This window comes from Acinonyx jubatus, chromosome X, assembly GCF_027475565.1.
Source record: "Acinonyx jubatus isolate Ajub_Pintada_27869175 chromosome X, VMU_Ajub_asm_v1.0, whole genome shotgun sequence".
NCBI classification, from domain to species: domain Eukaryota; kingdom Metazoa; phylum Chordata; class Mammalia; order Carnivora; family Felidae; genus Acinonyx; species Acinonyx jubatus.
In genome coordinates, this window is record NC_069389.1 from 54,921,736 (window position 1) to 55,065,914 (window position 144,179).

Sequence of the window (144,179 nt, forward strand, 5' to 3'; positions counted from 1 at the left end):
CATCTTTCGGAATTCTCTTTTGATTGCTCCTTGCATTATTTCCTGGGTTTATCTTATCATTGAGTCTATATCATCTTGTTCAGGAGAAATGAGTCTATGCCATCTCAGACCTCCCATTTATTTTCTTTTAATTATTTCTATTTTTAGGTTTTTTTTACTATTTTTTGTTGAGATTCTCTATTGTTCAATTATTACAGCCATATTTTTCCTTTCCCATTTATCAAAAACTTTAAAGTCCTTGTTTACCAATTCCAACATATGACTTATCTCAAGTTGGTTTATACTGACTTCTGTTTTTCTTGACATTGGCTCACATTTTCTTGTTTTTTCACAAGTCTATTAATTTTTATTTTATCTTTGACCTTATGTATTATACAGTGTAGACACTGTAGATTTTGTTTTTTCCTCTAAGGAGTGATTTTTGTTCTAGTGGACAAATAAATCACTGGTTGATAATTTTGAACATGTGGGGGCATGGTTTCACATTTTTTAAGGGTGTATCTGTTTCAATTTTGCCCTTAGTCTTAAGGGAAGTCCCTTCATTTTTGGAAATAGTCTCCACTCCAATGTCAAGTGTCTTCTGGCATTTCAGTGGAAACTTTGGGATATTTACCTCTCACTTGGCAGTACTCAAACTGCAAACTCTGTCTTCCCTGAAGTGGACAGCAGATAAAATCTCTGTTCAGGATTTTTAGCCTTCTAGCTGTTGTTTATTGCTAGGTCCTTGGAATGCCCCCAAGCATATGAAGTTCAGGATTAGTCAAGGATTTTAGTTGTTCCCTCCACAGTCCCTTTTTACCAGACTTCTCTTTGCAATTCTCAGCTGTTCTCACAAATCCAAACTCTGTTTTCTGACACTTCAACCAAAAATGGTATGACTTTCTGCTTTAAGCCATTCTGTGACACAAGAATTGAGGATTGTTCTCAGGGGATAGTACATATAATTTTGGATCTCAACCTGTGAGATTCTCTTCTTTTTAAGGGTCGGATCTCTTTCAGTTTCTGCCTGATTTTGTTCAATTTCCAATCATTCAAGTAGTTGGTCATTTTTCAAATAGTAGTTTTAAAGAGATTTGTCTAGAGTTTATTATTGTTATCTGCAGGAAGGCTAATATGATACAACCTACTCCGCTATTACTGGAGCCCAAACTCTCTTGTACCCTCTCTTTTAACTCAGAGCCTCATATTTCAGATCTAAGCTATTGTAATAGACTCCATACTGGCTCCATGCCTCCGGTGGCTCTTGTAATCCATGCTGTGCATTATTGTCAAAATGATTTTTCAACATAAAAATCTGATCCTGGTATCTTGTGATTACAATTCTTAAGTGCCTTTCCCTCTTCAATATATACAAAATAAAGTCAAAATTCCTTAGTGTGACCAGGTTCATGCCTATCTCTTCAGCTTTATATTTGGATAGCTGCTCATCCCCCTTGACAGCTATGCTGAATTACTTGCAGTTTCTCTATTATGCCCTGCTATCTTGTCCTGGGGGCTTTTGAACACTGCCTTCTCCTTGATATTAAAACAAAAAATTTAAAAATATTATACTTTGATAACAATAACAGACAACATTTATTGAGTACATTCTATGTGCCAGGTGCTGCACTAGCAGCTTTTGCAGTATTTTTTTATTTAGTTTTTGCAACAACCTTATGAAGTACGTACCACTGTAATCCTCATTTTGCAAATGGTAAAACTGGCTCAGAGGTGGTAAATGGTAGAGCAGGATTATTCTAGAATCAGACTATTCTGTACTGTCTCCCACTCAAGCAACATATACTTACAGGACTTAGAAATGAAAGAATTAAGATCGCCCTTGAGAGTTAAACTGTTCAATTAACATAAGATGAATATTAACAGAGATATGTAGTGACATCTTAATAAGACAGAATGGCTCCCTTGTCTGCAAGGCTTGATTGCAACCTGATGGAAATCATTCACATATATAAAGAAATAATGTGTCAAACAGAAGGGCAGGTGGTCAACTATGAATGCCTACACATAAAAAGCCACAGAGACAACAAGAGCAGCTCCCTCCAGACATTTCCAAAGAATATAGTATCTTAGCTTAAAGACCTAACCCTGATAACCACCATACTTTTTGTGGACAGGGAGATATCCAGGTTTCTCAGCCAATTATTTTAATGCATTTAAAACATATAACTAGTTTTCTTCACCTTTATTTCATGCTCATTAGACAAGCTTCTTGTTATAATTTTGACTTCTACTAGTCCTTGCCTACAGGTAAGAAAATGCTCAAGTAAGGTGTACATATATGTTTTGCAACCATGAGAGGAACCAGACTAACAGAACATGCTGAGGATGGTATGCCTAAGATGGCAGAGAAAAAGAGATATGTCCTGAATCCTACATGATATTACAAAGTCACTGAATTAAGCAGCCTGTAACCTTCCCTGTCACTAGAGCTCTTATTGTGAGTGAGAAAGAACACGTTCTTTGTTGTTTACATCAGTTGATTTGGCATTTTCTGTTATATGCTGCCAAAAGCAACCCAACTTATGGAGTGAGGCAAATGCCAAAGTCCTTAATGAATGTGGACACAGGGGGAATTACTGGGATATTGGCAGATGATAGCAGTAAGTTGGAGGAAGGGTAATATTATTGATGTCATGAACAGGGATTTTTACACAAGAATTGGAAATAATGGCTTGTAAGGGAAAACAGAGAGCAAGGATACATAATTCATATTCCTGATGTATGTCATATAAAAGAAAAATCACCTATAGGAAAAGTGGTGTGCTAAGGGACCATCTAGACTGTAGCTATGGCAAGAGACTGATGGAATGTTTCAAGAAGAAACTGAGAGGATTTGGCTGATCAAAAGTGTGAGTTCCAGGGGGTACAGTACAAGGGTTTAGGCTAGATGAAAAGAGGGGATGAGTTCAAGGTTTGATTAGTTAAGAGGAAGTATGGAGTAATAGAGGGCAAACATGCTGGTGATAATGATGTGCTGGGCATTACCTATTTCCTATCAGTTTCATTCCATGTTCTTCTTATGTAAATGATATTATCCAATTGTCTTTGCCAACTGGCTTTGGTTAATGGAAAACACTGATTGGAAATTCGAGTACAGAAGGAAATATAAACTAGGGTATTTTTCCTCTCTCCTTCAAGGGGCATTTTTTGGCACTGACTGCAGCTTCCTCATACTTTCAGCTCCCCAATGGATATCTCCATCACAATCCCAGATTCCACCAGCTGGCCTTGGCTTTACTTAATCGTTTGTGTTTCTCCATCAGAAGAGATGGTAGAGGCTTCCTGCTATGACCAATATTTATTGCCTTGTTATCTTCCATTTGGCTTCTCAGCTCTTTCATAATCTGTGTTACCAATTACCTATATTAAATATTCTGTTTTATTATTTTTCACAGTAGTCCCAAGAACTTCAATGTGAGTTGCTCTTCTTAGAAATCCTTTGGTTGCCCCACCAGTTCTTACACCTCCTCCCCCAGCCCTCCTCAGCCCTCTCCACTTTCCTCTCTTTTCTTTTTCCCATCCCCAAATCCTGTTCATTTCTTTTTTTTATTTAAGGTATAAGTGTTTTTATTTTTTAAGTTTTTATTTTAATTCAAGTTAGTTAATATACCATGTTATATTAGTTTCAGGTGTACAATATAGTGATTCAACAATTCCATACATTACCCAGTGTTCATCACAAGTGCACTCCTTAATCCCCATCACCTATTTAACCCATCCCCCAACCCCCTCTCCTCTGGTAACCATCAGTTTTTTCTCTGTAGTTAAGAATCTGCTTCTTAGTTTGCCTCTCTCTCTCTCTCTCTTTTTCCCCTTGTTCATTTGTTTTGTTTCTTAAATTCCACATATGAGTGAATTCATATGGTATTTGTCTTTCTCTGACTGACTTATTTGGCTTAGCATAATACTCTCTAGCTCCATTCATGTTGCTGCAAATGGCAAGATTTCATCCTTTTTATGGCTAAATAATATTCCATTGTATAAATACATACCATTTCTTCTTTATTCATCAATTGATGGATACTTGGGCTTCTTCCATATCTTAACTATGGTAAATAATGCTGCTATAAAAATAGGGGTGCATGTATCCCTTTGAATTACTGGTTTTTTTTTTATTCCTTGGGTAACTAATGCGTTGGGCAATACCCATTGCTGGATTAAAGGATAGTTCTATTGTAACTTCTTGAGGAAACTCCATGCTGTTTTCCAGAGTGGCTGCACCAGGTTGCATTCCCACCAACAGTGTTCCATTATTTCCACATCCTCATTAACACCTGCTGTTGCTTGTATTTTTTATTTTAGGCATTCTGACCTGTGTGAGGTGATATTGCATTGTAGTATTGATTTCCATTTCCTTAATAATAAGTGATGATGAACACCTTTTCATGTGCCTGTTGGCTATCTGTATGTCTTCTTTGGAGAAATGTCTGTTCATGTCTTTGGCCCACTTTTTAAAATTTAAATTATAATTAGTTAACATATAGTGTAATCTTTGTTTCAGGAGTAGAATTCAGTGACACATCACTTACATATAACACCCAGTGTTCATCACAATGCCCTCCTTAGTACCCATCACCCATCTAGCCCATCCCCCACCCACCTCCCTCCATCAACCCATAGTTTGTTCTCTTTGGCCCACCTTTTAACTGGGTTACTCATTTTTAGGGTGTTAAGTTTTATATGTTCTTTATATATTTTGGATACTAACACTTTATCATATATGTAATCTGCAAATATCTTCTCCCATTCTGTAGGTTGCCTTTTAATATGTTGATTGTTTCCCTCACTGTGAAGAAACCTTTTATTTTGATGTAGTCCCAATAGTTTATTTTTGCTTTTGTCTCCCTTGTTTCAGGGGACATATCTAGAAAAAAAGTTGCTACATCCCATGTCAAGGAGGTTACTGCCTGTGTTCTTCTCTAGGATTTTTATGGTTTCAAGTCTCACATATAGGTTTTTAATCCATTTTGAATTTTTTTTGTATGGTGTAAGAAAGTGGTCCAGTTTTCCCAACACCATTTGTTAAAGAGTATCTTTTTCCCATTGGATGCACTTTCCTGCTTTGTTTAAAATTAATTGACCATATAATTGTGGGTTTTCTATTCTGTTACATTGATCTATATGTCTATTTTTGTGCCAGTACTATACTGTTTTTGATTACTATAGCTTTGTAATATAACTTGATGTCCAGAATTATGATGCCTCCAACCTTGTCTTTCTTTTTCAAGGTTGCTTTGGCTATTCAGGATTTGTGTGGTTCCATACAAATTTTAGGATTGTTTTTTTTCTATCTAGTTCTGTGGGAAAATGTCGGTGATATTTTGATAAGGATTGTATTAAATGTGTCGATTGCTTTGGGTAGTATAGACATTTTAATAATATTTGTTCTTCCAATCCATGAGCATGGAATATCTTTCCATTTCTTTGTGTCATCTTCAATTTCTTTCATCAGTGTTTTAGAGTTTTCAGAGTACAGATCTTTCACCTCTTTGATTAGGCTTATTCCTAGGTATCTTATTGTTTTTGGTGCAGTAATAAATGGGATTGATTTCTTAATTTCTCTTTCTGCTTCCTCATTATTGGCATATAGAAATGCAACAGATTTCTGTACATTGATTCTGTATCCTGTAACTTTGGTGAATTCATTTAGTTCTAGCAATTTTGTGGTGGAGTCTTTTGAGTTTTCTATATATGGTATCATGTCATCTGCAAATAAACATTTCCTTCTTCCTTACCAATTTGGATGCCTTTTATTTCTTTTTTGTTGTTTGATTGCTGTGGCTGACTTCCAGTTCAAGAAAAGTAGTGAGAGTCGACATCTTCTCTTGTTCCAGACTTTACGGGAAAATCTCTGTTTTTCCCCATTGAAGATGATGTGAGCTGTGGGTTTTTCATATATGGCCTTTATTATGTAGAGGTATGTTCCCTCAAAACAAACTTTGTTGAGGGTTTTTATCATGAATGGATGTTTTACATTATCAAATGCCATTTCTGCATCTACTGAAATGACCATATGGTCATTCATTTCTCTTTTCATCATCTTTTCTCCTACTGATGTGATGCATCACATTGATTGATTTGGGAATATTGAACCACACTTGCAACCCAGAAATAAATCCCACTTGATCACAATGAATGAATTTTTTAATGTATTGTTAAATTCGGTTTGCTAGTATTTTGTTGAGGATTTTTGTATGTATGTTCATCAGAAATATTGGCCTGTAGTTCTCTTTTTTTGTGGTGTCTTTATCCAGTTTTGGTATCAGGGTAATGCTGGCCTCGTAGAATGAATTTATAAGTTTTCCTTGTTCTTCTATTTTTTGGAATAGTTTGAAAAGAAGAGGTGCTAACTCTTCTTTAAATGTTTAGTAGAATTCACCTGTGAAGCCATCTTGTCCTGGACTTACGTTTGTTGGGAATTTTTTGATTACTTATTCAATTTCTCTGCTGGTTATCAGTCTGTTAAGGCTTTCTATTTCTTCATGTTTCAGTTTTGGTAATTTATATATTTGTAGGAATTTATCCATTTCTTCTAGGTTGTTTGAATTATTGGTATTATAGTTTTTCACAATATTGTCATAACTATTTCTGTGGTGTTGGTTGTTATTTCTCCACTCTCATTTGTGATTTTATTTATTTGAGTTCCTTCTCTTTTTTCTCAATGAGTCTGGCTAGAGGTTTATCAATTTTATTGATCTTTTTCAAAAAACCAGCTCCTGGTTTCATTAATCTGTTCTATTGTTTTTATTGTTTTATTTTTAGTTTCTGTATCATTTATTTATGCTTTAATGTTTATGATTCCTTCCTTCTGCTGGTTTTGCATTTTGTTTTTTGTTCCTTTCTACCTCCTTTAGGTATAAGGTTAGGTTGTTTATTTGATATTTTTTCTTGTTTTTGAGGTAGGCCTATATTGCTGTAAGCTTCCCTCTTAGAACCACTTTTGCTGTGTTCCAAGTGTTTTGGGCTGTTGTGTTTTCATTTACAATTGTTTCCATGTACTTTTTATCTCTTTTTTTTAGTTCCTTGTTGACCCATCCACTGTTTAGTAGCATGCTATTTAACCTGGATATATTTGTGCTCTTTCCAGATTTTTTCTGGGGGTTGACTTCTAGTTTTATAGCATTGTGGTCAGAGAAGACACATGTTATGACTTCAATCCTCTTGAATTTGTTGAGGCTTGTTTTTATGGGCTAATGGGTGACCTATTCTGGAAAATGTTCCATCTGCACTTGAAAAGAATATGTATTCTCCTGTGTTAGGATGGAATGTTCTGAATATATCTGTTACATTCACCTGGCCCAGTGTATAATTCAAAACCATTGTTTCCTTGGTGATTTTCTGCTTAATTATCTGTCCATTGATTTAAGTGGGGTGTTAAAGTCTCCTACTATTATTGTATTATTATTTAGTTCCTTTATGTTGTTTATTAACCATTTATTATTATATGTTGTCCATCTTTGTCTCTTGTTACAGTCTTTGTTTTAAAATCTCTTTTTTAATGCTGATTCAAAGGGGCACATGTACCCCAGTGTTTATAGCAGTGCTATCAACAATAGCCAAACTATGGAAAGAGCCCAAATGTCCATTGACTGATGAATGAATAAAGAAGATGTGGTGTGCGTGTGTGTGTGTGTGTGTGTGTGTGTGTGCACGCACACAATGGAACATTACCCAGCAATCAAAAAGAATGAAATCTTGCCATTTGCAACAACATGGATGGAACTAGAGTGTATCGTGTTAAATGAAATAAGTCAGTCAGAGAAAGACAAATATATGATTTCACTCATGTGTGGAATTTAAGAAACAAAAGAGATGAACATAGGGGAGGGGAAGGAAAAATAAGAGAAACAGAGAGGGAGGAAACCAAAACATACTCTGAAATATAGAGAACAAACCGAAGGGTTGCTGGAGGGGAGGTGGGGGGGCATGGGCTAAATGGGTGATGGGCATTAAGGAGGGCACTTGGGATGAGCACTGGGTGTTATATGTAAGTGATATATCTCTTACACTGTATGTTAACTAACTTGAATTTAAATAAATAAAATTTTTAAAAAAGAATAATTCCTGGCACAGAATAAACACTAAAAAATAGTCGTTCTAAATATGTTTATTGAGTATTTAGGTATGCTTCTCTGTAAAATGACTATATTCTTTGCTCTCATTTTTATTGGGTGGTTTTGCTTTTTTTTTCTATCAAATATTTTTAGAAGATTTTGTTTTACCTCCTTCAATAAAGATTTTAAAGTTAAAAAAATAAAGTCTTTTGTGCAATACAAGTATTGCCATTCTGGCTTTCTTTTACCATCCATTTGCATAATAGATGTTTCTCTATTCCCTCACTTTCAATCTGCAGGTATCTTCAGGTCTAAAACGAATCTCTTATAGGCAGCATATAGATGGGTCTTATTTTTTAATCCATTCTGTCACCCTATGTCTTTTTATTGGAGCATGTAGGTCATTTACATTCAAAGTAGTTATTGATAAATATGTATTTATTACCACTTTATTATTTGTTCTGTGGTTGTTTCTGAAGATTTTCTCTGATCCTTTCTTGTCTTTCTCTTTTTCATAGTTTGCTGATTTTCTTTAGTGATATATTTGGATTTTTTTCTCTTTATTCTTTGCGTATTTATTGATGGCTTTTGATATATGGTTCCCATTAGGTTTGTATATAACCTTTTCTGCATATAGCAGTCTATATCAAGTGGATGGTAGTTTAAGTTTGAACCCATTCCTTTCTCTTCTTCTTTCCATGTTTTAGATATATGTTATGTTTATCCTTTCTTTATATCATTTCTTTGATGAGTTCCTTGACTTACTTTCTACAGAAATATTCATTTTTATTACTTTTGTGTTTCCTACCTATATACTGTCACTTTTGGTCTCTCCTTTACACTCAAAGAATCCCCTTTAATATTTCTTGCAGGGATGATGTAGTGGTCATGAACTCCTTTAGTTTTTGTTTATCCGGAAAACCTTTACTTCTTTTATTCTTAATGATAGCCTTGCTGTAGATTTTTCCCAATCAGCACTTTGAATATATTATGCCACTCCATTATGGCTTGGAAAGTTTCTGTTCAAAAAATCTCCTGATAGCCTTATGGGTTTCCCTTTGTAAGTTACTGACTTCTTTGGTCTTACTGCTTTAAAATTTTTTGCTTTATCATTGTTTTTTCCAATTTAATTACAATATGTCTTGGTGTTGACCTGCTTTTGTTGATTTTGATGGGAGTTCTCTGTGCCTCCTGGATCTGAATATCTGTTTCCTTTCTCAGATTAAGGAAGTTTTCATCTATTATTTCTTCAAATAAATTTTCTGCCCCCCCTTTCTCTCTCTTCTGAGACTCCTATAATACGAATGTTAGGTTATGTTATTAGGTTTGATGGTGTCACTGAGTTCCTTAAGTCTATTCTCATTTTGTTTAATTCTTCTTTCTCTCTTTTGTTCACCTTGAGTACTTTACATTATTTTGTCTTCTAGGTTACTAATTCATTCCTCTGCTCCTTCCATCCTGCTGTTTATTCCATCAAGCGTTTTTGTCATTTTGTTTTTGAACCTTTTATCTCTGCTATGTTATTCCTTATATCTGCATTAAGGGTCTTACTCATGTCTTCCACTATTTTTGTTAAGTCTAGTGAGTATCCTTATGATCATTGCTTTCAATTCTCTATCAGGCTTGTTACTTATATCTGTTTTGCTTAGATCTCTGGCTGTGGCTTTGTCCTGTTATTTCATTTGGGATACATTCCTGTGTCTCCTCATTTTATCTGTGTCTCTTGTCTGTTTCTCTGTGTTAAGAAAGTCAGCTATGTCTTCTGCTCTTGAAAGTAGTGGCCTTATAAAAAAGAGGTCCTGGAATGCCCTGCAGTGCAGTGTCCCCTGTTCACCAGAACCTGGCATTCCATGAGAGTATCCTATGTATGTTGCTTATGCCTTGCTGTTGTATCTGAGTCACTTTTCCTTTCAGTGCATTGATTTGTACTTTCTTTGCCTGTTGTGGTCTGTGATTGCTCTCTGTGGTGTCGGTGGGACACAGGCAGGCCAGCTCTGAAGGGTTGTGCCCACCAGGGAACTTGGGAGTGAGTCATGGGTGTTAGCAAAATTTCCTCTGGGCCACTAGTCCTATGCTGGATCCCCTGGAGCACTGCAATAACTGAGGAATATATGCCAGGATGGCCAGGAGTGCAAGACTGGGTACAGCACGAGGTGATGGTTGGGCATGGCAGCAATTGTGCACCTTGGAAGCTGGTTAAGGCATGTGTGTGGCTTTGACAAAATTTGTCCTGATTCCAGGGCCAAGGCTAGCAGGCTTGGAGTGGGTGATTCCTCAGAAGAACTTATCAGCATGGTACACTGCTAACAAGTTAGGTAGCAAGTGTCTATGCAGCCCCACCTCTCACAGATGGCTCTGTGTTTATGATGGGTGGTGGGAGAGGAAAATGGAACCTGTCAGCTCCCTCATTTACAGAGAAGTCTCCCAAGATGCTCTGAAATCAGTATGAGCAGATCTATCCCCAGTTTGCTCCCAGTGTTGTAAAAATTGCCATTGTTATGTTGTATCTCTGCACAGGCTGTTGTCTCTTTAAGGGTAGTGATCCAGCTTTCACTCACCCTCCTGTCTCATCCAGTGTCATGGGATTTAGAATCATAGAGACCTATTTTCTATTTCTATCTTTTCCACTTCCTAGTTGGGTGGCACTAAAAAAAATGATTTCACTTCTCTTAGCCTCAGTTTCTCCAACTACAAAATGAAGAATGTATCCTACAAGGTTGTGAGGAGTAAACAAAATGTCAACACCTATGGTAAAGGTGATTGCAATGACTTTCTAACAAGTATCCTTGTTATTCTTGCTCTCTACTGTTCATTACCCACACAGTAACAAGAAAGTTAAATTTTAACTTTATTGAATTAGAATTTGCATGCAATAAATAATTCAGTTCAATAGTACAATTTGAAGGTATGACTTGGTAAGTTTTGAGAGACATATGCACCCATGAAACCACCACCACAATCAAGGCAACAAAATATCTTCATCATCCTCAAAAGATTCCTCATGCCCTTTATTGGTCCATCTGTCACTTCACTCCCAGCCCTACAACAAGTGTGAATTTTTAAACATGTAACTCAGATCATGCTACTTCTCTATTTCATACCCTACAATAGCTTCATATCCCTCAGGAAATTAAATCTAAATTCCTTACCATCCCCTTTCAAGACCCCTTGTCTTATTACTTTTGCTATCTTTCCTATCCCCCATCACTATGTTCCAGCCGCACTGATCTCCTCTGTGTTCATGGAAACTGTCAAGCCCTTTCTCATTGATAAGCCTTTGCTATTGTTTCCTGTATTTGACATCCTCTTCCCTCAAATACAATTACCTCACTGGCTTGTTATCTTTCAGATTTCAGCTTAAATGTCACTCTTTCAGAGAAATCTCCATGACCACCTATGAAAAATGAAAACCTCTAATTACTCTTTTTTTCTCAATACTTTATTTCTTTCACAGCACTCATTTATTTGCTTACATGGTGTCTCATTCAGTTTACTGTAGTCTCTATAACACAGAAATCATAAATATTTTGCTCCCCATTGTATCCGCAGTGCCTAGGACATATTAGGCACCCAACAAATATTTCTTTAATGATTTAATGATGCATTAACATGCCTAGAAGTATGCCTGGCACATAACATGTATGCAGTAAAATATTTGTTTTCCCTGCCATCCCCATTGTCATCTTCCCCAATGTGATAAAGGCCATATATTAAAAACTCAAAGCTAACATCATATTCAATTCTGAAAAACTGAAAGTTTTACTCCTAAGATCAGATACAAGACTAAAATCCCTGCTTTCCCAGTTCTATTCAAAGTAGTATTGAAAATTGTAACCAGAGCAATGAAACACGAAAAAATAAATTTAAAAATATTACTTTCCCATTAAAAACTGAAAAAAAAATTGTAAAATTATCTTTGTTTGCAGATGACATAATCTTTTATGTAGAAAGCCCCAAAATTGCCCCCAAACACCACACACACACCCACACACACACATACACACACACAAACTGCTTTTAGGGCTGATAAATGAATTCAACAAAGATGTGGGATACAAAATCAACAAAGAAAAATCAGTCACATTTTATATACTAGCAATAATCCAAAAAAGAAATTAAGAAACAATTTAATTTACAATATCATTAAAAATAATAAAATATTGGGGATAAATGTAACTAAGGAGACAAAAGACTTATACATTGAAAACTACAAAACACTGCTGAAAGAAATTAAAGATGATGTAAACAAATAGAAAGATACCCTGCGTTGATGGATTGAAAGACTTATAAGTGTTACAATGACAATAGTATCCAAAGTGATCTACACATTCAGTATAATCCCTGTCAAAATCTCAAGAGAGATTTTGAAAAAACAGAACACATCCTAAAATTTATATGAAATTTCAAGGAACCTTGAATAACCAAAACACTCTTGAAAAAGAATAAAAACTTACCACAAAGCTACAGTAATCAAAATAGTGTGGTACTGGCATAAGGACAGATCTATGAACAAATGGGATAGAATAGAAAGCCCAGAAATAAACCCTTGCATATATGGTCAATATTTCATTTTTGACTTAGGAAACAAGACCATTCAATGGATAAAGGATACTGATTTCAACAAATAGCATTGAAAAATGTAGGTATCCAGAGGCAAAGGAATGAAATTGGACCCTTACCTTATACCATATACAAAAATTAACTCAAAATGGATAACAGACCTAAATATGAGTCCTAAAACTATAAAATTCTTAGAAGAAGACATCAGGTAAAATTTTTGACGTTGGACTTCATAATGGCTTCTTAGATATGACACTAAAAGCACAGACAACAAAAGAAAAAATAAATCAGACTTCATCAAACTTAAAAACCTTTGTGTGTCAAAGGACACTATTAAGAAAGTGAAAAGACAACACACAGAATGAGAGAACATATTTACAAAGCGTATATCTGATAAGGGATTAATATCCACAATATATGAAGAATTTCTAAAACTCAACAACAAAAGAAACTAACAACCCAGTGTGAAAATGGACAAAGGACTTGAGTAGACATGTCTCGAAGAATATATATAAATCTGTGACAAGCACACAAAAAGATATTCCATTCCACTAATCATTAGAAAAATACAAATCAAATCAAAACCACAATGAAATACCATTTCATACCCATTAGGATGACTATTATAAAAATATTATATAACAAGTTTTGGCAGGCACATGGAGAAATTGGAAGCCTTATGTGTCACTGATGGGAAAGTAAAATGGTGAGGCAGCTGTGGAATGTAGTTCAGTGGTTCTTAAACATAGAATTACCATATGATCCAGCAATATCATTCCTGGATATACCCAAAGCAAGGACTCAAACAGATACCTGTACACCAATGTTTATAGCAGCATTATTCACAATAGCCAAAATGTGCCAATAACCCAACTGTCCAATAAAAGATTAATGGATTAACAAAATGTGGTAAATACATACAATGGAATATTATTCAGCCTTAAAAACTAACAAAGTTCTGATATATGCTACAATATGAATGAACCTTGAAAACATTATACTAAGTGAACTAAGCCAGACACAAACAGACAAATATTGTATGATTCCATTTATATGAAGTACTTGGAATGGGCAGATTTATAGAGATGGAAAGTAGAATAGAGGTTATTAAAGGCTAAGAGGAGGGAGGAATAGGGAATTATTGTTTAACAGCTACAAAGTTTCTGTTTGGGAGGACAAAAATGTTCTGGAAATAGTGGTAATGATTGCACAATATTGAAAATATACTTAATGCCACTGAATTGTACACTTAAAATGGTTAAAATAATGAATTTTATATTACGTATAAGAATGAGAAAATGAAAAAAGATAAAGCCAAGCTTGCTAACTTGAAAAAAATTAAACAGATAGAGATATAGCATGCTAGCACTAATCAAAGAAAGATGGAGTAACTATATTAATTTCAGACAAATAAGACTTCAAGTAAAATTATCAGGGATAAAGAAGGGCATTACATAATGATAAAAAAGTCAATTCTCCAAGAAGATGTAATAATCCTTAATGTGTATATGTCTAACAACAGTACCAAATGCATGAGGCAAAAACTGATAGAACTGCATGGAGAAATAGACAAATCCACTATTATAGATGCAGACTTCAACAGACTTCTTTCAGTAATTGATAGATCAAGCAGGCAGAAAATCAGTGAGGATATAGTTGAACTGAACAGTACCATCAATCAAGTGAATCTAACTGACATTTATAGAATATTTCCTCCAACAACAGCAGAATAGACATTCTTATCAAGTTCACATGGAACAGTCACCAATTCATACTAGATTATGGGCCATAAAACACATTTGATCAAATTTTTAAAATAGAAATCATACAAAGTATATTCTCAGTCCCTACTGGAAATAAACTGGAAATCAGTAACAGAAAGACAGCTGGAAAATCCCAAAATATTTGGAGATCAAACAACACATTTCTAAATAACACATGGATCAAATAAATCTCAAGAGAAATTTTTCAACATTTTGAACTAAATGAACATAATAATACATCTTATCAGAATTTGTTGGATGCAGGAAAATTTAGAGGGAACTTTATAGCATTAAATGCATGTATTAGAGGAGTGCTTGGGAGGCTCAGTTGGCTAAGCATCCAACTCTTGATCTCAGCTCAGGTCATGATCTCATGGTTCATGGGATTGAGCCCCACATCAGGCTCTGCACTGATAGCATGGAGCCTGCTTGGCATTCTCTCTCTCTCTCTCTCTCTCTCTCTGCCCCTTCCCAACTCATGCTCTCTCTTCCTCTCAAAATAAATAAACTTTTAAAAATGCATATATTAGAAAAATCTAAAACCAATAATCTAAGATTCTACCTACAAAACTAAAGAAAGTAGAGCAATTTAAGCCTAAAGCAAGCAGAAAAAATGAAATACTAGAATTAAAGCATAAATAAATAAAATTGAGAACAGGAAAATAATACAGAAGATCAACAAAACCAAAGCTTTTTTTTGAAAAGATAAATAAGATCAATAAAGCTGTAGCCAAAACAACCAAGAAAAAAAGAGAAGATACAAATTCTCAATATGAGACACAAGAGATGGGTCATCACTACTGATCTCATGGATGTTAAAAGGATAATAAAAGAATAATATAAACAGTTCTATGCTCACAACTTGATAACTTAGATGAATTCCTTGAAAGACACAAATTACAAAAATCACATGAGAAGTAAATTATCTGAATAAGCCAATATCTATTAGAAAAATTGAATCAATAATTAATAACATTACAAAAAAGTAAATACCAGGCACAGACTGTTGGACTGGTGAATTCTACCAAATATTTAAGGAAGAAATGATATCAATTATCTGTAAACTCTTTCAGAAAATAAAACAAAGGTAGCACTTCCTAATTCATACAATGAGGCCAGCATTACATTACAAGAAAAAAAACTATAGACCAATATCTTTCATGAATACAGATGCAAAATCACCTATAAAATGTTAGCAAATCAAATCCAAAAATATATAAAATGAATTATACACTACAACCAAGTGGGGTTTATTCCAGGTATGCAAGGCTAGCTCAACATTTGAAAAATTAATTAATGTAATCAGTCACATCAACAAGCTAAAGAAGAAACATCATATGATTATAAAAATAAATGTAGAAAAAGCATTTCACAAAATTCAAAACCTATTCATAATAAAAACTCTCAGTAAACTAGACATAGAGAATTTCTCCAACTTGATTTTAAAAATAGACAAAAATTCTACAGCTAGTATCATACTTAATGGTGAAAAACTGAATGCTTTCTCCTTAAGATCAGGAATAAGGTAAGGATGTACCCTCTTATCACTCATATTCAACATTGTACAGGGAGCCCAGCCAGTGCAATAAGAGAAAAAAAGGAAATAAAGTATGCAAATCGGGAAGGAATAAATAAAACTTTCTTTGTTCACAGATGACATTTTTGTCCACAAAGAAATTCCCAAAGAATAGAAAAAAACCCTCCTGGAACTAAAATATACAAAATTTGATTGCTTTCCTATAAGCTAGAAAAGGACAATTAGAATTTGAAGTTAAAAACACAATAACCATTTGCAATGACACCAAAAAAAAAGAGAACTACTTAGGTGTAAATCTAACAAGATATGTACAAGATCTACATACAGAAAATTATGAAATTTGGATGAAAGAAATCAAAGATCTAAATAAATGGTGAAATAGTCTGTGTTCTCAGATTGGAAGACTTGATATTGTTAAGATATCATTTCTTCCCAATTCGATCTATAGATTCAGTGTAATCTCAGTTACAATCACAGCAAACTACTTTGTGAATACTGACGTGACTCTAAATATTATATGATAAGCAAAAACAAACAAACAGAATACCCAGCACAATACCAGAGAATGAGGACAAAGTTGAAGAACTGACACTACTCAACTTCAAGGAAGACTATAAAGGTACAGTAACCAAGACAGTGTAGTTCTGGTCATAGGATAGACAATCAGAAAAATGGAACAGAATAGAAGGCCAAGAAAATAGATTCACACAAATTCAGTTAACTGATCTTTGACAAAGGAACAAATGTAATTGATTGGAGAAATTTTGTTTTTACAAATTTTGCTAGAACAATTGGACATCCAGATGAAAAAAAAAAAAGAAAGAATCTAGACACAGTCCTTAAACCTTTTACAAAAATTAACTAAAAGTGGATCATAGACCTAACTATAAACTGCAATGCTGTAAGACCTCTAGAAGGAAACATAGGAAAAAATCTACATGACGTTGGATTTGTCAAATCAGTTTTTATTTGTTTATTTAAAGTTTATTTATTTTGAGAGAGAGGGAAGGACAGAGAGAGAGTGGGATAGAAAGAATTACTAGTAGGCTCTGCACTGTCAACACAGAGCCTAATGGGGGGCTCAAACTCATGAACCGTGAGATCATGACCTGAGCTGAATCCAAGAGCTGGACACTTAACTGAGACACCAGGTGCCCCAAGTTTTTAGGTATAATATTCAATGTGTGATCCATGAAAGAAAAATACAAATGTATTAAAACTAAAAACTTCTTTGCAAAAGACACTGTTTAGAGACTTAAAAGATAAGCCACAGACTATGAGAAAATATTTCCAAACTATATGTGAAATAAAGAACTTGCATCTGAAATATAAACAGAATACTTGAAACTCAACAATAAGAAAACAAATAACACAATTAAGAAATGGGCAAAAAAATCTGAGTAAACATCACGCCAAATAAGATATATAGATGGCAACTAAGCTTATGAAAAGATGTTCTACATCATACATAATTAGGTAATTATAAATTAAAACAGCACTTAAAAGGAGAGCAATGAAATACCACTGATGAGAATGGTTAAAATTTCATGTTATTTTATTTCATTTTTTATTTATATTCCAGTTAGTTAACATACAGTATAATATTAATGTCAGGTATACAATATAGTGATTCAACACTTCCATACCACACTTGGTGCCCATCACTGCAAGTGCCCTCAATTCTCATCACCTATTTAACTCATCCCCCCCCCACCTCTCATCTGGTAACCATCAATTTGTTCTCTACAGTTAAGAGCTTTTCTTGGTTTCCCATTCTCTTTCTTTTCCCTTTTGCTCATTTGTTTTGTTTCTTAAATTCCACATATGAGTGAAGTCACATGATATTTGTCTTTCTCTGACTTATTTTGCTTAGCATAATACTCTCTAGCTCCATACACATCATTGCAAATAGCAAGATTTCATTCTTTTTCATGGCTCAGTAATTTTCCATTGTATATATCTACCACTTCTTTATCCATTAATGGGCACTTGGGCTGTTTCTATAATTTGGCAATAGTAAATGATGCTGCTATAAACATCAGATGCATGTGTCCTTTTGAATTAGCATTTTTATATTCTTTGGGTAAACACCTAGTAGTGCAATTGGTGGTTAGTACTATTTTTAACTTTTAGAGGAATCTCCATACTGTTTTTCCAGAGTGGCTGCACGAGTTGGCATTCCTACCAAAAGTGCAAGAGGGTTCCCCCTTTCTCCACATCCTCACCAACACCAGATGTTTCTCGTGTTGTTGATTTTAGCCATTCTGACAGGTGTGAGGTGATATCTCATTGTAGTTTTGATTTGTATTTCTCTGATGATGAGTGATGCTGAGCATTGTTTCATGTCTGTTGGCTATCTGGAGATCTTCTTTGGAAAAATGTCTATTCATGTCTTCTGCCCATTTTTTAATTGATTATTCATTGAGGGTGTTCATTTTTTCATTATTCTTTATATATTTTAGATACTCTTTATCAGATATGTCATTTGCAAATACCTTCTCCCATTCTGTAGGTTGCCTTTTAGTTTTGTTGATTGTTTCTGTCACTGTGCAGAAGGTTTTTATTTTGAAAAAGTCCCAATAGTTTATTTTTGCTTTTGTTTCCCTTGCCTCAGGAGACATATCTACAAATAAGTTGCTACAGCCAACATCAAGGAGATTACTGCCTGTATTTTCCCCTAGGATTTTTATGGTTTCCAGTCTCACATTTAGGTCCTTAGTCCATTTTGAATTTATTTTTGTGTATGGTGTAAAAAAGTAATCCAGCTTCATTCTTTTGCATGTTACAGTATGGTTTTCCCAGCACCATTTGTTGAAGATACTGTCTTTCTGCCATTGGATATTCTTTCCTACTTTGTCAAAGATTAATTGGCCATACAGTTGTAGGCTCATTTCTGGGTTTTCTATTATGTTCCATGGATTTATGTGTCTATTTTTGTGAAAGTACCATACTGTTTTGATCACTAAAGCTTTGTAATATAACTTGACATCTGGAATTGTGATGCATCCAGCCTTGCTATTCTTTTTCAAGGTTTCTTTGACTATTCAGGGACTTTTGTAGTCCCATACAAATTTTAGGATTGTTTGTTCTAGTTCTGTGAAAAATTCTGGTGGAGTTTTGATAGGGATTGAATTAAATGTGTAGACTGCTTTGGGTAGTATAGACATTTTAACAATATTTATTTTTCCAATCAATGAGTATGGAATGTCTTTCAGTTTCTTTGTGGCTTCTTTCATCAATATTTTATAGTTTTCAGAGTACAGATCTTTCAACTCTTTGGTTAGGTTTATTCCTAGGTATCTTATGGTTTCTGTTGCAATTGTAAATGGGATTGACTCTTTAATTTCTCTTTCTACTGCTTCATTATTGGTGTATAGAAATGCAACAGAATTCTGTATGTTGATGTGTATCCTCTGACTCTACTGAATTCATTTGTCAGTTCTAACAGGCTTTTGGTGAACTCTTTCTGATTTTCTGTAAAGAATATCATGTCATCTGCAAGTAGTGAAAGTTTGATTTCTTCCTTACTGATTTGGATGTATTTTATTTATTTTTGTTGTCTGATTGCTGTAGCTAGGACTTCCAGTACTATGTTAAATAACATTAGTGTGAGTGGACATCCTTGTCTTCTTCCTGACCATAAAGTAAAATACCTCAGTTCTTCCCCATTGAGGATGATATTAGCTGTGGATTTTTCAAAGATGGCCTTTATTGTGTTGAGACATGTTCCCTCTAAACCTACTTTTTGTTTTTTTGGGTTTTTTTTTTATCATGAATGGATGTTGTATTTTGTCAAATGCTTTTTTGGCATCTATTGAAATGATCAAATCATTCTCATTCTTTCTTTTATTAATGTGGTGTATCAAATTGATTGACTTGTGAATATTGAATGACCCTTTGAATCGAGGAATAAATCCCACTAGACATGGTGAATGGCTTTTTTAAATGTATTCTTGGATTCAGACCATATTTCTTTGAGAATTTTATTGGATATTTTATTGAGAATTTTTGCATCCATGTTCATCAGGGATATTGGCCTGTAGTTCTCTTTTTTAGTTGACATTTTATATGGTTTTGGTATCAAGGTAATGCTAGCCTCATAGGAAGAATTTGGAAGATTTCCTTCATTTTCTATTTTTTTTAATAGTTTGAGAAGAATAGGTATTAACTGTTCTTTAAATATGTGGTAGAAGTTGCCTGTTAAGCCATTTGGCCCTGACTCTTGTTCTTTGGGAAATTTTTGATTACTGATTCAACCTCCTGGTTGGTTATAAATCTGTCCAAGCTTTCTGTTTCTTCTTGTTTCAGATTTGGTAGTTTATATGTTTCTAGGAATTTATCCATTTCTTCTAGGTTGTCCAATTTGTTGGAATATAGTGTTTCATAATATCCTCATATAATTGTTTGCATTTCTGCGGTGGTGTTTATTACTTCTCCTCTCTCATTTGTGATTTTATTTATTTGGGCCCTATCTCTTCTTTTTGATAAGTCCTGCCTGCTAGGATTTAACAATTTTATGATTTTTTTTTTCAAAGAACAAGTTCCTGGCCTCATTGATCTGTTGGGTTTTATTTTTTCAGTTTCTATGTCATACATTTCTTTTCTAACCTTTGTTTTTGTTTGTTTGTTTGTTTATTTATTTATTTATTTATTTATTTTGAGAGAGGAAAAAAAAACACAAATGGGGAAGGGGTAGAGAAAGACGGAGAGAATCCCAGGCAGACTCCATGCTGTCAGCAGAGAACCCAACATGGGACTCAATCCCACAAACCACGAGATCATGACCTGAGCCAAAATCAAGAGTCAGGCACTCAACCGACTGAGCTGTCCAGGTGCCCCTCTACTCTAATCTTTATTATTTCCTTCCTTCTGTAGGATCTAGGCTTCTCTTCTTGTTCTCTTTCTCAGTCCATTAGGTGTAATGTTAGGTTGTTTGAGAGTTTTCCTTGCTTACTGAGGTAGGCCTATATTGCTATATAATTCCCTCTGAGTACTACTCTTGCTGCATCGGAAAGGTTTTGGACCATTCTGATTTCATGTTCGTTTGTTTCCATGCATTTTTTTATTTCTTCTTTGACTTCCTGGTTCATACATTCATTGTTTAATAGCATGTTGTTTATCTTCCATATATTTGTGGTCTTTTCAAATTTTTTCCTATGGTTGATGTCTAGTTTCATAGCGTTGTGGTCAGAGAAGGTGTATGGTATAATTTCAGTATTTTTGTATTTGTTCAGGCCTGATTTATGACCTAATATGTAATCTATTCTGGAGAATGTTCTGTGTGCACTTGAGAAGAATGTGTATGCTGCTGTTTTAGGATGGAATGTCCTGGATATTAAATCCATCTTGTCCAGTGTGTCATTCAAAGCCATCGTTTCCTTGTTCACTTTCTGTTTAAATGATCTGTCTATTGAAGTGGGGTGTTAAAGTCCCCTACTATTATTCTATTATTATCAATTAGTTCCTTTTGCTTGTTATTAATTGCTTTATATTTTTGGATGCTTTCATATTGAGTGCATAAATATTTACAATTGTCATATCTTCTTGTTGGATTGTCCCCTTTATTATGATATAGTGTCTTTCTTCATCTTTTGTTACAGTCTCTGTTAAAAGTCTAGTTTGTCTGTTATAAGTATTGCTACTCAAGCTTTCTTACGACATCCCTTTGCATGATGTTTCTCCATCCCCTCACTTTCAATCTTCAGGTGTCTTTAGGTCTAAAATGAGTCTCTTGTAGGCAGCATATAGATGGGTCTTGTTTTTTAATCTATTCTGACACCCTATGTCTTTTGATTGGAGCATTTAATCCATTTACATTCAAAGTAATTATTGATAGATATGTATTTAGTGCCATTTTATTACTTCTTTTGTCATTATTTCTGGAGATTTCTCTGATTCTTTCTTGTCTTTATCACTTTTCATCTCTTCTTTGCACTCAGAAAGTCCCCTTTCATATTTCTGGCAGAGATGGTTTAGTGTTTATGAAATCCTTTAGTTTTCATTTGTCTGGGAAACTCTTTATTTCTCCTTCTATTCTGAATGACAGCCTTGCTGAATAGAGTATTTTTGGCTATAGATCTTTCCCATTCAGCACTTTGAATATATCATGCCACACTCCCTTCTGGCTTGGAAAGTTTCTGTTGAAAAATTTCCTGGTAGCTTTATGGGTTCTCCTTAAAAGTTAAGGATTTCTTTTGATTGGCCGCTTTTAATGTTTGTTCTTTACCACTATATTTTGCAAATTTAATTACAGTATGTGTTGGTGTTGGCCTGCATTTTTTTTTTGATGGCAGTTCTCTGCACCTCCTTGATCTGGATGTCTGTTTCCTTCCCTAGATTAGGGAAGTTTTCTATTATTTCTTGAAATAGATTTTCTGCCCCCTATTCTTTCCCTTATTCTTTTGGTATTACTAAATATGAATATTATTATATTTGATGAAATCACTGAGTTCCCTAAGTCTATTCTCATGTTTCATAATTCTTCTTTCTCCCTTTTGTTCAGCTTCATTGTCTTCTAGGTCACTAATTCATTACTTCTTCCATCCTGCTGCTCATTGCATCAAGGCTGTTTCCAATCTCATTTACTGCATTCTTCATCTCTAATTGAGTCTTTTTTAACTCTTTTATCTTTGTGGCAAGGGTCTTATTGATGTCTTCTACTACTTTCTCAACTCCAGTGTATCCATATAATTCTTGCTTTAAATTCTCTGTCAGACATGTTAGTTGTATCTGTTTTTGCTTAGATCTCTGGCCATGGCCTTATCTTGTTCTTTCATTTGGGATAAATTCCTCTGCCTTGGTATTTTGTTTCAGTCTCTGCTTTCTTCTGTGTGTTAGTAAAGGCAGGTATGTCTCCTATTCCTGAAAGTAATCACTTATGAAGACGAAGTCATGTCATACCCAGGGCCTGGTGCTTTAGGGAGTGTCTCCAGTGTGGGCTTCATGTGCTCTGCTGTTGCATTTTGGCTGCTCTGTCCTTCAGGCCATTTGCCTGAAAAGGCTCTCCTTGTTTGCTATGGGCAATGTTTGATCCTTGACCTGGACATGGCAAACTTTAACTAGGTGTGCTCTGGTCTGCTTGTGAAATGAGACCTGATACCAACTCCACCAGTAATGAGGCCCTGCAAACTCTCTGGTCTAGAAACGTGGTAAGGGCAGGGGTTTGTGTTGGTCCTCTGGGGAGGGGCCCACCATACCTGGGCTGAGGCAAACTTGACTGAGAAGGGCTGTTCTGCCAAGCCAGGGGTTGGAGCATGGTGTAAGCGAGTTAGGCAGTCAGTGTTGGTGCTGTGCTGCTTCCTACAGGTGGCTCTATGTTTATGCTGAGTGGTAGGGGAGGAAAATAGCATGAGCCAGCTCCTTTGTTCCCACAGAGGCATCTCCATGACCACTGCCTCTCAAGGATGTACTCCCAGAAGAGTGAATAATCTTCCCACTGCATGGCTCAGGCATTCTTCAGATAGCTGTTTCAACACCGTCTGTCCCTGGGTTGTTTGCCCGCCTTCTCTCTAGGAGCAAGGCAGTGCCCTCCAGGCTCTATCCTAGCCAAGCCTGCTGACCTTTAAAACCCTAGGCTTTAAGGGGCACCTAGGTGACTCAGTCGGTTAAGCATATGACTTCAGCTCAGGTCATGATGTTATAGTTGGTAAGTTTGAGCACCACATTGGGCTCTGTGCTGACAGCTCAGAGCCTGGAGCCTGCTTCAGACTCTGTGTCTCCTTCTCTCTCTGCCCTTCCCCCACTCGTGCTCGCTCTCTCTCTCAAAAATATCAGTCAATCAATCAATCAATCAATCAATCAATCAATCAATAAAACTCTAGGCTTTAAGCCCCACTGGTTGCAAGAAATCACAAAATTCAGCCCCTCTCATTTTCTGAAGCCAATGGCTTTGAGAAAATATTTACTTTGTGCATTCTCCTGTGTGCTCCTCTCTCTTTCCTTTCTCAACAACCATATCTCCCTGCTCTCTGCAGCACCCATGATCTGTTTGTCCCCTAAATCATGTCTCTGCACTTCCTACTGTCTTAGGTGTGGCCTCTTCTCTCCATTTAGGTGTGGAGTTTGTTCTTTCCATCTTAATATTGAGTTTCTGGGGTATTTAGGATGATTTGATAGTTATCTAGTTGTGTTCATGGGAGCAGAAGGGACTAGAGTCTTCCTACTCCACCGCCATCTTCCTCTCTCTTGAGAATGATTAAGAGAATGGTTAAAATTTTTAATTTTTTAACATTTATTTATTTTTGAGACAGAGAGAGACAGAGCATGAACAGGGGAGGGTCAGAGAGAGAGGGAGACACAGAATCTGAAACAGGCTCCAGGCTCTGAGCTGTCAGCACAGAGCCCGATGTGGGGCTCGAACTCATGGACTGTAAGATCATGACCTGAGCCAATGTCGGATGCTTAACCAACTAAGCCACCCACGTGCCCCAGAATGGTTAAAATTTTTAAAATTGAAAATACCCAATGCCAGAAAGAATGCATTCATTGGGAATGCAATGGTGGGAATGCAAATGGTGCAACCACTTTAGAAGTCAGTTTGGCACTTTGTCACAAAGCTAAATATAGTCTTATCATATGATCTAGCAGTTGTGCTGTTAGAACTTACCCAATTGATTTAAATATATGCCCACTTGGAAAATGTCATGGTTCTGGTGGCATCCAGTGAGGTGGCCCTTGAAAATCCATGAGAGAAGATGTAAATTTCACACCAGACCATATGCATATCCAAAGCAGTTCTCCAAGGTGAACAGTCTCTGGCATGTTGGGGGAAAAAATGAAAGTATAGAAAAAATAAAAACCTATTCCCACACAAAAACCTGAATAAATGTTTATAGCAACATTATTAATAATCGCCAAAAACTGGAAGCAACCAAGATGTCCTTCAATAGGTGAATGGATACAGGGCGCCTGGGTGCCTCAGTCAGTTAAGGGTCTGACTTCAGCTCAGGTCATGATCTCACAGTTTGTAAGTTCAAGCCCCCACATCAGGCTCTGTGCTGACACCTTAGAGCCTGCTTAGGATTCTCTCTCTCCCTCTCTCTCTCTGCCCCTTTCCTGTTTGTGCTCTCTCTCTCTCTCAAAAATAACTAAATATTTTTTTTAAATAGGAGAATGGATAAACAAATTGTGATATATTAATACAATGGAATATCATTCAGTGCTAAAAAAATTTTTGGCTCAAGCCACAAAACAATCTGGGGAACTCTAAATACATATTGCTTGGTGAAAGAAGCCAGTCTGAAATAAATTCATACTATATGATTCTAGTTGTATGACATTCCAGAATAGCCAAAACCATAAATATAATAATCAGTGGTTGTCAGAGGCTCAGGGAGGGTAGAATAATGAAACAAAGGTGATTTTCAGGGCAGAAAATAACTATATAATATCATAATGTATATATGGCATTATATATTTGTCAAAGCACACTGAACCTTATAGCACAAAGAGTGAATCTTAATGTATATAGTTTAAAGAATAATTTATCAAGGATACCAGGGAGGAACACAGACTGTGACAAGAGAATCTGTATTACAAATCTATGAGACAACCTCACTGAAGGGAGTAGATGGAATTGGTCCTGATGAAAGTAAGTTTGGAAATGAGTGGAGTCTGTAAAGCTAAGGCACAAGGAACTACACATAAGCATTATAATCTAGCTGACACAGTTTGTTTCCATGGGGGCATGGGTTAACAATTCTGATGGAGCTATACATGTATAATGAGATCAAAAATTAAATGGATAGATGACAGATGGTAGCAACCAGGTCTCTCACTGTTAGCATGGGAATTTATAGATAAGGAAGGGGAGAAAGCTAAAATAACCCATGTGGTAAGGTATTAGGATTGGAGACATCAGTATGAAATCATGTTTAAGTTATTATAGATACAGATGGTTACATATATAAATGTTTAGAGATATGTGTATATACACAGATTAATATACACACACATATATTTCTTTGCTATGTCATCTAATAGGGCCTAGAAGCAATGAGACCACAGAAGCAAAGTACACATCTAGCATCCAGATCTTGATTTCTAATACTATTCTGTAATAAAAGGGATGAGGGCTACTTAGAGAAATTGCTGACTCTAGGACTAAAGCAGGAAATATACAAGATAAGCTTGGCATATTTTATGCCATAAAGTAAGGAAATACTTTAAAAAATCACACACTGGTGGGGATATATTAAGGGAGCACAGGACCCAACTAAAAGTTCCTAATAGCTAAAATTAGAACAATTTAAGCAACAGAATAAGTAAAAGTAGTATTGGATTATAAGCCAAAATATAAAATAAATATACATAAGTCCATACTGATATAAAAACCAGTCATTTATTAAAATTAATTGGATTAGGGAGAAGAAACAAACTTGCTATGCAGAAAAAAATCCAAATAATTTAAGCAGTTAATCTGCCCTCAAGAAGGGGAGAGTATAATGCTCCACTCCCTAGGTATGGGCTACACATAGTAACATCTTTCCAAAGAGTAAAGTATGAAGAGAGGAGCAAAAAGTAAATTTACAGTGTTAAAACCTGATAAATTCCGCCTCAACAAGGTAACATCAACACATATAAATAATGTAGATAGTATGTATCCTGGATATAATGTGATAAAAATGGCACTTAAACTGTGCTCTTCCTCTCAATAATCCATAACTCCAATCTTGTCTTATTTTGTGCCTAAGACATCAGACAAATTCCAATAGTGGGGCATTCTACCTAAGTACTCCAAAATTGTCAAGAAAAGTCTAAAAAACTACCATAGCCCAGAGAAACCTAGGAAGACATGACAACTACTTGTAATGTGGTATCCTGAATAGGATTCTGGAACAGAAAAAGGGCATTAGGTAAAAACTTAAGAAAATCTGAAGAAATTATGGACTTCAGTTAATAACGATATAACAGGATTGGTTAATTGTAAAAAATGCATAATACTAATATGTTAATAATAAGGGAAACTAGATGAAGGGCATATGGGAAATCTCTGTAACACCTTCTTAACTTTTCTGCAAATTCAAAACTGCTCTAGGAGCACCTGGGTGGCTCAGTTGGTTAAATGTCTGACTCTTGGCTTCAGCTCAGGTCATGATCTCACATTCATGGGATCGAGCCCGGCATCAGGCTCCACGCTGACAGCATCTAAAAAATAAATAAGTAAACTTTTAAAAAGCTACTCTGCAGAATAAAGTCCAGTTAAAAACATTTGATAAACCAAAAGGTGACAAAGTCTATCTTGTCATGGTTCTAATTTGCATTTCTTTGATTAAAGGTAAAGTTGAACAGCTTTTCATAGGTTTATTGTCCATGTATATTTTTCTTTCATGATTGTCCTGTTCATGTCCTTTGCCCATTGTTCTACTTGAATATTTATCGTTTGTTAATAGGTTATTAAAGGAAATTAACCTTTGTCATATGTGCTCTTTCCCAATTTGTCATTTGTCTTTCAATTTTATGACATTTTCTGCTGTACATAAATATTTTTATGTAGTCAAATCTGTCAATCTGTCAATGGTTTGTGCATTTCACATCTTTGCTTGAAAAGGCTTCTGCTACCCTGAGATTATAAAAATGTTCACTCATATTTCCTTCTGTTGGTTTTATGGTTTCATTCTTTTACATTTTATATTGTTATAACAAAAATTTCTATGGTATAAACAATAGAGCATTAATCCAGCTTTATTTATTTTCTAAATAATTAGTTGGTTGTCCCAATAAACTTAAAGAATATTTCTTTTCCCTAGTAAATTACAATAACTCTTTCATAATAAATTCGACATTTGGGTTCGCTTCTGGGCTTTATATTTTGATTGTACTCATCTATTTCTATTCCCAAAATAATGCTACAATATTTTAATTATTGTAGCTTTGTAATTAATAAATTTTCATATTTGATAAGGCAAATCCTCTCTTATTAGTTTTACTCTAAAATTTCCTTGCTATTCCTTAATATGTATCCTTTGACATAAAATGAAGAATACTATTGCAAAGTTCCAAAAAATAAAAACCACCCCCTAAAGTCTTGGAATTTTCTTTGGACATGTTATTAATTTATATGTTAATTAATAGCTTTCATAAAATTGAGTCTATCTAAGTATAAGACATGTTCCTATTCTTTATTCTTCAGTAGAATTTTACACTTTCTTACTGTAAGTCTTGCACTTTTTTGTTAAATTTATATTCCTAGGTATTGATACTACACATGAGTCTTGAACTTTTGTAAAATTTATATTCCTAGGTATTCTATGCTTGCTATTGTGATTGGCAATTGAATATTTTTTCACCATTACAGTTTCTAATCTTTATTGTTGACATATATGAAGTTATTGAGGCAAGGATAAATAAATGAGTTTGCATAAGTATATATATATTCAACTATATAGTTCAACTATATATATATACATATATATATACATGTATATATGCATTCACACACACACACACACACACACACACACACACACACACTTCATTGTAAGAGAGATCTCCAAGAGTTGGGGGCTGCTTTGTCCCCAGAGGATCCAAGATCCTGTTACTTTCTCCCCTGACAATATTTCTCTAGTTGAGGACAATTAAGCTAAGTACGAAAGAAAATTACTAGCAATCAAGAGTACCAGAATAGCGGTTAAAAGAAAGGTCTCTGGGGTCACACTGTGATCAAATTTAAGCTCCATCACTTCCTAACTGTGTGACATTGGACAAGTAACTTGATATCTCTATGCTACAGTTCTCCCACATGTAAAATGACAATGATAATAATAGCACATTCTTCACAGGATTGTTTAACATTATATAAATTAATATCAACAAAGTATTTAAAACAGTGACTTGGAATAGTAAATACTACTACCTATTACTGAAATTACCTTGAGCATCCTCTTACTCAATCCTCTACCATTCATACTACGTAACATCATTGTTTTTTTCTTTTTTCTTTAGTTTGTCATATGTAAGATTTTATATACAATTAGTGTGCACTGTAACAGTTTACACTGAGTCAGTCAATTTATCTAAAATGTTACCTGGTTGTGTAACATTATTGATCATATGAAAATGGAAAACAATGGATTTACAATAACTTTGGGCCATTTTGTATTCTAAAAGTGCTAATAAACCCACCCTTTTAAACCAAATGCATCTGAAAAAAGTTTCCAGAGCATGTAGTTTATATTTTACATATAATCTCACCATTTTATTACTACAAACACAATAGTGAGTAAAACATGGGGGGGGGAGGGGAGATATAAAATGTATTTAATAAAATATTCAATATAAAAAGAGGAGTAATGGAATTAAGTGATCCATTTCCTCACTTTTACATTCTAAGCAATTATCCCATTAATACAAATTATTTAAAAATGTTAATCATATAACATAGTTTTTACAAAATGGCAACCTAAAACACCCAAGGCAAAAACAGAAATTCTGTGCATACCAGAAGTATGATATCATCCTAGGCAGACAAACAACCAGAACCACTAGCAGGGAGTTGGGGTGATAGGGTTGAGGGAGAGAGAGAAATGCTCTCTCTTTCAGAAACCAGAGTTGTGGAGGGAATGTTACAGGTCCACCCTGGTAAATTCTATGACCAGAAAGCTTTGAGGTCTTGTTATTCTGGTTGCAGCTAATGGCAACAATCAATTGTAGACACTAGGCTGAAGTGTAATCTTGCTTGGCAGAGTCAAGGGGTTAACTCAGAGGGCTTCAAATTCTCGTTTCACTAGGATAAGTTATCTTTTGCCCCTAGCAGATACATTTCCTTGCTTCCTTCCTTCCTTCCTTCCTTCCTTCCTTCCTTCCTTCCGCAACATACATTTATTGAACACTTACTATATGTCAGCAGTTTTATCAAGCACTAGGGATAAAGCAGTGATCCAGAAAGAAATGGCTTCTGTCTTCATAGAGATTGCATTTGAGTAAAAGATAGTAAGCAAATATACAAGATAACTTCATATAGTGATAAGTGCTAAGAAGAGTATGAAGCAAAAGAACATGATAGAGAGTGGCTAAGGGTTTACTTTACATAGGACACAGAAGATCTATCTTAAAGGGGTGATATTTGAGTTGAAATATTGCAAAGATATGGAAGATTATTTCAGCAAGCACAAAGGCTTTGAGGTAGGAATGAGAAGAGTATGTTGAAGAAAGAGAAATGCCTGTATGGCTGAGATTCCTAACACAGTGCTATTCCAGAAGTTAATTTTTGTGTTCAGTAAAAATTCTAAATGTAATGCATAGGGATATTTGGTGGCTTCATATCTAACATGACACTCCCACATGATAGGGTATCCCACATGATACCCTAGTACCTTGATTCAAAGGCTGGATCAAATGTCTTGAGTGGCTGCTATGCTTCACCCAGAACCCACTGCCCTCAATAGCAAGAGATATCACTGCTGTCACTTCCTTGCACTACCCATCACAACTTGGTCAATGCCTTGGGAAGCTCCAAGGCTTCAACAATACCTTGAAGAAATCGCCTCTGCTGACAACCACTGCTCATCAAGATGGGGTTGCTGAATATTTAGGGAACCTGGTCTGGCTCTCCTCCTGCCCCACTGGCCCAGCCAACCCTAATGTAAACTAGAGAAGCCATTACTGGGTCCATTCCATGTCTCTGAAATTATCAACCACTCCTCCCCACAGCTTCAACATTATCTATAGAAGTATGTTCCACAGGGCTCTTCAGGTTTCTGCTGGGCTCTCTGCTCTCTGCTGCCACAGTAACACCCACTTTACCACTACAAACTACTTTATTGTGTATTTTCTGTCTTCCCCCACTAGCATGTAAACTCCATGAGTGAAGGGCTCGTCTCTTATTCACTACTGTATTTCTAATGCCAACCACACAGTTCATGCTTTAGAAATATTTGTTGAATGAATGAATAAGTTCTAATTATAGCATCCTTCTTGGGGTTGGTCTCTTGAGTCTATTTCTGGATTCTCTATTCTGTTCCATTGGCCTATTTGTCTACTGTCATGCCAATATCACTCTCTCTTAATCATTATAGCTATATAGTAATTCCTGATGTGAGGCAGAGTGAACTCCCCAACTCATTCTTCAAAATTATCTATTGTGGAGTTTAAGAGTATGGAATCTGTATATGTACAAGCAAATAGGGAAAAAAAGAGTGAAGAATCTGGAACCAAATTTCCTGGGTTTGAGTTCTAGTTCTGCTGCTTAATGGCTGTGACACCCTGGCCAAATTAATTATAACCTTTCTGTGCCCCAGTTTTTTCATATATGAAATAGGTACAAAACAGTACCTACCTTATAGGACTATTGTGATGATTAAATTAGTTCATACGTGTAAAGCATATAACACATGATTAGAACACTGCCTGGATTATAGTAAGTGTTCAATAAATATCAGCTGCTAATTTTGGCCCTTTGCTCTTTGATGCCCCTCTTATAATTAGCTTTTTAAGTTCCACCAAAAAAATATAGTTTGAATTCTGGCTGAAACTGTATTGAATTTTTAGATTAATTTGGGGGATCACTGACATATTTACAATATTAATCTTTCTATCTATGTACATGATGTACCTCTTTCCCTATTTAGATCTCTTTAATGTCTGTCAGGAAAAATGTAACATTGTCTACATAGAAATACTAATATTTTGTATTTTTCTATGTTTATATGAAACATAAGCCTGTTTTTTTAATGTTCTTGTAAATTTTATTATCAAGGTTATAAACCCTCATAAAATGAATTGAGGGGAATTGTTATTTTTTTTATTCCTCACCTGAGTTTTGTGAGATTGTATTTATTTATTTCTTGAATGTTGATAGAACTCATTTGTGAAATCATCTGGATTATAGTATTCAGAATGAGGTGTGTGGTAGTTTTACTCATTGATTCATTGCTTTAAAGTTTATAAGTCTACTAAGGCTTTCAATTTCTTCCAGAGTCATTTTTGCTGTTATATTTGCCCAGAATATTGTCCATTTTATTTAGGATTTAAGATTTATCAGCATAAAATAGTTAACAGTAATAACTTATTTTTAATCTCTTCTGTATTTCTAGTTACAAACTTCCTTTATTTCTTCTACTTTATTCCTTTATTAGTTGATTAGTGTGGACAAAGGTTTATCCATTTTCCAGAAAAAAGCAATCTTTTTAAGTATCAATATGGCAGTTAAATTCTTTCTATCATAGCTTCAGTTTCTTTTCATTAATCTTGCTCTTAACTTTGTTATTTTCTTCCTTCTACTTTTTTGGGTTCATATAATTGTTTCTGTCTTCTTAGGTTGGACACTTAATGTATAAATACTCATTCTTTCTTATTTCCTAATAAAGATATTTAAAGGCTATAACTTTGTCTCTAAGCACAATCTTCCTTTGCTTCACCCTACAGGTTTTGATGTGAGATACTGTATTAAATTCAGTTATAAATATTTTCTAATTTACATTAAGGCTTCTTCCTTGTCCCATGAGTTAATCAAATATGTATTTTTAATTTTATATATATTTTTTAAGGTTGTGCTTTGTTCTTGCTATTGATGCCTAACTTAATTGCACTGTGATGAAATAATATGGTCTTTATGTTTTAAGTGTGTCATTTGTAAAAAGATATAACTGGATTTTGAAAAAAATCAATTATCAATTTAAAATTTCAGCATTTTAAGCGGTGTATTTCACACAACATTTATTTTTATCACTAACATATTTTTTATTTATTCATACCATCTAATTTAATGTTTTCTACTCTGATTTTTTTAATGCTTCTATTTTTGCCTTTTCTGCCTTCTTTACAAGTAACTGAACTTTTGTTACTCAATTTTTTCCTCTACTGGTTTGTATGTTATATACTCTATTTCTATTCGTTTCATAGTTACTCTTAAATTTTAATAGTCATACTTAAATGAACCAAGTCTAAAATTAATTAGTATCTATACCTTCCCCCCAATGATACTAGGACCTTCTAAAATTTTAATGTTGATCACCTCCTCAGCTTATTTATTACTGTTTTCCAGTATTTCAAGTCCACCTTTTTAAACTCCCCAACTTGGGGCGCCTGGGTGGCTCAGTCAGTTAAGCATCCGACTTCAGCTCAGGTCATGATCTCATAGTCTGTGAGTTCGAGCCCTGCATCGGGCTCTGGGCTGACAGCTCAGAGCCTGGAGCCTGCTTTGGATTCTGTGTCTCCCTCTCTCTCTGACCCTCCCCCATTCATGCTCTCTCTCTGTCTCAAAAATAAACATTAAAATTTTTTTTTAAATAAAATAAAATAAACTCCCCAACTTGGTCACTATATTGTTTAATATAGGTAATGGTTGTTTATGCTCATTATTCCTTCTTTGATCTCATTCTTCTTCCATTCTTCTGGAAATTCATTATAGAAAATCTATTAGTGAAGATGTGATTTTACATGTCTGAAATTGTCTTTATTTAGCTCTTATTTTTCAACATTAGCTTTTCAGATATTTTCCTTTGGCACTTTGAAAGTGCCGTTGACCCTTAACACACATTTGAACTATGCAGGCCCATTTATACATGGAGTTTTTTTATAAATACAGTACAGTACTGTAAATGTATTTTCTCTTCCTTATGACTTTCTTAATAACATTTTCTTTTCTCTAGCTTACTTTATTATAAGAATACAGTATATAATACACATAACATGCAAAATATGTGTAAATTGATCTATGCTATCAGTAATGCTTCCAGTCAACAGTAGGCTATTAGTAGTTAAGTTTGGCTGTGAGGAGCCAAAATTTACTCACAGATTTTCAACTGCACAGAGGTCAGCATTCCTAACCTTCAATTTGTTCAAGAGTCAACTGTTTTATTCCTTTATCTTCTGACTTTGTTGCTTTTAAGAAGTCTGCTCTCAGTTTAATAATCAGTCTTTTAGAAATAACCTGTCATTCCTGTCTGGCTTTTTTTCAGACGTTCTCTATCTTTTTACCACAATGTGTCTATGTACAGCTTTCTTTGTATTTGTCCTGCTTGAGATGTTGCAATTCTTGAATTTAAGGATTTATGTTTTTCATCAATAAAGGAAAACTATCAGCCACTACTCTGAATTTTGCATCTCTCTCATTTTCTGCATTTTCCCCATCTAGAAATGTAATTATATTTATGTTAGATTTCTCATTCTATCTTTCATATTTTCAAATTTATCATTTACAATTCCTACCCCTTTTCTCTCTCTCTCTCTGCTGAATTACGAATAATTTCTTCAGATCTACTTTCCAGATCAGCAACAGTCTCTTTATTTCTAATTTGCTATTTAACCTGCCCATTGAATTTTTAAAATTGACAGTTACATTTTTTATTCTAGAAAGCCTATTTTGTTCTCTGAAAGATTTACCTAGATTTCCAACTGAAAGCCTCAGCCACAGCAATCAGACAAGAAAAAGATATAAGAGACATCCATAATGGGAAAAAGAAAAACTGTCACTATTTGCAGCTGACATGATACATGGAAAATTCTAAAGACTCCATCAAACAACTGCTAAAAGTAATAAATGAATTCAGTAAAATTATTGGATATATAATTAATACTCAGAAATCAATAGCCTTTCTACACACTAATAACAAAGTAGCAAAATTAGTAAGTAAGAAAACAACAGCATTTACAATTGTACAATAAAGAATAAAATACTTAGAAATAAACTTCATCAAAGATGTGAAAGACTTATGCTCCAAAAACTATAAAACACTGATGAAATAAATTGAAGATGACACAGACAAATGGAAAGATATTCCATGCTCATGGATTGGAAGAATTAATATTGTTAAAATATCCATATTACCCAAAGCAATCTACAAATTCAATACAATCCCTATCAAAATATCAATAACTTTTCCACAAAACTAGAACAAATACTTAAATTTCTATAGAACCACAGAAGACCACAAATAGCCAAAGCAAACTTGAGAAAGAAGAACAGAGCTGGTGGTATCACAATTCCAGATTTCAAGATATACTACAAAGCTATAGTAATCAGAACAGTATGCTAACACAAAAACAGACACATAGATCAGTGGAATGAATAAACAACACAGAAGTAAACCATGATTACATGGTCAATTAATCTATGACAAAGGAAGCAAGAATATACAATGGGAAAAAGTCTCTTTTGGTTCTGGGAAAACTGGACAGCTACATGTAAAAGAATGAAACTGGAACACCTTTTAACACAATACCAAAAAATAAACTAAAAATGGATTAAAGACCTAAATGTGAGACCCGAAACCAAAAAAAAAAAAAAAATCCTAGAACACAGGTAATAATGTCTCTGGCACCAGTCATAGCAATATTTCTCTAGATATGTCTCCTAAGGCAAGGGAGACAAAAGCAAAAATAAACTATTGGAATTACATAAAGATAAAAAGCTTTTGCCCAGCAAAGGAAACCATCAACAAAACAAAAAGACATCCTACTGAATGGGGGAAGATATTTGCAAATGATATATTCAATAAAGGGTTAATATCCAAAAATATACAAAGAATTCATACAATCCAATCCCCAAAAAACCCCCAAAGAATCTGATTAAAAGTGGTCAGAGAACCTGAAAAAACATTTTTCCAAAGAAGACATAAGATGACAAAGAGACACATTAAAATATGTTCAACATCACTCATTATCAGGGAAATACAAATCAAAACCACAATGACATATCACCTTATAACTGTTAGAATGATTAAAATCAAAAAGAAAGAACAAGTGTTGGAAAGGATGTGGAGAAAAAGGAACTCTTTACACTGTTGATGGGAATGTAAATTGGTACAGCCACTGTGGAAAACTGTATGGAGATTCCTCAATAAGTTAAAAATAGATATACTATATGATCCAATAATTCCACTGTTGGATATTTACCCAAAGAAAGTGAAAACACTAATTTGAAAAGATATAAGCACCTCTATGTTGATTGCAGCATTACTTACAATAGACAAGATATGGAAGCAACCTGCAAACTGTGTCCATCGGTAGATGAATGGATAAGGAAAAAGGAAAATGTGGTATGTATACACACAGACACAGACACACAGACACACACACACACACACTGGAATTTTACACAGCCATAAAAAAAGGACGAGATCATACCATTTGAGACAACATGGATAGACCTAGAAGGTATGATAAATGAAATAAGTCATACTGAGAAACACAAATACCATATGATTTCACTCATAAGTGGACTCTAAAAAACAAATGAATAAACAAAAAGCAGAATCAGACCTATAAATACAGGAACAAACTGATGGTTTCTAGAGGGGAAAGAGGTAGAAGGTTGGGCAAAATGAGCAAAGAAAAGTGGGAGATACAGGCTTCCAGTTATTGAGTGAATATTGAGTTAACTATTAACTATTAACTATTGAGTTAATAGTGATATATTGGGATAGATGGTAGCTACAATTGTGGTAATAATGTATAAACTTGATTCACTATGTTGTACACCTGAAACTAATGTAACATTTTGTGTGAACTATACTAAAGAGAAAGAGAGAGAGAGAAAATACATGGGGCTTATTTGGATCTTGATTTGAATACACTAATGGTAAAATAAATTTTACCAGACAATCAAGGAAATTTGAACACTGGAAATTAATTTTTAGGTGCCATATGGTATATTTCTTTTGCTTTTTTAAAGCCATATCTTTTAGGGCTAATATTAAAATACATATGAACGAAATTATATGATGCCCGGGATTTGCTTCAAAGTAATCCAGTGTTGGTAATGTTGGAGGCAATGGGTAGAGAATATAGATGAAATGGGATTGGTCCAAAGTTAATCATTGTTGAACCCCCAAGAATATATCACCAAGCTTCATTAAAATATTCCAATTTTGTTTTAAATTCTCTATAATAAAAAGTAAAAAAAAAAAGGTACCTAGTCTTTCATACCAGACATGACAGTATTGACTCATTTATCCCTGCTCTCTTTGCTGTAATTATAAATCCTAGAAACAGCACAAAATGAAAACAAAAGTGAATTCTGAAAAGTGGAAATAAGAGAGCAATCTGGTTAAAGACCCAAGGACTTGAGGAAAGGTACATCACCAACACATTCCCCACCCAACACTTAACTCAGGCCTATCAATAACTGACCCCCAACCTAGCAACACAAGGTGGTCCAGGTAGGTTCATTTCTCTCCCAGATGGAACAAGAATCCCAATGACAACCCCAGGTGAGCTTGCTGCCAAGCATTGGCAGCAATGGCAAGGGGGATCAATGAAGATCATTTCTGAAAATAAGTGACCAGAGCAAGCTTTCTCTTTTCATACCAGGTCCAAGACTCTCTGCCCACCCCTAACACAGAGAGATACTAGGTGGCCAGAAAGAAACAGTAAGGGGTATTCCACCATAACAAGTGACCTAGACCTGGAAACTCTTTTGCCTCCTTTGTGCTGAGACTCCTCTGTCTCAACCAGAGACACGGGGCATGGCAGTTCAGGGACAACAAGGAGGAAAATCCCATTGCAACAAGCTGTCTGGGCCTAAAAGCACTCTTACTCTCCCACAGGCAGGGATATCTTGCCACAGGTAGCATCTTGTCAGAAAGCAATCTTCTTCCCCAACAGAACCAGAGACTTCCCTCTACAATAAGCAGTAGGAAGCACCAGTGGCAAGGGGGATCCCACCACAACAAGTGGTTAGACCAGGAAGCTTTCTTCATCCCTGTGGGTAGAGAATTCCTTTGCCCATCTAGATGAACCAGGAAGTCTGACATGGGAAAATACTTCTACCTGCTCAGAGTCCATGAGAACCCAAGAAACACCAGGTAAACCAAGCAGATGAAAAGAGAATAACAAGGCAATGAAAATTAAATTACTGTTGGAACCAGAGCCTACAAAAGTAGGCCAGAACCTGTGTGTTATACCTAAACAGGATGACTGCCTGCTAAAATAGAAGATGTAAAGAGGACCCAGAGTCTCTTAACATAATAGCCAAAATGTCCACGATGTAATAAAAAAATGATTTGGCCTTTATGAAAGAGTATACACAAGTGGCAAATAAGCACATCAAAAGATGTTCAACTTTATCAGTCATTAAAGAAATACTAATTAAAAGCAAAATGCAATATCACTACACACCCATCAGAATGGCAAAAAATAGTGACCAAATCAAATGCAAGAATGCAGAGAAACTGGATCACTCATATATTGCTGGTGGGAATGTAAAATAATAAAAAAAACACTCTGGAAAGTACATCAGCAATTTCTTAAAAAAAAAAATCATACAATGGCCATATGACCCAGCAATTGTCCTCTTGGGCATTTATCCAAGACAAATAAATTACATTTATACAAAAACCTACACACATATGTTCACAGCATGTTTACTCACAGTAGCCAAAAACTAGAAACAATTCAGATATACTTCATCAAGTAATGGTTAAACAAACTGTGATACATCTATACCATGAATTACTATTCAACAATAAGAAGGAACAAACTATTGATAAACACAACTACTTCGATGACTCCAGGAAATTAGGTTGGGTGACAACAGCTAACCCTGCAAGTTTAAACACCGTATGATTTCATTTATACAGCATTTTTGAAATGACACAATTATAGAGATAGAAAACAGATTAGCAGTTGCCAGGAATTAGGAAGAGGTATGGAGGCAGGAGGGAGGTGGGTATGGTTATAAAAGGGCAAATAAGGGGTACCTGGGTGGTTCAGTTGGTTTAAGTGTCAGACTCTTGGTTTTGGCTCAGGTCATGATCTCACAGTTTGTGGGTTTGAGCCCCATATTGGGCTCTGTGCTGAAAGTATGGACCCTGCGTGGGATTCTCTGTCTGCTTTTCTCTCTACCTCTCCTTGTGCACAGATGCCCTTTCTCTCTATCTCAAAAATAAATAAATAGACATTTTTTTAAAGGGAAAATGAGGGATCTTGTGTTGATGGAATTGTTGTGTCTTACCTATGGTGCTGGATACATGAACTTACATATGCACTAAAACTACCTAGAATTAAATACATACACACACATACAGATAGTCAAACAGGTAGACACAGATGAGTGCAAGTAAAACTGGGGATCTGAATAAATTAGTGGATTATAGCAATGCTAATATCTGGGTTATGATGTTGTATTGTAGTTTATCAAGCTGACACCCTTGGGGGAAACTGGGTAGAAGGTACATGAAATCTTTCTGTATTTCTTACAATCGTATGTTAACCTACAATTATCTCAAAATAAGCTTAATTTTAAAAGAACCATAATTAATGTGGTATATTCATACAATGGAATATTACTCAGCAATAAAAATGAACGAGGAGATCAATTTCCAGAATGACAGTGTGAGGAATGTTATGAGCCCTCTTCTCAGGGAAACCATTTCACTGCTGAAAAGTATTTTAAAAACAATCATTTAAGTCACTGGAAATTGTTCTAAGGGTATACACCAAATGGAGAAATATCTATTTTTTAAAAGTTGTAACAGTGAAAGTCTGTGGCATTTCAGCCACATTGAGTACTCCCTTATCAACATCCCAGCTCCTGTACGAGTCATGTGCAGCCAAGACAAGCCTTCCTCTCCATATGGTTCCCAGTCTGGCACTGTAGTTTCACCTTTGGAGGAACAGACCACAAACATCTCTCATCCCTCCAAGATTCATGTTGCAGAAGCTCTATTTGGGGCAAACACTGCCAAGAGAATGAGTCTCCCTTCCCCAACCCAACCTCTACTGATAAGGCAGAGTCTTTACTCCAGATATGCTATGCTGAGAAATCTGGAATTCAAATATCCCTGTTTTAGCTTGTTTATAGGGTAAATGGTCAAGTTAGAATGAGCTACTGTCCCATCTGTAAGCCCTACTCATAGAGCAATAGTGCCACTCTGGAAAAATCAGACCACTGCCCCCACCCCCAATTCCTGTATAATGGTACAGAGGTTTTGCCCAGGGGAGAGACATACCACAAGAACATAGAAGTCCATAGCTCTCTCCAAGGAAACTGACATTTGGAACAGAGTGTGGGGAAGTTCATGTCTGACAGTGTTGTTGAAAACAATGGGAATCTTGATGGTGAGCAACTAAAAGAAGGCTAGTAGCTGCGGAATACTAAAAGCAACAAGCCAAATGATATACCATCTAGAAGTTTAACAGAGATACACAAGGAAAGAAACAGCTAAGAAGAGTATACCCGGCAATTGGTAGCCACAAAGATTGATAACACCTTGCTCCTGCAAAGGGAGTCTACATTTATTAGACCAGACCATGGATCAATTTATGCCCTAGGGCATCATCAAAATAGCAGAGCAATCAGATAGCAATTTGTTGAGGCGAACAACTCTTTGGGATACCAATAGAGGCAGACCAGCCCAGGCACTTGAGGAGACTGTGAACTTGCCCAAGGCTATGCCTCTGAAGAGTAACATAACAGGTGGCATACTGTCACGGAAATAGATGCTACTGAAACAGTCCAGTCAAGTCACTAAACCATAACCAATAAAACAAGCAAAAATAATAATAAAATAGTGAGCCCCAGGAGAAGAGGGCAATCAGTATCCAGGACTGCTACCATATATTATCTAAAATATCCATTTTTCAAAAATATTATAAGATGTGCAAACAACAAGAAAGTATGACCCATAAATGAGAAATAAAGCAGGCTATACAAATTGCCTTTAGGGAGGCCCAGATGTCAGATTTAGTAGACATTTCAAAACAGCTATTATAGGTATGTTCAAAGAACTAAAGGAAACTATGATTTAAAAAGTAAGGTAAGCTACGATGACAATGTCCCATCAAATAGAAAATATCAACAGAGATAGGAATTTTTTTTAAAGAACCAATGGGCATTCTGGGGTTTAAAAATATAATGAATGGAATACAAAAATTCACTATAGGGGTTCAAGAGTAATCGGAGCTGGTAGTAAAACGAATTTATGAACTGGAGATAAATCATTAGAGATTATACAATCTGTAAAACAGAGAGAAAAAAGAAAGAATAAAAGTTAACAGAACCCAAGGGTAATGTGAGATACCATTAAGTGCACCAACATACATATAATGGGAGTACAAGAAGGAGAACAAAGAAAGAAGCAGAAATATACCCAGACAGAGACAATGACTGAGAACTTTCCAAATTTGACTAAAAACATTGACCTACACATTCAATAATCTCTACAAAGTTCAAGTAGGATAAAGACAAAGAGATCTACACCACACACATCAGACTCAAAATGTTGAATGACAACGTCTAGGAGAAAATCTTAAAAGCAGCAAGAGAAAAACAAATCATCACATGCAAGGGGCCCCTTGTAGCTGACTTCTAATAAATAACAATGGAGACTAGAAGGCAGTGACATGACATATTCAAAGTACTGAAAGCAAAGGTAAATATCAATCAAGAAATTTATATCCAGCAAAACTATTTTTTAATGAAGAAAAAAATAAGACATCCTCAGTTTGTCAGTTACTCTAAATGTAAACTTGAAGTTATTGTATGAGAGCAATTCCACTGTTAGGTATATATCCAAGAGAAATTTTTTTCAAATGTGTCTACACAAAGATTTATACATGAATATTCATAGAAACATTATTCATATTATCTAAAAGGTGGAAACAACCCCAACCTCCATCAACAGATGAAAGGTTAAACAAATGTTCTAGGGGCGCCTGGGTGGCTCAGTCAGTTAAGCGTCCAACTTTGGCTCAGGTCATGATCTCGCAGCCCGTGAGTTCGAGCCCCACATTGGGCTCTGTGCTGACAGTTCAGAGCATGGAGCCTGCCTCAGATTCTGTGTCTCCCTCTCTCTCTGCCCCTCCCCTGTTCATGCTCTGTCTCTCTCTGTCTCAAAAATAAATAAACATTAAAAAAAAGTTCTATAACCATACAACGGAATACTATTTAGCCATAAAAAGGAATGAAGTACTGATACATCCTACAACATGGATGAACCTTGAAAACATTATACTAAGTGGAAAAAGTCAGTCACAATAAAAACACACATTTTATATTTCCATTTATATGAAAGATCCCCAATAGGCAAATCTATAAACATATAAACTAGATTAATGGTTTAGTGCTGGGGGGAAGGGGCAGTGGGGACCTGAAGTGTGGCAGCTATGGGGTGCAGTGTTTCTTTTTGGGCTAATGAAAATGCCCTAACATCAGTTGTGGTGATGGTTGTACAACTCTGTGAGAAGACTAAAAGCCAGTGAATTATACACTTATATGAGTAAATTGTATGATAAGTGAATTATATCTCCATTAAGCTCTTACTAAAAAAGGGAATAAAATATCTGATACACATAGCAACATACAGAATATAGAGTACATTATATAAACAAAAGAAGTAGAACCTCAAAGAGTATATACTGTGTTACTCCATTTATATAAGATTCTAGAACAAGAAAATTAATCTATAGTAACAGAAAACATATTCATGGTTGCCTGTAGGGGCCAAAGATTAATTGAAAGTGGAAATGAAAAATCATTCAAAGTGATGGAAATGTTTTCTATCTCAATGGTGGTGGTGGTCAAAATATGGTATATACATTCACAAAAATTCATTGAGTTGGATATTTAGAACAGGTGCATTTCACTGTATCTAAATTTTATTTCAATAAAGAGAGACAGTATAGGAAACAGGAGAAAGAAATAGAGGAGGTACAGAAAGAGAGAGTGGAGAGAGCAGATATAGGAGCTATTTATAAATTAGTATCTATAGATTTGACATATGGTAGAATATAAAGATCAGGAAGAGGAAGAGATCCAAAACAACAAAAGGTGATATTCTGCAAGAGTATCACTGACTTTAAAGCCAGATATATGTGTAAAAGATTCCTCCAAGATCTACCTGTGGGAGCCTGTAGCAATCATCTCACCTCTCAGAGACTTGGTTTATTCATCTATAAAAAACAATAATAATGATCCCTCTTTCACAAGGTTTTTATGAGGATTAATGAAATAATACATGTAAAATACCTAGAGGGCTTGATTATTATAACTCTAGATTTCTAACTTTGCCCCTGGATAGGTCAAGCTCTGCCTCTAAAATAAGATAAAGGTCTCAGATACAGGAAGGAGTTGTACAAGGGATACCCAAAGAAAGAAGCCAAAAAGTGAGGATGAGCAGCATCTTTCCAGAATAATGAAGGATGAACTTGGAGCCTAGGATAAACGTTGCTAGATTTACTTCTAGGAACCCTCTCCTCACCCAATTCTGAAGCTGGGAGGTGGGATGCTGGTTGTATCTTTACACTGCCAGCTCATACTCAGAGAGGCATAAACGCTCCAAACCGGTCTTCTTATCTCTGCCTAGATGGTCAGGCTAGGCCTTGCACTGGTTTTATGGCTCTGTAGGTAAAGTGGTACTCTCTCAGACAGCAATGTGACATTTCCCTGAGGTCTGCGGGGGAGCTATATCTTTTACATCAGATCAAGGGCCTGCTTCCTTTTCCATCCATGCCCTAATGCCCAAAGGTGTGTAGAGCCCAGAGTGTGGGAGATGAGCTAATACACATTTCTCTCAACTCATGCCTGAGAAGCCCTAGGCCACCTCTGGGCCAGAGCTACCTAGCAAAAAACAATAGAGGTTGAGTCATGGCTTCTGGGTTAACTTTAAAGCACACTTGGGAAGGATCATATTCAGAGACTTTGAGATGTGTGCTTGGGGACCTTAGGGGCCTTCAGGCTGGTGATTACAAGGCTGAGCATGCTCTGAGAGAAATCATTCCATTCCCAGTGTCTTAAACACGTTTCTTTCCTGTTAAGTTTCCACCTCCCTAGAAGAGCTCTGAGGTGGGGAGTCTGGATACAAGCTAAAGTGGGTGGCAGCCCCTTCCATTCATGGCCTAAACCACTCCAGTACCAGGATTTGGCCAAGTTGTGTCCTGCCCCTGTCCAAAGAGACATCCATGTTCCCAGAAGCACTGCAGAGAAGGCTAGGGGTGGCTCTAAAATACTATGGGAAGTGGCCAGTAATTTGGAGGTCTGATAGCCTTTTTTTCACAAGTCACCTCAGGTGAGGAAAAATAACCTCAGTTATCTTGGTGGGGGCAGCAGAGGCCAATTTACAAAACATTTATCCTACACTCAGAATTCCTGGGTTAGAATCTGTTTGTGTTTGTGCATGGAGTCATATCCAGGGTCAGCTTGATCCCAGGCAGCATCACATCCCTGCAGGCCAGTATAAATCTGACTCAATGTAGGGAGTAAAGGAAGTCCAAAAAGCAAAAGTCAAAGATGATGAAAGGCTCCAGGGCAGTGGGACAGCCTTGGAAACCCAAAATGCCAAAATAAGTAAGTCCAAAGCATGGTAAGGGAGGAGGGCAGATATTTGTACATAATTTAGTTCAGTTTTTACTATGTGCACAGATATCTCTCTTTCCCTAACTGACTTTTACATGGAAACAGTCTTCCCGCACTTTTCATATGCTACTCTCAGCTCTCATAACCTAGAACTCCTGCTCAGAAATACTGCCTCAAATTATCTCCCAGATCATTCTGGCAATGGCTTTTCCCCATGTCCACCATACTGGCCTCTCTGGCCTGGAAGAACTACCTTCTTACTTTTATAGTCCATAAATTGAGGGTACCAAATTCAGGGATTCTAGGGAGAGTTTCACCCTTCTCCTGGGTATACCAAAAAGGATAAGTCATTGGTCATTTCTTGGGGAAGAGGGCAAGTATGGTAACCAGTGCTAGCTTGGTTAGTTACTAAACTCAGAAGACGTTGGCCATCTATATTCCACAAATGAACTGAAAGTCAGAGCACTCCTAAAAGGTCATTACTGGGGGATTCCAGAAGCAAGCTCAGACTTCAGAACAGAAAGGAATAATGTTAATTGACATATCAAAGCCCAAGATAGCAACCACTCAGGAGAACACCGAGATAATAAAATAAACAGACCCACTTATGAAAATAGACCAACCTGTGAAGGTGCTGAACTTCCCTAAGGTATACCCTAGGCAAGCCTCGTGCTTTTCCTCCTAAACAGCCAGACCATGAGTCAGACTCAGACCAACCTCAAGAGACCTACTGGCTTCTTTACTAAAGGCCTAGGTATTCAGCCTCCTTTCCTTTCCTCTCTAAAGCTGTCCTTGGCATTCATCCCTTTGGGTGGGGCACAGCTGTTCTTTGGGCTGGCTAAAGACTGAGATAAAGTCATCATGGCACTCCTCCAAAAATAAATCTAATGACAATCCTCTATTGATGACCACCAAAGCAAAACAAAACAGAAGTAACAATAGCAACACATTGCTCTTACTAGATTTGGCAAATTGTTACAGTGAAATGAACATAAAATATCAGACTCTATCTCCTAAAGTCTCCAGGTAGAGGAGACTGAGATTGAAGAGAAGACTGAGATTGGAGAGGTTGTGCTCTATCTCCTGACTCCCTTCTGAGATGACCACTAGAAGCTCTGTGAGGCTTTTTCCCTCTATATTCCTTTTTTAATGTTTATTTATTAGGGGGGGAGGGGCAGAGAGAGACATAGAGAGAATCCCAAGCAGGCTCCACACTGTCAGCACAGAGCCCAAACTCACAAACCATGAGATCATGACCTGAGCCAAAATCAGGAGTTAGATGGTCAACTGACTGAGCCACCCAGGCACCCCTCCCTCTGTCTTCCTTATCTAGAGGGTGGAGATCACTTCCTCCCAACACTCTACCCACTCACAAATACATTTCTCCCAACTCATGCCTAAGACGCCCGCTTTCTCTGCAGGGGTGATCTGTATCTCAGGATGTTTGCCCCTGGACCACAAGTCTCTGCTATACACAGAAATTGTCCCCTCTGGGAATTTCTTACGAGCAGAGAACCAGACTTAATAATCTGCTAACAAATGTGTTTCAAACAACTGAACAGAATAGAAAGACACCATGAAAGAAGAAAAGGAGAATGCTTACCTTGTCCTACAAAGCATAGTTCAGGGTGGGCTAAAATGTACTGAGGACCAGGTATGAGGCACTTTAGAGCCATCATGACATTTTATCTACACAACAGACAATGAAGTAGCTACTTTTCCCATTTCACTGACAGGAAAACTGAGAGGTTCTAACCACTTGTGCTCACTAGGCTAGGATGCAAACCCAGGCCTGCCTGACTCCAAAGTCTGTGCTGTTATCACTACCAATGTCCTGCTTCCTGAAGAGGATGGGAGCCATAGACTAGAGTCCATAAAGTCAGCTAAAAGAGGCAACTTCTAGATCATTGCACCATGTCCCAAACCTCAGGAAATGAACCATAATCTCTCCAGGGTATAGGACAGCTACAGAGCCAAAGTGCAGCATATGCCAGGGTGTGGGCCCCCACCAAGAAGCAGTACAGAAAGAAGTTGAGGGAGGGACTGAGGAAGAAGCCCAAGTCTAGGCAACCCAGGCTTTCCTTGGGTCAAAGTCTCAGGTCATGCATGGACCAGCATTCAAAGTGACTGAGACTCTACTGCTCAGTTGGTTCTGCTGCTTTAAGACCTCCACTTAGTTCTCTTCTATATCCAGCTCTGCAGTGGCAGAGAATGAGGCAGACAGTGACTTGATATTAAGCTGTGGAGGGTGGAGGCCCTCCCTTCCTTGTCCCCTGGTCCTACCTTTTACCTTTCACTAGGCAACTCCCTGTGGCAGATGAGGCAGGAAGCTGCAGAGAGGGGCTTTCTGGCCTTCACAAGCAATCTGCACCAGATCCCAGACCAGTAGCCTTTTGGCCAAGGCGTTTCCCAGCCTAGGGGGTGGCTCCAAAGAGGATCTGAAGAGCAGTCCTGAAGGGGCCCATCTGCCCACTGGCAAATGGAAAATCTACCTTTGTCTCTATAGGTAGGTCTCTTGTTGACCCATAAGAAAAGTACCTAGTGAATAAAGAAACCACTTCCCTTGTTAGGAGAAACCAATTGCACTAAAAAGAGAGTCTTCATGGGAGAAGCTGTGATCAACTCCCAACTCTGGCCCATTGAATCTTCCTTTCCCCTTAAGATCCTAGGTCTCACTCTAACCTTACCACTGTCACTCCCTTGGTAAAACAGAACACAGAGTCTGCCAGATTGGAGCAAAGAAGACCTTGGGAAGGAGGGCATCTCACTCCTAGGACCTCCACAGAGGGCCACAGAGTAGGGCTCTGCCTCTTTCTCATCACCCGTTGTCACAGTATTTGCACAAAGAACTTCCTGAAACACTCTGGGGGAAGCACAAGTCAACACCAGAAACCCAAATAGCCCAGATTCCACAACACACATCTCTGAGCCAATAATGGCTAACTCTTCACTGGGACTCACTCATGTCTGTACTATATCTGGGCTCCAAAATGGCATAGGCCTGGCTCCTTCCCTCTCTGGTTCTGGTCTGTGTTCACAGAGAGGGCACTTCGTATCTCCAACCTCAGTGAGCAAGTGTTTGAGGGCTGGGTTCCCTCCCCAGACAATACTGCAGAAACCTGAATCCCAGACTTGCTAGAGGCCTCCTTTTCAGCCATGGTTTCCTCTCTGATTAATATATTTCTTGTGGGGAGCCTGGGTGGCTCAGGCAGGTAGGCTCACCTCTTGGCTTTCCCTCAGGTCATGATCTCATGGTTTGTGGATTCAAGCCCTGCATCAGGCCCCCCACTGACAGTGTGAAGCCCGCTTGGAATTCTCTCTTTCTCTATGTCTCTCTCTGTCTCTCTCTGTCTCTCTGTCTCTCTCTCTCCCTCTCTCCCTCTCTCCCCCTCTCCCTCTTCCTCTCTCCTCCCCCCACTCATGCTCTCTCACACTCTCTTAAAATAAAATAAACTTAAGAAAAATAAATTTCTTTCGCAGGTGATTCTCAGAACTCCATTGTGATTGATATCATTTACTATCACACAGTTCAGGTGAAAGCAAACCCCATACATTGAGAGGCATGGCTTTGACCTGTACAGACTCCACAGTCTGACGCTTCAGTTTTAGCAGACTCTTAATATCCAAATACCAAGAGTAGCCCACATACAGTATAACAGATGGCACCTCAATTCTCTATATTGTGAAATGTGGGGACTAGCACTTAGCCCAAAATAATAACCTTTAGAACTCTTTGGATAGAGCTAAGGCAGCATATTTTTATCCTTGCTATGAGAAGCATGAGGAAATCGGTTTTGGTTTCATTTTGGCTTGTTTTTGGGTTTTTTTTTGTTTCTTTTTTTAACTCTAAAGACAATTTATTTTAATTAAACCAACAGCCTTAAATTAGCTTTAGTACCAAATATTATCCCAGATTCACATGAACTTGAAAAAAACATTTAGGTTAGCTTCTGAGTTTTGGAATGCCCAATTCTTACAAGTTTGAAGTCTTGCCTTCAAACTAACAAAATAGAGTTCTTACACAAATGAATTTTAATGGAGGAGGAGCCAAGATGGCATAACAGCAGGAAGCTTTTTGTGTGTCTTATGTCCATGAAATACAGCCAGACCAACACTAAACCATCCTGCATGCCTAGAAAACTGATTTGAGGATTAACACAACAATCTGTACAACTTGAACCACAGAATTCAGCAGGTACGTGGCAAAGAAAGGTGAACTTGGGAGAGAGAAGCAGCAGCAGGCAGGGAGCCGCTTTTGTGGGTGGTCAGAGAACAGAGACCGGGGGGAGAATATGGAAAAAAAAACCCTCCCCAAAAGCAGCTGGAGAGAAAGTGGAAAATTAGAAACAGCCACAGGGACTAAACTAAAAAGGAAGAAAGGAGAAAGGAGAGGGTTTAAGTTCCATTAAGACTGTAAACAAGGAGAGCACAGAGTCTGCAACTCCGCAGCTCGATACCTGGTGGCACTCTGGTAGGAAGGGCAAATCCCCAGAAGCAGAGTGGGGTCCGGGAGGTTCTTGGGCCACATGGGGAAAAGCGCTTCCACTGCTGGAAGGACATTTAGTAGAAACTGTTGAGGCCACCTGGTCCCAGCAGACCCCAGAGAACGGCCACATTTGCTGGTACTGGAACAAGGTCTGACTGGTGTCAGATGTGTGTTGTGATTTTCCATAATCCTGAAACGCTGCTGCTACACTATCTCATGAACTTTTTCTGGGTGGGCTGGCACCTGGCCGCAGTCTCGGGGCACTGGCAGCAGCAGGATCCAGCAAGTATTCCTGGGTGCAGCCAACATTTGGTCATTGCTTGGTGAGACTCTCCTGCAGAGGGGTTGGAACAGGCCAAAGCCACAGTCCTTCAGAAGTAAGGGGCTTGGGAAAACAGCCACATCTGAGACAAAACTCAGGAGAGAGGTACTGCCTGGGGCTTGGTCACAGACAGGAAAACGCGGGGAGTGGACAAAAGCTGAAGACAGAGGACGGGTGTGCGATTGCTGACCAGGAAGAACAGAGTTCCTATACTAGAGACTGGGTAGCTGGATGACGCCATTTTCACCACTCCCACGCATGCGAAGACGCACCTACCAGCGCCTAAGCAGCGCCATCTACTGGAGAATGAAGCCATTACACTAAGCCCCACCCAACTGAACCAACCTCTCTCTTCAAGAAGACAAGTCTTACCACCTGCTTAGTTCATGGACTATAAAGCGCTCCACAGTCTGACTTCTAGGGGAAAACGGAGTAATTTCAGTCCTATTTCAATCTGTTACCAGGTCCATCTATTCAATTTTCTTTCTTTTTTTTCTCTTTTTCACTTCTTTTCTTTTTCTTGAATACAAAAGGAAAATATTCATTTTATTTTCAATTTTTCTTAAAAATAATTTTCTTTACTTTTTTATTATATTTTTTACTTTTGTGTAAATTTTTTCAAATTCTATTTTACTTCCATCGTTTTGTTTTAGTCTACTTCAGTGTATACACTTTTTCAAATTTTCAAACAATTTCCTTTTTTCTTTTTCTTTTTTCTCTTTTTCGTTTCTTTTCTTTTTCTAGAATAGAGAAAGATAAAAACTTCATTTTTATTTTCAATTTCTATTAAAATTATTTTTCGTTATTTTTCTTACTACATTTTTTACTTTTATGTATTTTTTTTTCAAATTCTATTTTACTTCCATCATTTTATTTTAGTCCACTATGGTGTATTGACTTTTTCAAATTTTCAAACGATTTCCTTTTTTTTCTTTTGTCTCCTTTTTCCTTCTTTTCTTTTTCTTGAATACAGAAAGAGAAAAAATTCATTTTTATTTTTAATTTTTATTAACAATATTTTTCTTTAATGTTTTCTACTATACTCTTTACTTTTGTGTAAATTTTTTCAAATTCTATTTTACTCCCATCATTTCATTTTAGTCTACTTCAATGTATTTATTTTTCCAAATTCTCAAACGATTTCCTCTTTTTTTCCCTTTTTTCTCTAATCTATCAAACCACTTTCAACACCCAGACAAAAACACACCTAGAATCTACCATCATCTATTCTATTTGTGTGTGTATGTGTTTTTAATTTTTAATATTTTTTATCTTAATTTTTTTAATTTCAATTTTTCTACCTTGTTAATTCCTTTTCTCCCTTGAAAATGACTAAATGAAGGCATTCACCCCAAAAGAAAGAGCATGAAGAAACGACAGCCAGGGATTTAACCAACACAGATAAAAGCAAGATGTCTGAACCAGAATTTAGAGTCATGATAATAAGAATACTAACTGGAGTCGAAAATAGATTAGAATCCCTCTCTGTGGAGATAAAAGAAGTAAAAACTAGTCAGGATGAAATAAAAATGCTATAACTGAGCTGCAATCATGGATGGATGCTGCGGTGGCAAGGATGGATGAGGCAGAACAGAGAACCAGTGATATAGGGACAAACTTGTGGAGAATAATGAAGCAGAAAAAAGAGGGGGATTAAGGCAAAAGAGCACAATTTAAGAATTAGAGAAATCAGTGACTCATTAAAAAGGAACAATATCAGAATCACAAGGGTCCCAGAAGAGGAAGAGAAAGAAATAGGGGTAGAAGGGTTATGTGAGAAAATCATAGTGGATAGACACAGACATCAAAATCCAGGAAGCACAGAGGACCCCCATTAGATTCAACAAAAACCGACCATCAACAAGGCATATCATAGTCAAATTCACAAAATACTCAGGCAAGGAGAGAATCATGAAAGCAGCAAGGGAAAAAAAGTCCCTAACACACAAGGGAAGACAGATCAGGTTTTCAGCAGACCTATCCACAGAAACTTGGCAGGCCTGAAAGGAGTGGTGGGATATATTCAATGTGCTGAATCAGAAAAATATGCAGCTAAGAATTATTTATCCAGCATGGCTATCATTCAAAATAGAAGGAGAAATAAAAAGGTTTCCCAGAAAAACAAAAATTAAAGGAGTTTGTGACCACTAAACCAGCCCTGCAAGAAATTTTAAGGGGGATTCTCTGAGGAGAGAAAAGATAAAAATATAAATACATACATACATACATACATACCAAAAGCAATAAAGATTAGAAGGGACCAGAGAACACCACCAGACACTCCAACTCTACAAGCATCATAATGGCAAAAAATTCATATCTTTCAGTACTCACTCTAAACGGCAATGGACTCAATGCTCCAATCAAAAGACATAGGCTAACAGAATGGATAAGAAAACCAGATCCATCTATATGCTGTTTACAAGAGACCCACTTTAGACCTAAAGACACCTTCAGATTGAAAATTAAGGGGATGGAGAACCATCTATCATGCTAGTGGTCAACAAAAGGAAGCCAGAGTAGCCATACTTATATCAGACAATCTAGACTTTAAAATAAAGACTGTATCAAGAGATGCAGAAGGGCACTATATCATAATCAAGGGGTCTATCCACCAAGAAGACCTAACAATGGTAAACATTTATGTGCCAAATGTGAGAGCACCCAAATATATAAATCAATTAATCATAAACATAAAGAAGTTCATGAATACCATAATAGTAGGAGACTTCAACACCCCACTCACAGCAATGGACAGATCATCTCATCAAAAAATCGACAAGGAAACAATGGCTTTGAGTGAGACACTGGACCAGATGGACTTAGATATATTTAGAACATTTCATCCTAAAGCAGCAGAATATACATTCTTCTCCAGTGCACATGGAACATTCTCCAGAATAGACCACATACTGGGACACAAATCATCCCTAAGTAAATACAAAAAGATCGAGATCATAACGTGTATATTTTCAGACCACAATGCTATGAAACTCAAAATCAACCACAAGAAAAAATTTGGAAAGGTAACAAATACCTGGAGACTGAAGAACATCCTACTAAAGAATGAATGGGCTAACCAAGCAGTTAAAGAGGAAATTAAAAAGTATATGGAAGTCAATGAAAATGACAACACCACAACCCAAAACCTCTGAGATGCAGCAAAGGCAGTCATAAGAGGAAAGTATATAGCAATCCAGGCATTTCAAAGAGGGAAGAAAGATCTCAGATAGACAACCTACCTTTACACCTTAAGGTGCTGGAAAAAGAACAGCAAATAAAACCGCAAATCAGCAGAAGACAGGAAATAATAAAAATTAGAGCAGAAATCAATGCTATCAAAACCAAAAAAAACAAAAACAAAAACAAAAACAAAACAAAACAAAACAAAACAAAACAAAAAAACCCCAGTAGAACAGATCAATGAAACCAGAAGCTGGTTCTTTGAAGAATTAACAAAATTGATAAACCACTAGCCAGTTTGATCAAAAAGAAAGAGGAAAGGACCCAAATAAATAAAATCAAGAATGAAAGAGGAGAGATCACAACCAACACAGCAGAAATAAAAACAATAACAAGAGAATATTATGAGCAATTATATGCCAATAAAATGGGCAATCTGGAAGAAATGGACAAATTCCTAGAAACAAATACACAACCAAAACCGAAACAGGAAGAGATAGAAAATTTGAACAGACCCATAACCAGTAAAGAAATCAAACTAGTAATCAAAAATCTCCCAAAAAACAAGATTCCAGAGCCAGGCGGCTTTTCAGAGGAATTCTACCAAATATTTAAGGAAGAGTTCACACCTATTCTCTTGAAACTGTTCCAAAACATAGAAATGGAAAGAAAACTTCCAAACTCTTTCTATGAAGCCAGCATTACCTTGATTCCAAAACCAGACAGAGACCCCACTAAAAAGGAAACCCCACTAAAAAGGAGAACTATAGACCAATTTCCCTGATGAACATGGATGCAAAAATCCTTAACAAGATATTAGCCAACCAGATACAACAATACATTAAAAAAATTATTCACCACAACCAAGTAGGATTTATATCTGGGATGCGGGGCTGGTTCAATATCCTCAAAACAATTAACATGATTCATCACATCAATAAAAGAAAGGACAAGGACCATATGATCCTCTCAATAGATGCAGAGAAAGCATTTGACAAAATACAACATCATTTCTTGATAAAAAAAAAAGTCTTTAAGAAATTAGGGATAGAAGGATCATACCTTGAGATCATAAAAGCCATGTAGGAAAGACCCAACGCTAATACCATCCTCAATGGGGAAAATCTGAGAGCTTTGCCCCTAAGGTCAGGAACACGACAGAGATGTCCACTCTTGCCACTGTTATTCAACATAGTATTGGAAGTCTTAGCCTCAGCAATCAGACAACACAAAGAAATAACAAGCATCCAAATCAGCCAGGAGCAGATCAAACTTTCACTCTTCGCAGATGACATGATACTCTGTATGGAAAACCCAAAAGATTCCACCAAAAAACTTCTAGAACTGATCCATGAATTCAGCAAAGTTGCAGGATATAAAATCAACGCACAGAAATCGGTTTCATTCCTATACACCAATAATGAAGCAACAGAAAGAGAAATCAAGGAATCAATCCCATTTACAGTTGCACCAAAAACCATAAAATACCTAGGAATAAATCTAGCCAAAGAGGTGAAAAATGTATGCACTGAAAACTATAAAAAGCTTATGAAAGAAATTGAAGAAGACACAAAAAAAAATGGAAAAAAAAAGTCCATGCTCCTGTATAGGAAGAACAAATATTGCTAAAATGTCAATAGTATGCAAAGCAATCTACATATTCAATGCAATCCCTATCAAAGTAACACCAGCATTCTTCACAGAGCTAGAACAAATAATCCTAAAATTTGTATGGAAACAGAAAAGACCCCGAATAGCCAAAGCAATCTTGAAAAAGAAAACCAAAGCAGGAGGCATCACAATCCCGGACTTCAAGCTATACTACAAAGCTGTAATCATCAAGACCGTATGGTACTGGCACAAGAATAGACACTGATCAATGGAACAGAATAGAGAACCCAGAAATGGACCCACCAACGTATGGCCAACTAATCTTTGACAAAGCAGGAAAGGATATCCGATGGAATAAAGACAGTCTCTTCAGCAAGTGGTGCTGGGAAAACTGGACAGCAACATGCAGAAGAATGAACCTGGACCACTTTCTTACACCATACACAAAAATAAACTCAAAATGGATGAAAGACCTAAATGTGAGACAAGCAGCCATCAAAATCCTCGAGGAGAAAGCAGGCAAAAACCCCTTTGATTCTTGGCTGCAGCAACTTCTCACTCAACACATCTCCAGAGGCAAGGGCTACAAAAGCAAAAATGAACTACTGGGACCTCATCAAAATAAAAAGCTTCTGCACAGCAAAGGAAACAATCAGCAACACTAAAAGGCAACAGACAGAATGGGAGAAGATATTTGAAAACGACATATCAGATAAAGGGTTAGTATCCAAAATCTATAAAGAACTTAGCAAATTCAACACCCAAAAAACAAATAATCCAGTGAAGAAATGGGCAAAAGACATGAATAGACACTTCTCCAAAGAAGACATCCAGATGGCCAACCGACACATGAAAAAAATGCTCAACTTCACTCATCATCAGGGAAATACAAATCAAAACCACAATGAGATACCACCTCACACCTGTTAGAATGGCTAGCATTAACAACTCAGGCAACAACAGATGTTGGCAAGGATGCAGAGAAAGAGGATCTCTTTTGCATTGTTGGTGGGAATGCAAGCTGGTGCAGCCACTCTGGAAAACAGTATGGAGGTTCGTCAAGAAACTAAAAATAGAACTACCCTACAACCCAGCAATTGCACCACTAGGCATTTATGCAAGGGATACAGGTGTGCTGTTTCAAAAGGACACATGCACCCCATGTTTATAGCAGCACTATCAACAATAGCCAAAGTATGGAAAGAGCCCAAATGTCCATCGGTGGATGAATGGATAAAGAAGATGGGGTATGCATATATAATGGAGTATTACTCGGCAATCAGAAAGAATGAAGTCTTGCTATTCACAACTACGTGGATGGAATTAGAGGGTATTATGCTAAGCAAAATTAGTCAGAGAAGGACAAATATCATATAACATCACTCATATGAGGACTTTAAGAAACAAAACAGATGAGCATAAGGGAAGGGAAGCAAAAATAATAAAAAACAGGGAGGGGGACAAAAACATAAGAGACTTAAATATGGGAAACAAACAGAGGGTTACTAGAGGGGTTGTGGGAGGGGGAATTGGCTAAATATGTAAGGAGCATTAAGGAATCTACTCCTGAAATCATTGTTGCACTATATGCTAACTAACTTCGATGTAAATTAAAAAATAAATAAAATAGGGCCCTCTATCTCTCTGCCCTATTTGCCAACTCATCCACCACTGACAAATAATCAAGCAAGCTGCAAATGCTATCTGATGGTCAAATCTAAGTAATTACCCATAATCACTAATGCTGTTCTAAGGTGAGCATGAACTCTTGTATTCAAATTCTGCTTTAGCCACTTGCTAGCTGTGTGGCTTTAGATAAGTGCCTTAATCTGTCTGTCCCTCACTTTCTTCATCTGGAAGATGGAGAAAATAACATTTCGTACCTCACAGAATTGTTGCATAGACAATTAATGGACTTAATATATGTCAATGCTTAGAACAGTACCTGGTACATACTAAGCACTATGTAAGCATTTTTATTGTTATTGATTCTCTCTCCCATCCCCCAACTTAATCACTTGACACCACCCTGTTTGCTATAATCTTCTTGGCTCTAAACCCTAACTTCAATGACTACTTCTGATCCTTCCACTCTGGGGGCTCTTTCCTGGGTCTCTTTACCTCTAGACCAATTAAGCCTAGGTCCTTCAGCTGTTCCTCATATGATATGGCTTCAGGTGCACCAGCCTAGTGACCCACCTTTGGACACTTTGTACTTAGCCAATGTATCCCTGTTTAAATGGGTTGTCCAGAATGGAGCACAGAGCTCTAGGTAGGATGTGACAAGTATAGAGAAGGAAATAACCATCTTTTCTCTTGTTCTAGTTCTATACTTCTCTTAATGCAGCCTAAAATCTAATTACCTCTTTTGGCAGCATCATCACTCTGTTGGCTTGTATTGACTTTGCAATCAAATCAAGGTCTTTTTCACATGTGCTGTTGTTAAACCAGGCAGGTCTCTTCTATCCTGTGCTAGAGGAACAAACCAGCTGTAGTTGCTGAGAGGAAGTCAAGTGTAGCAGTCAAAGCCCGGTATATTAGTGGTTTAGTATAAAGGAAAAGTAGTCCAGGCAAGCAGTTGGTGGTTGGGGTTCATGGTAGATGCTACCAGTGGTTTGCCCTATAAGGATTTCCTTCTTCCTTACTCAAAGAATCCAAGTTTGCTCAGAGCATTAGTGTGCCCAGCTAAAAGTAGTGGACTTTCTGGCTTCCTTTGCAGCTGGGAGTGTCTATATGACACATTTCTAGTCAAAGAGATGTAGGTAGATGTCACTGGGGAGAGTGTTCATTCTGAACAAAAAGCCAAAGCCTCTCTAGAATGTTTTTTGTCCTTAGTCTTCTTTCCCTGTGGCTCTTTCCCCTTCTTCCTGTCTATGATACAGACATGAGACCCAGAGCTATAGCAGGTGTCTTGTGACCATGAGACAAAAAGCAAGCCTATCCTAAGGACAGTGGAGATGAAAAGCCAGGGCCTTGATGGCATTGTTGAACTGCCATACCAGCCCTGGACCATGTATTCAGGGAATTTTTGTTGCATAAGATAAATAAACCTCTATCTTAAATAGCCATTAATGTACAGTTGTCTATTATCTGCAGCGAAAAGCACACCTAACTGACATAGTGTTACAATATTGGAAAACTTGGGATCCAAATGGAGGGCTAACATGAATACAAGAACTTAGACATTTAGAAATAAAAGTGTGCAGTTGGGGTCAGAGGAGTCCATCAGTAGGCCATCAGGTCTTAGCCACTGAATGGGGGCTTGGGGTCAGGACCTTCTCCCTCGATGGTGGACTAAAAGAACATACTGGGCCTAGGACTTGATAGGGAACTGGTGGTCAGGCAGGGTCTCTGACTGGGGTACTCAGACACAGGACATGAGACAGAAGGCCAGGGATCAGAACTGCACAATGAGACAGAGGCTCCGTGGAAACTTGAGATAAGACTCAGATTGGTGGCAAAGGGGCTACTTGATACAAGGTGAGGTTACTTCAATCCTTCCTGTCTTAAGACAGGTGTAGCCTGCAGGTCGGAGGAAAAGTACTCCAAGTATAAAGGGAGAAGGGGGAAAGAGGATGGGATCCAGGCAGAGCCTGACAAGTTTTAGTTCAAGCTGTGCTTTAGCCATCCTGGCACTCTTCTTATAGGTTATTAGATTTAGCTTTAATTACGAGTCCTTGTTTCCATCTTTTTCCCATGAACTTTTAAGATCTGAGCTTAACAGAAAATTCTCTGTGTAACCATATTCGTCTCTTTAAGTGGCTGTCACTTTTTCTTCTTCCTAATTGTCAGAATTTCACTGTGGAAAACCTTCCCTTCCTTCTTCTACTCCAAGTCGTCTTCCCCCTACCAGGTTTGGGGACACTGTATCACTCTTCCTGGGCAGTCTGGGTCCCATCAGAAGTGACCCACCCTTATCCTCTGGCTCTGCTAACCTGGAGCAGGTGGAGAAAAAGGACTGGGAGGAGGAAGGCTGGCCAGGGCTCACCAGTTCTGGGGAGCAGCAGTCCCCCTCCACACCTGGCTTTTCTACTCCAGGGGCCTGATTAGAAGCCACAATCCCAGTTTCTTGTGTCATCTAGAGGGAGAAAATGAGAGCTTCCTCTGACCACTGGTATGCTACTACTTCTCCTTTGTGTGCAGCAGGTACTGTGTAGGTAAGTTATTGTTACATTGTGCTCCTGTGATAATGGACCTTTGTGAGACACTTTTGGCCCTGTGTGCGCTGGGAGAGGGCGGGAGTCTTGCCTGAGTGACTTCTCACAGAAAGCTCCAGAGGTGCTCAGAGCTGATAGCCTAAACCTGGCAAGCTGCTCTTTCATTGGCATTCAAGGGTGTCCATCACTGTGGCCCTGCCAATCAGCTCAGAACCAGGCATCTGTAAGCGATTAGCCTTCTTTGTTAAACAGAACACTGAACCCTCCAAGGACTAAACAAAGAATGGCTCTGGAAAGACAGTTCTTAGGGAGGCAGGGGCAGTCATGCCCATGGCACTAACTCAAACCCTTTGGTTTCATCTTCCTTCAGGCCCTACTTTCGTCCTTATATCTAGGCCAGTCCTAGGTCCTTTAATTTCTGTCATTTCCCTCCTATGTGTATTTCTTCTTTACTCCTACTGCTGGTGTCTTTGTTTAGCCCTTAATACCTCTCATCTGAACCATTAACCAGTCTGCTAACCAGTTTACCTGTCTCAAGTCTCCCCCTGCCCCAACCCAATGTCTATCCTACAGCCAAATGAATCTTCTAAAAATACAAATCTTACTGTGTCACCTCCTGCTGAAAACCTTTCAGCCTCTTCTGTGGCTCTTAGTACCCTTGGGATAAAGTCCAAACTACTTAGCATGGCACCCAGGGCTCTTCATGATTTGTCTCCTGCCAAATCCTCAGCCTCGTTTTTGGCAGTGCTCCCATTTCACACCTATTCACAATGAACTACTTTGCAGATTTCTGAACATGCCATTCTTGGCTTTGCTCCTGGGCCTTTACACATGACATTCCCTCTGCCTGGGACATCCTTCACACACCACTTTCTCTCCTATCTGTCCAGCCAATTCCTCCTCATCTCTTAAGACTTCAACTAAACTCCTTCAGCCCAAGACACATATTTTACTCATGCCCATATCTCTGATGCCTAGTACAGCATCTGTAACATAACAGATCCTCAAAAGATGTTTGCCAAATGAATGCATGAATGAATGGCCTCAACTCATATGCCCGTGTGCAAAGTTGTCTCTGAGGGAAGTTGACAGAGTGAATCAGTCCTTTCCCTTATGGGATGGAAACTTCTCCTTCCTCCCACTCATATTTATCTTTATTGCACTCAGTTGCAATTTCTTCTTTAAAATGTCTGTATCCCAGGACACCTGGGTGCTCAGTCAGTTAAGCGTCTGACTCTTGATTTCAGCTCAAGTCATGATCTCATGGTTGGTGTGTTTGAGCCCCACATTGGGCTCCAAGCTGGCAGTACAGAGCCTGCTTGGGATATTCTCTCTCTCTTTCAAAATAAATAAACTTTAAAAAAAAAACTAAATAATTAAAATGTCTGCATCTCTAATTCACTGTGAGAGCATCTCAAGGATGGGGACATGTCTGATCCACTTCATTCTCCTGCCTAGTCCCCAACAGAGTACTTGGAACATTATGAATGAATAGGCTTCCCAAATGCCTGACAGTTTTGTCCTTTGTCTCTCATATGCCTCTATTCCCTTCCTCACAAGCTCTCACCACCAATACAGCCAAACTGTCACACTATGGCTTCACAACCATACAGGGTCCCTTCTCATCCTTGAAACAGTCCTCTTAAATGGAATGCCCTTCCCACCCACCCAAATCCTGCTACTTCTTTAGAACAAGCTCAAATTTTCACTCTTCTGGAAACCTTTCATGCATCCACCCCAGCCCACCCTGAGTAGTGCTAATGATTCCCACCTATCTCATTTAGCCCTTGGCATCTCCTCATGTTACTCAGGAGAAAACCAAGACTCAGAGAAAGAAAAGATTCTCTCAAGGACACACCTCATGTTCAGTGGTAGAACTATTACTTGAACCCAAGTCTCCAGTCCATGAATCCTTCCACTAACCAACATACATTGTTTCCTCATGTAGACTGTAATTTCCTTTAAGGTAGGACTGTGTCTTCCACTCCTTCATATTTCCAGGGCTTTACTTGAGTGTTAAGAGAGCTCTAGAGCCAGACTGCCTGGGTTTCTGTCTTGGCTTCATCAGTTACTAACTATGTGGCCTTAGGCAACTGACCCTCTCTAAACTTCAGCTTCCCCCATAGGTAAATGAAGATAACAGTAGTGCCTATCTTATTAAGATTGTTGTGAAGATTAAATGAAATAATTCATCTAAGGTACCTTGAGCAGTGACCTAGCACCTAGTATACGCTCAATAAAGGCAATTTTCTTTATTGTTGTTATTCTTTATATTAACACAAATTTACTGGCAATGGCTGATTAAAATTTTGAATGGGGGAGTTATTGGGAGTGGAAGGTTGTGAGAAAAGGAAGTAGACAATAGGACCAGTCTGTGATTTGGTGGAATCCAAACAAGGTTAGTGGCGCGGCAGGACGTTTGTACGTCTGAGTTCCTAGTGCCATGTGACTCTGTGAGGGCCCCAAGCACATGGTTCCATCCGGGAGGCGCAGCTTCCCTAACTGTCTCTCAAGCTTTTCTCAGCAGCCTGTAGGGGGAGCCAGGAAGCTAGGAAGGGGGAGAGGCTGCTGTAAATCTTAGTAAGGGCAGAAACGACACCCTATCTCTACTACCCATCTTAGCCCACCGTCTTGCCCCCTCCAGGGCGCTCTCCCAGACCTGTCCTCTGTGGCGGCAGAGCTGGGAGCTGTCCTTCAGCACCAGGGGCCGCCTCGGGCAGGGAGTTAGGGACACGGGACTGGTTCGATCCGCAGCCGGCTCCAGCATCGCCTAGTCACAGGGACGGGAGACGCGACCCAGGAAGGCAGCGAGACGCTAAGGAGAAGCCTCTAGCCTCCTGCCACCAAGAATCACCCTCAGAAGTCCCCTAGCCCTCGGGGGTTGGGGGGGGGGGTGGCGGAGAGTGAGCAGCCGCCCTGGGGAGGGAGGCTGGCGCCCAGGTGGGCGGGGGAGGGAGAGCGCCGGGGCCTGGGACTCAGCGTGTGGCGTGTGCATGCGGGGAGCGGGCGGATGAACGGAGGCGCTGAAGTGAATGGAGTTGGGGGTGGACTGGAAACATCCCCAAACAGCACAGGCTGCGGCCGGCGGGGGCCGGGGGTGGGGGGGGGGGGCGGTGAGTCCTGAGGCGCAGGCGCAGTCGGGGCCCCAGTCCCGCTCCCTCCTCCTCTCAGTGCCTCTTTCTCCGCCCCGCTCCCCCCCCCCCCCCCAACACACTCGCACTCGGGCTCTCAAGGTGTTCTCCGCACAGCGGAAGATGGCGACAGACTGAGGGGGCATGGCCAGCGGGAGCCACGGGGCCGTGCCGCTTGGCGGCCGCCACAGCGGTGCTAACGGGAGACGGAAGCGAGAGGCGCACTAAGTGAAGCCCTGTGTCGGCGTCCGGCGCCTGTGGCGCCGCCAGGAGCCAGGTGGCCCGCCCGAGCCGGAACTCTGGGAGCAGCAGGCGCGGAGCCGGAGCGGAGCCGGCCCGGGACCGGCCCGGGCGAACGGCCAGAGCGCGAGCGAAGCCCGAAGGGCCGGACAGTGGGCCGGCCGGCGGGCCTAGGAGGGCGCAAGCGAGGCAGGGAGCGGCGCGGAGCAGGCAGCAGGCGGGCGGGCGGACGAGCGGGCGGGAGCGGCGCGGCGCGGCGCGGCGCGGGGCGAGCGAGCGGAGCGCGGTGGCTGGGCCCGCACGGCGGCGCTGAGGGGCGCAGAGCTGCGCTGAGCCGAGACGGCCAGAACAGAGTGCGAGTCGGGCGGCCGCCGGCGCGGAGTGGAGTGGCGCGGAGCGGAGTGGCGCGGAGCCGAGTGGCGCGGAGCCGAGGGCAGCTGAGGGGCCCGACACTATGAGGAGTGCGGCGCCGCCGCCGCAGCCGCCACCGCCCCAGTGCCCCGCACCGCCCCCCGCCGGGACACCGGGCAGTGCCTAGCGGGCCGGGCGGCGGCGCCCAGACTGCGAGCGAGGGAGCGCGGGAGGAGCGCGGGGACGGCACGAGAGCACCCGGCGACTCTGGCCTTGAGCGGGGCCCCGGGCCGGTGGCCTGCCTCACCATGCAACCCCCGAGGTAGAGCCTGGACGGCGCCAAGGAGCGCGAAGCGGCGCGCAGCCCGCTCGCCCGCCAGTGACGGCCGTCCGGCCTCGCGCCTACCTGATCCCTCCAGCCCGGACCCCCCTGAAATATGTTCAGGGGCGCTTGGATGTGGCCCGGGAAAGACGCCGCCGCGCTGACTATCTGCTGCTGCTGCTGCTGCTGGGCTCCCAGGCCAAGCGACAAACCTTGCGCTGACTCTGAGCGGGCGCAGCGATGGCGACTGTCCCTGGCGTCCCTGCTCTTCTTCACCGTGCTGCTCGCTGACCATCTGTGGCTGTGCGCGGGGGCCCGGCCCCGGGCCAGGGAGCTGAGCAGCGCCATGCGGCCGCCCTGGGGGACCGGCCGGGAGCGGCAGCCGATGCCTCCTCGCGCGGTGCTGCCCCTGCGGCCGCCGCCGCCCGGCGAGCCCAGCGCATCCCCGGGCACTTGCGGCCCCCAATACAGCAACCTGACCAAAGCTGCCCCCGCTGCCGGTCCCAGGCCGGACTGCGGTGGCGTCCCAGAGCCCACGGGGCTGGACGCAGCTTGCACCAAATTGCAATCTTTGCAGAGACTTTTTGAACCGACTACTCCAGCCCCTCCACTGCGGCCCCCTGACTCCCCTTCCCGTGCCCCGGCCGAGTTCCCCTCCGCCAAAAAAAACTTGCTCAAAGGCCACTTTCGGAACTTCACTCTCTCCTTTTGCGACACCTACACGGTCTGGGACTTGCTGCTGGGCATGGACCGCCCCGACAGCCTGGACTGCAGCCTGGACACCCTGCTGGGGGACCTTCTGGCCGTGGTGGCCAGCCCGGGCTCCGGGGCCTGGGAGGTGTGTAGCAACTGTATCGAGGCGTACCAGCGGCTCGACCGACATGCTCAGGAAAAATATGACGAGTTCGACCTCGTGCTGCATAAATACTTACAGGCAGAAGAGTACTCAATCCGGTCCTGCACGAAAGGCTGTAAGGTAGGGACTGGCGTCCGCGGGCACACCACCTACCTCGGCGGCGGGAGCGGTGGCGGTGGGACCCGGAGAAAAAAGGAGGTCTCCGCCTTCACCTCTTCCCATCACCCCCACCGTTCACAGTAGAGCACTAAGAATGCTACCTTGGGACCCTCCCCAGAGAAGGGGCCTCAGGGATTCAGGTCAGTTAACCACCTGGCCAACTTCTATTAATTCCGGGTTTGGGCACCTTCGGACTGGGGCTTCCTGGTGCCCCGCCCCCGCATGAGGAGGGAGGGGTCACGGACAAAGGGGTGGAAAGAGGGATCTGGCTCCCCAGTCTTCATTCTCAGCCAGTGGTGTCCCCTTCCTTACCTCGGCCGGAATTGAATGTCCTGGGACTGACTGGTGCAGGGGTAAGGCCAAAAGTGGAAGGAGAAATATTTGCCAACCTAAACCTCACCCTCTGGCCCCTGCCAATGGGTGAGAGGAGAGGCATTCCTGCTGGTGGGGCGCCAGGCTCTATTGACCTTATATGACCTGAGGTGGAGCCCAGGGTTGCCTGTCTTGTCCCAAGGAGGGAACCTGCCAGGTCCTTGTCCCTGATAAAAGGAGTTGGGAACAGGGCACAGCAGCTTGTGGGAAGGCCACTGGAGGCTGGTGCATTACAAAACTCCTAGTGCCTTCCCAGTACACTGGGGTAGCAGTGGAGGGGAAGCTGGCTGTCTGGCTGCTAGGAACATGCATCCAGAGGAGAGGGGAGGCCGCAGCAGAATGGGCCTGCCTAGGGCAGAGCTGGGTATGGAGAAACTTCTTGACCCTCAGCAGGGTCATTCTGGACAAGAGGTGCATGGCAGCTGTAAGCATTTTGGGATGTGGTGCTACTGCCCTGTTTGCTCAGCCTGGCCAGGTGGCCTGCCTTGGGGAGAGAAGAGAGCAGCAAGGTCAAAGGGTCAAGTGAGGAGGAGACCAGGTGGGGTGGTGGCCTCACTCATCCTGGAGCTAGGGGCCGAGAGCTGGAGAGGGAGACAGTGACTCCTATCCTCACTTGTCTCCCTCTGAGGCCTTGGGGAGGGGCAGAAAGTGCCCCCTTTCCATGAAATGTGACCCCCATGGACTTCTTCAGGGTTCCATGCTCTTCGTGAGCTTCTTAAGGATTGGGCAGGGGATTGGGGAGAAAAGGGGCAGCTCCTTGCTCCTGACTTCACTTTCTCCTCCTTTTTCCTGTTCTCGTAACCTAGCAGTCTCCCTCCCGCCTCCCTCTGCCTCAGCTGACTCACTGCCTCACTCACACTACCAAATGAGATATTCCACTTCTTAAAGGTGTACAGACAGATAGACAAACACACACTTCCATACACCACCACCACCACCACCCCAGGCAAAGTCATACAGAGATATAGAGAGATTGTCGCACCCACAAACAGTGCCATAGAAGCAGACAGCGTGTCCCCCACAGGCGTGTCTCCCCACGATGTCAGAGACACACAGGCAGAAGAACTGTCACATGAAGAAGGACACGTTTTGTCATGTAGACAGACACACACCCTCGATGTCAGTAACAGATGTACACTCGGTGAGAGCAGAGGGATGTGGTCCACTAGCAGACAGAATAATAAAGGATGTCTATCTTTGTGGCCCTCCCTCCAATCCCATGGCCCCAATCATTTTTCTTCTCTTCTGTCACCAGGATGCCTGAGAGACCACACCACAACTTTCCCATGGGTTTATTTTTCCCATATTATAGTTGCCTTCAAGCTCTGTCTGATGCCACACTAAATAATGATCCCTCATATTACTTATTTTTACCAAGCAGTTTGATGTAGGAGAAAGGATGTCCTGGATTCAGGAGGCCTTATCACCTCCGCCACTTGTTAGCAGTGTGACCTTGGGCATGTCACTTCACTTCTCTGAGCTTCCATTTCCTCATGTGTAAAACGGGGACCCTAATCCTCACTCTGCCTACATCCTCAGTCTTTTGTGAGATTTAAGTGGGAAGAGATAGCTGATAGTGTTTTGTAATAATAATGGAACATCTGACATTGATGTTGTGCTTAGGGTTTTACCCTCTCTCGCATATATTATGAGATCACAACTGCCCAGGAGGATGGCAATACCAGCACCATTATCCCCATTTCACAGATGAGGAAACTGAGGTGCAGGGGGAATCCAGCAGTTTATGTGAGGTCACTTAGCTGATGCGTAGGAGTGCCAAGCCTCCAACCTGCATGTTCTGCAGAGGAGCACAGGCATGCTTTTGCCGTAGCCTCCCATCAGGTTCCCCTTGGCTGAAGCCCTCCCTGCTCTCCTTTGTCTCCTTGTCACTGTCACTCTCTTGCTCTCCCTCTCAAGTGAACTCTGCCTGCTCTCCTGCTGCCAGCTGTGCTGGGAGAAGGGCAGTGCCAGCTTTATCCTAGTCTTTCCCCCTCGTCTTCAGCGCTGTCTCCCTCAGCTGAGGCCTACGCCCCCAGGACTCTGGATTGCAGCTGCATTATGGGCACTGAGGGAGAAGGCAGCCCTGCTCTGCTCCTACCTGCAGCCCCTCTCTCTTCACCCCACCATTCCACCTCTATCCTAGTCCTTTTTGCCGATTCCCAAGCCTGCCCCTAGACTCCAAGCCCTCCTGTCCAGCCCCTGCCCCAAAGGGGATCCTTTGGAGATGATGCCCCATCCTCAAAGCTTCTCCTGGGTAGAGAGCCTGTATCCCAGGCCAGGGTGAAGAGGCTTCCTCTACTTCTGGAAACCAAGCTTGGAACCCCTGGTCCAGGGCCAGGTAACCGCCCCATTCCTGGGGCCCTGTCCTGAGTGTGTCAGATCTTTCCGGGGCAGCCCCAGAAACCCTGTTCTCTTTTTCGGCAACATTCTGCCCCTGTTTTGGGCCATGCAGGCCCCCACAAATCATACCTGTCCTCACTGCTGCCTGTGACACCTCCCAATTTAGTACCAGCTGCAACATTTCCTTAATGTGAGACTGACTTCCTCTCGCACAGTAGGGGATGTTAACTTAGGCAGGCCGCTGCCCACCCCCACCCTGACCTCTCCCAACCCCAGGCCGGTGCTCCACCCCTCCCTCATCTCCTTGTGCACACACCCTCCCCCTAAGCTCTTAGCTCCCCCTCCCCTTGGCCCTCACTCCCAGCCCTTCCCGTGGTTACTGGACAGCCACCTCACTCCCCCATAGGTCTCCCCCGTCCCAACCCTGCCAGGCCGCTGCCTGCTGCTGATTGCCTTTTCCCCCACCTCTGCCCTTTTCCTACTCAAAATTCAGGACATTGCGACTACGGGGAGTGGTGGAAATGAAAACAAAACCCTGGCTTCTTCTTTCATAATTCTCATCCAAGAAGGGAAAGAATCCCAAGAGGACAATTAGCTCTCTTACAAGCCATAGGGCCACATAAGTAAAGGTTGGTGCCAAGGAAGGATGTGATAGTTCTACTCTATTCTGGATAGGCTTGAACCCACCTGGCAGACTGTGTGTGTTTCATTCTGGATCTCACACTGAGCTGGTCGGGAGGGGGCTGGAACCTGAGTTCTCCTGGACAGAGTTGAAGCAGCTGTTTCAACAGGCGAAAAGGAGACTCGGGAGGATATGGGCTCTGACTTCCAACCTCAGAAGAGCCATCACGGTGCAAAGGAGGCATGTCCTGCTTAGCACCGCCCCCCCCCCCCAAAAGGGACTTTGTAGTGAGAAAGTCCTGGGTTCCAACTCAGCTCTTTTATTTATTACCTGTATGACCTTGAGCTAGGGACTTCAACTCTCTGAGCCTCACTCATCTCATCTATAAAATGGAGTGAATTCATCATAACAGCCCTGTGAGGTCATCATTAATGAGAAGTCTGCACAGTACCTAGGCCTGGCACATCAGAGTTGCCCAGTTAACAGCTTTTTTCCTTCCAAAGAGGGAACAGACTGCCTTCGAAGGAAATGAGCTCCTGCTCCCAGTAAATGTCTGGCCTGATTCAGGCAGACTCCTGGAGGAAATGCCATGGAGATGACTCTAACTCCAGATTATGGGGGGAGTTGGACAGGTGACCTATGAGGTCTGTTTCAGTCCAGAGTTTAGGCCCGTGAGCAGAGCCTGCTCCCTGAACAGGAGCCTCAGATGGGAAGGGCCAGAGAGAGGGGCCTGACACACAGAGGAGGGGACTGCCAGAGCCAGCACCTTGCCTTCTGCCCATACCCGTTGGGGCCTTGCTCTTCCTCCACTCTGGCTGGCAGCTGTTTCTGCCTCACTGCCTTCCTTTCTCCTCCCACCTGCCACAGCTTTCCTGCCAAGCAGGACTCCTGGGCTGACACTGATACTGAGAGCAGAGAGCTCAGGTCACTGGGCAAAGGGCAGATGCCCCAAGTTGGCCAGTGGTCCCTGTTGTCACTCGAGGTTACATGTTAGGAGTGCCCCACAGTCGGCCTCCCTGACCCAGGGTTCTTGAAGGCAGAGAGGAATCCCTGGTCCGTGCTGGGGGTGGGGGGAGGGAGAGACAGTTAAGAAGGGGCCTCCTGGGAACCATGGGAAAGCCTCCGCTGGGGAGGAGTCTCTAAATCCACAGAAGCTCATTGCCCAGGAATGTGAGCATTGGGCTTCTGGGAAGAGAAGGGCCAGAGAAGAGGCAATGTGCATAGCTCAGACAGGGATATAGTGGATTCGACGTAGGAGTAGGAAAGTGACCTCATGCTGCCCACACCTCTCCAGACCCCTTCACCCCCATCCTGACCTACCCCCACCCCCACATTCTTCTCAAATTTTAGCCCACACCCAACCCACATACCAATGGCCACACAACCTTTCCAATCTCTTAGAAGATCATGCCAGAGCATTCACAAGCTGCACCCACACCTCACTTTCTTATCCCTACGCCTACACCTACACTCATCCAACCCCCACTTCTCCCAGCAGTTACATCCATCCCCTCACCCCATCTCCCCTCCCACCCCACTCCCCTCATCACCCACCTCTACCACACACCCCTCCCAACTTTTACCCCATGTTCTTCCCCTCTCTGGCTCCTTGCCCTAACCACTCCCTCCTGCCACCCTGCACTGTACCTCTTTCCCTTGATAACCTCCATGCCCCCTCACCCCTTGCATCTCTCACACTCCATTCACACTTCACCTCCCTTATCCCCATCCGCTCTCCTGCACCCCCTTCCATCTTCTGGCCCCCTCTTCTGTCCTCTCCCTCCCTCCTCCTCTCCCTTTCTGCTTTCATGTCCTCCCTGCCTTCCTGCTCCCTGCTCAGGGTAGACATGTGTATGTGTGACATGCACACACACTTAGACACACACTCACATGGACACACAATCTTCTTCATGGATACTTCCCATCCTTCCTACAGGCTGGTGCCTGACTACTATAGTCACCATAGCAACGGGAACCTCCAGGAAGGATTCGCTGGTATCTCCTGAAGGTGGGGGTGGGGGGAGCTAGGTGGAGGAAGGGAGCCCAGCAGCCTCCCACCTAGTCTCATGGTCTGCTGGAAAAGTCTGCTGAACACAGTGGAGGTGGGGTGAGGAAAGGGAAGACGGTGGGCGGGACTGAGGATAAAGGAGGGTCAAGGACCTCAGAACACATCACTAGCCTGAGAGGGTGCTTCTAAGTCATACAGGTGCCTGTTGTCTCCTCCCTAGGCATTGGTACCTCAGGGAAAGGACACACCCACCCCTCCGTGTGTAGGTGGGTATGTAGGAGGACATCTCAGGCTCAAGGGTGGGAGTTTGCCCTAGAAAATCTTCTCCCTCAGGGCAGTTCTTTTGTGTTCCCACCCTCTGAGGCTGTTTACCTGCTGTCTGCCCAGGCAGACTGGGCATCAAACGTGCCTTCCACCCCCACCTCAGCTCTTGTCTCAGTTTCATGCACATCCCAGCTGCAGGTGTTTGCTAGAAAGCCAGGGGCACCTTCTGATGGGGTCTAGACAAATATGGGCTTCCAGAAGCACCATTCTCCAATGCTGACCCGGGAGGTCTCGGGAGAATGGGTATGTTGTGTTCCTGTGATTAGAGGCACGTACACCAAAGCTTATGCCGGTGGCTAGGGATGTGGGATCAGACTTTTCTCCCTAGGCATAAGAGGGGGTTCAGAACAGCCTGAATTTTTGACACCTTGAGCCAGGTAGGTGCTTAGAGGGGAGAGCAGGGGCACAGGCAAGCTGCAGCTGGCCCTGGGGAGGGAAGGAGTTACTACAGACTAATAGGGGCTGCCAGGACCAAAGCTCCTGCTCAAATGGATTCTGGAGAAGGGAGCTGGAACCTGAGCCATAAGTCTCTGGGCTAGAAGGCTAGGCAGACTGGTGCCAAAGCAGAAAGGGATAAGAAAGGGAAAGGGGGCTTTTGAGTGCCTGGGAGATTACAGGGGCTTTATAGGTGTCCATAAACACATTTAAATCCTGACAGTCATCCTAGCAGGTGGGTACTATCATTATCCCTACTTTACAAATGAGACAACTGAGGCTCAGTGAAGGGAAGTGACCCACCCATGCCACACAGCCCAAAGGTGGGGGGACTGGGATACATAATCAGGTCTGTCTGTTCTTTCCCCAGAGCACACAAGTATAAAGAAAATGTTAATGGTGTCCTTCAGCTGTCAGAAACAATGCCCAGCTGGCTACTGAGAGTCTGGGCTGCAAAGCCACACTGACCTCAGAGGAAGTCCAACAAGGCCTCTTGGCAGCTTGGGGTCCCCTGGAGTCACTCAAATGCAAAGTGGGGATCCACCAAAATCCTCTTGGCTTGGTACCCCAGTCTCTTGTCCTTGGGACCCAGCAACAATCACCAGTACCCTCTTGGGATAGTGACAGAGGATGGGTGCCAGGAAGGGAGGTGTTTGCTGCCTTCTTTTTCCGTGGGCTCTACAAAAGAGGTGGGAAGCACTGGGCTCCCCTTGCCTGGAGGGAAGGTATTCCCTACATTCTCAGCTTCACCCACTAGAAAGACCAACCAGTGCAGGAGGGGAGAAGGTCCTCCTCAACAGGCCTGGTGCAGGCCTGAGCCCCACCCAGCACCTGCTGGGAGAGCTGGTAGGGGAAACAATGAGACCTTGTCACCCCAGAGCCTGATGACGCCTGTCCTGAGCTTTGGACACCTAGTTCCCTTGCCAGTGTTTTGGTGAGCCCTGGCCTGGGATGGCTAGGCTTCTCCGGGGGAGTAGAAGGAAGTGCCAACTCACCAAGTGCTGCTGCAGAGAGACATGTAGTGGTGGTGGGGGTTACCATTGTTTCCTGTCTTCTTATTTGGTTTTCAGCAGATAGCATGGCCACCTGGCAGATCTGTAAAAGGTGAATGTATCTGCTTACAGTTAAACTCAACTAGAACTTCTAACACCAAGTGAAACTTCCAGAATTATAGACTCAGAGTCTTGCAAAAATACCCCTTTTTCCAATTACCAAAGACATGCTCTTTGAGAAATTTTGAAAATAGAAGTACAATAGGTAAAAGGACCCAGAGACACTCTTAATGTTATAGTGTATCTCCTCCTAATAGGTCTTTTTCTGGCATATATGTTTTTTTAGTTTTTCCATTATAGTAAAATATACATAAGATAAAATTTACCATATTAACCACTTTTAAGTGTACAATCCAGTGACATTAATTACATTTGCAATGTTGTACAATAATCACCACTACCCATTTCTAAAACATTTTTATTCTCCTAAGCAGAAACCCTATAGCCATTAAACAATAACTTTCCATACCTCCCTTCCCCAGCCCCCAGTAACCTCTATCCTATGTTCTGGCTCTGTGAATTTGACTATTCTCAGTACCTCATCTACGTGGAATCATACACTTTTTGTCCTTTTGTGTCTGGCTTATTTCATTTAACATAATGTTTTCAAGGTTCATCCATGTTGTAGCATGTGTCATTCCTTTTTATAGTCAAATAATATTTTATTCTCTGGATATACCATATTTTGTTTATCCATTCATGTCTATGAGTACTTGGGTTGTTTCCACCTTTGGGTAATTATGAATAAAGCTGCCATGGACATTCATGGACAAGTGTTTGTGTGGACATATGTTTTCATTTCCTTTCATCTTTTGGCTACTGTGACTAATGTTGTTAAGAACATTGGTGTACAAGTATCTGTTTGAATCCTTGCTTGCAATTCTTTGGGGTATATACCTAGATGTGGACCTGTTGGATCACATAATTCTATATTTACCTTTTTGAGGAATCACCACACTGTTTTCCACAGCAGCTGCACCATTTTACATTCTTCTCAGCCGTGCACAAAGGTTCTAATTTCTCCACATCCTTCCCAGCACCTATTATTTTCCATTTTTTGAGAATAGCCATCCTAATAGATAGAAGTATCTATTTTTACATAGTTGAAATCATAGTTGTTCACCCTGCTCTTTTAAAGTTACTGTTAAAGTTATGCCAAGTATCTTTCCATGTAATTAAATATTAGAAAACATCATTTTTGATGAGTGTACAATATTCTATCACAGGAATATAGTGCAACTTATTTAACTAGGCTCCTATTGTGAGATATTTACTTTACTTCCAACTTTTACTATTACAATTAATGCTGTGATGAATATCTTTGTTCACAAATCTCTGTCAGATCTATGATTCCTTTTTTTAATAAATGCTATGTCAATCATTTCTTTATTTCTCTACTTTGCTGAGTTTCTTAAATCACAAAATAATGCATACTCATGGACCAAATCTAACAATACAGAGGTTTATGCCCTGAGGCCATTGATGTTAACAATTCCGTGTGTATCCTTCTGCCCCCTCTCTGAGCTTACATAAACATTTGCACACCAAATGACTTTTTCTTTCCTTTGTTTTGCATACAAATGGGAGCATAAACATTAATTCTGCAGGATGAACATTTGGGACTAGTCTAACACAATCAAAGAGTCCTACTCTTTTCAAGGCTCTTGACATACAAAATTTGTCTTACCAATTTCTTTCCAGAAGGGTTATATCCATATCTAGTTTATATCCTTGCCACAAGTGTGGGACTAATTTACCACCCTTTTCCAGTATTGAGTATCATATTTTTAAAGCTTTACTAAGTTGGGGTTGAAAAAATGGCAGAGCACTGGCTTTTAATTTGCGTTCCTTAGGTCAAAAATTTGTTTTTCTTCTTTGTAGGCCATTTGTATTGCCCATTTTGTGAATTGTCTGTTTATATCTTGTGTGTTTCTTTTATTGATTTATATGTACTCTTTTATATGTATGAATGGTTTTAACCTTTTTCTGATCACATTTGTGTCAGTTGTTTTTTTCATTTGTTATTTCAATCTTAGAGCTGAAAGGAGGGAATGGAAAGAAAAGAACTATCCCAGGCCCTTAATTCTTACATCTACCTTGGGAAGTGCAAAAATATGTATCCCTGTTTTACATAGGAGAAGACAGGTTCAGAGAGGTTAAGTAAACTAGCTCAAGGTCATTCAGCTAGTAAGAGTTGGAGCTGGGATTTGAATCCAGGTCAAATCCAGGGATTTGATTGCCAGAAGGCAATGGTACTGCCCAATCTGTGCCAGTACAATTAAACTATAGGTAAAGCTTTGTGCTAGTTGCCTTGCCAACATAATTTATAGAAAGGTAAGGATAGGTGCTTTTATTATCTCCATTTTGCAGGTGAGGAAAATGTAGATCAGGGAATTTAAGTCACTTGCTTGAGGTTTCATAACTGGTAAGAGCAGACCTGGGATTTGACTGCAGGACTGAGTTTAAAGATGTTTGACCCTGTCTTCTCCTCATACATGCTGCCTCCCTAGGGATCATCATCTTGGATCCAAACTAAGGCCCAGAGAGGGAAAGTACTTTGCTCATAGCCACATAGCAAATTAGTGGCTGAGTCCCTGCCTCCTTGCAGGTGACTTGTCCAAGTTCACAAAGCTAGTACTGGCAGAGCCAGAGTCTGAACCTAGCTTTAGCTAACTCTCCATCTGACTTAAGCAAAGGCTTTGCAGTGAAGAACATTTATGGGGCAACCTGGGTAGGAGAGATTAGGTAGAGTGCCCTGAGGCCTTTCTGAAGGAATGGACTCTTGCATTGGAATCTTCCAAGGCAAAACTGTTCCAGAAGCCCCTAAATGATAGGACCCGTGACAGGACAGCTAGTGTCCATAGCCAAGAAAACCTTTCTACAAGGAGACAGCCTTCCCTTCACCTGCTGCCAAAGATTAAAGCAGAAATAGTGAGCCTTCAGCTGTGGGTAGGAAGCTGGTGGGTTTGGATGAAACAAAGCAGTAGTTGCTTCTTCTCAACATCTCCATCTCCTAAGTTGTGTGTTTGTGTGTGTGTTTAGAGGAAAGTGGGAAGGGAGTGCTTTGATGGGAGAGTGGAAATGGTCATTTGTAGCCCCTAGTACCCAAACATTCTTCCCTTCACATCCCCTTACAAAGAAAACCTTATTCATACAAGAAATGGGCTGCATACACTGACTTTAATTTTTTTCAAATTTTTAAAATGTTTTTAATGTTTATTTATTTTTTTGAGAGAGAGAGACAGACAGTGCAAGCAGGGAAAGGACAGACAGAGAGGGAGACACAGAATCCAAAGCTGGCTCCAGGCTGTGAGCTGTCAGCACAGAGCCCGATGTGGGGCTCGAACTCATGAACTGCAAGATCATGACCTGAGCTGAAGTCAGTGGCTTAACTGACTTAGCCACCCAGGTGCCCCTAAATACACTGACTTTGGAAAATCACTCTCACATCCAGTCCTAGAGATCTTTCCCCAACTTGACCTGAAATTCTATCAAAAAGATTTAAGTAACCAGCTAATTATTTTAATTGTAATAGTGAAATGGAGAGGTACCAGCCAAGGGGCAATACGGGATATAAGAGCTTGGGCACTAAAGTCCAGGTAAATCTGGCTTTGAAATCTGTCTTCTCCATAAAATAATTGCTGAGATCTTGAACATTTTCTTTCACTCTCTTAGAACCTCACTTTCTTCACACTTGAAATTAGGAAACAGGGTCATTGTGATGCTTAACTGACCTACAACATGCTAACCTCTTAAGACTACAGTGCCTATGAGATGGAAAATGCTCATGAAATGGTAGCCACCATTATTATTATTCACTGTGTGACCTTTGGCAAGTTATGTACACTCTCTGGTCCTTCCTATTTCACCTGTAAATATGTCTCCACCTCAGGGGGTAGTTGTGAGGATTCAAGGAGTTAATAAATGTCAGTTGCTTAGAACAGAGCCTGACATATAGCAAGCACTTAATAAATGGCAGCTAGTTATTATTCTTACCTTAATTAGATGTGTTTAATCCAAATGACTGTTTAATACCCAATTGAGATTGACAACACCAAGATGGACTGCTTAAGAGATGGGAAAGGTAATTTGGGAGCAGGTGAAGTGTCTGGCATGGGAGTGGGAGGTTAGGAGCCAGAAGGCAACTGGAGAGATTCTAGAAGTGAGGGCACAAAGACATGCTTAGGTTGAGGAAGAAAGAGGCAGAGATGGAAGGACTCCAAAGCCTTGATTCACCTCATCCTTAGAGACCAAACACAGCTGACAGATCCTTTTATCAGGTCTCTGTTCTCCTCAGCCTCTCATCTGTCTATCAAGGTACTGCATTTGGGGAATGAAGAAGGCAGGGTCAGGAAGCTGGTTTCACAATGATCCCTGCAGAAGGCTAGAGATTGCTTTCTGGGCCTGGGCCCAGGACTAGCAGTGTGTGGCAAACACCTGTGCCTGGGAGGGGGCAGTGGGATTTTATGCTGCATATGTCTGTGTGCAGCTCAAAGGAAGCAACAGCTGTCACTGTCACACTGGCAACATTCCTGTGGTGGCCTGCATAGCCATTGGGCACAGAAGCCCCCAAAGCTCCTTTCCTCTCACATTAGTTCCTCTCTTTGGCTATAGGACCACTCATTAGTTCTGTTGGCCTGTTAAGCTTACATGGCCCAACCTCATGGCCCAGGCAGTGGTAATGGAGTAGATGACCCAGGACTGGGTAGTACAGGACCTGGGGCTTTGGGCCTGAGTCTGGTGAGGTTGGTCAGATTAAGTCTTGGAGATTTTTGTTTTATTGTTAAGAAACCTGTATAAGCTACATATGTATACTCATTCTTCAGAATGAGTGTTACAGAAATTCTCTTACCTTTTTCTTCTAATATTTATCTCTACATTTCTAGTGATATGCTAGTTCTGCTATTTCTTGACTTTTCTGTTTTAAATATCAGTGTGTGTATATGTGTATGAAAGATATGTATAATTTGTCTTTTAAATGCTAAATATAGATCTCAATGCTTAAAATTAAAACAGAAGCCTTCTGCTCAACCCTAGAGCCTCACTCTTTAGACTTAAATATTTTCAAATCTCTTAGCTGTTTTTTCTGATATTTACCCCCACAGTTCAAAATGGCATGCCAATGCTATTTCTTGATTTTTTTCTGTTTTAAATATCTATTGACTTTATTAGAGGCAGATTTGCTCTCTTACTATCAGCAGCACTGTATGTGTACACATACTTCCCCTCCCTTCATACATCCAATATTGGCATATCACAACTTCTGACTTTAAGAGTATTCCTTTTTTACATCATTAGGACTATAAATATTGTTCACAGCTGAGTCATGTAGAATACTGGATTACATTTTCTTCCTTGGTCAACTTGTTTTGTTGGAGTTAATATTTGCCTCTTTTTTCTATTTGCTTAGTTTTCTAGGACTTTTTGCTAATGCATCTCCAATTTCCCCATCGGAGCTTTAAACACTAAGGGCAATGCACAGATAATTAAGATAAAATCCCTGTCCTCAGGTAGCCTACAGTTTCAAGGATTTAATTTATACAGATGTCTTACCAGAAGGCTTGGGCTCCTTTCAGGGACTTTGATCTAGGCTATGTCTTTGATCCCACACTCCAGGCAGGCCTATCTCTTTCCATCTCTCTCAGCTGAATTTGGATTCACACAGTGAATTTGGATTCACAGTCCTCCGGAGAGCAAATGTGGTTTTAGTCTGCATTAATAGAAACAGAGCTTCCAGGTCAGGAGGGCTGATACTTCTATTTGATTGTGTTGATAAACTCTATTTGGGTATTGGGTTCAGTTGCAAGGGACACAGAAAAATAGGAACTCATCTGAATATGAAGAACCAGGATAGAAGAGAGAACTAGAAACCACATCCTATGAAATAATTGAAAAAACTGGGAGTATTTGCTTCTTAGAAGAGTAGTCTACACATAGCTATCTCCATTTTTCTTCCTTCACATTCCCTTTTAAATTGGCTTCAGTCTGGTTTCTGCCCCCAGTGATCCCCTGAAACTGCTCTCACCATGATGGGACTGCCAGCATGTTTCTGTCTGAATCCTTATCTGCTGACCACTCCTTCATCTTGGAAACTCTCTCCTCCCCTAATTTTCAGAAAAAAAAGAGCCACTCTCTTCTGTTTCTCCTCTAATCTTTTAAGCTACTCCCCTATCTTCATCAGATTCTCTTCCTCCACCTTCCCCTTAAATGTTAGTGATTTCCAGGGATCCACTGTTGGTTCTTTTCTCTCTGTGCTCACTCTCCCTAAGCAATAGCATCCACTTCTTTGGCTTTCACTATTGCTTTATCAGTCAGGGTGAGCTACATTATGCTGTGATAACACACAACTCCTAAACATCTGAGGCTTAGCACAACAGTTATTTCTTGCTTACCATACATGTCTGAAACAGGTCATCAGGGATCATCTGCTCATGATAGTCACCAAGAGACCCAGGCTAGTGGAGGACAGGAGCTTCTCAATACTGTTTCCATAGTCAACAGCAGAGGGAAGAGAATGGCAAATCATATACCAACTCTTAGAGCTTCTCCCCAAAAATGATCCATGTGACTTCAACTCACATTTCATTGGTCAAAGTAAGTCATATGGTCATGCTTATCTTCAAAGGGTGGGGTAAAGTACAGTCCTACCATGTTTCTAATGATTAACCCTATCCCTTGGTGATTTGTCTCTAGCCCAGATCTTCCTTCTGAGCTCAGACCATTATATCCAACTGGCTCCTGGACATTTATACCTACCTGACCCACATATACTTCAAAGTCAATATGGCCAAAAGCTTTTTTTTTATATTTATTTTTTTAAATGATTGTTTTATTTATTTTTGAGAGAGAGAGAGGGAGACAGAGAATATGAAGCAGGCTCTGTGCTGACAGCAGAGATGACAGCCCTCTAATGCAGGGCTTGAACTCATGAACCATGAGATCATGACCCAAGCCACAGTTGGTTGCTTAACCAACTAAGCCACCCAGGTGCCCCATTATGGCCAAAAACTTAATTCATCTTTTGCACCCCCAAATCTATCTCTCCTCCTGATTTCCCTTCTTTAATGAAAGAAACTACTATTCATCCTGACACTCAAGCCAGAAACCTGGTAGTCATCCTGGACCCCTCCCTCTCCCTCATTCCCTACCCCCATAAGTTATCTTGTTGGTTCTACCTCCTTGACATCTCTTCTCATCCACCCCTTCTCTCCACTTCTTAATTGTGCTGCTACTGCCTTAGTTGAGGTCCCCATCATCTCTCACTAAGATTATTGCAATAGTTTCCTAACTGGTCTCCCTACCTTCAGTCTTGATGCCTACACTCCATCATCCATACTTTCAGACACAGTCTGTAAAGTTAGCCACAGAAGTGATGATAAGTGATCTTTTAAAAAGCAATTATTTAAAACTCATTAAAAGCTCTCAGTTCCCTATAAGATGAAGTCCACATCCTCCTCAGCATCCGGAACATATCATAATATGGGCATGGCCTTCCTCCGCAGCCTCACCTCCTATTACATCTCCCTTTGCAGCCTCTAATTATGCTAAACTACCTACAGTGTCTGAACCCAGCACTATTTCACACCTCCAGACCTTTATACCTACTGATTCCTTTGCTTGAAATACACTTATCCCTGCCCTATTCCACCTAGTGAACTTCTACTAATTTTTTCCAAGCCCCAATTCAAGCCTCTCCCACATGGAGATGTTTTCATGTCCCCAGCATTCAAAACAGTTGATCACTCCTCCCTCTATGCTAACACTGTACCAAGCACATACTACTTACTTATCACAGTGACTTATAATGATTGATTCACATTGTTGTCTCTCCTTCTTCTTAAAGATAACAATCTTATCTTCATCATCTGTAGCCCCTCCCCCCATCACAGCGCCAGATAGTCAGAAGACGTTCAGAAAGTGATCATTGCACGAACAAATGAATGGGAAGACCTGATTCAGAGAAGTTTACAAATAACTTCAGGACTATCAAAGGGGATAGGAAGCTGATTATAGAGCTAGTAGGAGCCATGAGTAAAGCCACAGAGAGGGCATTAGCTCAAAAGAAGGAAGAACTTCTTTTACTGTTAGAGTTGTCTGAAGATATGGGCTGCTCTGGGAGAGAGTAAGAGCCCTGTGACAATAGTGCTTGGCAGTGATGTTGGAATGGAAATTCCAATAGCAGACAGGGAAGTGTCGTGATGACTCTCACAGTCACTTCCATTCTGGAGTGGTCATAAACCTGCCTCTTCTGCTCATGTAATTGATATGGATCACCTAGGCTCCTTAAGAGCTGCCCCTGCATTAGGAACACCACTTTTCACTAACCAGGCTGCCCCTGGCCAAGCCAGGCCCACCCAGCCATTGGCCTTTGAGCAGATGGCCTAGGAAGCTTGGATGTGTGAGGTCCTTCTGGAACTGCAGTGGCTTTAAGTTCTTACCCACCTCTCATCCATCTCACCTGCCTTTCTTCCAGGCTAGGTCAGGCCACTTTGACCCATGACTGCTCATTCTCTGAAGCAGGAAAGCTGTTGCTTATTTTTATAGCCACTTAAGTAAAGCCATATTATCCACCTGGATTTGCCCTGTCATGCCTCTAATCCCAGTCTGACTCTGCCAATCCCAGTGACTACAGCTGTCTCCAGAGTTATGTCCATGATCTCCTTCCCCCAAACTGGAGACTGACTTTGACCTTATCCTTTTCTGATCCAATTCTTTGAAAGCCCAGAATCAGGAATAGGAGCACATGGCTCTTTTCAGACTCTGCCCAAGGAGGTACCTCACACAATTCTAAGTGTGCTGATGGATGTGGTGCAAAGAGGCAAGGGGTTAGTTGTCAGAGTACCCGTTTTAATCTTGGCTTTGTAGTTGATTGCCTGCATGCCTCTGACTTCCTAAGCCAATCCCTTTTACTGGGTCTCAGTTTCCCCTTAGGTAAAATCTGGGGGTAGGGTGGTTACTTGTTTGCAGTGGACAGTGGATTTCATCCCCAAGTCCAGCCCTGATTGCTGCTCTGTCTCCATGGGCTCTGCAGCGGCAGCTCCTGGCCAAGGGTCCCAGAAGTACATTAAGAAAACAAGCAACCATAAAAAGAAGGTCTGTAGGGAGGATTTGGATGGGGAAACAGGCCCTAGGGACATTAGCAAGTTGGAATCCAGGAAGGAAATTGCCGACTTTCTGGTTGGCAAGAACAGAAGCTCTCCTCTCTGGATGGTTTTCCAGCTCTTAAACCAAGGAGTCCAGGATGCCTCCTCTTTTTAAACCCTCTGGCCTTGAGTCTTGACTTTGGTCTGTGTGCCTACCTACTCACTTTTGTGCGTTCACACAGCACCCTGGGGGCCAGGAGAAGTCAGATACGTCTTTCCAAAGGAGCATAGTGATGAGAAGGCCCTGGCCAGGGCTGCAAGCCAGGAAGCAGGAAGGTAAGGCTTTCCAGGTTCTCCTGGTCCTCCCTAAACTGGCCGCTCCAGAGCCCAGAAGGGGTTGGGATCCCCCTCATCTTTCCCGCTCCCATTTCAAGAGTTCTTTAGCAGCCCAGCTGGGAGGAGGGGCGGGATAGCCTTCCCAGCTTCCTTTTTGGATTAATTGGTGTTCCCTCTAGTTACCCCCTGCTTCCTTCCCCTCCCAGTTCCCATAGCAACTTGGCTGCAACAGCCAGAACTTGAGTGAGCCCAGCGGTGGCCTGACTGAGGTGGGAAAGGGGGATTCTGTAGGAAAAGGAGGGCACTTTCAGGTCAGGTCTTCCAACCCCACTCATCCTCTGCTGCTACCTAGAGGGTCCAGGATGGTTAAGCTCAGAGGACAGGACATGATGAAAAAGGCTTTTCTGCCAGAGCTGGAGTCTGAAGAGCCTGAAAGCCCAGAGCCAGGCTGGTTCTCTCTTCCCCTGCCCATGCCCTTGTGTGCCCTGCCCCTGCATATGGAATTTGCAGTTATTGGTAGGATTGTCCAGTCATTGGTAGGCTATTGGTAGGATAATCCTGGAGTTGGAGTCAAGAAACCAGATTCAAATTTTCTCCCTCTGCCAGTATTTTATGTGACTATAAACAAGTCATTCCCCTTTTCCTGGGCCTCAGTTTCCTCATCTATAAATGCAAGTAGAGGGGCTAAACTGATAGTTCCCTGCATATTAAAATTACATAGGGTATTTTGAAAAACTACATGTGTGTGGGTCCCACCCACAAGAAATCTGACTTAGTTGGTCTGGAGTGAATTTTTTAAAGACTCTCCGAGTGATTCTAACATGCAGCCAGCGTTGAGAGACTAGAGCAAAAGACCTCCAAGGGTCTCCCAACTGACTGTTGTCTGGTTCTGAGACATTTCTTCCTTTTCCTTACATGCCCCACCTCCAGCAAGCCCCACAGCTTCCCTAACCCTGGATGTCTTGGCTCTTCCCCATCCTTATGGATGAGTATTGAGGCTGCCCCCGTGACTGCCCAAACAACCCGGTGGCCTCTGGCTCAGTCCTCACACTGATGAGTCAGGGCAAGCTACTTAGGCCCGGTGAGGGGAAAGGGCTGAAGAAACTGAGGCAGGCTTGCTGCCCAGGTGGTAGCCCTGAGAGCCAGACTCTTCGCTGGAGAAGGACCCCAGACCACCTCTGAAGCAGGTGAGTCAGCAGTGGCCTCAGCTGGCCCTCTGTGAGGCCAAGAAATTGGATTACCTCTCAGCTCCTGTTTGCTCTTCCTCCATTCCCCTCATTAGTTCCTTGCCTGTTCCTGCCTAACCACCCACAGACCTGGTGTCCTCCTCAGGCAATCTGCTCACCCACTTGTTGCCATGGTGATCCAGGCTTGGGGTATGGGGCTTGAGGGAGGGTCTTCTAATTAATTAGAAAGACCACACTCCCACTGTCAGGCCACGCCTCTCCCAACCCCTGCCTCCCCCTCTCCCTCCCAGAGCATACAGGTGAGTGCCCAGCCACTATAGCCTGTTATTAGGCTAATCACAGTTGCCTGGGAGGAGGGCTGCAACTCCAATTGGGCCTCCTCACCTAGGAACAGAAATATTTTTTTTAAATATAATTTATTGTCAAATTGGTTTCCATACAACACCCAGTGCTCATCCCAACAAGTGCCCTCCTCCCTGCCCATCACCCACTTTCCCCTCTCCCCCACCCCACCCCCATCTACCCTCAGTTTGTTCTCAGTCCTTAAGAGTCTCTTATGGTTTGCCTCCCTCCCTCTCTGTAACTTGTTTCCCCTTCCCCTCCTCCATGGTCTTCTCTTAAGTTTCTCAAGATCCACATATGAGTGATCATATGGCATCTGTCTTTCTCTGCCTGGCTTATTTCACTTAGCATAATACCCTCCAGTTAGGAGCAGAAATATTGAGCTGAAAGAGCCCAGGGAGAATCCTACAGAGACAGAGACCTCTGTACTCAGTCGGTGGAAGAAGGGACAATTGCACATACTTTGGGGTGAGGATTGAGGAGGATCCTGGGTCCAAGCTGCTGAGATTGGGGCAATGGCTATGGGCAGAGCCTCACCTTTGCATTTGGTCCCAAAGATGGAGGGTGTTCTCTGAGGCACTAGGGCCCTTAGCTGTGGGGATTTCCTTTTCTTTCTTGCCTTGCATTTGTTTATTTTACCCTCCTTCTGCTTTCTTGTATCCCCATCTTCCTTACCCAACTTTATTCCCCTTCTCTCTCTTACCCTCATCTTTGTTACTTCATCTTTCTTACCCCTCCTCTTCACAGCCCCCTCTCTTATGTCCCCACCCTCTTATCCCCATGCTCTTTCTTATGTTTCATTTTCTCTCACCCTTATTGCATCCCTTTACCTCTCTTACCCTCCATCTCTTATTCCTCTGCTGTTTCTCCCCAGGCATACCCCCATCACCACCATTTCTTACTCTCCAACTACCCACTCTTTCTCATCCTCTCTTTCTTACACACTCCTGCCTTGTACACCCTTACCTCACTGCCACTCTCTTCTATCCCTTAACCCGCACTCTTACCCCTCCACCTCTCTCTTACCCTGCCTCTTACCTGCACTTGATCTTTTACATCCTTATTTCACTCCCTTCTCATTCCTTTGCACGTAACTTTCACCCCCAAAATTTCACTTTTAGGGGTTTATATAAATAAAATTTAGCACAGGTGTGCAAGAGACATGTGTACAAAGCATTGTTTATAACAATAAAAACCTGGAAATAAATGTCCATCCACAGGAGGTTGGCACCCTTCCCACTCATGCATTTATTTACCTCCATATTTCCACTTAAGCTGTTGCCTCAGCCTGGAATGCCCTTTTGTCTCACCTCTACCGATCCCATCTAAAATCCTACTTTGAGGGGCACCTGGGTGGCTCAGTCAGTTAAGTGTCTGACTTTGGCTCAGGTCATGATCTCACAGTTTGTGAGTTCAAGCCCCGCATCAGGCTCTGTGCTGACAGCTCAGCTGCTTCAGATTCTGTGTCTCCCTCTCTCTCTGCCCCTGCCCTGCTTGTGCTTTGTATATCTCTCAAAAATAAATAAACATTAAATTTTTTTTTAAATCCTACTTTCAGTTCTAGGTCAGCTGTTATCTTCTCACTGATTGCTTTCCCAACTTTTCTATTTGATTCCCTCCAATGACCAGTGGTTTACCTCTCCTACAGTATAGATCATATGCCATAGATTCAAATTAGATGCATCCATCGATGAAACTGGAATTTCTTTGAGAGTAGGGACATGTCCTCATTGACTTGTCCCGTTCATTCAATAAACAGACCTTTTTATGTATATTGTGCTACAGACACAGTGGTCAATAAGTACACAATGGTCAATAAGACAAACCCATGTCTGCTCTCATGCATCTCACATTTTAGTGAAGTTGGCTGAGAAAAACAAAACAAGGATGCAGACAAAATCATACTTGTGGTGAAGAAACAGTTAAGAAAAAGAGGGAATAATGAGAAGGCATCTTCTAGCTAGAGGGGTTAGGGAGACACTCTTTGAGGAGGTGACATTTGAACTGAGGCCTGAAAGATGAGAAGGACCTAGTCATGCCAAAAGTGGGAGGAAGAACATTCCAGGCCAAGAGAACAGTATGAGCCAAGGCCCCAAGGTGGAAAGAAGTAGGACATGTTCAAGGAAAAGAAAGAAAACCTATGCCTGTGGAGCATGATGAGCTTGAAGGGAGAGATAGGAAATGAGGTTGGAAAGCCAGATGGGAGCCAAGTTTTGCAGGGGCTTGAAGTCTGTGGTCAAAAGTTTGGATTTTATTCTAAATGCATTGAAGGGTTTGAAGCAAGGGAGTAATATGATCTGGTGACATTTTGAGATCACTCTTACTCCTGTGTGAACAGTGGATTGGAAAAATAAAGAGTAGAGGTGGGGAGGCCACACAGGAGACTGTTGTACAGGTGACAGACAACAGTGACCTGCACAAAGTTTTGGACGTGGAGTAAGAATGGGCATGTCTGCATCCCCAAAGGCAAGGGAATTCAAAGCAAAAATGAATTACTGGGACCTTATGAAGATAAAAAGCTTCTGCACAGCAAAGGAAACAACCAACAAAACTAAAAGGCAATCAACAGAATGGGAAAAGATATTTGCAAATGACATATCAGACAAAGGGCTAGTGTCCAAAATCTATAAAGACCTCACCAAACTCCACACCCGAAAAACAAATAACCCAGTGAAGAAATGGGCAGAAAACATGAATAGACACTTCTCTAAAGAAGACATCCGGATGGCCAACAGGCACATGAAAAGATGCTCAACGTCGCTCCTCATCAGGGAAATACAAATCAAAACCACACTCATATCACCTCACGCCAGTCAGAGTGGCCAAAATGAACAAATCAGGAGACTATAGATGCTGGCGAGGATGTGGAGAAATGGGAACCCTCTTGCACTGTTGGTGGGAATGCAAATTGGTGCAGCCACTCTGGAAAGCAGTGTGGAGGTTCCTCAGAAAATTAAAAATAGACCTACCCTATGACCCAGCAATAGCACTGCTAGGAATTTACCCAAGGGATACAGGAGGACTGATGCATAGGGGCACTTGTACCCCAATGTTTATAGCAGCACTCTCAACAATAGCCAAATTATGGAAAGAGCCTAAATGTCCATCAACTGATGAATGGGTAAAGAAATTGTGGTTTATATTCACAATGGAATACTATGTGGCAATGAGAAAGAACGAAATATGGACCTTTGTAGCAACGTGGATGGAACTGGAGAGTGTGATGCTAAGTGAAATAAGCCATACAGAGAAAGACAGATACCATATGTTTTCACTTTTATGTGGATCCTGAGAAACTTAACAGAAACCCATGGGGGAGGGGAAGGAAAAAAAAATGAGGTTAGAGTGGGAGAGAGCCAAAGCATAAGAGACTCTTAAAAACTGAGAACAAACTGAGGGTTGATGGGGGGTGGGAGGGAGGGGAGGGTGGGTGATGGGTATTGAGGAGGGCACCTTTTGGGATGAGCACTGGGTGTTGTATGGAAACCAATTTGACAATAAATTTCATATATTGAAAAAAAAATAAAGTTCAAAAGCCAAAATAAAAAAAATAAAAATAAAAAAAGAATGGGCATGTCTGCATGTGGGGATGCAGGGAAAGAGAGGAATAAAGGCTGACACCTAGGTTTCTGGCTTGAATACCTGGGTAGATGGCCATGGTACTTCATTGAAATGGTCAAAACTTGGGAGTGAGGGGTAAAAAAAATGCAAGAACTTCATGTTAAGACTTAGAGCATGTTAAATGTGAGATGCCAGCAAGTTATCAAAGTATCAAACAACACTTTGGGGTGCCTGAGTGGCTCAATCAGTTAAGCGCCCAACTTTGGCTCAGGTCATGATCTTGCAGTCCGTGAGTTGGAGCCCCACGTCTGGCTCTGTGCTGACAGCCCAGAGCCGGGAGCCTGCTTCAGATTCTATGTCTCCTTCTCTCTCTGCCCCTCCCCCACCCATGCTTTGTCTCTCAAAAATGAATAAATGTTAAAAAACATTTTTTTAAGTATCAAACAACACTTTGTTTCTCAGGGGGTCGATTTGCTACTATAACCCACTACTACCTACCACCACCACCCATCACCACCCTCTGCTTTAGAAAAGGCTGTTGTGGGGACACATTGTGAAAGTCCATGTCCATGGTAAAGTTATTTGTATTTCCCTGTAAATGTTTAAACCTCGTGTAAGAAGCACTGACCATGTTGCGCATAGTGTGATTGAAAGGCTTCCGCCAGCAGAATGACCAGGACCCTTGTTCAAAATGCAGAGTCCTAAGCCCACCTCAGTCTTCTTGAAGCTGAATTGGAGGAAGTCATCTGCATATTGAACAAGTGCCCCAGGAGTTTCTGAGGTCCATTGAAATCAAAGAACCATTGCTATGAGAAGCAATCATGAGAAGGTGCCCCTGAAGATATGAGGAGGATGTGGGCAGGGTAACCCCATCCATGAGAGCTGCCTGGGCATCCTGTTAAAATGCAAGTGCTGAAGTGGTGGGTTTGGGGTGGGGTCCGGGATTCTGCACTTCTCACAAGATCCTAGGTGATGGTGATGCTGCTGGTCCAGGTCCACACTTCCAGTAGCAAAAAGCTATATCAGTGGTTCTCAATGGGAGATGATTTTGCATGATCCCCAGGGGACATTTGACAATGGCCAGATATATTTTTTGGTTGTCACAAAAATGGGGGGGATTAACTGACAACTACTGGGTAGCGTCAAGGAATGCTGCTCAATATCCTATTATGCACAGGATAGCCCCCCTCAAAAAAGTATCCAGTCCATGGGTGTTTACCCAAAGAAAATGAAAACACTAATTTGAAAAAGTATATGCATCTGTATATTTATTGCAGCACTGTTTACAATAGCCAAGGTATAGAAGCAGCTTAAGTGTCTATCGATAGATAAATGGATAAAGAAGACAGGTGTGTGTGTGTGTGTGTGTGTGTGTAATATAAAAGAATGAAAATAAAAGTCATAAGGGGCACCTGGGTGGCTCAGTTGGTTAAGCATCTGACTTCAGCTCAAGTCATGATCTCACAGTTCATGGGTTCAAGCCCCTCATTGGGCTCTGTGCTGACAGCTCAGAGCCTGGAGCCTGCTTTGGATTCTGTGTCTCCCTCTCTCTGCCCTTCCCCTGCTCATGCTCTGTCTCTCTCTCTCTCTCTCTTTCTCTCAAAAATGAATAAATATTAAAAGAATGAGATTGTGCCATTTGAGACAACATGGATGGACCTAGAATGTACTATGCTAAGTGAAATCAGAGTGAGACAAATACCACATTCATTTTCACTTATATGTAGAATATAAAAAAACAAAACAAATGAATAAACAAATGAACAGCAATATCAGACCTAGAAATACAGAGAACAAACTGATGGTTGCCACAGCAGAGGGAATGAAGAGACAGGTAAAATGAGTGAATGGGAGTGGGAGATACAGGCTTCCAGTTGTGGAACGAATAAGTCACAGGAATGAAAGGCACAGCACAGGGAGTAAAGTCAATGGTATTATACTAGTGTTGTATGGTGATGGATGGGAACTACAGTTGTGGTGATAGAGCATAGAGTTGTTGAGGTACTAAGTTGTACACCTGAAACTAATGTAACATGGTATGCCAACTATACTTCAATTGAATTAATCAATTAATTAATTATAAAAAATTTTAGAATTGTCCAGTCCAAAGTGTCAGTAGTGTCACTGTTGAAAAACTCTGGGCTTATTGATAGCCAAACAGTATACAGCAGGGAACCTTTCCTAGCTAGGACCCAGTGCCTGGTAGGAATGGGATAGATGAGGAACAGGAAGTATACTGTGGAATGAAACTGCAAAGCAAGGTTTCCAAAAGAAAGGTAGCATCTGCTCCACACCAGGGCTGAAGCCAACAGGACAGAGTATGGATTAACTAGGGCTTGAAAGCACATGTGGTGCCTGGTAAGGCAGATTCCTGTTTATTTAAAATAACCCCTCACATTTGTATCGCACTTTAGAGTTTACAAAACATTTTCATATGTGTCATATTATTTGATGCACATAACACCCTAATGAGGTAGAGAAAGGATTATTCTGTCCATCTCTTTCTTGAATTTAGAAACTTAACACCATCAGCCAAAGGAATGTTTGCTGAATTGGACAGAAAGAAAATTTACCTCACTGTCAGTGACTTCAGACAAGCCAGGATAGCTCCTTGGCTTGACTACAAGAGCAGGGTTGGATGGGATGATTGGTAACGCCCTTTCCAGCTCTGACACAGGAGTAGTTTTGTGATTTTATCAATGAGAAAATTGTAAGTCTTGGAGGCCTGCAGATTAGGGGACTTGGGAGTTTGGACTATGAGATGAGAGATTTTAATGTAGCATGTAGTGGTCTTGACCCAAACCCTTCTTCTTCTCCACACCTTGGATCCTGGGGATACGTGGGTGGGCAATTACACTCCTCCTTCATCCCTTTCCTTTGAGGTAGGAAGGGGCTGGTGCCTGGGCTGACACTCTTTCCTCTCCCCACAGGCTGTCTACAAGGCCTGGCTGTGCTCAGAATACTTCAGCGTGACCCAGCAGGAATGCCAGCGCTGGGTGCCCTGCAAGCAATACTGCCTGGAGGTGCAGACCCGGTGCCCCTTTATACTCCCTGACAATGAGGAAATGGTGTACGGAGGGCTTCCTGGCTTTATCTGTACAGGTAAAGGCAGAAAACTGGGAAGGAGGGAGAAGGCCAGGGGCCTAGGGCAGGTACCAGGTTGGGGGTGTGGGAGCAGGGAGGACAACAGGGAAGTCAGAAGAAGCCTTGAAGACTTGACAGTGAGGTCCCCACGTTGGGATAGGGTCAAGAGGAATAGACAGAGCACAGGGGCCATCTCTATCAACAACGTGCCCTGGCCAAGGAGTCATCCCAGAGAAACCATCTCAGGTCCCTGGGAGAGAAGTGTCTGGAAAGGGTAGGTGCTGAGGGGTCAGGGGAAAGGAGTCTTGGGCAGGGCTACCAGAGCAGTCCCAGCTTTGAAAATCTCCTCTCTAGGAAAGCCATCTGTCCCCTTAGCACCCCACCACACACCTTCCTTATCCATTGGCAGGGTTGCTGGATACTTCGCCAAAGCGGCCGGAAACCAAGTGCTGTGACGTGCAGTGGGTCTCCTGTGAGTCGGAGAAGAAGAAGTTCAAGGAGACTGAGGCCCCCAAAACCCACCACCAGCAATTCCACCACTCCTATTTCCACCACTACCACCAACAGTACCACCACTACCATCCCCGCCATGACCCTCCAGGCCACATCAGCCACAAGCCCTCCATGCTGCCGGTCTCTGGGGGCTCCCGCCTCAGCCCCAGCAGGATCCGGCTGTATGTCCTTGTTCTCATGCTCCTCCATACCATGGTGTCCTTCTCCAGTAGCCAGGGTGGTGGAGGACTGGGGCTGGAGGCACTGCCTACCCTAGATGAGGGCCTGACTCGGGAAGAGTGACAGCAGGGAGGGAGGACAGACCTCCACCACACACTGACAGCAGCTCCAGCCCCCCCAGGGGGAGGGGGAGGGGCTCCTCCCATGGGAGGTATAGGACCAGGTGGGGGGCGGGGGGAAATGGGGGGCCACACATCACCCCCAGCCTACCCCCACCCCAAAAGCAGCTCCGACAGAATGGCCAGAGGGCCCCAGGGAGCTGCAAAACTCATCTGGGAGTAAAAGGCAGGAGCAGCAGATGCCCCCCCTCAGGTCCCCATCTATGGGGCTTAGCAAAAAAAGGGGGGGAGTGGGGGCTAGAAGTACCCACTCCTGCTGAGAACCCTGACCCCAGGGAAGGAGGCTACTCACCCAGCCTTGGCCCTGCAGGGAATGTTGGGGGGCACAGAGGGGAGAAGCTCTTTCCCCCCTCCACATTCCTTTTGTTGCCACGATCCTTAATTCCCTCCTGCCCATACCCCTACAGGCAATGGCAGACGGTGCAGTGGCCTTCCTCCCACTCCAGTGCACCTTGCCCCATGTGGGGCCACCACAGGGAAGTGTCAGGCTGGGAGATGAGGTGCGCACAGTCGCAACTAGGCCGGGGCCCCAGTTAAGCTGTGCCCCACCACTGTAGGCAGTGAGGGGTAGTCATGGGGTACAGAGTGGTGAGAGAGAGTAGAGATAGGGAAGAGGGAGAGGAGAGAACAGGACAGGAGGGGAGAGGAGAGATGAGATGTGGGCAGAGGGTTTAGAGAGATGGCTGAATGGTCTATAGTCACCTGGCTTTGGAAAGAAGGACGATCAGTGTTGAGGCAGGCTTGAGGACACCTCCCCAAATCAGAAAGGGTTGCATAGAGTCCTGTGGGGAAAGAGCACAGGAACCCGGTTGTTGGGCCTCAAAACAGAAGTCTGAGAGCACATGGTCAGACTGCCGCTGTCTGAAGGGCCATTATCTTACAGAAGGTGCACATACTTCCAAGGGCCATTCTTGCCCTGGAGATCTTGGCCTTGAGGCCAAAGATGTTTCCATTTCTGATCTCCATAGGGAGGAGGGACTTAAGTCCAAGTGGGTCAGGCCTGGCCTGGGTCCCCATACACACTCATTTTGTCCTAGCCCAGGCCTCCATGAAGGAGAACCTGGTGGCATTGCCCCAGGGCTTTCCAGAGATGAGACTCCCCCATCCCCACCCTGTCCCCATCCCCAGCCTACCAAAGAGTATTCATCCCTTCCCATCCCTGACCCCATGGGTTACTATCTGAACTGTGGAACAACCAAACTCGTCCTCACCCTGTAGAGGGTCCTCTGATCCAGCCACCCCTGCCTGCCCCTTCCTGAAGAAAGGCCAGAGACAAGGCTAGGGGACCCACTGAATAAAGATAATGTGCTATTGTCTCTTGACTGAGACATTTGAGTTATTTAGTCAGGCTAGAGGGCTAGACAAGAAAAGAAGCATCGAGAGGCCCTTGGAGGCTGTTAGCCTTGTGCTGATCTCCAGAGAGTCGGAGGCTACATCGCCCGGGACCTCTAAAAGCCAAAAGGAGCAGACAAGAAAGGGCACCAGAACTGTGTTCCTGCAATGGGCCAAGTGGCATTCGGTACCAGAAAGGCTTGTGTCCTAGGCTGTGATTGATACCAATGAGTTAAGGGGACGAGTGGGCCTAGAGCTGCATTAGGTGAAACCAAGAAGTGGTTGGCAGGGGATAGATGGGAGACCTCCTAGTAGAGAGGGAATCATTTAAGGACCTCTGCTGGGTCCCAGAGAGGCTTTGTGAGACCGGGGAGTCCTTCCCTGCTGGTTTTCTCATTTCTCACAGCCTGTTTCCCTCCCCCAACCCCTGTGCCCCACCCACACACTCCCCTGTTTGGCCCTCAGCACTTCGGGCCTAGCCACATACCCCATCCCTAGAGTGCTCTTTTCAGCTGGGGAGGGGAAGAGGTGCTGGCTCCTTTCCAGAGACGCTTATGTAGATGTGAGAGACCCTAGGTACAGCCTTCTAACTCCTGCATCCTCAGGAGGGGAAAAGGGACTGGGAAGTAAAGGGGACGTTAGGGCCCCAAAGAACAGACCCTTGGAGACTCCCATCCTCTCTTCCCCCTCACCAAGTGCCCAGGAGACCCCTGGCTCAGACCAGCCCAGGGCCTTGCCCAGTGGCAGGGAAAAGGGGCACCGCACTCCACCTCAAAGTCATTTGACTGTCCCTGTCCACCTCACCACCCAGATCTTCCACCACCCCTCCAGCTGCCCCTGCCCTCCATCACAGGCAGCAGAGCTGGGCAGCTTTCTTATGCCATTTTCTACACTGTGCTTCATGAGTAGAACTCTCTTGCACTAGTTCCTATGACTGAGTCTCCAAGCTGGATTCCTAGTAGCCCCCCCACCCCAACCGTCCCTTCCTCCCTCACCTGGCTATGATTCAGTTGTTCCCCTTCCCCTGCCTCTGTGTTTCGGTGAGAGTCTCTGTATGTGTATTGCTTTCTGTTTTGTTGCATTGTAGAGCAGAGGCCTCTCTGTTCTTGTTTAACCCCATAAAGAAATAAATGGTAAGACTTGATGATAACCCTCCCTTTATGGTTTTGTTCTGTGGAGTTAAGCACTGTGAGAGGAAAAAGTCTGTGTTGGAGAAGGGGTAGGACCAAAGGACATTGACCGTGTGCACTGCTCCTTGTTCAAGTCTCAGAAAAAAAAAAAAGAGGAAACTCTGTAACAGGCCATTCAGGTGAGGAATCACAAACTTAAACTTCTGCAGAGATCAGTGAGTGAGGTGAACCACGTTGTCGTGAAGTGCAGACTCCGCGGTTGAGAGCGGTGAGAAAGTCAGGGTGCACACAGTCTGCAGGGGCAGCTCAAGCCCAGGGTTGTCTTGTGGGAATGTGGGCCCAATTATGCCTGATCTCATTCTTTTTTTTTTTTTTTTACATGAAGCCCTCTAATTTCTAAATGTTGGCTCAAGTTTGAAGAAAGCAAACTCATGTGTGAGCTAAACACATCTGCAGGCCCCACCTGGCCTGGGGATTACTAGTTTTCCACATTGGTTCCAGCCTTTGGTTGTTAAGTCTACCAAGTTCATCTCTCCTCTGCTGCTTTACTAGGCCCATGTACCCAGCGCAGAAGTGAAAGGCACTCTAGGAGAGGGGCAGACAGAGCCCTCCACCCCTACCATCTTTTCACATAAACAGGGGAAGGAAGGGCATGTGTGCGAAGGGAATCTGGCATCCTCGCCCAGTTGCTGAATTCCTTTGCCAAGAAAACGCAAGTTCCCCCAGTTCCCCCAAAAGCAGCATAAGCATGGAGGTTAGGATATGGTCTCTGGAGCCAAGAGTGTGTGAGTGCAAAGTTGACCACCACCATCTCCTACTTGTACAGCTTTGCACAAGTTCCTTGACTTCTTCGAGCCTTGGTGACCTCATCTATCAAAAGGCTTATTGTGAGAATTACGTGGTATACGTAAAGCACTTTGCACAACAGCCGGCATGGAAGGAGCCACAAGAATATTGATCGTTATTATTGTCATTACGCATTTCTCTTTCCTTCACCTTCACTTACAATGGTCACCGAGTTTTGTCAATTCTACCTCTGTCATGTGTCAGATCCTTCCCATCCTTTCCACCCCCCTCCCACTCAGCCACTTCAGGTCTGCAGTAGCTCTTGCCTGGACCACTGCAATGACCTACCAACTAATCTCTTGTCCAGTCACTCCAACTCCAATCCACCCTCCCTAGCACAGTGTGCTCAGGAGGCACTCAGGAGGCACTCCATAAACATTTCGTGAAAGAACTGCTGCCTTAAAGTACACATCTAATCTTCCTAAAGTGAACAGATCACACCTGTGATCAAAACATCAGATGGCTCCACATTACCTGTCTAATCAAGAGTGAGCTTCTGGGGCACCTGGGTGGCTCCATCGGTTAAGTGTCCGACTTCGGCTCAGGTCATGATCTCACGGTTCATGGATTCGAGCCCCGTGTCGGGCTCTGTACTGAACTCTTGCTCAGGGCCTGGAGCCTACTCCGGCCTGCTCTGTGTCTCCTCTCTCTGCCCCTCCCCCGCTCACACTCTGTCTCACTCTGTCTCTCTAAAATAAATAAATGTAGTAAAAAATTTTTTTCAAAAAAAAAGTGAGCTTCTTAGCAGGACTTTCAAGGATCTTTGTATTCTAATCCGATCCCACCACTCTGATCTTGCCCTATAGACTATCCCACACTCATGTCCTCAGCCACATTTCCCTGCTGGCAGTTCACTGAATGAGCTCGTGCCTTCTTATCTCCTACCTTTTGCTCACACCGTTTCTTCTGCCTTGAATGCCTTCTCTCCATCTCTGTCACTTCCTCACCTAGTTTTCATAGTCCAGCTCAAATGCCACCTCTGCTATGAAGGTATCCACATTGCCCCTCTCCCAAGCTGAGCATGATCTGTACTCCTAGAACACTTTGCACACTTTGCACCTTAATCATGGTACTTATCACACCCTGCCTCTATTCAACGTGGTCCTTCATTCATTGAAAACATACCTAGTGAACAATTACTATATGTCAGGCACTGTGCTTGATGCTGGGAATATAGCAGTAAAGGACCTCACATTATAGATCCACAGGATAACATGATGCTATGTGTTCGGCAACCATGATATGCTCACCATAACATTTGAGTTTTTCTCTCACCACGTGTCAATGAGGACAGCCCAGTTATCTTGGCCTTGGGCATAGGAAACAAAAAAAGGTGAGAGACTGGAGAGAGCTACAAACCCACAGTGCTAAGGGAGTCAAGGGCACAATGGCCCTGCCAAGGAAATACAAGCATACTTCAGAGATATTGTGCTTTTCAGTTCCATACCAGCACAATAAAACCAGTCAAATGGATTTTTTGGTTTCCCAGTGTGTATAAACGTGATGTTTACACCACACTGTAGTCTATTAAGTGTGCAGTAGCATTGTGTCTAAAAAAATGTCCATACCTTAATGAAAAAATACTTCATTAGTTAAAAAAAAAAAAACTGCTAACCATCCTCTAAGCTTTCAGGGAGTTGTAACTACTGACCACAGATCACCATAACAAATATAATAATGAAAACGTTTTAAATATTGTGAGAATTACCAAAATGTCACATAGAGACATGAAGTGAGCGAATGCTTGTTGAAAAAAAAAATGGTGCTGATAGACTTCTACCATACAGGGTTGCCACAAACCATCTATTTGTTAAAAAACAAAACAGAACCAAAAACCCTGCAGTATCTGCAAAGTGCAATAAAGCAAGGCATGATAAAACAAGGTATGCCGCTCTGACCTACCCCTTTGCCCTGGGCCCAGGTCCTGGTACTCTCCCTCAGGCTGACTGCAGACAGCCTCAGTCTCTTCCGGCCTCAGCATGTGCTAGGAGGTGGGGAGGCAGTTCAACAGAATCACCTGGAGAGCTTTTGCTGTGGCCCCACCAGCAGAGATTCAGATTTAATTAGTCTGGGTCGGGGGTCCCAGCCTCAGTATTGTTTAACGGACTCCACAAAAGATTCTAATGTGCAGCCAGGCTTACCAATCACAGGATGAATAGAAGGCTGGGCCTACATGAAGTCCTTGTTATTCGAGGACAAGTGGTGCTAGAAAAAGGACATTTACAAAGAACCCACTCGAAGTAGGGACCAACACTTCACAGTAGAGTACGGGAAAGGGGGCAAAGGGTTTCAACAGGACTCTATCTTGAGAAATGAAATTGAAAATGTGGCAAATAGTTTTGTGTTTTGAAATGTGTAAATAATTGCACATATGCACTAATTCTTAAAATGAACAAAGAATGAATCAAGCACTGGGGGGGATAATATAATTTCCTGACCAGAGTGCATGGGAACACAATAGTGCCTCTTACCACATCATCATAAACAGTTTTGTTTTTCCAAAATTAGAGAGCTTCTTCAATTATCCCAAGGACCTCTTATAATCCTCTGAGAGTTGAATCGTTTGCTTTGAAGCCTGGATCCTGTCATTACCCAGGTCAATTTTCTCTTCTGCCAGTGGTAACTGGTCCATCTCTGGCAACTCACCATTTGTCAAGGGCTTCATATTACTTTAATGAGGATCTTCGACATCACTTTCATTGACTTCATGAAACCCTGAATCTTTTTCAAGACCTGCAGTTTCACTCTGAAATTTATTTGCATTTGTGTAATACTAAGCATTAACAAGAGGTTGAAAAGACCTGAGCATAATAAGTATAGATAAATAGTATGAGGGTGTGAAATGGGGAAAGGACCCTATGCAGGGCTCAAAATTGTGAATATTTTGTGCTATGGCAACTTTGTCTTTCATAAAGTCCCTTTCCCTTTTGCAGTTTTAATATGCTTATCTCTAAAATGAAGGAATAGGATTAGATGTTACAAAGATTAAATTAACCTCAGTGAAGTAATATATGTGAAAGCATTGAGTACAGTTCCTAGCACAGAGGAGGAGCTTATAATTCCTGCTTTCATTCCCTCTCAAAACATTTTTAGAAGACACTGAGGGACAAAGAAGGAAAAAGGGAGAAGTGCATTAGAGTAACTAGAAAGAAGACCCAGAACTGCTGCCCCAGGCCCAAGTTTCGGTCTTAACTGCCATTCTCTGGTCACTTTCTCTGTGGAGGGTCACAGATCTACTCACTAAACAGTGAGCACCTAGTAGACTACCTGCTTAGGGGTGTAGGGCAGGAATTCAAGGATCACTCACAGAGAATCTGCCCTCAAGAAGCTCCTGTGTTGGTTAGTAAGAAGAAACATGAATAGAAATCCCTTAAATTACTAGAATCTGACAATTTCTCCTACCTCCATTGTCACCACCTACACCAGGCCACCAACTCTCTCTCTCTCTCTCCTGGACCACTTCAGTGGCCTTCTAACTGGTCTCCCTGCTTCTCAATCTTGTTCCCCTGCCACAGTCCACCCAGAGCTATCTTTATTTCTTTTTTAAGTTTATTTATTTTTGAGAGAGAGAGAGAGAGAACAAGCAGGGGAGGGGCAGAGAGGGGGACAGAGGATCTGAAGCAGGTTCTGTGATGACAGCAGAGAACCCAATGTGGGGCTCAAACTCACAAACTGTGAGATCATGACCTAAGCTGAAGTCAGAAGCTGAACCGACTGAGCCACCCAGGAACCCCGCCCCGAGCTATCTTTTAAAAATGCAAATCAGATCATGTCTCTCCCCTGCTAAAACCCTCCATTAGCTTCCCATCACCATAAGGATAAAATCCGAACTCCTTAACATGGCCCACAGGGCCTTTCACGACCTGTCAGTCTCACCCACTACGCTCCTTTCACTATCCTCCGGCAACTATGCCTTATTTCTTTTCTTGTGATATTATACTAGGCTTGTTCCTATCTCAAGACCTTTCGTACATACCCTTCCTCAATCTCAGATGTTCTTCTGCCAGAGTTTTGCAAGGCTGACTCCTCTTCACTCTCCTTCAGAGATCATCAGATCTCAGCTCACATGTCACTTTCTGTGAAAGGCCTTTCCTGATTACTCTAGGTATGATAGTGCCCTTCTTATCCCACTCTATCATGCCACCCTGCTTTTTATATGATCTAGAGCTGATAAATATTTGAAATGATCTTGTTTATATATTGGCTTTCTTATTCATTGCCCCGCTCCTCATTTGAATGCAACCTCTGGGCAGACAAGGATCTCTTCTGTCTGTTCCCTGTTTCCCCAGTGCCTTAGTTAAAGGTTCATTGAGTAAACGGATGTGGAGGCCAGTGAGTGATCCAGTTGGGCAGGAGTGAGTGTTGGTAGGGTGTGTGGCATAGATAGCAGGAGATGAAGCTTGAAAGATAACCTGAGATCAAAACATGGAAGGCCTTGAAGGTCAAGCCAGGGAATGTGGGCTTTATACTGAGACCCCTTGGGAGCCAGGAAAGAGTTTTTATTTTAAGAGGAATATCATCAGCTGACCTGGAGTAAGATTCATCTCGTGCCACGTGCCAGATGGAATGGTGGGTGAAGTGAATGGAGGATCTGGTTTAAGAGCCCGTCAACTACTGTGTACCCCACCTTCCCCACTCTGGGGCCCGGTTCCACTCAGCTCCCCCTCCCTTTGGGGCCACTCAAGAGCCCTGACTGCCATTCGGCGCCACCTGCCGCTGGGTGGCGCTGTGGCTCCTCCTACCCGAGCTGGAGGCGCGAGGGAGGCCGAGGAGCAGCCAATCTGAGCCTGGCGCGGGGATCCGTCGGCGCCTGCAGAGTGGGCTCTCCCTAGTCCACCTCTTTCTCCCACTTCCACGCTTCCCGAGTACAGGCCCGTCGCCGCTCCCCGACCCCTACCTCCCACTCCAGCCCGCCTTTGGCCTGCTTTCCTCCGCCTCTGGCGGTCTTTGGCTTTCGACCCACCAGGCCAAAGTGGGGCCGAAGACGGGTACCCGCCGGGGTGCAGGAGCGGCTGGGGTTGGGTGGTGCCCTCCCTTTGCAGCCCCTTCAGGTTTCGATCCTCCCTGCTCCCTGGGATGAGACAGAGCTTCCACAGCTGCCACCCTGGGCCGCCCCACCACCGGCCCCAGCCAGGCCTGCACTAAAGGTCTGGGCAGCCTTTTGATAAAAAGGGGCTAGAGTCATTGAGCCAATTTACTGTTTATGTTAATAGCCCTGCCTCTCCTCTCAGCCCCTGGCACCAGAAGCAGTTCTCTGGGACTCCTCCACCCCACTACTATATGACCCAGATATCCTATATGTCTGTGTATATTCTACATCCTAAACCCATCCCTCCATCCTCACTGCTATTGTCTGCCCCCAGTCTCATTACCTACCAAGTAGCCTCCAGCTTTCAGCCTCCTGCCCTTGCAGCCCAGACTTCCTCGCACTCAGCCAGGAGCCTCTTGGAGCAGTGGCCTGACATCCTGCCCCTGTAATGGTTCCTGTTGCTTGGAAAAGTTGAAAGCTGGCGTTCAAGACCCTCCACACTCTTACCTCACTCTTTTGGCCTGGCCTCAACTCACATCCAGAGTAAAAAGCCTATCCCCGGTAGGCTGCCCTGAGTAGAGAAGGAGCTACAACAGGAACTAAACACAGTGGGAGGCTCTCTGGGACTCTGTACAGGGCTGCCTAGGCATCTATCTGAATAGTGGTTACTCACCATCACACTGTCACAACATTAGAGATATACAGAGAACACAGTGTCTGCCTCCCCTAGAGCACAGGAACACGTCTGTGTCTATTCCTTTGCCCTCTCCCTTTGTTTCCCCTGTCCCCTAGATCTGTTGTGTTCTCCTCCCATCTCTCTGTTCCCCTTTCCATTTATGTTGTCCACTCCCCTATGACCCTCCTGCTGGTATGTGAAGCTCATTCTCAACCAGGACATGGCATCCTTTCACAAAGTGGTTGATGACATGAAAACTAGGTTTCTCTGTAATGTTAAGTCTTGCTTTCAATGCATTTTTTTTTCCCTTGAGGAGCCTAATATTTACAGACCTTAAGCTATAGGTAGCTCTTGAGGAGCAAAGATTTGAGACTATATTAAATGTAGCCTATTGAACCCAACACAGAAACATGTAAATTAACATGGAAAAGCATACAAGGGAACAGGAAAATTGGCATAGGCAGATTTATTGGCAAAGAAAGCACTCATGGTTAATTTCAGGCTGTTCTGTGCCCTTGGACTCCAGGAAGCCATGCCCAGGGTTAGATAAGTATCATTCATTGTCTTAGAAGAGGACTGGTAGGCAAAAGAGCTTGGGATCAAAAACATAACGCTGAGAAGGGTGGGATACGAGGAGACAGCTCGTCTTCCCTGACTGCATCCCAGGGTAGCTGCTTCTGGGAAATGACAGTTTCCTGTCCCCCAAACAAGCCTTACTGCTAAGAATATCCTCTTCCATTTGTACTGCACGTGTATACACAGTGTCTTCTGCTCCTCACAATAATCCTGTGTTATAGGAATTATTAGCTTGGGTTTACAGATGAAGGAACTGAGGATCAAAAAGGCCAAAAGGCACCCCCCCAAAAAAAATAAAAACCATTACAAAAAATGCAGAACAAAAAGCCAAAACTAGAAGCCAAGAATTCTAACTCCAAAACAGTGCTAGCACGTTTTCACCCACAGTTCCATGATTTGTTGAAGACCCAAAGCTAGGCCAACTGGCCCTAGCCCTGTACCCTCACTCTGTTCTCAGGAGGGACTGAAAACACAGGCAGTGTGACTGAAGCAGAGGAGAAAGGGCTTTCACCTGGCTCCTGTGCTGTGCTGACACCTGACCTGGGTTTGAATGATGGCAGGGGGAGACTCAGGCAATGTTGAGGTTTAAAGGACCAGCTGAGCAACAGGCAGCCTCATGCAGATACCTTCTGAAGCTGAGGTTTCCAACCAGAGACTTCCAGAGACATTTTGTTTGGCTTGGCAGTGTTGGTCTGTGCGGCGCTTAAATTTCTCTTAGGTTTCCTCAAGAGATTTAATATGAGTGTTTTAAAAGTTCAGAGAATAGTCATAAAGAACATGGCCTGAGTTTGCATCCTGACCCTGCTACTTGTTCTGTGTGACTCTGGGAAAGTTACTTAAACTCTCTGTGCCTCACTTTGCCCATTTGTAAAATAGAGATAAACAATAGTACTCTACATCAGAGAGATACAAAGAATATTGCATTGTGATATCTAAAGCATTTAGAACAGTGCCTGACACACAATAAGTGCTATGTGTGTATTTACTATTATTATTACTAGTGTTGTATATAAATTGGGAAGAGTTCACATAAAATCTATATCCCTAGCATCTTAAAAATTTATAAGATCTAGGGGGCCCCTGGCTGGCTCAGTCAGCAGAGCATGAGACTCTTGATCTTGAAGTCATGAGTTCAAGCCCCACGGTGGGTATAAGGCTTACTTTAAAATATAAATAAATAAAAATTCAGAAGATCTGATAGTACTAGGCCCCTATTGCCAGCTGGAACGAAATCTGCCCTCTGTAGATGGAGTGTGCTTTCTCCAGGTCAGCCCCGCCCCCACAATTCCCCATCTGGTTTGTAAGACTGAAGCTAAGTGTCAATTGCCATTTATTATCTTACACGCTGCTTGTTTCATGAATTTCCAACGTCTGCCTGGTTTCTAAAACCAGTCTGTCATTTGACCACTGCTTAAATGGTTCAAGGGGCAAAACATGTCACCAAATAGGAATCATTAGCCAAGTGGACATTGTTAACCAATGGGGTTTAAAAGCCTACCAGGCCTTTGCCTGCTTTCTTCACATCCCAGAATGGTACTTTGTTGCACCAGCTTGAAGTTCAAGGAAAGCAGCAAAGTGATAAAAGAAGGCAAAGTTAGGCTTCTAAAGCATTCCAGAGCATTCCCTCCTGCAGCCTCACGGTTGGATTTAAAATCTGGCTCAAGAACTCGGCAGTAAGATATACCCACACCTCTGCCAAATCATACATGTTCAAGAGTAGTTATTGCAGCATTGTAAATGATAGAAATGATTAGGAGGAACCCAAATGTCATCCATAAAAGACTGGTTAAATAAATTTTGATACAATGTGATACTATGCAGCCATTAAAAGAACATGAAGAGCATTGTGTGCAGGATACTTTCATGTCTGTGGGAGGTGAACAGAAAACAGAAACACACACAAACATGTATCTGTTTGTCTTTGTATAGATACCTCTTGAAGGATATATAAATATAGTAAAGGCATAACATATCTGTGGAAGGACATATGCATCAAGAAACTGGCCACCGTGGTTGTCTTCGGGGAAAGATATTACAAGACTAGGGAAGGAAGGAGATATACTTTTTTTTTCACTATATACTTTTGTATTCCTTTTAAATTTTGTACCATGAAACTGATTTACAAATTTTCATTTTAAGAAATTCTGCAGTGGATACCAAAGGAAAACAATAACAACAAACAAAACTAATTCCAGAGTCTCTCAAAAGGCAACCTGAACCATCAGCCAGTCCAGGACAGCTGCACAGAAACAACCTGGCACCTGTAGTTCCCAAACCCTTGCTTAGTAAGCTGCCTCTCAAAGTTATCTCCACAGTCACCATTCCATGTCCAAGAGTACTCGAATCAGTTTCACTCTGGTCCTTCTTGCCCAGGCCACTTCCTCTACTCTGGTCAGCTTGGCTTTGCTCAACCTCTAAAAAAATTCTGGTTTGGGATGCCTCTTTGGCACCCAGAAGTGAAACCTTCTGGAGATTGCAGCTGGAGCTTGGCAGGAGTGATACACGAAAAAACCAGGATGTAAGCTATCCTTCTCCAAAAGTGCTTCTCCCAGTCATCTGGGAGGGAGCTCTGAAGTGATCAGTACCTGTGTGTCTGAGTAGGGCACCCTCCCAGCCAAGGCCCACCTCCTTTACCTGACTGTAAGGTCCCCAATTCAATCCAAGAGACTTATTTTTTTTAAACCCTATGCAAAGCCCCGGGCCAGGTGTAAAGTTCCCAAGGTATCAGGGACACAAGATAAAGGAGACAGAGTGCCCACCTTCTAGGGATACACAGTCTAGATTCTGAAAAAATCTGAGTTGGAAGGAATATGGGGAGATAACGGAAGTCATAGCTTTCACCCAGAGTCCTGTGGGGGGCCTTGGACTTTATAGAGGAACTTTAGGAGTTCTACAAACATCAGATGTGTTGGCAGATTTCAGACAGCAACCAAGAGCTATGACCCTTCATTGCAAACCATTGATTTGATCAAAATTGTCCCATAATTCTCACTGATTTACTTTATAATAAAATTCATGACATAAATTTGAACTTAATAAACACATTTCTATTAATAGAGCACTTGCTTTTATCTGTTTTATGTAATAGGGTTCTGTTTAAGATTTCACTAAGAGGTGGAGGGTTCAGCTGTTTCAGAAGGTTCTCCTTACTTGACAAAGGAGGAAACAGACCCAGAGAAAGGAGTGGACTTATCCAAGGTCATACAGCCTGACAGAAGTAGAGCCTGGTCCAAAAGCAGGGCCCACTGCCAACAAGTACTAGGCCATGCCCCCTATACCTCTTAAGTAGTGATACAAAATCTAAATGAAGAATTGTGTTGGGTTAGGAGCATCCTTCCATGTGGGATCTTAGCAGGGCTGGAATAGACATCCCAGGACACTTCAGAGCTCAATCAACCCAGCAAACCATCATTTTCTCCATCATATGACCTTCTTGTGGGGCCTGAGCTTTCAATAGGCTTCAGGTCTAGGCTTTTTTTCTGCCAGAGGTACCACCCTTCTGCTGCTCTATTCTCTGGAGCATCCTGGTATTTCCTGAAGCCAGGGCCTGGGCTAGGAAAGCCAGACTTTATTACTTGCTCAACACAGCTTGACTCCCAAAAGCTGGATCTAAGCTCTGAGCCTCTTGCTTGCCCTTCCTGGGGACTTAACTCCCTTGCCTTGTTCCCACTCATTTTGCCCCCTCCTTTCCAGGTGTTCACTTGCTTGAACACTCACTTGCTGGCAGACCTTCTTGTGGGCCCTTCCCCTTAGTCACCACTCCCCCTGAAACCACTACTGCTGCCTCAGACCTCTTGCCTTTTATCTTGCCCCAGAAGCTGAGTGAGCCCTCCAGTCCCTTAATTGTTCAGGTTGCTCTTTTCTGAACTCACTCCAATTGAGCTCCATAAATTGAAGATAATTGGACTGTCTCACTCAGCTTATGAGCCCCTGGGGCAGTGTCTTCTTAGTCTGGTACAACCCTGCCCAGAAAGGGTGGAGGCGGGAGGGAAAGGGGCACAGAGGAGGCCAGCCTGGGAGTCTGGCTCAGACCCCTGGGGAGAAGGCATAGTGGTCACTGCACAGACATCCCTCCACTGGCTAAGTTTTGCAGCCTTGATCTCCTCTGCCTGGCCTAGTCCTCACAGGTCAACAACTGTGTGAGGAGCCATTCTTTATCCACCAACAATGCGGGCAGCAATTATGTGGTATATTTTTTCAAATAGTGAGGAAGTTCTAAGATTCTGGATAAAAGACCCTTATTTGGGGGCACCTCAGTGAGTCACCAGTAAAGAGGTAGGGGCCTGTGGGGAGAAACTCAGACTGAGGAGAATCCTGGGTAACTTGCCCTTTGGTGTACCTGCTCTATCCTACACAATAACATCTTCCCAAAGAAGTTTATGTGGCCACCCATCTTGGGTACTGCTAGGAAGGTTGAGTTTAGCCACATCCTATGTATCCAGATAGATGGATATAATTGCTGCTGTAAGGAATGGTTAGAGTAAGGAGTGAGTAGCTAAAGCAATAATGTTTCATCGCAGACTCAGGATTTCCTCTTTGCCTACTATCTTATGATGTCCCATTGCCCTAGGACTGCAGTGGGCAGGACACATCCTGGAGCAGCTCTTTGACCATTCTTTTTTGTTTTAAGGTTTATTTATTTATTTTTGAGAGAGAGAAGGGGGTGGGGAGACAGAGAATCCCAAGCAGGCTCCGTGCTGTCAGTGCAGAGCTGGACATGGGGTTGGAACTCAAGAACCATGAGAACCTGAGCTGAAATCAAGAGTTGGACACTTAACCCACTGAGCCACCTAGGTGTCCCTCTTTGGTAATTCTTCCTGAGCATGGGAGATGCTCTCTCCCTACTACCACCAGGGCCATGCTCCACAGGCTCCCTACCATCCACTTCCCACCATACCAAAAGCTCCCATCATTGCCCATCAATACTCCTAAAGGCAGTTGAGCCTGCCATCATACCCTCAAAGCCTGGCATGGAGCCTGGCACAAAGCAAATTTTGTTGAAGAAATGAATTAATTAACAAATGCAATAATTACGGTCTGAATGCTTCCATGCTTTAGACCTCTACAGAATCTACCCCTTTCCTTCCCTTGTGGGTGTAATATCATACCATTCCCTCATGGGAGGTTACAAAGGGAGGTCATATCGTCTGTTCTCTTGCCTCTGGTTGGGACTGCATTCAAATGCTCCTAGACAGAAGGTTTTTAATACTTCCACGAAATGAGACTGAAAGGGAAGCAGCTGGGCAGTAGTTGAAAGAGCACTCAAACTTGGAATCAGAAGATCTGTTGTGAGATCTGCTATTGCACTCACTAGCGAGAACCTAAATTGCAAGAGAGGAAACAAGGCTGGAAAATAGAAAAGGCTTTGCATGGCACCCCAGAAAGCATTTGGACGTCCATTCATTCAACAAAACTTTACTATACCTACTTACTATGTCCCAGGTACTATTCTTTTTTTTTTTAAGTTTTTACTTATTTATTTTGAGAGAGAAAGAGAGAGTGCATGTGCACACAGGGGAGAAGGGGAGGGGCAGGGAGAGAGAGAGAGAGAGAGAGAGAGAGAATCTTAAGCTGGCTTCACACATGCTGCAGAACCTGACATGAAGCTTCATCCCACAACCCTGGGATCGTGACCTGAGCCAAAACCCAGTGTTTGATGCTCAACCGACTGAGCCCCCTAGGTGCCCATCGCAGGTACTATTCTAAAGGATTTTCATCACTCCGGCTGCTGGATGAAGTAATCATTGAGGAGCAAGACTCCAGACAGGGAGACAAGTTAGGAGGCTATAGCATCACTAGTCATGGTAAGAGATAAAGACCTGAATGAAGGCAGTAGCAATGGACAAAAGGAGCTGCACTGGAGAGCTATTTAGGGAGTAGAATTGATAGAAGTTGATGATATGAGGGCTGAGGCAGAGAGGACACTCTAGATAAACACACCCAAGTTTCTGTTGTGAGAGTCTGAGTGGATAATGATGTAACTAATAAAGATGAGAAACACTAGGCTCTGGTTTAATACTTTGATAGAAAAGGATTCAGCAAGATAGTGAGCTTGTTTTGGGGCATGTGAAATTTGAAGGGGGGAGGAAGAAAAGGAGGAGGAGAGACCCAATAGATGGTTGGATATATAGGTCTAGAGCTTAGCCAAGAGGCTTGATTGGACTGAGAGTTTTGGGAGTCCTCAGTATAAAGCTATCTACGGAGAAGGTATAGAGAGAGAAACGATGAGGGCTAAGGACAGGACTTTCAAATCTGCCAACTTTTATAATACATCTGAAAAGCAGTGAGAACTGAGAAGAAGCAGCCAGAGAGGTAGGAGGTGAAACAGGGGAGAATCATGAGAGCCAAGGCAGGTTTTCAAAAGGTAGAAGTGGTTAGCACAGATAGTGTGGAGAGAAGTTCCAATAAAAGAAAGATCTGGACATGTTCCTATGGATTATATTCTGACTCTTTTCCATGCAGTTAGTGGAGTGGCAGGAACCTGATAACTGTAGTTTGAGGAGTAACTAACAGATAAGGAAATGGAGACAATAAATTAGACCACTCTTTCAAGAAGCTTATCTGAGATCAAACAAATTTAGATGGTAGCTGAAGGAAAATACAAGCCTCAGAAAGTTTGTAGGTGAGAGAGACTTGATTGTGTGTGTGTGTGCATGCACGTGCACACCCATGTGTGTGTATGAAGAAACCAACACAGGTTGACAATTCAATTATGAAGAAGGCATGAATATAGGATCCAGAACATATAAAGGAAAGGTTTGAGAATATAGGGAAGTTTGCTGACCTTACAGTGGCATTTCCAGAGCACACATTAGAATCCAGGCTATCACACTGCTGAGCTCCAGGGGTGCCATTCATATTAGGAATGTTGGGCCTGGTGAAGAAGAAAGTTAAAAGCAGTAGAAAGTTAAAAGCAGTATGGGAGTGAGAGAATAAGGGAATGTGACCATATGAGACTTCTGTGCTCCTCCTCATTCTTCTTGCTTCAGGTTTTCCTTTGGCTTCATGAAGAACTAATTAACAAACAGGTTTTGGATCTCACTCATTTCAGGTGGGTCTCTCTTCTAATGGCTTTTCCCTCACATTTCTCAATTCACCATTTCTCTTTAATTTTCCTCACACTTCTTGGTCACATACTCCTTACAATTTTCTTGGAGGTCCCAGCTTGAAAGAACACCATTGTGACCTGATTTCACCATGTCACCTTCCATTCAGAAGTCAGAGAGTCAACCTGGTCCCTCTCTGGTAGTGGCCTGTATGCAGTTTCAGAAAGACTGTTAGGATCTTTTACCACAAGGCTCCAGTTGGGCATACTTTTTTGTAAACTTGATTTTTTTTTACGCAGAAGAGATGGGGTAGAAGTCTCTGAGACAAGTGTAAAAAGACAAAAGGAAGCCCATGGCTAAAAATGTCACAGTTAAAAGAAGTTTTACCTTTGGCCTTCTGCACTACTTATTCACTGAATGTCAGTGACAGAATACAGACTCTGATGAAGGTTAGAAAATAGACTGCAAGAGAATGGGCATTTCCCACGTTAATTGGGCCTACAACAACCTTCTGCTCTGAGCTAGCTAATCCAAGCTCTATTTTATAAGGACTCCTATAATAGTACCCTTCCTCCACCCCATGCTTCACCTCACCACCGGAGTTGTTTAGTTCAGATGAGGGCACCCAGCTCTAACTCTGAGAAGGAATGAACAAATCATATTTTGCTTGGGGCTTGGTGTACACAGTGCACTTGTACTTACCCTTGGCATATACACATACACCCATACCTACCCTTAGCTCCCTATGGAACTTTCCAAAGCAGTCAGTCCTCACTTAGGCAAGACAATAGGGCTAGGCAGAATTTCTCAAACTCAGGGGAGGAAAAACTGAGTGTTAACAGATTTTACCAGCATGTGATAGACAGAATTCTAGTATGGCCCCCCTACACAATGATCCACACATCCTTATATAATCCCCTCCCTCTAAGTGTGGGTGGGGCCATTAAATATGATGGGCTATCAATCCCATAATTACACTACCATATGGGAAAAGGGATGTTTCAGATGTAGTAAAGGTCCATATTCAGTTGATTTTGGGTAAATCAAAAGGAAGACTATCCTGGGTGGGCCTGACTTAATTGGGTGAGCCCTTAAAAGAGACAAGAAATGTCTTCAAAAAATGATGTTGCTGCATTTTGGTATTTGTAGGCCAAAAAAATATTAAACTTGACCTATAATTTGTATATTTATATAAAAATTAACTCAAAGTGGACCATATATTTAAATATAAAATGTCAAATTATAAAGCTTTTAGAAGAGAACATAGGAGAAAATCTTTAGGACCTAGGAATTAGTGAAGAGATCTTAGATTTGACATGAAAAGCATGATCCATAAAAAAATTAATAAATTTGACTTCATTAAAATTAAAAATGTTTTCTGTGAAAGATCTTCTTAACAGGAAGAAAAGACAAGCTATGGACTGGGAGAAAATATTTGCAACCATGTATCTGATAAAGCAGAGGTATCTAGAATGTATAATAAAGAACTCTCAGAACTCAACAGTAAAAAAGGAACAATCAGAAAAGAAGCCAAAGATATGAAGAGATATGTCACTGAAGAGAATATACAGACAGTAAGTAAGCACACAAAATGTTCCACATCATTAGCTGTTAGGGAATTGCTAATTAAAACTACCTATTCAAAATGCTAAAACAAACAAAAAATAGTGACACCACCAAATGCTGTTGAAGATTTGAGAAACTGAATCACTCATACATTGCTGGTAAGAATGTAAGATACTACAGTCACCCTGGAAAAGACTATGGCAGTCTCTTTAAAAACTATGCATGGGTACCTGGGTGGCTCATTCGGTTAAATGTTCAACTCTTGATTTCAGCTCAGGTCATGATCTCACAGTTAATGAGTCTGAGCCCCACATCAGGCTCTGTGCTGTCAGCACAGAGCCTTCTTGGGATTCTCTCTGACTCTCTCTCTGCCCTTCCCTAGCTTGTGCATGCACACGTGCTCTCTAAATAAATAAACATTAAAAAATAATGAAAATAAAAACTATGCATATATTTACCATATAACTCAGCTATTGCACTCTTGTACATTTATGCCAGGAAAAAATGGAAACCTGTGTTGACACAAAAATCTGCACATGATTGTTCATAACAATTTTATTTGTAATAGCCAGAACTGAAAACAATCAAAATGTCCCTCATAAGTTGAATGGTTAAACACACTGTGGTACATTTGTACCATAGACTACTACTCAGCAATAAAAAAAAAGGAATAAACTATTGATATACCAAACAGCTTGGATGGATCTCAAGGGTATTATGCTAAGCAAAAAAAAAAAAAAAAAAAAAAAGTGGGGGGGCCAGTCTCAAAAAAGTCACATGCTGTGTGTTATATAGCATTGTCAAATGTCAAATTACAAGATTATAGAGTTGGGGAGCCAGGGGTTAGAGATGGTGAGAGGGAAGAGGTAGATGTGACTATAAAGAAATAGCACAAGGGAGACATCTTTGATATGATGAAACAGTTCTGAATCTTGATTTCAGTGGTTGTTACACAAATCTATATATATATATATATATATATATATATATATATATATATGTTATACAATGGCATAGAACTACATGCACACACTGTGCCAGTGTCAATTGGTTGGATTGAATATTGTACTATAATTATATAAGATGTAACCATTGGGGAACACTGCATAAAGGATACATGGGACTTCTCTGTACTATTTTTACAACTTCCTGTTATTCTATAATTATTTCAAAAGAAAAAGCTAAAAGTGAGGGAGGATGGGATGGAGGAAGGGAGGAAGGAAGAGAGAGACAGAGCCAGAGCCAGAGACAGAGACAGAAACAGAGAGGCAGCCTCAGCACATGCTCTCTTTTTGGCCTTGTAGAAGCAAACAACCATGTTGTGAACTGCCTATGGAAAGAGTTGTGTGGCAAGGACCTCATGGTTGGTGGCCTCTAGGAGCTGAGAGTAATCCCTGGCCAACAGCCAGTCAAAACAAAATGGGGACTTAAGCTCTACAATTGCAAGGAACTAAATTCTGCCGACAGCTAGTGAGCTTGGTAGAGAAGTCCAAGTTTCAGATGAGATCGCAGCCCTGTGAACACCTTGATTTCAACCCAGTGAGATTCTGAACAGAGAATCCAGCTAAGCTGTTCCCAGACTTCTGATGCAGGAAAACCATGAGAAAGTACATTTGTGTTGTTTTAAGCCACTGTACTTGTGATAATTTGTTACACAGCAATATATAACTAAGCCACAGCCCCAAGAGTGAGATGCCATTGAAAAAATGGGAGCTTTGTTTCCAGGGGCCACAGTTGGGACGAATACATTATGACAAAAGAAACCAGCAACATCAATGGGGAGGAGCCAGGCTTCGAGTTGAAACAGATGCTCGTGGTCTTTCCCCAAAAATATGGTTTTTCAGTTCAGACTCTTGAACTGCCTCCAAACCAACCCAGCTCTGCTGGCTGCTTGACCCTGCAGTTGGCTGTCACATCCCAAGTATGCTGTTCACAATCACAAATGAATTGCACATTGATGGCACTGTGCACTTGCCCTGCTTCCTGCTTCAGATTTTCAACTGTAGCTAATTCCTCTTGCAACCTTCCTGGCCCTCTCTAGAGAGGTGGACTTGCACCCAGGGCCCCAGCTACTCAGGCAGCCCTATCCAGTTCACAAGCAGCTACATCAAGCCAACCTGAGTCTCAGACACTGGCCCTTTCCCCCATCCCTCTAGTCCCCAGACTTGGGGCCAGCAGGACACCCAGGCTAGCTCTCAGTGAATGCCAGAAAAGTAAAAAACATAGGGTAGAATTACACATGTGGGCTGGGGGTTTTCTTTCAATCTTGCTTTCTTCTGCTGTATTTCATGGTCACTATGCTAGTCTACTCAGGCTTCCATAACAAAATACCACAGAGTGCATGGTTTAAACAATAGAAATTTATTTCAACACAGTTCTGGAGGCTAGAAAGTCCAAGATCAAGGTGCCAGCTAATTTGGTTCCTAGAAAGGACTCTCTTTCTAGCTTGTAGATGGCTGCCTTCTCACCACTGTCCTCACATGGCAGAGAGAGTGTGTGAAAGTTAAAAAGAAAGAGAAAGAGAGAGAGAGACAGAAAGCTCTGGGGTCACCTCATCTTATGAGTACACCAGCCTATAGGAGTAGGGCCCCATGCTTATGACCTCATTTAACGTTTATTACCTCTACACAGGTCCTATCTCCAAATATAGTTGCATTGGTGGTTAGGGCTTCAACATATGAATTTTGGGTAGACACAAACATTTAGTCCACAAGAGTCACCTTCCGCTGTGCTGCCAGCATTCACAAATACTGTTCCAGTACAAGTGGACAGGGTTAAAGAGAGGTGGAGAGGTGGAGGCAAGAGCCATTTAGTCATGCCCTCAGAGGCTTGACCATCCTTACTTCCAATATTGGAAGGTGCTATGGTATAGTGGCAAGAGCATGGACTTTGGTGTTAGGCACCTGTTTCCTCTTATTGGTTGTGAGACCTTGGGAGAGTCATTTAAACTCTCTGAGCCTATCATCTGTCAATGAAGGTTATAATATATATTTTTCATGGATGTTGTTAGAATTAAATGAAATAATGCCTGTAATAGCACCTATGAGCACCTAGCACATAGTGGGTATTCGATAAACATTAATGTTATTTCCCTTCTCTTAGCCCATTCCCCATACCATCCACCATCACCAGGTCCAATGCATGCTCTGGCTACTACAAACTGATCTCCTTGTTCTGGGTAGAAGACAGCAATATTCAATATCTCTGAATTGGAGGCTGTGTACGTAGAATTTCTAACAATGGCCCCAGGATTCCATATTCTCATTCCAAGAACCTGTAAGTGTGATGAGATATTGCTTCCATGGTTGTGTTATATTATATGTTCTAGTTGACCTTTAAAAAAGGAGAGTCAATAGAATATTATTCAGCCTTAAAAAGAAGGAAATTCTGACACATGCTATAACCTTGAAGACATTATGCTAAGTGAAATATCCCAGTCACAAAAAAAACAAATATTGTATAATTTCATTTATATGAAGTACTTAAAGGAGTCAAATTCACAGAGACAGAAAGTAAAATAGTGGTTTCCAGGGGCTGAGGGAAGAAGAAATGGGGCATCATTGTTTAATGGATATACAGTTTCAGTTTGAAATGATAAATAAGTTTTGTAGATGAATAGTGATGATGGTTGCACAATATAAATGTACACTGAATTGTACACTTAAAAATGGTTACAGCAATACATTTTATGTCATATTTATGTCACCACAATTTTTAAAAAGATGGGGTGCCTGGGTGACTCAGACAGTTAAGCATCCAATTCTTGGTTTCAGCTGAGGTCATGATCTCATGATTCAAGAGTTCGAGCCCTGCATCAGTGCAGACCCTACTTGGGATTCTCTCTCTCCTCTCTCTGCCCCTCCCCCACTCGCTTGCATGCACATGCTTGCTCTCTCTCTATCAAAATGAATAAACTTTTTAAAAAGGAGATTTTCTAAATGGGCCTAATCTAATTACATGAACCCTTAAAAGCAGAGAACTTTATCTGATGGATGAAGAGGAAGGAAGAACAGAAAATCAAAGTTGACACACTGTGTCTGGTTTGAAGATGGAGTGGGGCAGAAAGAACTGCAGGTGACCTTTCTCAAAGCAGTGAGCAGCCCCCAGGTGACAGCCTGTAAAGGAATGGGACCTTAGACCTACAGCCACAAGGAAGTGGATTCTGCCAACAACATAAATCAATGTGGAAGTGGGTTCTTACTCCCAGCCTCCAGATAAGACTCCAGGCCAGCTGAAACCTTGATCTTGACCTTACGAGACCCTGAGCAGAAAGCCAATCAGCTCCTCCAAGCTTCCAGACCTACAAACGGTGGGCTAATAAATGGGTGTTGTTTCAGGCTGCTAAGTTTGTATAAATGTGTATAGCAGCCATAGAAAACTAATACAGAGAACTTGGGATTTTACTCCTATGAAGAGGCCCCACCCCAGGCCCTAGGAGTTTGTTGCTCTAAGCTTTATCCATATAGATATTTATGCATGTACTATTCTACATATTTGCTGAGTGCCTCCTATGTGCCTGACACTGCTAGGCCTTAAGGTTATGGCAGTAAGCACAGCTATGGAACTTCTAGTCTAGCCCAGGGGCGGTATTCTCTCCCTCTGGCCAAATCTGGAGGCAAACATTCTGCCCTGTTATCAGAATCCCCTTGGGCCCTCCCAGCACCTGAATGCTTGGTGCCATTCCTGAAAAGTTGTGATGGGAGTGTCAGAAAAGGGCATTGACAGAAAGGTACAGGCTGGGAAAATCTCTCTGAGGCCCAGAGACTGGGCACTGCAGTTCTGCTCCACACCATGTAGACATTGCTCAGGGATGTTTGTGGGGATTGGGCAGGGCTCTCAGCATCTTGGGAGAAACTGAGGCCCAAACAACTTAAACTAAAGATTCTACCTGGACTTCTGAAAGAGTAAGAGTAGCAAGGGGGGAGATGAACTGAGTGTTATCTGGGGTCATTTTCAAGGTTCATAGTGGGTATTCGGAAAGGAGGCCCAGAGAGGAAACCACGTGGTGGTAATATGCTTGGAGTATTGGGAAAATGGCTGGGAGCAGTGAAATATTGGAAAAAGATGGCAGAAGTACATTCAGGATATGGGCAAGAGCCCAGGCTTGACAAGCAAAAAGACTTGGAGTGGGATTCTAGGTGGAGAAGCCAAGGAGAAAGGGGCAACAGTGAAGAGACGCCCAGGTCTGGCCAAACTCAGGGCTTCCCTCAGCAACTGAGAGGCTGGGTGGGGCCTGGGCTTTGGACACCCAATCCCTCTTCCAAGCCCTCCTAGGCAAAGCTGGGGCCTAAACTTTGGGGGAAGTGCCAGGGGTGGGGCTGGGGACAGCTCAGCTCTCCAGGCCTTTAGCAGCCCTTCCTGACTCATTGGTAATCTGTTTATGTGTTTATTTACAAGATTGGTTTCTGCTTCAGTGAGGGGGAGATTGGCTCTATGCCCTCAGGCCCCCAGTTCTGAGTTAAACTCCCCTGCAGGGCAAGCTGCCTGCTCCCTGTCCCATTTGGCTGACTTTCCCCTGCCTTCTCTGTTCCTTTGGCCCCTGACTGGTGGACAAGGAAGTTTTAGGGAGCTGCTCCTCTGGGACTGGCTAGGCCTCTGGTTCCCTACAGGCCTAGACATCTGGGGTGGGGGTGGAGTGGGTCTGGGCAGGAACTCAGGCTCCATAAGAACCCTGAGAAAATCACACTGAAATCCTGCCCAGGGAAATCTGCAGTTGTCCAACAAGAGCTTCCCTTTAATACATGTGGTATTTTTGTGTGTATGCATATTCAGACTGTAGCAGCTGCAGAGGGAGAGGCCTGTGAAGGGGGCAATGAGACTGGAGTGGGGTGACAGGGTGGGGAGAAGGTAAAGACTGGATTGCCACCAAAGGCCAGAGCTTAGTGTAGGGTGAAGAGGAGAGGTACAGGCAGTTGAGGTGTAAGAGAGGAAATCATCAGGAATGCAGGACTGTGTCTGAAGGAAGAGAGGAAGGGGAGGTGCAGTGGCAGCCAATGGGTGGAATTAGGGCCCATTGGGATGGCACATGGTATATATAGATGATAGAGGCAGGGCAGAGGAGGGAGGGCATGAGAGAGCAACCCTTTTACTGTTGATGAATATTGTCTATTACCATAACTCAGCATGTGAAGTATTTTTCTATTGCAAAACTGGAGAGATAAAATTCTGGAAGGTCATTACCAAGGATAGGAGAGGGGCACCTGAATGAATCATCAGAGAAACCCTGAGGAAGTGGACGGAGTTCATAACCTGAACTGGGAAAGACCTGATGATTGATTCACTGAACTCAAGATCTGTCAATCCTTTCTCCTCTACCAACAAACTGAGAACTGGAGGCATTCCTCAGATAAGACAATGGATCTCTGAGTGCTGTAATAGGGGAAGGAGAGTGAGTTTTGAAACAGGAAGAGACAGGGAGTATGCTAGTGACCTTTGAAAGGGTCTGACCTGAGTTGTAGAACTAGAAAGGACCTCAGGATCATATGATCCAACCTCTTTATTTTACACTTAAGGAACTGGAGCTCGGAGAAGGAAAGTGATTTGGCCAGCATCACAAAGTTGTGTTAGTGAACTAGGTGGATATATAGGCTTCAAAAAGAGGCCATATAGGCTACCAGAGAGAACAGCTTCAGGTATTAACCTAGATAGGGTCTGTAAATACTTGGTGCCACTGAACTACTGCAAATACATAGTGCCATTTAACCACTCTTGTGCCAATTGTGAACATTGCTAATTGGTCATTGCACCGCAACTTCAGTGCTGACTCTACCTCAAAGTGCTTTTTTTTAACGAATTTTTAAATTTTTTACTTATTTATTTTGAGAGAAAGAGCATGGAAGCAGCAGAGAGAGAGGGAGAGAGAGAATCCCAAGCAGCCTCCACACTGTCAGTGCAGAGCCCTGCATTGGGCTAGATCTCACAACTGTGAGATCATGATCTGAGCCAAAATCAAGATTTGGATGTTTAACTGACTGAGCCACCAAGGCGCCCCTACCTCAAAGCCTTTCTTAATTGAGTACTCCAGGCAATGGATCAACATTGACATAGAAATGAAAACAGTTCATAATCTCAGTCCTGGAACAACAGCAGTGTGTCACAAAAGGGTAGAGTAGTCCCAATGTCTAGTCAGGTAGATATCATTATCTAATGCTTTTTTGGTTGCAAGAACAAAAGAATTGCCCTCTGGAAGGGCAGGAATGAGGACAGCTCTGTAGACATTTATGGCCCTTCCTCATTAGAGCACTGCCATTTATGGGACTCAGCTCCAATGATTAGCTCCTATGCTTTGTCTCCCATTGCCAGTTTTAAATTCCAGAGTGAAGTTGATTGGACAACTTGGAACAGATTTTTAAACCTTGGAACCATAAGTGATGGAGAGAGGATGGGGTCATATAACATAGGGCTGACTTGACCACTGGGCCTGGGAATTGGGGTGTTCCCAGAGATGCTTTCAGCTGCAATTAATAGAAAACACATCAAAAAGTGACTTAAGCTATGAGGGAAACTTATTGTTAATATAATGTCCAGGGATATGGAGTTCTGGGATTGGTTAATTCATCATCAAGGACACAGCATATTTCCATCTGTTAGCAAAAGGAGTGGGGAAATAGCTATTGGATAAATAATAAGCAGTGACTGTCACAGGGGTGTTGTTGTAAGCCAAACCACCACTCCAAGGGGTGTCTACCCCAGATATGCTTCAGGTAAACCAAAAGGGACCAAGAGAAACAGGCTAGGGTGAAAGTGAAAGGGGGCTTTTCAGAGACCAGAGCCACAGAGGCTATGTAAAAGGAGTTACAGAAACACTCATGAGGTCTCCTGAAGTGCAAGAAAGACCTCGCTCGAGCTAGATGAGAAAGTGCCTTCATCACTCATGAGACCAGGAACCAGGGTATTTCTCTCAGGGGGCCGGGAAAACTACTCAGGACAAGGGCAGACTTTCCCAGAATCAGGAGGCAATCTGGAAATGTTCCCCATATCATCCCCAAAAGCTAAATTAATAAAGCAGGTTCTGGAAAAGGCAGAGAATCCCACCAGCACTAATGATGGCACCAACCAAACTTTCCAGGCAATGAGTCTGAGTAGTGTGGTTGAGCATCCAACTGAGACAGGACTAAGGCCAAGAATAGGAATGGGGATTGAGTGCCCTATAAACTGTGCTAGCCAAGCCCATCAGTGGAAAGATCTGAGTTGCATTAGGAAAAGTAACCAATCTTTCTGTAAACTCATTTATTTCTAGGGTTTTATAATTTTAAAAAATTGTTGTGTTCCCCTCAGCTTCTGAGAAAAGTATCTTTTGAAAACCCCCATCTTTCCTCAGATCAGTTCAAGCAAAAAAGGCATTTGGCCACAGATAAATCATAACAGCTAGGAAGATTGTCAAACTCCTGAGCCACTTGAAATCTTGAGATGACAGGATGAATTAGAGGTAGATGGAGAGGTGGCATTTCTATGAGGCTTAAAGGTCCTTCCTGGACTTTTCCCTCATAGAAAGGGGATACAGATGACTATTGTCTGTAGACAGGACATTATTGGAGGGTTTTGAGCCTGAATGCAGGATGAAGCTGGTGAGGATTCAGGTTGGGGTCCTTTTGAGGAAAGACTACCCTCAGAGAGGTTCAATTCTTTTCTATCTATCACCTTTCCCTCTGCTGTGACTGTATATGTGAAATTGTGCATGTTACCAAATCTCAGAGAGTCCCAATTTCCTCATTTTCAAGATGGAAATACCAGGTATGGATGCTGTGAGGATTAAATGAGATCACATATGAAGGGTTTAACATTCTTGGCTCAGAGCAGGTGATCAAAGACTCAATAAAGTCAATAAGACATACTTTTTTCCTCCTTCAGTGTATGTCGCCCTAATCTATCCAGATTGTGTGTCTTTGTGCCAGATACTGGACACTCTGCTAGAAGATGGGTATTCAGAGATGAAATTATACAGTTCCTTCCCTCAAGTATCTCACAGTCTAGGGGATAACTAAGGAAATATCATTTATAGTAAAGTCTCTAGTAAAGGTATACACATATAGGCTCACTGGGAAAATGGGGGAAGTAAGACCAAAGTCTACCTGAGGAATTCACAGAGGAGGTAGCATTTAATCTGGGCTCTGAAGAATGAGTAGAAATTCACTCAGTGTACAAGCATGGGGATAGTCTTCAAAGCAGAGAAAACAGCATGTACAAAAGATAGAGGTATGAGAGAGCATACCTAATTTAGTATTGCTGGAGCATTACCTATTACCATAGATAAAAAAAGGGTAAATTTTTCCATAAAGTATTTTTTAATGTTTATTTATCCATTTTGAGAGAGAGACAGAGAGAGAGAGAGGAGCAGAGAGAGAGGGAGAGAGAATCCCAAGCAGGCTCTGTGTCATCAGTGCAGAGTCTGATGCAGGACTCGATCCCACAAACTGTGAGATCATGTCTTGAGCCGAAATCAGTTGGAGGCTTAACCGACTGAGCCACCCAGGTGCCCCTCTATTAAGTTTTTAATTTTAATTCCAGCATAGTTAACAAACAGTGTTACATTAGTTTCAGGTGTACAATATAGTGATTCAACAATTCCATACATCACTTGGTGCTCATCACAACAAGTGCCCTCCTTAATCTGCATCACCTTTTCACCCATCCCCCACTATCTCCCCTCTGGTAGCCATCAGTTTGTGCCCTATAGTTAAGAGCCTGTTGCATGTTTTGTCTCTCAAAGAAGGTTAAATTTAATCCTATAGCCCAGGGCATCTTACTAAAGAATTTTGAGCAGGAAAGTGGCTTATCACATTAGCAGTGATATTTAAGATGATTTCAAGGAATAGTGAAATTAGAAGTTAGGTGAAAAATTACTATTTTTGGCAAAATGGGACCTTAACTGGAGCATTGGCAAATGGAGATGAAGAAGAAGAGGTGAATTGGAGAGTTAGTGAAAAGACAGTACCTTTAGAACTTGGTGATGAATTAGATGTGAAGAATGAAAAAGGAAAGGAGTCTAGTGTTTGGTATATGGGAAACTGGATAGATTAGGGTGACATGTACCGGGATAGGCAACACAAGAGGAAGTGGGAATGCAGTAAGGGGCAGGAAAGAGATGATGAGTTCCATTCTGAAATGTTAGGCTGAAGAACCTGTGAGATGTCCAGATAGAGATGGGCAGGACAGAAACCTGAGCTGGAAATGGAAATTTAGAAAATGCCAACAGCAATTAAGAGGAGAAGAGAAACAACAACATTAAAAAGGTAGATCAAGGCCCTTTGAAATACAGACTGATGGTTCTTCAAAAGGTTAAATGTAGAGTTACCATTTGACCCAGCAATTCTGCTCCTAGCTATATACTCAAGAGAAATGATATCACATGTTCACACAAAAACTTGTACATGAATGATCATAGCAGTAGTATTCACAATAGCCAAAAGTTGGAAACAATTTAAATGTCCCTCACTGGATGAATGGATAAATAATTGTGGCATATTCATACACAGAATATTAATCAGCCAAGATAAAAGGAACTAAGTACTGACACATGCTACAATAGGGATGCTAAGAAGCTAGACACAATTATGCTAGACACAAAAAACCACATATTGTATAATTCTATTTATATGAAATGTCTGGAATAGGCAAATACAGTGAGACAGAAAGTAGATTAGTGGTTGCCTAGGCCTGGTGAGGATTAAGAAATTGGGGGGTGATGGCTAGGGGGTATGGGGTTTCTTTTTGTAATAATGAAAATGTCCTGGAATTAGATAGTGGTGAAGATTGCACAACTTGGCATATACACTAAAAACCAATGGATTGTAAAAACAAAACAAAACAAAACAAAACAAAAACCCACTGAATTGTATAGTCACATGGGTGACTTGTATGTGAACTATATCTCAATAAAACTGTTGCTAATGTTTTTTTAAAGATGGGCACAGAAAGAAAGGCCCTCAGAGGAAATTATTTTTTAAAAAAATGTCTAAGGGGCACCTGGGTGACTCAGTCAGTTGAGCATCGACTCTTGGTTTTGGCTCAGGTCATGATCTCATGGTCCATGAGTTCAAGCCCTGCATCAGGCTCTGCACTGACCATGCGGAGCCTGCTTGGGATTCTCTCTCTCCCTCACTCTCTGCCCCTCCCCCTTTCACTCTGTCAAAATAAATAAATAAAAACTTAAAATATTTTTTTGAAAAATGTCCAAGAGATAGGATAACCCAGAGCAAGTGCCAGGAAAATAAGAAAATAAGAGCAGGTCAAGAGAGTGTTCCAAAACAGGGGTCAAATGCCATGGACAAGCCATGTAAGATCATAACCACCTTTTTTCTTCCCTCTTTTATTCTTCTGTCTGGATAAAGAGATATATTCACTGTGGTCTCTATAAGGCAGGAGGATCTGGGCCCTATCATACTGTAGGGGAGGACCTGTACTTATGCAAAAGCCTAGGAATGTATGAACAAAACAGAAGCTTGTTTAGATAAAGGCCACAATCAAATTAAAAGAAAGGACAAGATCCCTACTGATGAGAAAATTAGGATAATCATCCAGTCTCTTCCAAGTGACCAGTTTTTTCCTGGAAGAAAGACAAATTTTGTCAGATGCTGTTCCTACAAAGCTAAATGTCAGTGGGATATGGTATGATGAGGTAGAATGGCCCTTGAATATTTTTTACTTTGGCAAAGTCATCATCAAAGAGCACTGAATAAGTCATTTTCTATGCACAACTCTACATGAAGTGGATCTTTTGCCTTCAATTCTTCCTTGAAAAGAGTTTATAATCCAAATTGATGAAGGACATGTGTACACTGGACCATGTGTTCCATCAATAAAAAGATCACTTGTCATTCATTTCCATATGTCCAGCATCCCACAGGGGACCTGACACAATATCGATGTTCAGCAAGGATATCTTAACTGACCAATTGACTGACTGAATAGGTAAATGAAACATAGATGAATGAAGCAAATGGATATACATTGACAAAATACCAACATGTTTAAAAGTTGGGAGATAGGAGAAATTAAATTCCTATGGTAGAGGGGTAAGGAAGTGAGGGGAGATAATGAAAGTCCCAGGTGTAGTTGAGGAGAGCCTTGTTTGCCTTGCCAATCAGACTAGGCAGGTAAAATTCCTGAGTGGAGCTGACCTAATCTGAGACAGCAGGGAGAGGTGGACCTGGTGGGGAGCAGAGAGGCATGTGCAGTCCACAGGCACTCCAATTCCAACTTTTGAAAACATTATGCCTGACAAATAATATGGCCTAAGGCCATATTTTGTAACCTTTGGGGAGGATTCTTAAGAAGAGGTGGTAGTCAGAAATGTTTGAATGATGGAAACCAGCAAGCTCATAAGTTGCAGGGAGTGTGAATTCCAGGGTTAAGTTGGGGAAGATTGCTCAGAGGAAGGAGAATTTGAGTTAGGGACACTGAGAGGCCAACCAAGGGAGAAAGAAGAGATTGAAAAAATGAGGTTAGCTGGAGCTACCTGATAAGAGACAAAGTTCCAGTAAAAGAACAGTGAGAGGGGCGCCTGGGTGGCTTGGTCGGTTAAGCGTCTGACTTCGGCTCAGGTCATGATCTCGCGGTCCATGAGTTCAAGCCCCACGTCGGGCTCTGTGCAGACAGCTCAGAGCCTGGAGCCTGTTTCAGATTCTGTGTCTCCCTCTCTCTGACCCTCCCCCGTTCATGCTCTGTCTCTCTCTGTCTCAAAAATAAATAAACGTTAAAAAAAATTTTAAAAAAAAGAACAGTGAGAAGCCACCCCAGGAGAAAGAGGCAGAATTTATCACTCCCTCCACTGGACTCTGATAGCACTTACAGAATAATATCACAATTATTTGCTGAGATGCTTGTCTTACTAGAGACTTAGCACAGGGCCTTCATCTGATTGTTCTGAGCATGTGCCTGGATGCTCTGACAATGCTTGCAGACTGAATGAACAATTGGATAAATGGATGACTAGATGAGAAGAAACGGTGTATTTAACGTGATAGACAGTTTGGGAAACTATCCAGAAGAAGAAAAAGCTCTTTGTGTAAGGATATTTGTTGCAGCATTGTCTATAATAGTGAAAAATTGAAAATACTTAACTAAATGATGGTGCATCCACTCAATGGAATATTATGTGGCCATTAAAATGATAATTATGAAGATGCTATAGCAACACAGCAAATGATTATGATATAGTAATGCTAAGTGACACAAGCAGAGTATGAAATTGCATCTATGCCATGATTACAAGTATGTAAAAATGATGTATGCATATGGCCAAGCTCTGGAGAGGAAAGCATAAAAAACAAAAACATGACTCACTGGGTGGCAGGATTATCAGTGAATTATTTTTTTCTTTTCTTTTGATTTATGTTAATGTCATTTATGCCATTACAAAGGATAAAATAAAGTTGATAGTTGGGAAACAAACTAAACCATGACCTTGCAAATTGGACACAGAGGGCAGACACCAGAAATGAGAATCCCCACAAAATGATGTTGCTGAGTTGAAAGAAGGCTGAGGCTGAGGCTGCTGGCATAGAACAGAAGGGATGAGATTGGGAGGTGTATATTGTTATTGTCTGCCTGCTCCAATGTCTGCAAATCTGACCTATGCAGGTTGTACCTGTTCTGGAATCAAGAGAGCAGGGAATTTGAAATCAGAAAACCAAAGTTCTACTGCTTTCTAACTGTATGATCTTTTGGGCAAGTTTATTAATCTCTCTGAGCCTCAGTTTGATAATCTGTAAAACGGACCTAACAATTGTTAACTCACAGGGTTGTCATGAGGATTAAGTTGAAGAGAATGCATATGAAAGTCCTTTGTAAATGACAAGGCCTACACAGCCATAAAGAGTTGTTATTACTGTTATCTGTCATTTAGTTATTATTGTCTCCCAACTTGGCCTGAAATTCCATCCATTAGAGATTTATTTATTTATCACTAGCAAACACTTCTGGAAGAATTAGAAAGAGGGGGTATCATTCATTCAAGAGTCAATATAGACTAGTCCAGTGGGTCTCAACTCTGGCTGCTATTAGAATTCCATGGGGGCAGGTTTTTTTTTTTTAATTGATTCCCAGGCCCCACATCTAACAGAGTCTCTGGAGGTGAAAACCAGATAGGAGTGTCTTTTTAAAGCTCCTAATATGCAGTTGGGATTGAGATCTACTGGAAAATGGGCCCTGATCAGACAGCCCTGACTTCAGGTTTCAGTTTAAATCTTGTCTCTTCCACTTACTGTGTGACCTGGGAGTAGTTATATAATCTCTATAAACCTTACTTCCTTTATCTTTAAACAACAATTGTACCTCATTATGGTTGTTCTGAGGATTCAATGAGTTAATACCTGTGAACCACGTTAGCACAATGCCTGGCACACAGTAAGTGCTTTGAAGTGTTAGCTAATTTTGTTGTGATTTGTAGGCTCTGCCCCAAGTTCATCCTGAAGAACAACTCTTGACCTTTATCAGGGAGAAGAGAAGGTGCAGCATGGAGACTGCTTTATCCTCAGTCTTTGTCTGACTTTCTTTTTTAAATATTTATTTATTTTTGAGAGAGAGAGAGAGAGAGAGAGAGAGACAGAACATGAGCAGGGGAGGGGCAGAGAGAGAGGGAGACAGAGAATCTGAAGCAGGCTCCAGGGTCTGAGCTGTTAACACAGAGCCCAACATGGGGCTTGAACCCACGAACTGAGAGATCATGACCTGAGCCAAAGTCAGACGCCCAACTGACTGAGGCACCCAGGTGCCCCCCCTCTGACTTTCTAATACCAGTCTCTCTTGGCTCAGATGTTCTGACACCTGGGGTTTGGGTCCCTGGCAAATGACTTTCACAGCTGGCCCTCCTTAATGAAAATTGGCTTCCCCTGGAGATCTCACATTCCCATTTTTTATCAGCATCCAGGCCTATGGTGCACTATGAACTAGTCTTGGTTGATTGAATAACAAGCAACAAAGACTGTCAGGGCAGATCCCACCTACCCATTTTCACCTAAGCCTTGCCGTGTCATGTCCCATGCAACCCAAATCTTGCTTCTGAAGCATTTCTGAAAAGAAAAACTGCCAGATTTGTATACTCTCTTTCTGTAATAGAAGACAGAGCTCAGACAAGTGACCGAGATTTCTCACCTAATGGGAAAGTGAGAGGGTAGTAGAAAGAGGCTGGGCATCTGTCTTCCCTGTGTATAATCTCTCTTGGTGACAGAGTCTGCAATAACTAAACATCCCTGAACATGTTTTGTACTCTGTATTAATTTCCTGTTGTTGCTATAACAAATTACCACAAACTTAGTTATTTAGAACAACACACATTTATTTTGTTCACATATCTATAGGTCAGAAGTCCAAACTCAGTCTCCCTGGGCCAAAAGTCAGGTGTCAGTAGAATCATGCTCTGTCTGGAGGCTCTAGGGAAGAATACAGTCCTTTCCTTTTCCAGTTCTGGTGCTGCCAGCACCTCTTGGCTTATGATTGCATCACCCCAATCTCTACCTCCTTGGTCACATGGCCTTGTCAACATTTTCTCTGATTCCCACTTATAAGGATACATGTGATTGCATTTAGAGCCCACCCAGATAGTCCAGGATAATCTCCCCATATCAAAATCCTTAATCACATCTGCCTAAACTAACACTGCAATCATAGTTTCAGGGGATTCAGATGTGGATCTCTTTTAGGGGCCATTATTCAACCTACTACACACTCCAGGGTGTTTTCTCCTTTAATTGCCCTCAAGTCCTCTGCCGTTCCCATCTACCTGAGAAATGAAGCCATTCAAGCTTTATGGATTTTGTCTGTGTCTTTTCTGTATGTGTTTATGGTCTATTTGCTGTCTGTTATTTGTTTAAATGGCCATTGCAGGGCCTGAGCACTCAGTGGCCTGGGAATTCAAGCATTTTTATGAGAAATTCCCTTTCTTTGGCTGTATGGATCTGTGTCTCATGGGGGCAGAACTTGAAGGGTTGAATGATTTGTTTCTCTGGAGAGACTGGAAAATTGCTGGCCTGGCACTTCCTGTCCCTTCCTGAGGCCCATGCCATATCTTTTTGATTCAGCTCCTTCTTATTAATAACCACTTTGAGGCATAGCCCCCTCTGTGCCATAAACTCAGACTGCTGTGCTGGGGAGATAGATGATGATAGATAGATAGAGAGATAGATAGATAGATAGAGATAGCTATTAACAGGGGAGAGAGAGAGAGAGAGTAAACATGATTCCAATGTAGCATGCTGAGTGCGATACCAGGAATCCTAAGGTATTATAACCCTGCAGAGGAGAGGCCCTGATCCAGATGGGAGGTAGGGGCAGGTGATCAAATATGCCTTAGCTGCCTCAACCAGAATGGCTATCTCACCATGATTCTCCCCGTCCCAAGATGCTCCAGGATGTAGTAGAGGTATAATAGTTAGTACACTTGAAGGAAAGTACTGGCTTTCTCATTAGATTGTTGCATGACTTTGCCAGGTTACTCTATACTGTGAGCCTCAGTTTCCTCTTGTACTAAAATTGATAGGGGAGGGCTTAATCATAATGGCTATATTCGCAGGCTGCTGTGAGGATTCAGTGAACAGTACATGTGAAGGGCTTTATAAAATATAAAGAATCATAACCTGTTCTAGTTGTTATTCTTAGTTCACCACTTACCTTCCTTACCCATTCTCCAGCTTCCTTCAGGCTATTTCATGCAAATCTTTTGTTTTAGCTAATTCAATCCTGATTCTTTCATTGTTTCCTGACTCATTCCTGGCTCTACACACACCAGAGAAAAATTTGTTTCTCACCTATCTTTCTGCTTTCAATCAATCTCTTGCCAGTCATACATTAACATTTGCAAACAACCACATTTATAGAGAAGTCCACTACTTCCAAGGGAGTTATCACCCTTCCAAGTTTATGCCTAGTCTAAGTGAAAATTTACTATTGAGTTCCAGCCACTCATGCAGTCAACCAATACTTATTGAGCACCTAGTCTGTACCAGGTACTGTGTTAAGCACTAGGGGTACAGATGAGAATAAATAAGACACTCATGGTCACTGGCCTCAGGGAGCTCATAGGCTAGTGAGGGAGTCAGGCACAAAAACAAATGATTTAAGTGTAGTGTGAAGGTACCATTAGAAGAAAGCACAAGTTTTGTGGGAGCAAATAAAAAGGCAGCAGAACTCAGACTCAATGAGTAGGGGCAAGAGAGGGGAGAAGGAGAAAGCATTTTCTAAGTAGAGGGAATGACATCTATTCTGGAGGAACTGAAAGAAGTTTAGTGTGGCAGGAGTGTGGAGTGTGAGGAGGGGGCTGGTGGGTGGTGACCAACTGAGGATGGGGGGGAGAGAGCGGCAGCAGCGTCATTGTACTGGTCCATATTCAAAGCCATATTTTGACTTTGCTTCCAGGGAAATTCCACTGAGGAATTTTCAAGGTTACATATCATATCTACATTTAAAAATCCCTTTCACTGTTTTATAGGGAACAGATTGAAGGGAAGCAAAAATTGGGTGCAAGTGGACCAGTTAGGAGGCCCATGCAGGGATCCAGATGAAAGAATATGATGACCGAAATAGGGTGATGGCAGTGGGCAAAGAGCAAGTTAGAGCAATGCAAGAGAGATTTAGGTGGTAGGATCAACAGATCTGCTTGGTAATTGATTAGATATTGAAGCTAAGGGGGAGGAAGGAGTCAGAGTTCCCAGATTTTTAAGCTAGGCACCTGGGTCCACAGCAATGCCATGCACTGGGATAGGGAGCACTGGAGGAGGGGAAGGTGAAAAGTGGAAAAAATAGTTAATTTAGTTTTGGACGTGTTGATTTTAAAGTGTCTGCCAATCATTCAAACAAATTTGTAAATGTACAGAACTAAAGATCAGGCAAGAATGTTGTCGCATCCACCGAATAGGGCTGATCATTGAATCCATGCAGGTGAATGGGATGGCCCAAGAGCAAAATGAGAGAGAAATGAGGAAAGGGAGAGAAAGAGAGAGAAATGAGGAAAGGGGCTGAGAACAGAGCCTTCAGGAACCCCAGCCTTTAACAAATGAGGCAACGAATAAGAAAATAGAAACTGCCTCATAGTAAATGCGTAATAAATGTTGCTGTGTGAATGAAAGGAGACTGAGAAGAATAGGCTAGAGATAACTAACCCTCTTTGGGATGGGGAAAAAGAGAGATGAGGCTTCAGAAAGGAGGTCAGACCTGAGCTAAATCATGAAGAATGACAAGGAGTTCACCAGGAAGACAAGGGAGAAAAAATTCATTTCAAGAATAAAGAGCATGTTCAAAGGTTCAAAAACATAAAAAATCATGGCCTTTGCAAATGGATTCCTCCAGATTCCGCTTGTATCTTTTCCCCTTCTGATCTGGCTGTGTATCCTTAATAAATCTTAACATCCTTAATAAATCCCTGTAATAAATCTTAGCCATGAGTGTGGGAAAAAAAGTCATGGTGTACTTAGTGAAGATTTTCTAATTTACCGTATAGGTGTCTCAGTTTCCTCTTAGACCTGTATTCATGGCTCTTTCCGTAACCAACGGGGCCTGGATTCAAGACAGTCAATACCTTTCCAGCTGTGCCCCAGCTGAATGGAAGGGATTGCTTAGAATGATATGCTGAAAAGGAGTCTGAGGCTGCACGTGGACTCAGCGGTAGAGTGCCATGATTGATTAGTGATGTCTGCCATGCATGACGGAGAAAGGAGTTGTAGTACATGTGCCCTGTGTTTGTCATGCTGGGCTAGACTTTTCCCATTTGCTTTCACCTCTACTTAACCATCTGAACCCTTAAGTGAGAGGATAGGTTCTCATGAATCATGAATTGGCAACTCTCCACTCCTAAAGAATATGGTCTTCATGAGAGAATAAATATTGCTGAGAATACATCCAGTGATCAAACATTGGCTGAGTATGTACTATATGCCAGGAGCTAAAGCTGGCTCCTAGGGGTTCCATATAGAATACATAATTGCTCACTTAGCCTCGGCTTCATTGTGTTGAACCAATGGAGTAAATCCTAGATTTGGGGCTCCGTGTTGGAAGAAAGAATGGCTATCTTTATTCCCAGATCATGAGCAATGTTCAGATTTAACTTTAAGGTACTAGCATGCAATAAGAGTCTGTTTATTGTGAAATAGTTCTAGGTTTTACCTTAGCTTATGCTGTGGTTACTGGTCCAGTGAGCACAGGAAAAAGAGCTGCTTGCTCTTACAAAGACTTGTAAATCATATAAGCATAGTCAGCACAGTCTAGCATACTTTTTTTCACAAACTCCTCAGAGCATCTTTTTTTACACTGCACCCCTCATCTTTTCTATGCTTGCATAAACCTCTGTAGTGGTTCTTAAACTCACTGCAGGACTGTTCTGGGTATTGTGTGGTAAAGGTCTTGTTATATTATGGACCTGAAGTGGGTAATAAAAAGGGCTCACCTGAATCCTTATAGAAGGCTCCAGGGCCAGTTATGGGGACTCAAGGATGGCAATCATTTCTCTCCCAAAAACTGGCTATGAAATGGGTAATTGCAGCAGGCCAAACAGCTGAATTGAAAGTGTGAACCTTTTAAGGCCTGGGAAATTTGAAACACCAGAGTGAAGTTTTTGGCAGCTGATAGCTAGAAATTCCAGGGGCGGGGGATGGAAGTGAGAGAGATTAAGGGCTGGGAAATCCAGAGGGCCTCATGACCGAGAAACAGGTAGTGTGTGTGGTGGAAGGAAAGGAAAAGTGAATCTCCCTGCCAAGCCACAGCAGCTCATCAGTGCATTTCGGTTACCTGGGTGTACAGAGAGCTGTTGTTGATTGGAAGATGTTGTGCATGGGAAACGTGTGGAGGCAGGGAAAAAGTCTTGAGAACCACTGGCCTAAACAGTAAATCTATCTTAAGGGAGAGGGTGTGGGGACTCCATAAAGAAAGCTTTCACTGCTTTTACCGGGATTGTGGAATTCAAAACCCGTAGTGTAACCTGACTCTGTGCTGTTTCTATTTTCTTTAATTATTTTCTGCTTTCTCTCAGGCTTTAGTAAAATTCCTTCAGGCAATGTAAGCTATGCTAAGGTAAACCAGAAAATAAAGGATTTTTTTCAGTGTGGGCTTTATTACTAAAGGAAGAATGGAAAACTTCAGAGAGTTGGGGATCATGCCTTTACTCATTCGTTAATTCATTCATTCATCAAATAATTACGTACTTGCATGTGCTAGGCACTGTGCTAGGTGCTAAAGATTCAAAGAGGACTAAGACACATCAAGAAACTTCAATTCTAATAGATTAGATGTTCACATAAACAAGTAGGTGTACTAAACGATTAAAAATAGTACAGAGAGGGGTGCCTGGGTGGCTCAGTTGGTTAAGCCTTCGACTTCGGATCAGGTCCTGATCTCATGGTTTGTGAGTTTGAGACCCGCATCGGGCTCTGTCCTGACAGCTCAGAGCCTGGTTCCTGCTTCAGATTCTGTGTCTCCCTCTCTCTCTCTACCCCTCCCCTGCTCATGCTCTGTCTCTCTCTCTCTCTCAAAAATAAATAAATGTTTAAAAAAAATCAAATCGGGGCGCCTGGGTGGCTCAGTTGGTTGAGTGTCCAACTTCGGCTCAGGTCATGATCTCACGGTTTGTGAGTTCGAGCCCCGTGTCAGGCTCTGTGCTGATAGAGCCTGCTTTGGATTCTGTGTCTCCTTCTCTCTCTGCCCCTCCCCGACTTGTGCTCTGTCTCTATCAAAAATAAATAAATGTAATAAAAAATTTTTTTAATCAAATCAAATCAAAATAGTACAGAGATATAGTCAGAGTAGAGGATGGTGTAACAGTTAAGTAAGGCTACTTGTTGTAACATATGAATTTCCAAATATAAGGTACTTACAACAGAAATGTATTTCTTGCCTACATCAAAGTTTGTGGGCCAACTTGGGAAGGAAATCTCTACTCCTCAAAGTCATTTAGAGATCCAGGCCTGTTCCATCTTCCACTGAAGATCACTAAGCATCACCTAGGTGGCATATGGTGAGAGCCAGAGTGGAGAAGACATACCTTTTTATAACCACTTTGTCCCATAAGTGACACAGCATGTGGCCATGTGGCCCCGTATATGCAAGAAAGCCAAGAGATTCAATGTAGTGATATGCTGAGGAGGATATTTGAAAACAGTGTTCAGTGACTATGTAGTTAGCCTGCCTCAGATGGAATGGTCCATTCTACCTGGAAGGGGTGAGAAAGCCTTTATGGAGGAGATGATCCTTGGTGGAATATCTAAAGAAAAATGAGTGCGAACTATTAGAGTGAAATAATGCTGTGGGAAAAATAAAACCCCAAAGGATGAAGTTAGAGTTTGCTATAATAGCCATATCTTCCCATCTGGAAAGTCTCTTTCCAGAACTCATTTGACTTAAATCATTTAGCTCTCCCCTACTACCCACCCACCTTCTTCTTTCCTACTCATCCTGAAAATCTCAATTTAAATTTCACTTCTTCTGGTAGAGTCATATCTGATCAGTAGACTGGGGAAGGTTCTCCTGCTAGGTGGTCCCATAGTGTCTGCTGTTTTTGTTGTAACTATTTAAATGTCTATCTTTATTCTTATACTATAAGTACCATAAGGACAGGGCCTATGTCTGGTTTTAATCACCATTGTTATCTCTAGTGAATAGCACTAGGTCTGTCACATAGCAGGTCTTTGATAAGTATTTGTTGAATGAATGAATCTGCCTTCCAAAAGCATCTCTTATAACACTTCCCTCAGTCATTTATGTGGTTGATCAGTCAACAGATATCAGTCCTCATTAAGTGCTAGATATTCTTTTCTACACTGGAGTTAGTGATGAATGAAATACTATCCTTTTTGTTTGATCATGGCAGCCTGTATCCCCATTCCCTTGAGAGAATGGTAGGGCAGCCAACTCATCCTGGTTTGCCCAGAAGTTTCCTAGTTCTAGTGCTAAAAGTGACATATCCCAGGGGTCCCGCACCCTAATTCCCAGTCCTGAGCAATCTGGAACAGTTGATCACTCTACAGTAGTGTCTGTTTCTTATCTCCATCCCAGATATCTAGCATTATATCTGGAACATGGTAAGTTTTCAATGAATATTTATTGAGTGTAGGTGGGTAGGTTAGTGGATGGATGTGGACTTGGATGAGTGTATAGATAGATGAATGAATATGCTTGTTTTGGGAACTTTTCAGAATCTGGAGGAAAAGAAGAGAGACACCTAGAGATCTCAGAATACTCAAGAAAGGTCTACATCAGAGGGCTGGGAGGGCAGGAGCAGTCTTCCAGAAGTTTAAGGTAGTAACACTCTTCTTTGGCCACTTGTCTGAGACTCATCTGAATTTTTCTAAAGACCCAGAGGTGGGGAAAGATTGGCCTTTGAAGGAAACTCCCAGCTAGGATGATGGGTATTAAGGTGATTTGGCACAGGAAGTCCTCATTCTGCTTTGCAAGTCACTGGGATTAATATCCCCTGGTGACATCCTCAGAGGAGGTCAAGGTATAAATAAGTATTTTCAAGACCTTACTTTGGGGGGAAGTCCAACAAGCTTTGAGGCTATTGTGTAAAGGAGAGATGTAGAGAGGTAAGAAAATAACTAGAACTTTTGGGGCACCTGGGTGGCTCACTTGGTTAAGCATCCAACTTCGGCTCAGGCCATGATCTCATGGTTCCTGGGTTTAAGCCCCACATCAGGCTTTGCACTGACAGTGTGGAGCCTGCCTGGGATTCTTTCTCTCTCTCCTTCTCTCTCTGCCCCTCCTCCCTGTCTCAAAATAAATAAATAAACTTTAAAAAAAGAGGGGCGCCTGGGTGGCACAGTCGGTTAAGCGTCCGACTTCAGCCAGGTCACAATCTCGCGGTCCGGGAGTTCGAGCCCCGCGTCAGGCTCTGGGCTGATGGCTCAGAGCCTGGAGCCTGTTTCCGATTCTGTGTCTCCCTCTCTCTCTCTGCCCCTCCCCCATTCATGCTCTGTCTCTCTCTGTCCCAAAAATAAATAAACGTTGAAAAAAAAATTTAAAAAAAGAAAGAAAATAGCTAAAACTTTATAATTGTAGTTAATTATATTTTCAAAATAATTTCATGGATTTAATACAGCTAAACAATTACATTTACTTTTTTCCTGCTCAGATTCCTGGTGGAGATGTTCAAATTTTTCAAATCATTATTTAAAAATTTTTTAATGTTTATTTTTGAGAGAGATAGTGCACAAGCCAGGGGATGGGCAGAGACAGAGAAGGAGACACAGAATCTGAAGCAGGCTCCAGGCTCTGAGCTTTCAGCACAGAGCTCAACGTGGGGCTCAAACCAGGAATGGTGAGATCATGACCTGAGCCAAAGTCGGACGCTCAACAGACTGAGCCACCCAGGCTCCCCTCAAATCATTATTTTAAGGACATTATGGTAGCTGTCTATTCTTAGAAATCCATTCTCTTCTGTCTGCTAGAATGCCCCTCAGCCCCCAGTTTCACCCTTGTTCCTCAAAAATGAGTCACTATGGAGAAGTCCCTTTGGATCCCTCCTAGCACTCAGAGTACTCTGTTAATACATTTTATGTCAGGTATCCTTGAATAGCACTGTGAGTTATAAATGCCTGCTCTTCTCATTAGATGGGCACTGCTTTTAGTACAGAAATAGATGCAAATAGCTTGAGTGTTTCCTTCTGTAAAAAGATAACATTATTTATCTCATAGGGTTTTGCAAAGATTAAATAAGATAACATAAGAAATCTGCACACTGCCTAGCACAAATAGTTTTTGACAAATGATAGTTGCCTCCTTTTCCCCCTTCTTTGAGAAAAGAACTGTCTATTATATATTTATTTCTGTGTCTCTAACACAAGGCTTGGCACACAGTGGGCCTCAAATGTTTACCAAGTTGAACTGTCAAAGAACCATGGTCTCATTGGAAGATGATAATAAACAAAGGATGCATAACAATGACATGGTGTAAAAATATGGTAAACAGAAAGTGGAGGCTAGCACAAAACCATTCACAAAGTTAACTGTGAGCTGTATCCAACTCGTCAATTTCTGTCTTTACTGATTCAGTACTATGGCTTTTATTCACTTTTTGTCCACATTGTACTACTGGCATACTTGCATCTTAGCAATTATCATATTATAATAAAATCATATATTTATATTTTGTCTTCCCAACTGAATTATAAATTCCTTGAGTTCAGAGACTGTGCCTTATGCATTGCATTTTTGTATCTTCTGTACCTAAAATAAGCACCCATTTGCTTTCTTTTTTTTTTTTTTTAACACTTGAGCTAGTTTCCCTTACTTTGACATAGGTACCTTTGGTGAGAAACTTCTCCCTAATATGCATTTTATCTTTTCAACTGAATTGAAAGTTCATTCAAGGTTGGAAGCCATGTTTCCCCTATAAGGCCCAGCACAGGGTCAGATCCATGGTGGGTGCTAATTGCATATTTAATTGACCAATGCATATTCTCTCAAAATAGGGAGATGTCATTCCACATCATAAAGGACATTTCTGTATGAACTTAAGATATACAAGGTTCTGATATGGTCCATTAATATCACGCCATATCAGATAAAATTTGATTTTAGTACAACCAAAGAACAAATACAGTTTTCCTTCTTCCGAGAAAAGAAAAAGAAAATGATTTTACTGTTTTTATAAAAATAAAAAAGCAATAGATAGCCCCAAATTCTACCATCCATAAATAATCAGCATTAATATTTAGTGAGCATTATTTCAGACCTCTCTCTATGTATGCACATATTCAGAAAAGGGATGGATGACTAGATAAAAAAGATTTTATGAAAATAGGATCATAGTGTGCAGACCAGTTTTATTAAAAATATTCAATCTAATTTTATTTGAATTCAACAGAAGACTAAAATGAAACCAAAGAAATTGCTAACCTTTGGATAAATATTATTTCACCTCAAGAGATATTGACTTCACACTAGGGAAGATAAGATTATCACTGGTATACCTCCTCTCATCTCCTCTCCCCCAGCCTCCAGATTTTTATTAGTTATATCATTGCTCTGTCAGTGTTATTAACTGTTACATGCTGCTTTGTCACCAGCATCAAGTCTGTTATTTAGGGGATGTATATGTATTACAAACATTTAATTAAAGGAATTAATTGCTCCATCTGTATTCTTCTATCATGGTTTGTCTGTTCCCAGATTTTCTTTTCTTTTTTTTTTTTAACGTTTATTTATTTTTGAGACAGAGAGAGACAGAGCATGAACGGGGGAGGGTCAGAGAGAGAGGGAGACACAGAACTGGAAGCAGGCTCCAGGCTCTGAGCCATCAGCCCAGAGCCCGACGCGGGGCTCGAACTCACGGACCGCGAGATCGTGACCTGAGCTGAAGTCGGACGCTCAACCGACTGAGCCACCCAGGCGCCCCCCCAGATTTTCTTTAAGATTGTTTATTTATTTTTAATTTTTTGAGGAACCTCCACACTGTTTTCCAGAGAGGCTGCACCAGTTTGCTTTCCCACCAACAGTGCAAGAGGGTTCCCATTTCTCCACATCCTCTCCAGCATCTATAGTCTCCTGATTTGTTCATTTTAGCCATTCTGGCTGTTTATAGCAGCACTTTGAACAATAGCCAAATTATGGAAAGAGCCTAAATGTCCATCAACTGATGGATGGATAAGAAATTGTGGTTTATATATACAATGGAATACTACTTGGCAATGAAAAAGAATGAGAAATAATAAAATATGACCTTTTATAGCAACATGGATAGAACTGGAGAGTGTTATGCTAAGTGAAATAAGTCATACAGAGAAAAACAGATACCATATGTTTTCACTCTTATATGGATCCTGAGAAACTTAACAGAAGACCATGGGGGAGGGAAAGGGAAAAAAAAGTTAGAGAAGGAGGGAGCCAAACCATAAGAGACTCTTAAAGACAGAATAAACTGAGGGTTGATGGGGAGTGGGAGGGAGGGGAAAGTGGGTGGTGGGCATTGAGGAGGGCACCTGTTGGGTTGAGCACTGGGTGTTGTATGGAAACCAATTTGACAATAAATTTCATATTTAAATTTTTTTAACGTTTATTTATTTTTGAGACAGAGAGAGACAGAGCATGAATGGGGGAGGGTCAGAGAGAGGGAGACACAGAATCTGAAACAGGCTCCAGGCTCTGAGCTGTCAGCACAGAGCCCAACGCGGGGCTCGAACTCATGGACCGCGAGATCATGATCTGAGCAGAAGTCGGCCGCTTAACCAACGGAGCCACCCAGGTGCCCCATTAAATTTCATATTAAAAAAAGTTTATTTATTTATTTTGAGAGAGACATAGCGAGTGGAGGAAGGGCAGAGAGAGAGGGAGAGAGAGAGAATCCCAAGCAGTCTTCTTGCTGGCAGCACAGAGACCAATGTGGGGCTCGAATCCACAAAACTGTGAAATCATGACCTGAGCCAAAACCAAGATTTGGACACTTAACTGACTGAGCCACCCAGGCACCCCTGTTCCCAGATTTTTTAATTTGATCTTTTTCTCTTCATTGGCTGGATTTTGTAGAAGGTTTTATGAATGCTGTATTCCTTGGGGCACCTGGGTGGCTCAGTTGGTTAAGCATCCTATTTAAGCTCAGGTCATGATCTCACCTTTAGTGAGTTTGAGCCCCACCTCAGGCTCTGTGCTGACAGCTCAGAGCCTGGAGCCTGGAGCGTGCTTCGAATACTGTGTCCCACTCTCTCTCTTCCCCTCCCCCCCACACACTCTGTCTGTCTCTCTCTCTCTGTCTCAAAAATATATAAACATGAATGCTGTATTCCCCAAGTGCTACATGTTGCCTTTTATTTGAAAAACTAGTTGGCTGGGTATGACATCTTTGAGTCTCACTTAAACTTTCTTTCAACATTTTATAGACCTGCTCCATTGTATTTTGGTATTGGATATTACTGTGAAGTCTGAAGCCAGGCTGATTTTTTCCTTCATATAAATATCTTACTTTTTTCTGTCTATACATCTGAAAAATCATTTATTTATCCTTGATGTTCAATCATGCTTTTTCTTTCTCCTTCTTTCTTTTCTTTCTTTCATCTTTCCTCTTTTTCTGGAGCACAGTATGTCTTTTCTGTCTACAGATTTGGTTCTTTTATTTCAGTGAAATTTTTTCTATTATATTCCTAAATACCTTTTCTGCACAATTTTTTTAATTCATCACAGACCTTAGGAACCCTAGCCAGCCTTGTTACATTGTCTTCATTTTCCATGACTATTATCCTATGATTGAATTAATCCCTTTGTCCTTTAGTTTTGATTCACTATGATTATCATAATACTTCCTTTCATATCAGTGATTCTATTTTAATCAGGGCTATTTTGAGCCACACTGTTTCTAATTAATTTACTAGTTCTAATATAGTATTGTTTTGGCTCTTACTATGTTCCTTTAGTTCTGCCATATCCTCAATCTATTGTTTATTAACTTGTCTTTGAGTTTTTGTTTATGGCATTCATGTTTTATTGAGTTCTAACATGCAAAATGCTCAGAACGTTTTGGGTGTTTCTTGTGTTATGTTTTCTTCCATGTGTTTTTATTTTAATTAAACTTTTTATGAAGATCATTGTAGTTTCATGTGCACTTGTAAGAAATAATACAGGGAGATACTGTGTACTCTTTAACCAGTTTTTCCCAATGGTCACATTTTGCATTCTTACAGTAAAAATCACAACCAGAATATTGACATTGATAAAATTTATCCATTTTATTCAGATTTCCCCAGTTTTACTTATATTCATTTGTGTGTGCCTGTGTGTGTGTGTATGTGTGAGTGTGTGTGTACCTTTACGCAATTTGTAATGCCACAAGGATCCTTTGTGTTGACTTTTTATAACCACACCCTCCCTCCTGATCTTTACTATCCCTAACCTCTCCATTTCTATAACTTTGTCATTTAGAAAATGTTATATAAATGGAATTACACAGGGGCACCTGCGTGGCTCAGTCGGTTAAGCATCTGACTCTTGCTTTTGGCTCAGGTCATGATCTGATGGTTCGTGAGATCTGGCCCCACATCAGGCTCTGCACTGATAGCACAGAGCCTGCTTCAGATTCTGTGTCTCCCTCTCTCCCTCTGCCCCTCCCCAACTTGTGCTTGTGCATGCTCTCTCTCTCTAAACAAGTAAACATTAAAAAATGTTTAAATGGAATTATATAGTGTGTGACCTTTAAGGACTGGCTTTTTTTAATGTTTATTTATGTTTGAGAGAGAGAGAGACAGAACACAAGTGGGGGAGAGAAGAGACAGAGGGAGACACAGAATCTGAAGCAGGCTCCGGGCTCTGAGCTGTCAGCACAGAGCCCAATGGGGGCTTGAACTCACAGACTGCAAGATCATGATCTGGGCCAAAGTCAGACACTTAAGTGACTGAGCCACCCAGGTGCCCAAGGATTGGCTTTTTTCATTCAACATAATTACCTGGAGACCTATCCAAGTTATTGTGTGCATCAACAGTTCATTCCTTCTATTGCTAAGTAGTATTCCATAGTATGGGTGTACCATAGTTTGTTTAACCATTTGCTCATTGAAATACATCTGGGTTGTTTCTAGTTTGGAGCTACTATGAGGAAAGCTACTATGGAACATTTGTGCACAGGTCTTTGTGTGGCTATGTTTTCATTTCTCTGGGATAAATGCCCAAGACTATAATTGCTGCTCCATGTGGATTTAATCTCTCGTTTGCATGCTATGTTTCTTCCCTTTTCTTCTTTGGTTGTAGTAGTATGTTGGCATGGTAGCCATGCCATTTCTTTTACCCTTGTTTGTGCTTCACATGGGCAGGTCTTGCCAAGGCTTCTATTTGTTTTGATATAATTTGGTTGAATTCTCCATGACAACCTTCCCAGTGTATCTAGGACCTTTTCATACACCCCTCCAAGGTCTTGTTTGAAAGCAGAATGTTCTGTTCATTATTCTGTAGACTTCAGGTAAATTATGGGAAGGGGAAACTCAGCTAAAGTTATGCCTCTTTTGCTGAGGGGCCTGGACTCTGACCTCTGTCTTCTGATGTTCTATTAAATGTCTATACATGGCCCATTTAAACCCGCCAGGAGTATATTCCAATCCCAAAGCTTTGGCTCAATATTCCTAAGAAATAGGGAAGAAGGGAAACTCTAGAAAATAACAAATTCTGATAGCACCCTCTACCTTGGCTGAGATCCTACAGTAATATGTTGGGCTTCTCCTCTTGAAGGTATGTTCTGGACTCTTCCTCAAAAACTTCCTCAACCCTTTCCCCTGCCCATTCCAAACTACCATTGACTACTCTCCAAATTGGTGGGGTTTAGTGATGACTTATAGGATTTTGTTGACTTGCCTTTTTCCCTAAGCGCTGTTTCTGGGGGTTGGAACAGTTAGGAACGTTTTAGCACTGTCCCAAGGTCTTCAGTTTTCTTTCTTGGCTGCCACTTTTGGAAATATAAATTTTAAAGTTTTACTCTTTCCTTGTTTGCTTATTGCTGTTGAAATTGTTAGTGTTTTTTTTATAATTATGATTTATCTTTGTTCATTTTTTTAGGTATTTGGCAGCAGTGGTAAGAGATTAAGAGTCTGTAGGTCAGCATTGTTCTATCAGTTTTCCCAGGAAATCTCAGATGGTGTGTGTTTTGTTTTTTTTTAACTCCTCTTTCATACTAGAGGGCCTGAGTCTGGAGAAGAACAGCACTTTAACAAGGTAAGGAAGTATAACAGAGTTGGGCAGTCGCTGCAACTGGGACCAGAAAGGGAGAACTTAAGTTAGGAAAAGTTGGCATGGCACACTCAAACATGGACCTAACCTGGGACCCCTAACTGAATATGAACTTTCCTTTTCTTCGTTACTTTTACCCAACTCTTTCCAAGGTCAGTCAGTTTGCCTCAAATTTCTCATGTGTGTCCCTTCCTCCCCACCTTATTGTAATTGCCTATAGTCAAACCTCATCTTTGTCCTGGATTTCTGCAACATTTTCTTAACAGGGCTTCATGCCTCTAGTTTCTTTCTCATGCAGGCCATTCTGCCCACACTACCATTTAGTCAATGTTCCTAAACCATTTTGTGTATACCCTCTCCATTTAAAGGCCATCAGAGACTTCCCAATTGCTCCCTAAAACAAGTTCAAACTTCTTAATATGGTCTAAAAGCAACTAACATTTATGTATTTCCTCAATGCTGAGAACATGCAAATTGATTTTTACATATTGAATGATTTAATCTTCAAACCTTTGAGGTAGTTATTGTAATTATCCTCATTTTACATATGAGAAAACTGATATGAGGGGGATTCCATAATTTTCCTAAGGTCACACAGAAGAAATGGGATTCAAACGCTAGCAACATGGCTCCAGAGTCCATGCTCTTTAACCACCTCATGACATTGCCCTCTATAATGCCCTTCATTGTCTGCCATCCTAATGACCTTGGCAAGCTTATCACTCTCTCATTACCACCCATACATGAACATTCTGGCCACATCAAGCTACTTACTGTTCCACGAACACACCATATTCTTTCACACATCTGTCCCTTTTCACATCTCTTCTCTCAATGGACCACTCTCAGTATACCCTACCAAATCCACTTGGTAAACTCCCATTTATCATTTTTTCTTCTGCTGTTTTTGCTAAAGTACAAACCTAATTTTGCACATCCTGGCTTGCCCTTCAGTGAGGCCCTATTGCCTCGAGGATACACCCAGCTTTCTCAGTATAGTAAATAAGACCCTGCAAAATCCAGGCCCCATCTACCACACAACTATCTATCACCTTTCACACCTCAAACTCAATCTGTACCAAACTACCTGAACTTTCCTAACCACACGATTCTGATCTCTGCCTCTATGCTTTTGTCCATGTTCATCCTTCCAATTGGAATCTCCTGTCCACCTGAAAGACTCTTACATGTGCTTCAAGACTCAGTATAATCATCCTCTCTGTGATGAAGCCTTCCCTTCCCTGCCACTCCTTGCCCTACCATGCCCTCCTTTACCTTCTTTAAGCAGAATTGGCTATTCTTTTCTCAGTGTCACCCATGCACCTTGTACATCACTTCTATTGTAGCACTTATCACACCATTGCACCATTATTTTTTACAGAGCTGTCTCCTTTATTAACTTTCTTGAGGGGGATGACAGTATTTTTATTTCTGTAAAGTTTATTCTAACTTGCACCTGGCACATAATAGGCACTCCCAAAATATGTGTTGAATGAATGAATATTTTTTTCAGGTTTTAAAACTTTTTATTTGCATATTTTAAAAATTGTGCATTCTAATAATTAAAATCATTCGAACAAAAAAATGGCACTCTAATTAAACTGCATTTTGCAAGCTCCAGGATACCTTGGACCAGCTTGGTTTCTAGTCCAGATTTACTGCTGTCCCACGCAGCTTCTTCCTTCACCAACATGCAAGTTCTTTTCTTTCCCTGCCAGCCAGACAGGCAGATGGGAGAGGCAGGAGCAGCCTTCATTGTCAGTTCTTGATTCTTTGGTGTGAAAAGGGGCAGCACGGTCATTTAAACTTAATCCAACCTCTTTGCATCTTACAAAGTTAAACAGTTAAAAAAATAAAATAAAATAAAATAAAATAAAATAAAATAAAATAAGAAGGCCATACCTGTGGAATGTACAGCACATATTGGTGGCACACATCTCAATAGGATTTGCCTGATTGCTTCTCTCGTTCAGTCGTTTCTTTTGAAGGCAATGAATTTTTTCCTGTGTTTCAATTTTGACTTATCAAATTACTCAATCTCAGCCATATCAGATTTGTCAGATATGGTTGCAGAAGAAGCAGAGCAAGGCTTGCTAGCAGTGAAGCTTGGTTTATGCAGTGGCCACCGCAGAGTCATGAATGAATCTTGATATCCCCAGTGCCCAGCACAGTTCTAGGACACAGTATATACTCAATAAATAGCTGTTTTCTTAACAAATGTTTGCACTCTTTTTTCACTGTTATGTGTTTTCCTTCCAGGTACTTTCCTACTTCTTCAAACAAATCCTTTAGTGGGAGCCCCTGTTGCCTCAGAGCAAGTTTGTGAGTTTATTTTCCAGAGCAAAAGATTACCTTGAAGAGAATAGCATGACTTACAAAAACATGGCTAGAGGAGAGAGGCTTGGTCAAGCTGAGAGGAGCAGAGAAGGGTAGAATATTTGCCAAGACCTAACAGGCTTGGGCATATGAAGGTAGCTCTGTAGATATGGCTGAGTCATTCTGGGGCAATGATTCCCAAACTTGAGTGGCCATTAGAACTCTTAGGAAATAGTTCTCCATAAATCTCTGCATGTCTTGTGAGTAGAGGCATTGACTGTACTCTAGACTATCTTTTCAAGGGTATTTATACAGTGAACAGCCTGGGAATATAGATTGCATCCCCCTCCAGAACAAAAGACAAATTTATTTCTGTCGCATATGCTAAAGATAATCTCTCCTTCTACAGAAAAGATCAGGCATACTTATTGCCCATTATAAAAAAAATTTAGTTTCCCTAAGCTGGGTCTTCTTCTTTCGTTATACAACCCACTGCATGTCCTTGCATCACTTGGCCCTCCTCATGTCATCCTGCGAAATTAAAGCATGGGAAACTGACACACATGTTGATACTCTGGTTACTGATAATTCTGAGTAATAATATCATCATAATCATCTCCTGTCTCTGACCCAGGAATTTCATGTCTTCTGTCAGCATCCATGAAATCATGACAGGCTAACTTCTTAACTTACAAGTAGAGTAAAATCTCACAGTTCTTGACAAGAATCATCAGGAGAGCCTGTTTACAATACATATTCTTGGGGCTTCTGGGTAGGTCAGTAGGTTAAGTGTCCAACTCTTGATTTCAGCTCAGGTCATGATATGGTTCCTGAGTTCAAGCCTTGCATTGGGCTTCACACTAAAAGCACAGAGCCTGCTTGTAATTCTTTTTCCCTCTCTTTTTCCCCACTCCTTCTTTTGTAATTCTCTTTTTCCCCACTCCTACTCTCTCTCTCTCTCCCAAAATAAATAAGTGAACTTTTAAAAAATGCAGATTTTTGATTCTCCCTCCAAGTATGATTTGATGGTTCCAGAATGACACCCAGAAATATGCATTTTTGATAAGTGATTCAGATGTTGGAGGTCCTTAGACATCCCTTCAGAACCATTGTCTTTAGGATTATGCTAATGTATAGTCTACAGATTTGACTATAGATAGAAGACAATACTTTCTTCTTGAACAGGTAGAGGTAATCATAGATTAGCACTTTAGCTCCTTTGGCAATTGTTCTGGTTCAAAAGAACCTGTTAAGATAGAAAATGTCTGTTCACTGTAAGCAATACATAAGAGAAAATTATGTACTGGCTAGAGTGAAATTGAAAAAGATAGAAATACAAGAATAAATTTGTACCTTTGTCAATAAACTCAATTGTTTAGTCACTGTCTAAATTAAACTTGGGCTTTTCTTTTTCCTCTGAGGAAAGATGGGAAGTGGTTCTTTACACTTAACTCTTTCCTGGACTTGTTACTTCAGCTTGGGCTTCAAAATATATTTATGGAACACCTATTATGTGCTGAGCACTGTTCTAGGGGTCAAAAATAGTGATAAATGAGGCAAAGTCCTTGCTTTTGTGGAGCTTATATTCTAGTGGAGGGACGTAGAAACCGATCCCATAGACAAATACCTCACAAATTTTCAAATAATGAAGAATAAAACAGAGTAATGGAATAAAGAATGACTTGGTGAGTCACTGGTGAGTGTTAAGGGACATTTTAGCTACAGTGGTCAAAGGAGGTGTTTCTGAAGAGGTAATATTTGAACTAAGATCTGATTGAAGGAGATATGGAGCTCTAGCTGTTGGTCTCTGCCTGCTAGAGGATTGCCCATTTGTAGGAACTGAAGCTCTTTAGCCTTCATTGTCAGCCTCACCCACCACCTGCCAAGCCTGAAAACATATAAGGAACTTCTCACTGGTGGCTGAAGTTCAGAATTAGCCTGCTGCCAGAGAGTTTGAAGATGACAGCAGAGTAGGAGGACCCTAGGCTTGCTTCATTCCATGAATACAACTAGATAATTAGCAAACCATCATAAATACCCCAGAAATTGTCCTGAAGACTGGAAAAAAAAACTCCACAATGAAAAGTAGAGAAGAGGCCACATCAAAGATGTTAGGAATATGGAGATGCACATTGAGAGAGAAAGGGATCATGGCCACTGTGGTGGGGAGGGAGTCACAGTTGTGCAGAAGGACAAGAGACAGAGTGGCACATAAGAGAGTGCATGGGCAATACTAATCTCCATAACAATTTTCTTGGAAAGTGAGAGGGGCCAAATTCCATGACTTCCGGAAACCAGTGAGGCTTAAAGCCTGGAGTTTTAAAGGTCAGAAAGCTTGGCTGGGAAAGAGCCTGTAGGGCATTGCCCTACTCTTAGAAAGACGAAAGATAAGCAACTGCAGACATACAGTGTAGAAACAGAGATCTGAAGAGAGCCTGGGGCACACAGTGGGGAGGTTATTTGCTCATTTCACAGTGCATCCCAGAGAGACAGTGTTCAGGGAGAGACCCTTTTGGGAATAATGAAACTGGCAGGCACCATTCCCCCCGCCCCATACCCCACAACATAAGCACAGACACCTCCGGGAATGAGTACAGCACTGACACCTGCTACCTAACTTGCTTACAAGAAGACACACTCACTCCCACACTCCAGTCACACTTGCTTCAGTCCCAGCATGACACACTTGCACTTCCCAGTCACACTTGCTTCAATCCCAGCATGACAGGCTCCCTCCCCCAGAAGACTGGCCCAAGGTCCTGATCACAGTGGTCCCCTAACATGGGAGTTTTATGGAGCCTTGGTTCTGGTGGCAATAACAACAGGTCTCATTTCACAAACGGACCACAAAAAACCTAGTTAAAATGCACCACATTCAGTCCAGGGACCAAAAACTGCACACAACAGGCAAAGAGAGCCTCTGTAGACAACTGGCCTGAAGATTAAAGCAGCCACAACCAAATACCAGAGCGCATGCAGCACACATTGGAACACTCTTAGAAGCACCAGGCCCTGGAGAAAAGGAGACACTACATGGCAGGGCACAACAGGACCTGTTCTTCATAAAGCCTTAACACTCAAGTACATGAGATATAGGTGATGTTCCTAAAACACAGAAACAGGGACAGAGACTTAGACAGAATGAGAAGACAGAAAAAATGATCCCAAATGAAAGAACAGGACAAGGCCATGGCCAGAGATCTAAGTGGAAGGATAGAAGTAATATGTTGGAGGGAGAATTTAAAGCAATGATCATATTAATACTCACTGGACTTGAAAAGAATGGAAGACATGAGTGAGACCCTTCATTCAGAGATGAGGAATAACACAGCAGAGATATAGGGCTCAATAAAGGAAATGAGAAACAGGCTTGCTGGAATTAACAGCAAGCTGGAAGAAGCAGAGGAATGAATAAATGACCTAGAAGACAAAATAATGGAAAGTAATCAAGGTGAACAAAAGAGAGAAAGAAGATTTAAGCAACACAAGAATAGACTTCGGGAAATCAGTGATTTCATCAAACATTTGTATTGTAAGACTCGAAGAAGAAGAAGAAGAAGAAGAAGAAGAAGAAGAGTGAAAGGATCCACAAAATTTATTCAAAGATATAATAGCTGAAAACTTCCTTAATTTGGGGGAGGAAAGAGACATCCAGATACAAGAAGCACAGAGAACTCCCATCAAAATCAACAAAAGCAGATCCACACCAAGACATATTGTAATTAAATTAGCAAAATAGAGTGATAAGGAAAACGATTTAAAAGGAGCAAGAAAAAGAAGACAGAACATACAAGGGAAACCCCATAAGATTAGCAGGGGATTGTTCAGCAGAAACTTTCCAAGCCAGAAGGGAGTGGCATGATATATTCAAAGTGCTGAATGGGAAAAATCTGCATCCAAGAATATTCTATCCAGCAAGTCTATCATTCAGAATAAAAGGAGTGATAAAGAGTTTCCCAGACAAACAAAATCAAAAGAAGTTTATGACCAGTAAACCAGCCCTGCAAGAAACATTATAGGGGACTCTTTGAGTACAAAGGAGAGACCAAAAGTAACAAAGGCAAGAACAGATCAGAGAAAATCTCCAGAAATAAAACAAGTAATGAGATGGCCCTAAGTACATATCTATCAATAATTATTTTGAATTTAAATGATTTAAATGCTCCAATCAAAAGGCATAGGGTGTCAGAATGTATTAAAAAAGAACACAATACCTATCTATATGCTGCCTACAAGAGATTCACTTTAGACCTAAAGACACCTGAAGATTGAAAGTGAGGGGCCGGAGAAACATTTATCATGCAAATAGATCTCAAAAGAAACCTGGTTTAGACATACTTATATCCGACAAAATAGACTTCAAAACAAAGATGATAACAAGAGACAAAGAAGGACACTATATAATAATAAAAGGGACAGTCCAACAAGAACATATAACAATTGTAAATATTTATGCACCCAACATGAAACACCCAAGTATGTAAAACAATTAATAGCAAACATAAAGGAACTATTACTATATCATACTATAATGATATAATAATAGTAGGGGACTTTAACACCACACTCATAACAGTGGACAGATCATCTATACAGAAAATAAATAAGGAAACAATGGCTTTGAATGACACACTGGAACAGATAGACTTAACAGATATATTCAGAACATTCAATTCTAAAAGAGAAGAATACACATTCTTTCCAGGGGCACACAGAACATTCTCCAGGGTAGATCACATATTAAGTCACAAAACAGGCCTGAACAAATACAAAAAGATTGAAATCATACCATACACCTTTTCTGACCACAACACTAAGAAACTAGACACCAACCACAAGAAAAAAATTGGAAAGACCACAAATACACACAGGTTAAATGACATGCTACTAAACAATGAATGGGTCAACCTGGAAATCAAAGAAGAATTTAAAAGTACATGGAGACAAATGAAAATGAAAACACAATAGTCCAAAACCTTTGGGATACAGCAAAAGTGGTCCTAAGAGGGAACTATGTAGTAATGCAGGCTTACCTCAAGAAGCAAGAAAAATCTCAAACAAATAACTTAACCTTACACCTAAAAGAACTAGAAAAAGAATGACAGATGAAACCTAAAGCCAGCAGAAGGAAGGAAATAATACAGATTAGAGCAAAAATAAATGATATAGAAACTAAAAACAAACAAATAACAGCAACCAAAAAGTAGAACAGATCAATGAGACCAGGAGCTGGTTCACTGAAAAAAATTAATAATATTGATAAACCTCTAGCTAGACTCACCAAAAAGAAAAGAGAAAGGACCTAAATAAATAAATAAAATTACAAATGAGAAGAAAGAAATAACAACCAACACCACAGAAATACAAACAATTATGAGAGAATATTATGAAAACCTATATGCCTACAAATTGGACAACCTGAAAGAAATGGATAAATTTCTAGAAACATATAAACAACCAAAAGCCAAACAAGAAGAAAAAGA

The 144,179-nt window shown here is 41.6% G+C and overlaps 1 protein-coding gene and 1 long non-coding RNA gene across 2 annotated transcripts; one reads left to right on the plus strand and one right to left on the minus strand.

Annotated features, from left to right (window-relative positions):
- Positions 1 to 24,273: 24,273 nt before the first annotated feature.
- LOC128311606 (uncharacterized) lies at positions 24,274 to 71,184 on the minus strand. Its single transcript, XR_008290129.1, has 4 exons — positions 71,054 to 71,184; positions 70,060 to 70,159; positions 26,914 to 27,059; positions 24,274 to 24,667 (listed from the first exon to the last, which is right to left on the minus strand). It is a non-coding gene; the product is annotated as an uncharacterized LOC128311606 (long non-coding RNA).
- NALF2 (NALCN channel auxiliary factor 2) lies at positions 61,095 to 89,882 on the plus strand. Its single transcript, XM_027053585.2, has 3 exons — positions 61,095 to 62,924; positions 87,556 to 87,727; positions 88,119 to 89,882. Exons 1-3 carry the CDS (start codon positions 62,064 to 62,066, stop codon positions 88,502 to 88,504), a joined length of 1,419 nt encoding a protein of 472 aa, XP_026909386.1. The 5' UTR covers positions 61,095 to 62,063; the 3' UTR covers positions 88,505 to 89,882.
- The last annotated feature ends 54,297 nt before the right edge of the window (positions 89,883 to 144,179 follow it).

Coding starts and splice junctions, on each gene's coding strand:
- NALF2 (XM_027053585.2), top strand. CDS start 62,064: ATGTTCAGGGGCGCTTGGATGTGGCCCGGGAAAGACGCCGCCGCGCTG. Junction 62,925..87,555: donor CCTGCACGAAAGGCTGTAAG/GTAGGGACTGGC, acceptor CTCTCCCCACAG/GCTGTCTACAAGGCCTGGCT. Junction 87,728..88,118: donor TCCTGGCTTTATCTGTACAG/GTAAAGGCAGAA, acceptor ATCCATTGGCAG/GGTTGCTGGATACTTCGCCA.